Below are 143,230 nucleotides of genomic sequence, written 5' to 3' on the forward strand. Positions count from 1 at the left end.
CTAAATACCAATTTACTTAATTTTTCAGCAGAAAAAAAAGTTTGAGAGTTGAGTGAGGTGTTTAAAGAGTGTTGTATTTCACTGACTGCCAATGATGAATCGCTGAGTTACCTGAAAGACAAATATCAGCCTTAATAAGCAGATCAGGGGAGAGAAAGAAGGAATATCTGGTGCTTTTGGGCCAAGTATCAAACATCTACTTTAGTTAGTTAACTTTAAAACTTGTGTGAGAGACATAATTGCTATCTGTTACCAAAGTCTCTCTGAAAAGTTTAGGTGGGTAGATTGGATTGGAAGAACAAATTAAGTATGCTAAAAGCTTAATAAAAACCCTTTATTATTGTGTTTGTCAAAGTCTGGTTGCCAGACAAATCTTACAAAAGTTGTCATTCAGTCCTACCACACAATTATACATTTCTGTGCAATTCTGAGTTTACACTGACAATCATGTCACCTATACTTGAGTAAAGCAAGAGACATCCTGATACGAGTAACGGTTGAACAACATAAATATCTGACTTGAAAGAGAGGCGAAGTAATTCAATTATATACACAACAGCTTAGGTCACAAAAAATACAATACATACATTAACCAGACAAAAGCGACTGTTTGCCTCTACATTCCTCCCAAATCTGTTAAAAGTTCAGTTGTTACAGAGAGATATTTACAGATACTGTTAGTGTTCAACATACAATAAATGAGTTCCTAACACAAAAAGAGAAATAAAAGCCTTTAACTTTTAACTGCAAAAGATTTCATTCCTTAACTTTTCAGCTAGAGCTTGAAGTGATGACGTTTGTGCACTGAGGTTCACAGAAGGGGCCAAAACGGCCATAAATGTCTTTGGCTCTTACAGCAAAATAATAGGTGGAGCCGGACTGGAATTGGGTCAGCGTACAGGCCATGGGCAGAGGAAGAGCATTCACCTCCCCAATCTTCTTCCAGTGCTGCTGCGCTGTGTTGCTGCTCGAGTTGTCCTGATGGAAGGCATAGAGGTGATAGCTGTCCACAGTGGCACAGGTCTGATCAGTTTCTGCCACACACCAAGACAGTACTATACCACCAGTCTGACTTGGCACCAGCTTCAGCTGAGGCTGCTGAGGAGATGAGGTCCGCTCAGCTTCTGGGGGTAAGCGTGGAGGCGCAGGTGCAGCTGGGAGTGGGGGCAGCGTCAGGCTGGAGTTCCGAGAAGGTGCACTTGTGGAAGTGCGGGACTTTACAGGAGAGTCCTTTAAAAAGGAATGATTGTGTGATGATTAGAGGGACTATTTGTTATAAAGCCTTAAAAAAAATCACATAGAAAGTGGCTTCATACATTTTGCAGTCATATTTCAAATACACAGGGACAAATTCATTCTAAATTTTCAAACTGCTGTAGAAGCTTGAAAAGTCAAACATCCATCTGAAGCGCCGCTGAAATAATGGTAGCTTTGAAAGCAGTCTGTCAGCAAATACAGTTAGGTCAGTAAGTACTTTGAAAGCAACAATTTTTATCATTGTGCTTCTATTTACCGCCACAGTGCATGTGAAATAAAACAATCAAGGTATGACCGAAGTGTAGACATTCAACTTTAAAGTCCCTGTAAAGTGATAAAAAATGTCTTGATGTCTTGACAAGCCACTGTGTTATGAACCACCAGGGCACATTTCAGTCATGAAAAACATCTCTAAGTTTATAAGATTAAGCTTCAAAATCATGAAAAATGCAGCAGTAAAATCTGCTCTAGGATAGTCTGGGCATGTCGGTTGAATGAGCCAAACCTGGCCCACTTAGAAGAAATTAGATCCTCTCAAATTAAAAATAAAATGCTTCTTATCAGAGTGCAGCTGCCCGTGCCAGAACAGGGGATTACATTTACTATTTTCTGGTACAAATCTCTTTATGATGTTTTGAATGACCGGAAGTCTACCGGGGCAGAAAATTTACCTCACACTGAACAAAATCACAGCTGACTGTAGCTGGCTGACTGTTAACTTTCAATAAAGGCAGTGACATCAGCTAACAGACTGTGTTGAGATTAACTGCTCTGTGATTTTATATAATTGTAATGTTAGGGGGATGGGGTATTTCCCCATCAAGACCGGTGAGGTCACAGGCTCCTATATTTGTCAAATTAAACTAAGTCAAGAAAAAGGTGAGCAACTTCCTGTGGTCTAGATCAAAAATTATTCTTATTATTTTTTTAAATTTCAGATATTAATCTGTGGTGGTACACTGGGCAAAATAATGTCTTAATAATTATGGACCTAACTATACTTCAAATTCAACTTCAATTCTGAAAATTGGACTTATAGAACAGAAATACAGTTTTGCAAAATATTTAGAATGCACTTCTATCTTCTTACCAGTGGGGGGCGGTGGTGGACTGTCAACTGCGGAGTATTGGAAGAGTTCTGAGTTGTCTGTGGGGAGGACCTTGCTCCTGCAGCTGAGAGCATGAAAAATTAAATCATTAAAATTTAGATGTACATACCAATTTAAATAAACATATCCAGATTAACTAGCTCTAACTAAATATAACTTTTTTTAAATTTGAAATTTCTAGCAGATTATCATTTTAACAATTCAAAAGTCTGTTGACATGGTAGTCATTCACACGTCAAAAATTTAATTCATGCATGTTTTCTGTGTCCAAAGTAAAAGTAACTGCAGGTGTTAAAGTTAAGCTATAAATCTTAAAGAATGTAATGCATTTTGTTTGTTGTTCCTGACTAGGTCCATTTACACCAGTGTAACACAATATCCTCTGTTGGCATATTTTTACTGAATTTCAGAATTCAAACAACAACTACTAAGATCCATGGAGTTTATTTTTCTTTTTTTCAAAATGAATATAAATTAAAAGTATAAGTTTGCGCATTTTATCATTCATGTCTGGAATAAAATGTGATGGACTTACTGTTAGGAATGCTGATGACTGGGGCAGGACGCTGGGAGGGCGAAGGAGCAGCTGGAGTGGCATTCTTCACTCCTGTCACTGCAAAACAAACAGTTCACCAACATTAGACTAGATGCTTTCAAATTTAACAACAACAAAGAAAGAATTGCACTGTAGCCTTACCTTGTACATCATCGTCATCCTCAGTGAGGTCGATTACAGAGCCTTTTGGTCGTGCTGCTGGAGCAGCTGCTTTAGATGGAGTGGATCCTGAAGCTTGGTTGTCTGAGAAAAAAAAAAAAAATTGGTATAAATGTTGAGAAAAAAAGCTGGCATTGCCTTTACCGCCACTCTGATCAAAACATATACGATGGACAAATGAAAATGTTCAACTTTATCGACACATTTTACATAACCACAGGGAAAAACTGTTAAAAAGTGGCCTTCCAGATTTGTGCCACAAGCTCCTTGCAAAGCATTCTGGGATCACTCACAGTGGGAAGTTAGTGCCACTTTTCACTATCACTGTGTAGAAATCATCCACAAAAACGTTTGTTTTTCTGTGTCCCTGTAATTGACTACCAACTGGTCCAGGGTGTAGCCTGCCACTCACCCAATGTCAGCTGGGATTGGCTTCAGCACCACCCACCACCCTTAATAGAATAAGCTATCTGGATATTAGATTACATAAAGGAAGGGGTTGAATGTGTTCCCTTTTGATAGCTTTTGCTTATTCATTTTTAAAATGATGTTCTCCTTTAAATTGTGTCCTAATGTCCCTGATTTTAAACATCCAATGACTTTTCTATTGATAATCATCTGTAGGAAAATAATATGATGGTGATTTGTCCGATTTTATACTTACAACTCAATAATCAATAATATGGCAATATTATTTTTAAAACAGCATTAGAGACTCCTCCTATGGGCATACAGTAAACGGACATCAAGTGAATATGGGGAATTCTGACACTGATAGAAAGCCCAAAGCAGACCAAAACATTTTTATACTTCTTAACACAACAACCATGTAGATCCAAGTGCACCTTACCTGTCTTGGATGTCAGAGATGTCCCTTGAGGTGGTCCTGGAGCAGTCGACCCAGTTGCTGCAGGTCCAGAGGTTGCAGGGGAAGAGGCTGAAGACATAGCTCCTGCTACAGAGACAGACTGAGCAGGTGTCCTGGCTGTTGTCACAGATACCCCTGCATTGGGTGTAGTTATCCCCCCAGCACCTCCCTGGTAGACAGCACGGGCAAGAGAAATCTGGGGGGAAGACATCTGGCCAGTAGAGGCCTGGAGCGCTGGGGCGGTTGCAGCTGCTGGGGCAGAGGCTGGTGCTGTGGTGACAGCTGAAGCAGGCTTGAGTATAAAAGTGGCGGTAGAAGCAGTGGTTTTGGCCTTGGTGAGTGAGCTAGCTGCAGACAAAGAGGAAACAGGAATGTTGACCAGTGTTCCTGCCTGGCCATTAGCCATGGATAAAGGCAGCTGGATGAGGAGCGGCTGGCCTGTGGTCATCATGCTGCTCCCCGGGGCTGTCTTCAGCAGCAAGGTGCCTGTAGGACTCTGAGTGGTTATGCCAGCAGCTAAGGTGGAGGCAGCATTAGATGTGGAGGTGATCAGCTGGAGGATGGGTGCCTGTGTTACCATAGCAGTGGAGGTGGTTGTTTGGGCTGAAGCTGCAGCAGGGACTGGTTGAGTTGGAGGGACTGGATATGCAAAGGAAACAGAAAAGATTAACTGTTTCAGAAGCAGTTTTTAAGATTTTAATGTACAGGCTTCTCCTTTAATTGACTACTCTGTATTCAATTAGCCAGAAGAACATTAATACTGATTATACCCAACCAGTGTTTACAAACACAATGAATGCAAGAAGAAAAGACAAGGTAGCAACTTCTGCAGCATAAACATGCAGAGGATTTTATTCGTATGCTTTAGCATGCAAGCAAGAAAGTTGAAAAGAAAAGGCTGATGGTTCATCAGTTGTTCATTATAGTAAGTAAATCCCAGCTGTCCAAAACATCAATGTTAAAGTCTGTCTAATATTTACCCATTTCCTTGGCCTGCCTATGTCAATGAACTCTTTGCCACTCAGTTCCACTGAAAATGTATATTTCAAAATCAGGTCACAAATAACCACTTTAAACCAATGTTACAATACTTTTGGATTCTTCATTAGTTTCTATTTTTATTTCGTTTTCACTTTCTGTGTTCAATTTCAGTTTAGTTTTGATTAGTTTTTACTGCTGGTTTGTTAGTTTAGTTTATATTTTGCAAAAATGATTCATTTAGTTTTAATTAGTTTTAGTGTTAGTTTATTGATTTTATTTAACACGATTTTATCCCAGACAGATTTTATTGAAACTCCAACTGTCTGTAGAAGGGTTTTTAATTCTATGCCTGCATCTTTGCCTTTAACCCAGATTTTAACCCAAACTTCAACACAGAAGAGCTTATCTCTCTTTTAAATCAGACTTGTAAATCTGTTCTGGACTCTGTTGCCCCTTTTAAAGACAAAAAGTCAAATAAGGCACCCCAGTCTTGGTTAACAGAGTCCCTAAACAAATTAAAGAGAGACTGTTTTTAAAGACATTTGCAAAGAAGCGATGAACTACCAAAAGGCAGTTAAAGATGCAAGGGCAGCTTTTTATTCTAATTTAATTTTAGCTCATCATTCTAACCCTAGAGTTTTATTTAAGGTTTTAGAGTCCATTACCACCCCCTCCCCTTCCCATTTTACAGAGGCTTCTGATGATTTATGTGAGAAGTTTTTTTTAGTTTATTTTAACAACAAAGTCAAGAACATCAGGGATAATATTAGGCCCCCAGCCTGTATTTTAAACACAAGTAGGGATGTTTTGAATAATTTTAGTAGCTTTGAGCTGGTGTCTTTGTCCTTTTTATTTGAGATTTTATCCAAGATGAAAGCAGCTACATGTAGTCTTGATGTGATCCCCACCAAATTTCTAAAAGCGGTTTATAGCATTGTTGGACACAGTATTTTATCAATATTAACAGTTCTTTAAAAGAAGGTGTAATTCCCTCTGTTTTTAAACATGCTGTGGTCCAACCTCTTTTAAAGAAACCGAACCTTGACCCCTCTGATTTTAATAATTTTAGACCAATTTCAGAACTTCCTTTTTTTATCCAAAGTTTTAGAGAAGGTGGTTTATGCACAGCGCTTATCTTTTATGTCTCACAATAACCTCTTTGAGAAATTCCAGTCTGGTTTTAGAGCAGGTCACAGCACTGAAACGGCCCTCCTCAAGGTGACCAATGATTTATTTTTAGCCCCTGATAGAGGGGAGGGAGTCATTTTAATTATGTTAGATCTCAGTGCAGCAATTGACACCATTGACCACAATATTTTAATAGATCATCTTATAAACTGGTTGGGCATCAGGGACACTGCACATCGCTGGTTTTATTGCTATCTTTTAGAGAGAACCTTTGCGGTCACCATAGGTAACCACTCCTCCTCTACCTCTACCCTTACCTATGGTGTACCGCAAGGTTTGGTTTTAGGTCTGATTTTATTTTCCATTCATATGCTGCCCTTCAGCCAAACCATTAAGAATCATAAGGTCTTCTTTCACTGCTACGCAGATGCCACACAGATATACCTACCCCTGAGACCTAAGGACCCTAGACGCCTAGCTGCTGTAAAAGACTGCCTGTTTGGTTATTAACTGTTGGATGGAACTTAACTTTCTACAACTAAACAACTGCAAATCTGAAGTAATTCTCTTCAACTTACAAAATTCCTCAAACATAATCAATAACAGCCTTGGTTCATTTTCATCAAATATCAAATCAACAGGCAGAAATCTATGAGTTCAATTTGATCCTAACCTCACCTTTGCAGCACATATCAATAAAATCACACAGTCATGCTTTTTTCAATTATGCAGTATCTCCAAATTAAAGCCAATCCTGTCCAAGTCAGACATGGAAACAGTCATCCACGTCATCATTTTCTCCTGTCTAGATTACTGCAACTCACTTCTTTCCAGAATTACCCAGAAATCTTTTTCTCGCTTACAACTTGTCCAGAATGCAGCAGCTAGGCTTCTAACTGGTTTTAACAGATGACATCACATCACCCCAATTTCAGCGTCTTTACACTGGCTTCCTGTTAGTTTTAGAATTGATTTTAAGATTTTATTCATTACTTTTAAAGCATTTAAGGGTCTGGCTCCAATATATGTAACAGAACTTTTAACCCCCTATGAGCCAGCCCGCACCCTGAGATTCTTGGGCAGGGGCCTCCAAGTTGTTCCAAAGTCGAGACTTGTAACTAAAGGTGACAGGGACTTTTCCATCAGGGCCCCTCGACTTTGGAACGACCTGCCTAAGGAGATAAGGCTAGCGGAAACAGTCACTGCTTTTAAATCACTTTATAAAACTTATTTTTATAGACTTGCTTTTTTGTGTTGTCGTCTTCTTACTCATTCTTATTCCGTTAATCATTGTTCTACCTTTTTAAATCTCCACTTTTATTATTACATTACTGCTACTTTTGCTATTTTACTGTTATTATAATATTATTAGTTCTTTACTTCTTCTGATTCTTACTTTTACTCCTTATTCATGTTTTAATATCCCTTAATCCTCTTATTGTTTTGATTTTCTTTATCCATGATCTCAAGTTTTTATTTAGGCAGTTCTTACTAGTTTTTGCTTTAACCCTCTTGATGCTTTAACATTTTAGCATCTTCTTTCCTCATACTTATTCTTTTACATTTATTTTTCCTTTACAATTTTACTTCTCTTGATTTTTTTTAGTTCTTATTGCTTCTCTTTTATTTGCCTTTTTTTGACAAATAGCCTTCTTTTTCCCTTGTACACATTACTTAGACAAGGGTAAACAGTGATGACGAGGACCTTTCCCAGTTCCATTTTCAGTATGCTGGTGAAAATATTTAAAATAGGGAATGTATATCTGATTGAAATAAAATGACTAAATGATGATGGTTATAGGGATTCATGTCCCTTGCATGGCACGAAGGAAATATTTGCTAATATAATCAATCCTGTTTAGGCTTGGATGCTCTTGTAAAAGCGATTCTTAACCATACCAAGGCTTTCCAGGTCGAATAAATGTCAGATACAAATATAATAAAATCCATGGTCAGTTTTTGTGTCATAAAAACTTATTATACGTATAAGGGCAACAAGCTCCCCCACCCTGATAGAACCATGCCATCACAGAAAAATGCTTAATCGAAAGGTGCAGGACCTGGCACCAAATGGACAGCTTTTAAAAAAAAAATACAACTTCAATTATTCTTCTGGCGTAATTGTATTGTTTGGAAAGACAAAAACCAACATTCAGTGATAAAGACATCATGCTACTCACCAGCTGTGCTGGACGAAGAAACAGTTACAGTCTGCTTTACCTCCGTGGACGTGCGGACTTGCCTGTTTGGAAAGATTGCTTATACTTAGAGCTGTACATGTCTGCAACATGAAGACAACTGAATGGGGTAATGTACTCCTCAGTTTATTCCAAGTCCTACAGTAATCTAGGAACAAGTTGAAATGACATTTCCTCTGAAATGAGGTACATTTCTGAGTTTCCAACAAAGCTTTCAGTTGGTTTGTTAGTAAATACTGGAATTAATTTAGGGCCAACAGCAAAACTTTTTTATGTACAGTGGCCCATCATTTATGTCCATTTCAATATGAAAAAAACTTGATGAAAACTGATGAGATTTAATCAATTTAAATAAACAAAAATGTTTGTTTCAATGATGAATAAACACAGTTGTCCCAGTATGCTTCTGTTTCATTAACGACTGTCAAAATAACGATGCAGTTCGTGAATCATATTCTCGAAAAAAATCTGGTCTTCTCTTCACTCGCAGTAATTCATTGATAACGTCTCGAATCTCTCTCCAGGCATCACAAGACAGGAAAGGGAATCGATGATCAATGTACATCCTCAGTGTCCTTCTTAAGTTTGTGGGCAATGCATCCTTTCCCAGTACTCCGACATAATTGACCTTTGAGACCCAGTCACAGTAGACGTCATATGGCACTAAGTAGCGGAATATGTAAGAAGCATAGCGATCAGACCGAGGAAACCCTGAGTTCCTCTTGCAGTTTTGGTAGAGCACATTCTCCAAGTCAGATGAGATTGTGCGGAGTTTAATGTCTTCTCTGCATTTCCCCTCATTGAACTCTGCCAGTTTATTTGCCATGGCAATGTCACGTGACATGAACTCATCCTCCGCCATCTCCTCTGCGTGTTTCTCCTCCTTGATAGACAGTACAGGGATCTCACCAACAGAGGGCGTCACTCCCTCTCTGGGCACCTTAGGCTGCATCTCTACTGTCTGCGGTCGCAGCTCACTGTTGGGAGGAGAGGTGCAGTTGTAACTACACTCTGCACTGCCCAAGGAAAAGCTCAGGCTTCACATTGTAGAACGTCACAAGACTCAGGACCTGGACCCACGCAGGGCTACTTTGCAGACACAAAATATGGACTGGCATGTGTGTTTGTTAAATCCAAACCAGTCAATAGAAACCTTAAGTGTGAAGTTAACAGAATAAAACAGCTGATCCTGATAAAGGGACACGGGACACAGAATCTTGGTTTCCAAAAATGTATTGATTTGGAGCATATAGGGATATTTAATTCTGGCCATTGATTTAAAATCAGTCTCTGTGATTACAGAAAGCAACCTGGGACAACGTCATCGCAGTGGAGGGCTCAGTGTGTTGTGCTGGTTCAGTCCAGTATTGTCACGTTCTTACAAATGCCTAAAAATATTCACAAAAACAGCAAAGTGCAAACTGCTAACATGTTTTGATACACTTTATTCTGCAAATTTTGAAATCCACCATATTTTGTCAGAGGATAAAATAATCTAGTAAACATGTGCGCTTGAAGGGAGGTGGCAAAAATCCTTACTGAAGAGTTCTGGGTACAGAATTACTAACTTTAAAGGCTGCACACTTACCGTTGAGTTTGAGGGTTAGTTGAAACTGTGGTTGTCTTGGCAGCATTAGCAGCAGCAGCAAGTGCCTGGGAAATAAGGCGCCATGATATCAGACCTTTTTGACAAAAACATATCAAGTTTTTGTAACATAATGAAACTATTTCTTACCTCACTTTTTCTCTTGTTCTCAGACGCCTGATTTGCCTCTCCAAATTTCTTTGCTAGTCGTGCTATCTTGGCCTAAACAAAAAAATTTAAAAATGATGTTTTTAGATTTGTGCCCAGCTGACAGTGGCATACAACAGGGGATGTTTTCTCAGTATCAAAAGCTTCACTTGTGTGGCATGTGTGGCAGTACTTACCTGGAGTGTGTTAATAGCAGTTTGGTGTTTAGTGGCACAGTCGATTTTGTCTACTCTAGTCTTCAGCTCTTGGAAATGTTTGTCAAAAATAGTTAGTTCCAGGACCCTCAGCCGTTCATCCACCAACTTCTGCACAATCTGAGGAATAATATTAGGTAAGAAGCAAAACAAGCACGTTTATGCGATAACATGTATCCAAGCAGAGTTCAGCTGAATTAGGCTTTGTGACAAAATATCAATGCAGCAAGACAGTAGAGGACAAACCTTCTCTAGTTTATGGTTACTTCCAGCATTTGCAGTGATTTTAAGTTCTAATTGGGCTTCCAACTCCTCACGCTCCACCTTAGGCCTCTTCCCGTCTCTTTTTACAGCTTGTTCCTCTTTTTCATAACCCTCTGAAAAAGTGCGCTTCAGTCCAGAGGTGGAGCTCCTCTCCTCTTGAGCTGTTTGGCATACAAAAAAACGAAGGCCGACTATTAAGGCTTTAGCGTTGATCATTTGAACATAATAGTCTTTCTGACTCATTTTAGTTTTAGTTCAGTTTTAGTCAAATGAACAAAATGATAAAAGGTTTTCTATCTTTTATACAGCTTTGTGTAAAAATAACAGTTTGTGTGAAAAGTAAGTGTCTTACTAGATTTTTGCCTTTTGTGCCTTTCCCGAGTTTGGCAATGGCACAGACAAAAACCTTCAGCAAAGTTGCATGCATTATATGGTTGATCACAATTCATTCATGTATAATCTGAAGCTTTTGTTAAATATGTACATGTTAAATGTGGCCTGCTAAAAGAAACTGTATTCTATTAAATAAACAAAGATAAAAGGATCATTGTTTCCCAGTCAAGCTTGCCATGCAAGACCACAATTGTTTATTTGAAGTAATAATAGAGAAGAAGTCTTAAAATTATATCATTTCTCTAAGAATTAGCAAGGTTTCTGACTTTACCAAAAATCACATTATTTTGACATTTATAATTTATTTTGTTTTCAATGTGGTGTACTTTTCATTAAATGGTGCATGGACTGTTAATATCCTTTTTTTTTTATTATTTGATTTGTATATCAGTACTTTCAGAGTATGACATTTTCGCATGGGATTCAGTCTCAATGTCCACATGGTATATAACTTTGCCTTTGAGAGCTATTATACATTTTAAAATTATTTACGACTCTGTTGGAGCTTCATAAAATCTGAAAAAAACCCTCTAATGTCATTCTCCAAGTATTCAAGCACAAAGTCAGAACTCCCAACTACATGCTGGAAAACTAGCGGAGTGGATCTTGCATAAGATATTTAATTTTGTTAAATCGCCATCACCAATTGCCACACTTCAAGAGTGCACCAAACAATGAATGAGACTCTGCTTTAAGCTTATTCCTCCAGATTTCAGTGGAGCTCTTCTGATAAAGCAATCATTTAAGACTAACAGTGTTGTACCTGTATTGGAGGGTGGGGTGGACGATGGTCGAGACGGCTTTGTAGTTTGTCTAACTTCTGTGTTTTCCGTTTTGGGCTCCACCTTCACAAAATCCACCTCCATCTTTTCTTCATTTGCCAAGCCTTTCTTCTTGTTGTCTTTCTCATCTTTTTCTTCTTTTATCTTCTCTTTGTGGATGTCCTTCTTTTCTTGTTTTACTTCCACAGAGGAAGATGAAGCTGGATTAGATGAAGAAGGACAAGTAGGAGAGGAATCAGAAGCGGTAGATTTTGGAGAGGAAGGCTTTTCATCTTTTACATTGGCCTTGGATGTCTCTGTGCCCTGGGCCTTTGCAGTGCCACTGTCTGTATCCATTGGTTCTGTACAGTCAGATACTGAAGGTGGCTCAGTTGAGCTTGAATCCAAACCTTTATCAGAACCCTTAACCAAATCCACTGCTGGGTCATCTGTTGCAGTCTGATCATCCTGGGGAAGAGCACAACAAAACATTGATTATCAAGATGTGAATATCTCAATATTTCAAAATCAACCTGTATAGTGTGATCAAACCAGGTTTCAAGTGAGGTGATTTTACAATCAATACAGGTATGTGACAGACTATTTTCAAACATCACTCATCTTTACCTCCTTATTCTTCTTTTCTGAGATCACCTCGCTGTCTTTTTTCTGATTTTCCTTGGATTCTGCTGATGCTGCTGGTATCGATTCTTTTGATGAGGAGGACGAAGAGCCTTTCTTCTCCTCCCCCTTGTCCTCCTCCTGCTCCATCTTTTTCAGTTCAAAGTTCAAAGAGTGGAATGGCGATGTGGGAGTAGCAGGATCATCATCTTTTGCTTGTGGACTTTGTGAAGAGGCAGGGGAAGGGGAGAGATTTAGGGACAGGAAAGGAGCAGGAGAGCTCAGAGAGGCTGGAGAAGCAGGGGATGCAGCGCGGGGCGAGTTTGAGTCTGACACATTGTTTTGCTCCTTGTCTCCCTCTTTTGGTCCATCGTCTTTGTGTGTTCCGTTCATTAGAGGCGGTGAGGATGATGTTTCAGATAAACCTGGGGCAGCTGTTAACAAAGTATTATGAAGAGTCTCGAGTTGCTGACGATCACTTATCTTCATGGTCTTCCTTGCACGGAAAATCTTCTTCTTTTCCTCCGCAACAACAACTTCCATAGCTGCCTGTGGGGTGATAACAGAGGAAGAAGATGCATCAGGAAGGCAGAAACACTTTTTCAAATATCTCTGTAAACTTGTTTACTGCTAAAGGGTTAATAGCACAGTCTCATCCGCTTATGATCCTGTCCTTGACTTAACGCTCTATAAAGTTAAAATATGGCTGCAAAGTTTCAAAATTGCCACTAGAGGTCACTGTAGAGCCCTGTGTCTTTCTTTGTTCTTTTCTGGAAGGCTCTATATTTTTTTTGCTCCTGCAAAATCTGCAAACCGACCCTGCCAGTTTCAAAAAGCCTGATTTTTTTCCATAAATACTATTAAGGATAAAAAAAAATCAAGCAGAATCTTCCTCCCTGAACCCATTGAGTTGCATTTGTCCTTTAGTAAAGGCAGTGATGATTCTACCCAGTAAGCTAGAAAGTCATGTTTCATGTCAGTCAGACAAGCATTAACTGCCTTTACAAACTCCCTTTCCTTTGATTTTCTGATTGAGCATGAATTTCATGTTTACCTAAGCCTCGATCCAGAGAACAGGAATGACACTGAAGTTAACAACAGCAGCAACCCAACCACATCCCATCCCCCCACATTCCTATTGGTTCAACACTCAGCAAATCAGAGCGACTGAATTGAGGCTGGCTTGGCAGCAGTAAAGAGGTTATGCAAAACATGAAGGATTTTCCGTACATAGCATTGATAATTTCAAACATGGTAGTGTTGAGGCTAGTTCTCCCATTTTCTACTCATATGTGTGTGTCATTGACTATCTACTTTTAATGGAAGTCCTGAGAAATGTAGGATTACAGCTATGTGCTGCAGCAGACTGTGCTTGGCTGCAGTGAAATTCTCATTTTACAGTCAGGAGTATATAGGACACTGTATAACATTAATTAATAAACAGTTTAAAGACTAAATTAACCAGCAATAACTTACTCACCTTCAGGCAAAAAGGTCCCTGGTCATGGATTTACCAGAGAATTCTTCGACAACCTGTTAAAAAAAAAAGGGTGTTTCATTTTAGTACTTTTTTTTCCAACTTACAAAGGCAGGGCAAACTGTGTGTGAAATCAGCAGACCATGCAAGTCAAAGTGCAACCATAATTTTAGATAATCTGATTTAAGCAGACTCTCCATCCCTTGAGCTATAACCAAGCCCTCAGCTCCTGAAGGAGATACTTATTTTGTGGGTAACCATTTATTCATTTAAGCTGGATGAGCAAATATATAATATAAATATATATATATCAATTATATATATCAATTATAATATTTTTTGACTAAACCGTATATTTAAAATCCTATGAACTGACAAATCACAAATACACCAAACAACTGGCCACCCATATGGACACAAACAGCAAGTATAAATTAGGCAGACATAACCTTGAAGCACTTGTCAATTTAAGTTTGTTTCTTTTGGATTTAACAAGAGTCAAATGTACGCAAAAAAAAAAACTAGCTAAGATATTTCTCCTACTTTCATTTCACGAGGCTGCAAATATAGTATATGTTTTTAAGTCAGATTTTTGTTTCTGCATATTTTATGAAATTTAGAGTGAGATCATGGCTGCAGACAACACAACTAGTCAAATGTACTTGCCAACCAAAAGCATTAGTCACAAATTTCCACATCATAAAAGTGCAAGACTTTCACTTTTATCCTTTGCCTCAGGTGATTCATCAATCAAACTTTACATATCTGCCTTGGTTGTCGACTTGCAAAAACTGCAGTGCAATCAACAGCTGCTCAATATTCATCATTTTTAACCAAAAATAAGACTCTCATTTACAATCGCCATGGTTCCAAACAAACAAAGAAGCAGGAGCTGGGACAACAGCACCAGAAACTGGCCTAAAAATTGCACTGTAGTGTTTGGATAGACAATTGCAGAATGTTGACGATACACTGACGCGCACGTAAGTGGTGTTCATGACAGCAAAGGCCACTTTGGCATAGACTTCACACAAAAGTAGTTTCTGAATAAAAACACAAAGTTTCTGAATAAATTACTTAATTAAAATAATAGAAAAAAAGAAAAAAAAAACATAAAACATAATGAACAAACACAATGAACTGTGTCCGAAAAGGAGGAGCTTCCTACCACGATAGCGTGAAATACCAAAATGTACTGCATGACAACACCATTTGCAAGGCTAGATAATGGATACATTTATGACAAAAGTACAATAATACAAGAACTTTATTTATCCCCGAAAGGAAATTCAATGTAACGTAAGTTACGACTGAATTGTAAGTAATAGGCATGACATGCATACCAAAGTAAAACAAACACAGAGGTGAGTACATTAAGGGTTTAAACAAGGAAATCATTTGCTAGAACAACAGATGGTACATTAACTTCCAGGAAAAAGTCAAATCACCTACTAGTTCACATAGCCTTGTTCACAATTGCACAAAACCCTTAGAGTTTCCTTAATTTTCTGTAGGTGAGTTGCATGTATGAACACAAATTTTAGCCTGAATTTTTGCTGCTAGACCCCTATAGGGCTTTTCCATTAAATCGCACGGCTCAGCTCTACTTGGTTTGACTCTGCACAGCAGCCCAGCGAGGCAGGGGATTTGTTTTCAAAAGCAGAAGTGGTAAATTCCCCCGGCAAATCACACTCTGCGAAACTGCTGATGAAAAAGTAAATCAGCACGGCTTGGTTTGGGTCGGCGTGGCCAAAAGTTGTAGCTAAAAACCCCACTAGTGTTCTTCCCCTCTCCTGCCCCCTCCCCGACAGACAAACTGAAAGAACTTCCTACTGTGAAGGACAAGTATGAACAAACAAGCCAGGAATTTTTGGGGGGTAGGTTACCCTGAAATTGAGCATGCGTGAGAGGGCCAAAGCATATCAGCTCAGCAATGGGCTGCAACAGGAAGCTTGTTTTTGAGCAGAAAACAAGTTGACTTTTCGTTTAGATCTGTTTGGTAACACACCTCTGATGTAACACCAAAAAAATACAGATATATGCAAACATTACAAGCTGTATGAAGAAGTCTACCAGCCAGGTTTAACACAAGCAATGTTTCAAATCTTATCTGGTGAAATTAATCAGATGCTTCAGTTTTTCCTCTGAAACATGGTCAAACTTGAGTGCTTACTGCTGCTGACCTATAAGACTGTAACTGGCAGAGCTATCTGTTTAATCTAGCTATTTGTATTTTGCTTTGCAAGGCTGTTTTATCGGCATTAAAGAAAGCAGCATTCACTAGAACTAATGTGAGTGTGAACTGGGTGTGTATTTTACGCTGTAAAGCTGAGCAGCTCACTGAGAGTGATGGCGCATACGCACAACATTGTCAGCTATTCCTCTCTATTTTTATATCAGCAACAAGGCATTCTGAAATGATAACAAAATCCTTTTCCTCTGCCTTTATTCATGTATGTTAAACCTAGAAAAGGACATCTCTGTCATCTGCATTAGAAAAGCATGATAAAGGAAAGATAAAAACAAATAAAGAGCGGTATGGATTGCGAGCACGATCACTAGTACATTTCACATTCCAATGTTATTGCCACTGCGCAGAGCACACACACCCCTCCCCCATCCTACGGCCTCATTTACTGCGCCTGGATTCTGTGCAGAACTCAAAATGGCCGACAGCTCTGCTGTTTGGCTCCACACTGAGCTCTCAGTAGCTAGCTGAACAGGATTCACTATGGGGTGTATCAGGTTGCAGCACCACCTTGTTCATATATTTTCCATTTATAAGCCTGGGAGAAGTGAAATGCTAAAAAGTAGAGAAACATAAACCTCTTTAAAGTGGACTAAAATGTTACATTAATAGTAGATTAACACTCTCAAAGTAGTTCTTTTTAGTCTTAAAACAATTATTTTCAGCCAATTCTTAGATCTTTTTGCACTAAACTAAAATATGGACCCAAGTCATGTTTTTATGGCTTTAACATATTACTCAAATAACTATAATAGGACATGAACAAGGATGAAAACTTATAAACATTTCTGTTTCAAGCTTGGACTAAGTACAGTAACTCAATATTACCAATAAAGCTAGCTGCAGCTATAGCAGTGAGTCCTCTACTAAAGCTGACTCTAAGAAATGCAGAAAAGAATCGTCTCATGAGTCAGATGAGCAAGGACAGATTGGGTGTGGTGTTGAGCCTACACCTTAGGTAAGTAAAAGGTTTGGAATAAAAAACCTCACAACTGCCCAGAGGTTGTGTGGGATTTTTTGGCTGTCCATCACTTTGACAGACAGGGTTTGTAAAAACTTGTCATACAATGTTTTTTTTTTCTGTCATTTTAATTTTCAACAATAATGAAACAAGACAGCATTTACGCAGAGTGCACTAGCATTACTGTTCTCAATCAGACAAACATGAACTGCTCAATTTAATTCATTCTACTGTTGATAGCCTATTTACAAGATGTAGTAGTTTAAAGACTGTGGCCAGTTCCAAAGTTGTCAAAACACTGCGCTGCACAGTACTTTTAGTTTTGTGCCTGACTCTACCAATGCAACTTCATTCATAAAATGAACAATTGATTGGCTCTTATTTAGTTTATCAGTTTACTAATCCTTGAACAAGTTTAGTAAAAGCATGCTCAATTCATGTGATAGGACAGATTTATACAACTTTTTTAACTATGAAAGACTTTCTGGATGCAAGATTTACCAATAACATGAGCACTTGCTGCAACTGGAAGAGATCCAGCAGCTTGTCGATCACTGCACTAGCCCCTTGTGACTGACCCATAGTGGTCACGGATGTACTTAGGGCTTCCACCATGTTTCAGCTAGTGGATGCGCAGACATACCACAAAAACAGATGGTACTAAAACATCAACACAGCTGCACGGAAACTCCACTTTGCCAAGAAAAGTCCACTTATGTCCCACTCACAACACTATATGATTAGCTAGACATTAAACGTCCAGCAGCCATCTTCATTTCTAGCAGTCACTAATGAGGTAGTCTACTTCTTTTTTAGCGACTTCTCATTTTTACAGTAAATTCATATCAGTTCTTACGTTTGATCAGTCTCATGAACTCCTAATAGTTGCTATCTGTATCTGCCCTTGAAAGGGTTAAAAAAAAAAATTATTATCAGTCGACAATAGAAAATTAATGGTATCGTTAATACTGCAGGATCGCAGTAACAGAAGCACCTCTGCGTCGTCCTGGATATGTGATGGTTTCAAATGGTAGGTCTTCAGGGCATAAAGTGTCATTTTTTAGTGAAGCAGAGCAAAGGGAAGTTGGAATTACAGCTCCCGTCAGCCCTTGGGTACCCATCATTCTTTGCGCGCCACTCAGCTCAATCCAACAGTGCGAAAATAGCGACAAGTGGGGAGAGAGGATCAGTCTTTAAGGAGACTCAAGAAACTGAAGATTTTGAGATTGCTGAGGATCCAGCAACTTTTAAATCCGAAGTGTGGAAGCATTTTGGGTTTTCTCGGTGGCAAGAAATATGAAAGGAGAAAAGGTGACGGACTAACAAAAACAATAATGCCAGGCTGCAGTGACGCACTTGATGGGGAATACGAGTAACATAAGAAGCCACTTGGCCAATTATCATCCCGAAAAGATGCGCTTAGAAGCAAGGAGCAGAATCTGGCCAGGCCAAAAGACTCTAAAAGAAGCGTTCACAATCCCACTTCCCACAGCAGCTCAAGGGCTCAATAGATCACAAGATGTATTGGAAAATATATCGGCAATGACCTACTGCTATTTTCAGTCTCACCATACTGTGAGATTTTTATAAGCTAAGTCCCTTGTTGACAAGTACCAAGAAGTAACACCAGCCCTGCTCTTGCACTACAAGTTTACATAAACTCCATTTTGCGGGCTACAAAATTTACATTAGTACTTGTACAACTAAATTGCCTTTTGGGCTATGAGGCAATGACCAAATACTAAAGATAAATATATATATATAAATCCACATCAAAATGTTTGTCACAACAGACCAGTCAACACACCCCACCCCTCCATGGACAGTACATAAACACCACCACTTGACCCACCATAGGAACTGTGACCGCAATCACACAGATATCTTAATATGAATATGGTTTGTGATATGAAGCACAAAGTAAAGCCAAGTTAACAACTTTTGTTACTGAGCCCAGAGATACAACCAAGGCTAAACTGAAAAAAGGGGGCTGCTGGTTTTACAGCATACAGTGTTGACGATCATCTACAGCAAAAACAACCAACAGCAGACTCTCCATGTCTTATAAAGTATCTTTACTTGAATGGGTCCAGTACAAAAGCACAAATAATTATTAACATCAAGCCAAGCCTCTGACTTCTTCAGCTAGCACAACACCCCGTCAAAGTATGAAAAACTAATCTCAAGGAAAGTGTAACACTGCAATGAACAGAAAATGAGTTACATTTAAAAGAGAAAAATGTAAAACATGCTTAAACAAAACAGATGTCCACCTTTAGCAGGATGTGTGGGATTGAGGCCCTCCATGTATTTGTTGATTGTAGGAGCAGGGAACAGCTTACAGGCACGCAGGAGAACATAAAAGGAAGGAGGAGGGACTTGTAGGACGAGTCTATCTTGCCCCTACCAGGGGGAGGTATTATGAAGGGCATGTGATCTACATGAGCCTTAAAATGGATATTTATTAAACCCTCTCTAAAAACTCCTGACACAGCAGTCTGCCATGATGCATGATAAGGAACAAGCATAGAAAAAGGTAACTGTATCTCTTTGTTTCAGATGATGACCATCAACCGTGGGACATAATTGCAGATTAAAAAAAAATCAATAAAAATTGCAAGATTTGTCAAAAACTATGACTAGAGCGTGATGATTTTCATTATCAGCCCTAGCTAGCAGCGCACAGACAGAGAGGAACTAGACTGCACAGACTGTTGCCTGGCAACACCCTCCCCCACACTCTAGCACAAACTAGTCCACAGTATGGAAAGCTACAGCGAGTACGGACGACACCATTCTGACAAAGGACAGGGGGGACCTCCTCTTTATGACAACCTTAAAGGCAAAGACTGCTTAGGATGAAAAGGGTAAAGGACAGCTGGGACACAGATGCACTGCTTGACCTATAATGATGGTTTGTTTATGTTTAGAGTTCAGTCCTCACTAACTTTAATTTTTAAAGTGTTTAAATTTTGTTTTCAACCATTGTTTAAAATACATTTTGTTGTCAGAATTGTATTCATCATAGTACCAGTATAAGCAAAAAAAACAAGCTCCCTCTGCTCTCAATCTGATTTAAGCTGAACTGCATACATAAAATATGGTCACCAGAGGGACTTTGTGCAATAGAATGAGAATTCTGCCATCGAGCAGAGAACAAGTTGAGCCTCATCCTACAGTCCCTCTAATGGCTCGACCACTGAGGACTGCAGTTGTTCTTGAAGGATGTAAAATGATCTTGTGTTAAACTGCAACATTTAGTGGAGGAAACATATAATTCCTCTAACAAAGTATTTTTGACCTTTGAATGCACAACTATATGGTATATCTAGAAATCAGTTCAACTGGAGCAAACAAAGAGCTCACATCTCTCTCCCTGAGCAATGAAACTCTCTGTTGAAGGGCAAGTTAGAATGGTGGGACAGTGCTCAAATTAAGAAAAGTCCCCTCTAATGTAGAGAAATTAAGAAACTGGGGGCATCTATTCAAAGTAAAACATTTTTCTTTTGACAGCATGGCTTAAACAGCCAGGGGAAAAGTCAGACCTGAGGGGAGGAGCCTGGGTCATACCATTTTCATCTAACTGAAAATAAAGAAAGATTAGCCCCCTCAGGAGTTAATTTGAAAAATATATATTTATTCAGAAAAAAAAATCCAGTGAATATTTTAAAAACAACACAAAGGAAACCACATTTTTATGACAACAGCATGCTCTTGAGTCAAGGCTTAGCTAGCGGCGCACAGCCAGCGCTAAATAGCACACCCACAGCACACTCAGTCTGGAAGCAGCTGTACCTACCCTCCCCCATCTGTCTCTCTCTCTCTCACACTCTCATTCTCACTCCTTACCCCCGCCCCCGCACACACACTCTAATTTCTCACTCTGGAGCAGCCTCTCGAAGGCATACATGGACTGAACCATTACTAGAGGGGGTTAGTGGGGGTGGGGCGTTCAAAACAAAAAAGTTAAAGTAAATGAAAAGTTGACATTAAAAAAAAAAAAAAAACAGATGTTAGATGACAATTATCTGTCTGATTTAAAAGTCAGTGAAGTTTGAATTTTTCTGTTTTCTCAGACAAAAATTACATGCAAATGCAGGTCTTTTTAAGCAAGTTCCTTTAATGTATATTTTAAACTAGTTCTAGTAAGCCAAACTAGCTTTTTTATCAGAAATATAACTTGTGCCGTACTTAATTACCACTACTGAAGTTGAAACACTATCTCATGAAAATTGTATAACTATCATATTGTCAACTCAAACATTCTTCTCTTTTGTAAGCAGTAAATATCGCTTTTTTTAGTTTCACTGTGCCATGCTAGCTTGGACATGCAAGAAAATAGAACACAGCATTAGTGAGCTGTGTCTATCCACCCATCCTCCCCCACAGCAGGGAGAGCTGCTGTTAAACGGACTGAACCACTCCGGCACAGGGGTGTGTTCCTTTCCCCCAAAAGGAACAAAGAAACCCACCTGAACATAATTCAAAGTTTTTAACAGTGGATAATGTTATGTAATTACAGATTTAAAGAAATGTCAGTTTAGACTAGTTCAGATTAAAGACATTAAAAGTGTTTAAGAGGTATTAAACAGGAAAAGTTTATAGTGTTATTTTTTAGAAGAAACCTTCACCTGTCTCTATCAAAAGCTCAGTTGTGAGGGTAAGTAACATCCTAGTGTGCGTTCTTTGACCTGCTCCCTTTTCTGATAGTGCAGAAACACAAAATGGCCACCAGCGCTGCTGTGAGCAGCATGCTGAGCACAGACACGAGCAGATCCTCTGACAAACTCCGCCTCCAAAGGAAAAAAAACTACAGCCTATCTGCAGAAAAATCTCCATACTTGTGCATATTGAAGGAAATGTGAACAAAAAATTCACTTTAACACAAGCTAATGCAAATGTTTTATCTAGATTTAATATTTACACAACTAAATCCTGGTTTGGTGTTACTCTGCTGTTGAGAGCCATCATCTTGTGGTCACTGCTGAGTGCTGTGGCTGAAGTTGACGAAGCCCATCAGATCCTTCCTCTCCTCTTTAGAGATGTGCTGCTATATATATTTTTTTATTAAAGTCTAGGTATCTAGATTGTATTATAATGGTTTTTTCTTCTGTATGCTGCTGTTTGTGCTGCAGGTGAATGTCAGGAAACCTGACACCCAGCCGTGTCTACCTGTCAGTCACAGAGGGTGCTGCTGGTCTTTGTACATAAAATCAAGAAGTTATCTATCTTCATAAATTTTCTACAGGACTAAATACCAAGTAGAAAGAAAGATGACAGCCAGAGAGAGCATAGGCTGCATTCCAACATTACGGCGCACAGTGCGCAGTCCTCCCCTCCCCCACCCTCACTGCCTGCATCTGGATCCACTGATACTTAAAATGGCCACCTGGTCCACTGTGCGCAGCCACAGAGTCCCTACAGCATGGACTGCTGTATATACCATGCACCCTGTTTCTGCAGAAACATCATTGTATGTTTTTTTTAATAGCTGCATACTTCTCACCAACACAATTATCCTCATTGCATGAAATCACTATATTTAGCTAAGAGGGAAAAAAAAGAATGGCTCCGAAAAATAAAATAGCTTTTTGTGGCTATTACATTGATCTAGGCTTCAATCTGCTCTGGTTAGAAGGTAAACACCATCATATTTGCTTGATCTGTTAGTAAAAAGTAGATCATATTTTGTTGTTTTTGTAAACAGACTGCCCATGTACTTAACTGTACAGGCAGCTTCAGAGACATGCTGACCAAGCTTTTTAGGGTCTCTCTTGTCTCTATTGATTCTCCCTTCTAACTGATTCTGCCAAACCTTCTTGTAACAAGCAGTGATAGTGTGATCATAAAGGTGTTTGCTTGGGCACATCTGCACCTCCAACTCATTAGACCTATTTATGTGTAATCTTGTGATCTGGTCACTGGTGGATTGTCTAAATACATGTGTGAGATCGGAGTGTTCAGACCACATTTATAGATGGTTCTTTTAGTGTAAGCCCAGCTGCTTCTGTACTGTGTACACAAATGAATTAGGGGCCACATAAAAGCAGTGTAGTGATGATATCCTGGGCAAAAAACTATGTTCTCAACAGACACAACTTCCAATGCAAGGTGAGTGGTAAAAAACTTGAGGTGTCAACATATAAGTATTTCACCGGAAAGCAAGTTAAAAAAGATTTCAATTTATAGGATGTTTCATTATGAAGCTTTTAATTTCCTCTAACAAACATAGTTTCCGATGACATTGCAAACACGTGCAGTTAGTCAGCAAAACATAAAAAATAACCATTATGAAATTCAAAGGGATTGTAAATGTGTTTACTGACTAGCATTTTCACATTGTATGCAAAAGGTGCATACATGTAATAATCTTAGATTTGAATGTGAGGGGTAGAATTGCTTGCATTGCGATCCACCAATTTCATCAACTGCCTCAAGAAATCTGAAAGCTATGATGTCTGTATCACATATCATCCATAATTATGCTCTCCTGTATGATCCATGAGTTTCATGTTTGCTGCATTTTCACACACAAGAAACCAGATTCTGAAACTCACTTAAGGATCAATTTTACTCAGGATTAAAATATGAAACAAGAATATGAAACCCTGAGAATTAATCTGTTTCCTTCACTTTGGCCAACATTAGGCATGCATAGCTTATAGAAATCAATGCAGGCATGCTAAAAAAATACAGTAAAACACATTTTTTTTCCAAACATTCCTTAACTGCACTGCTTTTTAGTCTACTTTTTCCCAAACATTGTGCGCGTGATTTGTTTTACTTTTATCTGTGTTCTTTTTGAGGAAAGGAGACGAGGAAGAGCTGGATAGAAGGAAAAAAAGGGAAGAAAAAAAGAGGGGGAGGGGGAGGAGGTGGGCAAAACCAAGAGTTTCCACGTGAATCAAGGGAGCACAGGGTGATTATTCTTTAGCCATGCGCTGCGGAGGAATGTTCATGTTGTAGCTACAGAAAGGCTAAATAATGACTGGCACACTGTATAATACAAAGAAACACCTAGTGCAACATAAATGCAGTCTAAAGTAGGTTCCCAGAGATCATGGTAATAATACTACTTTTGGTTAATTGCAGAAGTGAAATATCTACATGCAGTTACTCCCTACTCTATTTACTGACACCTTGAAGCCTTAGGACCATCTTTGCAGTAACTACAGTTTCAGTCAGATCGCATGAACTATAGCTAGCACACAGTCAGAGCTGAAATCTCAAGCCTCACAGAGAGCGCCAACACCCATCCCCCACACAAGCAGTCTGCCCCAGTCTGGATTTTTACAGCCAAGCACGGATTAAACCATTACAGCTGAGGGGGGTTTACACCAAAAAACGAGCAAGCTAGAGAGGTAAACCACAAATCCAAAGCTCTCTAAAAAAGTTGAGCTGAGTAGTTGCATGTTCTAAACTAGATCAACCAATGCAAAAAATGACATTTTAAAGGGAGAGATTGTTCTCCTCTTTGGGAGAAAAAAAACAACTGTGGCCTTGAATGAGTATCGCACCCTCCTTGAGATGTTTGATCAATTTTAAATGTCTCTGTAGTAACATGTCATCACTTTTTATGTATTAAAGGGTCATATTTCTCACAAGGTCAATAAATTATTAATCAAAATGTTTTTTCACTATGTGGGGAAAATCCCAAATCAATGAGCTGATTTTTTCTCCTCAGCCAAAAACACACATTTAGATGTAAAAGGACATTAGATTGAGCAGAGATTGTATCATTTTAAATACAAGGGAAAAAACAGCTACTTGGGCTTAATGATTTGAATTTATCAACAACCTAGCCTACCCTACACTTGCCCCACCCCCACTCACTTCCCTTTGATAGATTGCTTGCAGTGAATGCTACAGCACAAAATGGCTCCTTCTGCTCCTGTGCGAAGTTACAGCAGCAGGATCCCAGCCCTGCGGTCTGCGAGTTAGTGACTGTGCCTACTGCTCCATTTAAATTATAAATCTGGTTTTCTGTCTGCTAATTATGTTCTTATCCATTTTCTTTTAGTCTGCTTTTTTTCAATTACTGTTAATTTGCAACTTTTGATGCATTTTAGATTATTTATCCTACAACACTTAGTTGATCTTAATTTATCAATTTTTAACATTTCTGTATATTATGAGAAAATAAGAGTTAGTTTCTGTTCAAAATTATTTATAGAATGTTTAATGGCATCTGAAACTCCATCGCTGCATTCATTCTGACAGCAGAATCCATTTGTGGAGGTGCAGTGGATAAGACGGCACTGTCAGCATGTAACACCTTGCGATCACTTTTATCACTACTTCAACACTAACAACAAAAGAGGAGCAGATTTGAGGGAGATGATACTGTAGACTGAAAAGTAAGACAATCGTTAAATTAACCATTTTGATTGAGCTATGTCTTATTCCTTAACAGTGTAGGAAGTCATTGCATTATTTTGTAAGTGTAGCTTCTGTTGAGCAAACATACAGATTTGTTTTTCTTTAACTGCAGACAGTATTAATATATACGGCAATGTTGGTGGTATGTTAGAACTAAATTGTGTATACAAGCTCTTAGAAGTAAAGGAGGAAATTTATCTCACTGATTTATTCCAGCGCTTGCGAGACAAGGCACCACCTGCTTGCCACAGGTAATCCTCTGGTAGCTGGGACAGAACATCAGATGATGTTTCTTCCTCATTACTAAATATTTCTGCACTGATTTTCTAGTTTCAGTTGCAGAGAGACTGACACTAGATGGCGGCTTGGCAGCGGCCGGTGCTGAAAATAGACCTGCAGCATATCTCGAACAAAGCGTAGCAAAATTGCGCTCTGGGCACGTGCCACTGCCAGTCTGGAGCGCTGGCTGTGGAAACGCTCTGACGGACTAGAGAGGGAGCAATTTGCAAAAGAGTATGATTCGCTGGCAGATCGCAGCGTGATCACTGTACGTGGAAATTGTAGGTAAGTCTAGTGCCGACTAGTAAGGGTGAGAACATTTAATCCAAGAGGTCCACTAATCACAGACATCCCGATCCCAAACACAGCGCTGTCATGCTCTTAAGTTTAATTCCAGCTGTCATTTCCCCCATTAGGACTCTGTGTTACTACTGCTGATGGTTGATCAACATTAGAGTGACTCGACTTGTTACATGCCTTGCTCTTATTTTAAAGATTTATTTTTGGGTCTTTTCATGCCTTTATTTGATAGAGGAAGGGCAGTGGATAGACTTGGACGCAGGGAGGAGAGTGGGGAGAGACATGCGTAGGGGGGCTGCAGGCCGGATTCGAACCCAGGCCACCCGCGTACATGGGTAGCCCCTTAAACCACTCGAACATCTGTGCTCCCCGCTCTTATTTTAATACAGAAATTTGTCCAGTTCTGATGAAGCTACCGCAATAACTGCATCCACACTACTCTCTTCCCTGACCACCATTGTTTGCCTGGTTGCAGTGGCTTCAACTAAATCATGCCCATAGCTAGTTACTGCCTCTTTCTCCTCAAATGACACTGACTGTTAAGGTCACTCCCTGACCAGGAACAAGCATATCTGCTTGAAACGTTGCAGGATGGATTCATCTGATAACAAACATGGGATCCAGTCAATCCCTCTCTTTTTCAAGGTTAGGTTTCCCAGTGTCTGATTTGACATTTTTTTCATAAAATTGGGCCATGAGAGAAATGGTGCGTCACCATACAGTTGGAGGTTTACATACACACACACACACACACACAATCAACCACATTCTCATCATCACCCAAAAGGACTTTATCGCAGAGAACTACTGAGATGTAAACCTCTCTATAGTTTGTACATAATTTGCTAACAATACACACAGTAACTTGACTTATTGGCTTAACATTCTAACAAAACTGTGAAAAAGCTGCCCACAAGTTATTTTGCATTGCTTGAGGATCGATTCCTCAAAGCCGGAATGGTTCCAAGTGGCTGACGTTTTACTTTGCCTTTCTTTCATCCTCTTAATTTATCTTACTCTCAACACTAGAGCCTGACCGATTGATCGGCGGGCCGATTATAGCGTACCACAGATTAATCAACATCGGCCAATATGTAGCCGATATATTAACCCTTAGAGCTCACACGGCACCAATCTGTGAAAGCGCTCTGTTGTGCCTTTCTAATCATGTCTTCCAAGCATTCGTAGCTCTTCCAGAACATTTTCTAGTGAGCGTGGAACTTGGCTGACTTTCCAGGAGTCTCTGAAGACAGTGTTGTCCTATACAACAATACGTGATACCGTTTATAAAGACGTTGATAATTTTTGAACCGTAAGTCATCGAAACTTACTCATTTTTTTCCTCTGAAAGCTGACCATTTTTCCATTCGTTTGCTACCATCGATGTCTTCGTAGCTCTAAAGGACGCCATTGTAGTGAGCCCAGAACTTCGGTGACTTTTCGGGGTCTTTGGAGATAAAATCCACAGCTTTACATCTGATAATAAGCGTCTTTTTATCCATTTTCGATCATGTACTTTAGAGCCCGACCGATTTATCGGCAGGCCGATTAATCAGCATATTTGTGCATATTTGCAACGACGATGTATATATGGCTCTCCATTTATCATTTCCTGTCTAATATGGTCCACAGCCAAAATATAAGATTAATAATTTACAGCGTTTTAATGTTGTCTAAGTTGCATCTTTGTGAAATAAACAAAGATAAATGCAACTGGTTATTCACATGTCCACATTTGTGTTCATGTACATGTCCTGTGTATATTGATGTTCTTATTTCATATATCGGCAGATATATAACGGTTATCGGCCAATATATCAGATATCGGCCAATATATCGGATAACGGCTGATACAATGGATATCAGCTTTTTTTTAGCCCCCAATATAGGTATCGACATCAGCCCCAAAAATCCTAAATCGGCCGGGCTCTACTAAACACTTAAGTAATTAAAAAAAATCTTTGTCTGCAGTGTTCCGTTTGTTCCATGGTGGTCCTCTGAAAGACAGCATGCACCCTATCCCACTGGATCTGTTCTGAAGCAGATCATAGTGCAGCTTAGCCCAGTCCAGTGTCAAGGAATAGACACAACAATATATAAACAGCATGGGCATTTACCTGTCCAAGATGAGTGTGAGTTAGGGATGATAATGATTAATTGCTGATCGACTGATTGGCTGTTAAGAATTGAGCGTGAAAAATGTACTCGATCCATTAATAACTGCAACAACAAAACCACGTTTCTGTGTCCTCATGCTCATCAGTTGCATGTAAGATGCAATTACTTGCAGATGGCGCAACGTTTTAAATGATAGCAAGATAATGTCTTCTTCACTGTCCCCATGTTGGGACAGTGAAGAAGACCACAGTATAACCAGGTAGAAACATCTTGAAAAGGAAGCGAGTGAGGCGAAGTATTGTACAGGACCATTTCGAACTAAAAGAAGAAAATGCCACATGCAAGCATTGTGATACCCCTTGAGCTAGGAGAGGAGTTAGAAGTGGCCACCAGGAACCCATAGGCTCATGGTGCTGAACCAGATAGGGTCATTCCCTTACCTGCGCAGGGAGCAGCAGCCAAGCATCAGTCCTCGGCTATGGCTTTTCTTTTGGGGAAGCACTATGCAATAGCTACTGCTACTGATAACATGGGCACTGAGGTGGAGAACTTTCTTGGGAAACTCCCCCCATCTTTGGATACAAAACCAACAGACTGGTGGAAGGTTAATGCGGAGAGATTCCCCGACTGGCAAAGCTGGCACACCAGTACCTCTGCATACCCACAACATCAGTACCATCAGAGCTGGTGTTTTCAGCCGCTGGACTGCTGGTCACCAGGCTATGCTCCCATCTGACGCTGGATCATGTGGACATGCTTATTTTCCTCAACAAAAATAAGCACTAGACAGCAATCGGCCACCATGAAAATAACGTTTATTTTTTTGTGCAAGCAAAACAATGTTCAAACTAACATCAATTAAATATCAGTTGATTTGTTGTTAATTATAGCAATGGTTGGTTAAGTAATGTGCTAATAATTTACATCCCTAGTGTGAGTGCTCCTGGGCCTGATCAGGTATAGTATACTTCTTTGGCCCTGGCCCAGCTCCAAGAGATCAGCCTTGATACAATGCTCATTGCTCCTACGAGAGCACAAACATGGATATGCAGTGTGCAATATATAATCAATGCCATTGTTCTTTTGAATAGTGGCAGGAAAGGGTTCATGCTGTCATCCGATGCAGTGGCCAAGGGAGTATATGAAAGTAACCTTGCACAGACCAGTTTGGGTCAAAACTATGGTGAGGGTAGGCTAATGGGGACTGGGGAAAAGGGACTACTGTGCTCCGGCTTTGTATGGGTAACTGGCCTGAGTGCAAAGTGCGTAAACCCTGCCAAACAAGAAGATTTTTAAATTCTTAACTGATTTTCTCACTGTGAGCAACACCACTCCTGATGAGAATAATGACAGAATTTATCATTTCGTTCACTCAGTGATTGGTGTAGAACAAGACGATCAAGCACACCGATGATAGATACTGACAACCAGAGTCTTGGCCTAGTCTCACCTCTCATTACAACAAAATAATGCACTTTCCCTCGTGATTTTAGAATCAAACTACTATGTGGCTAGCGGTTTGCTACATCCATTATGGCTGCAACTTTGTTTAAGCTCCCTCCCTTGTCAATTCGTCTGTGGTATGTAATACAGTGCACATTGTTAAACATTTGTTTGTTGCCATAAGTCAACAAGTTGCTTGTCCATTTCTGACATCCATCCAACTTTATGCCTTCCGGTTTACCATCTTGCCAGGGCTATGTTTTTAATTTTACTTTCTCCTTCAGCAAGCTTGCTTCCTATTGACTATTGCTCCATTGGACATACAGTTCTGCTCATGTGCTCACTTAGCACCATTTCATCTGGCCAGCTCAGATGTTACACTCATTGCTCCAAGAATCAGTATAAGATACACTAAAAAAAATAGTCTTTGACCATGTTGTCTGCCAAAAGTAATTTGGACTACAAGTCCAAATTCAGAATTCTCAACGATCTCATTCTCTGTGATTGCTGAAACCCATTCAACCACAAGCATACATCTTCAAGTATGTCAGCGATTCAGTGTTTTGGGGGACTCATACTCCCTGAATAGCCTTAAACAAGTCCTCTCCTCTATGCCATAATTCCTTGTATCATCAGCTGACTTTTTTTTTCTTGGTAGCAGCTGACAAACTGAACCACAGTTGACCTTTTTTGCCAAGTCTTACATGTTGCATGTAAAGTTGTTGCCCTTAATCAAGTGGAAACATTGTGAGTGAGTTGAGATGTAACCTGCCTACAGTTCAGTTCAGCTACTTTCAATAACAGGGAAATGTCAACTTAAATGCTAACAGCTCAACTGTTGACAACAGGAGAGACAGTTATATTACAGTTAACCCAGATGGCAGTATGACCTCCTCTTCAACAAAAAGCTCAGATTGGTTCCACTTGTACTAGACAATCCGTACCCTGCCAAAGCATGCTTAACCGAGCCCAGATCAGCGAAAGTTTTACACACCACTCTAAAGCAAAGTAAACTTCCCTGGCCCTGGCACAGATGGAATAGGTGGTCTCTGGCATGGTCTACAACATGGACATGGGGTATAATGGATACAATCTCTAAACAATAATTTTAAACCGTGGGGGAGTGTTAGAGAGTATAAATTTACCATAATTTATGTGCATTTCTCCAATGTGCTAACTCTGGAAGGGTACATGTCTTGTAAACTGAGTGTGTCATATTATAGTGTAATGACATATCCATGCTCAGGCCCAGTTGGACTTGGAGTATGCCAGTGCAGGCCAGAAGGAAACTAGGGGAACAACTAGGCTTCACCATGGTATGGGTCACCTTGCCCTGAGGGTAATGCACCTTAATTTGATTCCTGTCAGAAGCTTGACAAGGAAGAGCCTCCAGGGTCAGCTGGGATTTTACCGGACAAGACCTACAACCATTCCCTGTAAAAATGTGCTGGTACTGGATAGTCTTGAAAATAAAGTTCTTCACAGCACAAAGACACCAATTCATGCAAAGGGAGCATTATCACGGGCCCTTGTTTTGTCCTGGTGCTGAAATGTACTTCCCTTCATCCTGTGTAAATTTTCATCAGTGGCCAGTTTGAGTATGGCAAAATCGCCAGCATTTAAATCAGTGCACCCTCTTCTACTTTGGTAAACTGAAACAGCAGATGCTAACATCACCTACCTCCCTGCATTGGTAAAAAACAGTGAGGCCAAACATTAAAACATACTTTTTGTATTGTCTTAATAGTCGTCAGACATTCAGCCTGTGTTATTGAAAGCCTGTAAGGCAGCACAATAGATTCTACAATCAAAGGAGTTTAGCCTGCCACATAAAAAGATTTCAAAATCTTGACCATTTTTTTCAATGTGAGAGACCCCACATATGGTGAAAATCCCAAATCTTACCTTTTTGTTCGTACAGTCTCAACAGAGAGCAGCACACACTAACGGATTCTGTTCACCAATCTCAGCTTGGTTTCAGTCCAAATGTCGCACTGTTATTGTTGCAAACTGTTAGCTACCAGCTAAATCCACTGTGGTTGCAAACTTGGTATAGCTCCCTCCCTTCTTAGTTTGTCTGTTGTATTTTTAACTGTACACATTAAACAGTTGTTTGTTGTATCAAATCACCAAGTTGCTCGTCCATTCCTGACGTCTATAAACTTTATGCTTCCCATTTACTATCTGGGCAATAACTGTGTTTTCGTTTTGATTGCTCCTTCAGCCAGCTTGCTTCCTGACTGACTATTGTTCCAATCCACAAAACAGTTCTGCTTGTGCTTGCTTTGCTGTCCTGGGTTCTTACCACACACCACAGGAATTCTGATTTAGCATGTTTAATAGTTACTATCTTGTTGCAATGCCTCCAATCAGATAGGGGAAAAAGCCATGTAACACGCTGCACACCTGATACAATCTGGTAAGATAATCTTTAGAAACATCCGATACTCAGTCCTTCGCTGATTTCGGTTTGAGGGGAGATTCAGGCCGACAATCGTCATGATCATCGTGTAGTGTACAGCCTGCTAAAACAATTTCATTGTGTATAGTCTGCAAAATGAAAGAAAAGAAATTTAAGATTAAGTGCCTAAGTTTATTACAGGCGACTGTCTTGAGTAAAATAAGTGGAACAATGGCCAGCAACTGCTGACCGGTGGATTCATCATTACTTTTGCAGTCTACCGGCCAATGCAAATAGACAATAAAAATAAATAAAAAGTAGGGGTGTGAATCCCTCCTTCTCAAGACAATTAGATTTGAATCTTGATTCACATACTACGATTCGATTCACTGATGATTCATTCAAATACAGAGTGATTCGGTCAGATCCGATTCAATTCAGTCCGATTCAATTCGGTACAACCTGATTATAGAATCCAAATAACCTTTTGCTTTAACAAAAGATAGCAAAAAATGGGAAAACAAGATGATTTCATAATAATCTAAGTTTATTTGATCTTTTTTATAAAACAGACTAAATGTTAGGCCTCCTGTGCTAACATTCTGAAACTATGTTAAAGAAAGTTTTCATCACACCCAGGTCTCTCACTTTGACATTAAATTGGGAGATAAATATTAACGTGAGTTTTTACTGCTACATGTTCGTCCTTCTGTACTTGTAACTTCCTTAGCATTATTAATCCCAATAACAATACAAACTAAATATCAAAATTTCCCAAGAAGCACAAAGTAAAACAAATTTAAAGTTACAAGGAGATTTGGATTGACAGAGCTCGATATGTCTGCTACTACAGAAGAACAAGGGATTAAATAATACTGAAAACAGTCAAAGTAAAACAGCTTTCAATACATTTCTGTCCTTCCATAGTTCCTCCTAATGTGACGATTCAGTCTACATGTTGCAAAAACATCGTATTGCCTTTTGTCTGTGTATCTGACTGTTCTTGATTGTTTTCATTCTTGAATAAATACACTGGAGAACAGCTGATCCCTAGCTCAGTGAAGTCCTCTCTGTTTATTATCATATCAGTAGGCTCAGATGTATTATGTCACCAAATCAATCACTCCCCCCAACATGTTACAGTCGTAAACCCCATGAATAAAGGGGCTGTTGTGATAACTGAAGACTTCTCCATGTTTTAACCAGAAAAGTGTTTATGTTTGGGTCTGTTTGTGCTGCATTAAGTGTTAGCATCTTAGCTAAACTTTAGCTCCGCTGACTCAACAGGTATGATGTATGAGCTGCAGTAGTTCTTAATCGCTTTTCTCCAAAGCGTACAGACATTTCGAAAGTTATCCTTCCTTCATATAAAGTCCACGTGACTTTTTCCTGAGGTGCCACATTTTTACTGATCCAGGGCTCTGCGGACCGATGCACTCTGACCGCTGACGTCAAGATCGGTTAACCGATCCACATCGAATTATCTTTACACCACTAATAAAAAGGTATGTCATCTGTTTTATTTCATCACCCATGCAACAAGGAGGTCGTCAACAATCAAGACTTTAAATCAGTGTTCGCTTTTTTCACTGCCAGGTCTCTGAAATACTTTACCCGACTTCAGCACTCAAATTACATTCTTTTTTTTCCCAAGCTAAGCATCAGTCAGAGTTATTGGTATGAGTTTACTTCCGTATTTTTGAGTGCTCACCAAGGTCAGCCCTACACATGGGTCTGTGTGTGACTGAGTGACGGTACTTTTAGAGCTATACATACAGAGTTGCACTATGGGCGGGGTTTAGTTGTACTGAAAGCCATTGGTAATGGCTACCTCCAGAACGGTAAATACCTTGGATATTGTTTTAGCGCTGTGTCTATTTTACTAGAGCTGGACCACGTTTCTGTGTGAAATTAAGAATTAAAACAACCCTAAACGCTTTTCATGTTGGGAAAGATGTTTTCCTCTTCTGCCAACCAGCTTCGGTATGAGTATGTGATAGTTAGGGGGGGAAGTTACTTTTTGTGTGCATGCTTGGATACAATGGCTGCTAGTGGAGTGATTACCTCAGAATTTGCCACAGCAACACTTTTGTCAGAACGTGACAGCATTTAATTATTCAAACAAAAACAAAGAGCAACACTGAAACCTTTCAGTGATGGAAACAATGTTTTCGCTCTTCTGCCGGCCTGCTTTGGCATGACTTTGCAGAGTTACAGGGAAAGGGTTAGTTGTAGTGACTGGTTTAATACAATGCCTGCTAGTGGAGTGATTAGCTTGGAACTAGCCACCACAGCGGTTTGGGCAGAACTGGCCAACCTGTTTGTATTAGAACAAGGGCAGAGAGCAACACTGAAAGCTTTCTGTGACAGAAAAGATGTTTTCGCTCTTTTTCCGGTCTGCTTCGGCACGGGTTTGAGATCGTTACAGGTAAGAGTTATCTGGTGTATTCAAGGGCTGGTGCCGTGGTAGCCATTAGCTCGGATGTAGCTGTAGGAAAGCAGTAGTTTAACTGGAACTTCACCACATTTCTTAAAACAAGAGCAGAAAGCCATACCCAAAGTTTGCCTAGGTAGAGAAGATATTTTTGCGTATCCCTGAGTGGCCTTGGCATCAATTTTAGACGATGCTTGGCCATTAGCAATCTAAGACAGCAAGCCTGCACAAGAGTAGCACATGCACACTATGCAATTTGTTGCTCTGATTGACCCTTCATGCATGTGACACGCAGAACGTTCCTCCAATCACCTTTTGAAGATTTTCTGAAAAGTCCTGGCCTTTCAAATGCTTTCTATGGGAGCTTTCCCACATGAATGTAAAATATATTCTTGCAATATATGAGTCGATCTGGCATGTAAGGTTTGCTGTTTCATGCTGATGGGGCTTTATGTTTCACACTTTTAGGGTCCTTCAATTCTCAACCCACAGCTATAAGGGCCAGCACAATTATACACCCCAGAATCACTCTGCCAGAACACACAATTCAGTCAGACATTTCAACAGGCATCCCAGATGGTTCCAGTCAGTCTTTTATACTAGGTTTTAACTTAGTCTTGTTATTTTAGCAATCAGATGATTTAAAATAAACATGACAAATATTGAAAAAATGCTGTACTTTATTTTGGTGAGTTCACAGCAGACAGAGGCAGATCCTTAAATCAACACCCTTAGCAACCCAACAAATTGGGAATGTGTTGTGAATCCAAAATCATTCTCAATCTTAAATTAATTCTGAACCTGATTGTGTCCCGAAAAAGACAAAACAGCACTGATAGGCAGTAAAAAATGACAATGAAAAATAATGGTCTTTGATAACTGTGCTATGGGTTTTGTGAAGAAATTTTTGTTCTGCAAATTATTTTTAAGACCAATTTAATGTGACACCATCTTAACTACTTAAACCAGTTTGTTTTAGATGTGTTCTTAATAAAATTGATCGAACCTGGCTTGTTGAGAACATGGCGATATTGGGGCTATATGGTACAAAGTGGTCTTGTACAGGGGAACAAAGAGACAATTTTATTTCTGCCTGCCTATGTTCTACCTGCACTACTGTAGTCTTTTAATATATGGGACAGCAATTTGGACATATTTGAGGTATTTTACTAAGTAAACCCCCCTAAAAGTACTGCAATGTTTTTGTTATGTATTTTAACGTGATCTATAATTGCACTGGCCCCACAAGAACATTATGTGCAGTCTGACTAAAAAAAAGGGATAACTAGTGCTAAGTAGGGCAACATTGCACAGAAGGGATTGCCTGAGCAATGCAAAATTCAGCCAGTGGGTTTGCATGACTACATCACTAGAAAAGACACGTAGAAACATAATGCATTAGACAATGAGAATGGAAGGAGGTTTTAAACTGTATGTATGTGCAAGTCTGAACATATATGCGAGACTGCTGCCAAGACCTCTCCCTAGACCTTACAAGGGGGAAAAAAATCACCTCCAACGCCCTCTAAAATAGCTGACTGACAATTTAAAGACAGTTTGTTAGTTTATTTCTAATTTTAATCTGAACAAGCAATATGTCGCATGAACATTATACACGTGTATACAAAAATAACACAAATTAGGTTAGATTTGTTACAATGGCCTGTTTGGTTCGTCTTTCTGTAAAATTATGAGCATTCTAAAGTGTTAATGATAAAAAATGTGATTTTTAAGGCCTAAGAAACACCATATCCCTATCACTCCCATAATCAGCTGAACAAGAAGTCCAGCTGCATCTGGTTCAAACCGGTTCCTGCAGACTACGGAAGGTTGAGGAATAATGAGTTCTGTGTTAAGAGTATAAGCTACAGACACTTTGAGTACACTGTTAAATGATAAAAATTAATTACATCTGATCACAGCATAATTTACACACAGCACAATGACACATTGTTGAAAACAAAAAAAAGTAAAATTTACACAGCACATTCAAAGATTTAAAAACTGCTGACATTTTCATGTGCTGCATTTTCTTACATTTAAGTTGTACAAAATTAAGAAATGCCGTTCAAAACATGGGGCCACAGGGAAAGAACAGTGTGCTCTCCAACATCTGCAACAACCTGACCTGACAGACTGAATTGGCTTTTACATAGTTGTTGAAACACTGTAAAATTAAAGGCTGTGTAAAATTAAAAGTCGTCTTAAGTATGTAGATCTGTTATGATTTTGCGTAAACAGCTTCACCCATCTTTCTTAAGACTGAAGATCTGCATTAACTAGGATTGTAGAAGCTGCCAGTGTAACAATATTCGTTTATCTGACATGAGGAACACTAAAAGATCTTTATTTTCTAAACAATATCCAGCCAGGACAATCTTAAAACAGGTGAGACCTCAAATGTACATTTTATTTTGTATCATGGTATTCTCTCTAAATGGCTGCAGTGGCTGTATGACAAAAACTGTGGTACATCTTTATTATTTATCATTGTAATTAAAGTTACTTAAATATATAATTTGCTTGGAAAAACATCCAATTTCTAAGTGATAACATCTCAAGATTGTTTTTTCTCAAATGTAGGTGGAGCCTTTTGAGGCTGCTTCCTCTTCAGCAGGAAAAAAAGTGCTTGTGTAATGAATTACAAATGCACCATGTGAGCACTGCCACTGGGTGCAGTGGGGGAGGTGAAACAAAAAAAGGATGTACCATGTGCCCAGAAGGTAAAAGTATATTTCAAAAACTCACTTTATATTTACTTTACTTTTTGGACTGAAAAAAATAAAAATAAATTATGAAATGGTCCAACTCTACACTCTTCCAAATTCTCAAAACTAAGGTTGGCTTATTGCTGTAAGGCTGATGAGGAAAAGCAGCACTCATGTGTCCTTCACTTTACCTTAATCAAAAAAGATGTGGATATTTTTTGTTTTAGAAACTAACAGGGCTGGGTAAAGAGAAAAACTGCTAAAACTCTTGTTACCATGGACATTAAGCCCCACCCACATCCTAGGGCAGTGTGGTGCATGGAAAATTACTGGGCTGAACCATTTTGGAACAAGAGGGGGGTTTGACTGCACAATGAGAAAAGCAGAAGATTCCTCATCACTGGAGCTCATTTTGAATTGTGTCAATTCAAAACTTCATTTACTGAGCTTTTCAACAGGAAGACATGGTGTTAATGCTGACATTTAACTATTTGTGTTTCAAGAGATGCCATTAAGTCTTTATGTGCTCTTCAAAGGGCACATTGAAGCTATTAGTTCTCATGTATCAACATTATGTAAGAACTTGGTGCGGTCAATTTCGCTGAAAAGCCTGCTTTTTGTCATTCTCCACAATCGGAAACTCCCAGTATGCCGGATGTGCTTGCTGCTCATTTTAGCCTCAACACTGCAGTGTAGCTGTATCCTCATGGCGCGCAGATATGACCAAGGTGCAATGCTGTTTCAAGATGTTAGTGAGAGGTCATATGCATTGAAAAATCTGACTTTATTACCTTCATTAGACTATTTAGAAATTAAGGAGTGTAAAGCCATTCGTAATGGAAACATGAAACTGTTGTTTTAATCTTTTTAATATGCCTTTGTTTGAATTTAAATACCAGATATTATGATCAAAATCACCAAAATGAGCACAGTAACACTTAGCAACAATATATAAAGCAGATAATTTTCAGTGAAAACAAAGTAGGGATGCACATCATTATCCATAAGACATCAGTGTCAGCAGGTATGAAAATTTTCTAAAATTTGCCCATAGAAATCTGCCTGTATAAGCTGTAAATACCGTTTGTACGGACGAATAGGTTAGTGGAGTTTAAGGCCAAACTAACAGATCTACATCAGCTGAAGTCTTTTTCTTTACTTATCATCATACTTTACACTTTACACTGTGTTTTAAGGACTGAAATTGGTTAATTTGTTCATTTTCATACTTCAAACTGTGTGTTTTAGGGACTGAAGTTTATATATGAACTATGTTTACATATTAGCATTGATATAGGTATCAGCTAAATTTTTTTTTGGAAATATCAGCAAAAATATAATATTGTGCATCCCTTAGTATGAGCCAAGTTTCCGTCATGAGTAGAACGCGTCAATTTGGGTAAATAATGTAATTGTAATTTCTGCGATTGCGATTTAATGTGTTTTTTGGAAGTTCCTCACGTAATAGTTTTCAACATACACAAGCAATAAATTATTCTCTATTATAACAAACAAAATTTATAGATTGAACTAGGGCTGAACAACTTGGAAAAAATATCTAGTTTTTATTTAGACTTTAACTATACCATTCTCGTTTTCACTAAGAAAACTGTACGAAATTAGAAAAAACTGAATGATTGCATGATATGTAGAGTAGAACATTTATGCTGCAAAAAAAGTTTCTGGTAACTGGTATTTTGACACATGTTTAAGGTCAAAAAATTACTGCATTTTCTGCAGTTTAAAAATTGCAGTTGGCCATATTCTAAATGTCTATTATTGCCCAGCCCTAGTCATGAGCAGTCACACTTAACAAGCAACAGTAAACAAAGAAGAGAATAATAATAAAAAGCAAAAGTAGAATAAAAGCCAAAAAACTTTTTTTTGCCTTCTTTAAAATAAATATTTCGACATTAAAAATTAAAAGCTGTTAACTCATATGCATTTATACATGTAGACATGCAAGTTCACACAGGCAAAAAGTAAGAATAAAGAGAAAAGACAAATACACTCCGTATTTAAAGAAGAACATTCATATAGCGAAAGCTAGCCAAGTAAGCAAGCGCTAGCTAACAACACTTTCTGCTAGCGCTGCTGTTTCAACCAGCTCTTAGCTAGCTTACACCAAAATGTGTCTCCCACAAACCAAAAAGTTGAATAAAATAATTACTAAATTCTAAAACTATTTCAAAAATTAGCTGGAGCTCCATTTCTTTAACGATAATTAACTGTAAACTTAAAAAACTGCTACACTAGCAAGCTAGCTGCAGTACCTCAACTCACCTACTTCTTCGTCGTCGACCGTTCTTCCCGCGACTTTCAGTGCCTGTGCCGTTGAGAATTTGTGCTCCGCCTCCTGCTGCTGCTGAACTCTTCAGAACACTCTTGAGTGCAACCGTTGCGGTCGGGAAGGAGTAACCGTCTTCTATTTTCAACACACTACGGGGACAAACTACCGAGCTGTGCCACAATAACAGTACCGCTCAGTGTCCGTGGAGTCTACCGACTGGTCTCCTCCTTCGCTCACAAACAGACTCCTCCTCTTCTCGTGTTCAAAAGTCCTCTGTGAGTTTACGTCACCGATGGAGGGCGGTTGGTAGACAGTCTAGGTCGCGTTTACCGACCGTTACAACGTTAGTTTTCGTACTTAGCCTCTCAACTGGCAGCGGTGTTGAGGTCAGTGGCAAAAGGTAGGTATAAACAGTTCCAGGACGTGATAGAATCTGTTAGTATTGGAGAACAGACAGGAGTCTAGTTATAGAGTCTTTTTTAGAGCAGCAGCACCTCTGCTCGGTGTGACCAAACAGCAGAGTGGTAAAAACTCCCGCACAGAGCCGACGGTCGGAACAAGGGACAACAGCGAGCAGAATATTAGCATGGAGAGGGAGGGGGGTGGTTTACCCGCGCGAGGCAGAAAAGTGTGGGTCTGAGGAGGAGGTGCTCTAAGGGGGAGGAGGAGCCTGTAACAGACTAGAGTGAATTCTAGGCTCTGGAGTTGTCCGTCCTCATGTAAATCCGAGGACAGTCTTAGTTTTACTGGACCTGCCTAGTTAAATTGGATTTGAGTACCTCTGAGTTAGATCTGCTTCATTTACAGTGATTTAAATTTATACAGCCTTTGCATGAAAATTGCAAACACCTCAAGAAAGACCAGCCGAGGGTGATAGAGGTTATAGGGAGTGATTCAGGTGTTTAAAGAACCTGCAGATGTGTTTCTAAAAACCTCTGATAACATGGATTTCTTTATTTAAGCCATGTATTTTTGGAATTATTGTTTAATTTCTTCTTAACACAAAACCAAAAATGGCCAGACATTCTCATCCTTTGTATTCTGATTATCCAAACAATTATATAGATGAACAAGAGATTGTTCTTAGCTGTTAGAAGTCCTCTGATGTAATAGAGTATAAATATACTGTGTGTCAGCCATTTTGTTCATTCACTTGTGTATGAACCTGGTAGTTTCCATAGAGACCGATAGGGGGCGCATGTCAGCTCCTTTAGTTTGTTCCTGAAATGTCCGTTTTCAAACGCACCCTCTCACTAACTGAAGACTGTGTCATGGCTGCTCCCATGCAGGTTGTGTGTCTACATCTCAAAATGCTTCTGATTGCAGCAGTTGGTAGCTGTGCTCTCACTTGGCCTGGACATTTTTTCTCCCTCTCTCAAACACTGGTGCAACCCAGATAAAGTCTGCAGTGCTAGACTAAAAGACAGAACCCTGAAGGCAAGGCAGGTCTCATTTTGTAACCTAAAAGGGGAAACCAGTCCAGCCAGGCTACTTTTAATTTAAAGGAGCAGCTATGTGTGGAGAACCAGTGTGTAGATCTAATGCCGCACTGAAAACATCAAGTTGACATGAAACAGCCTGGTGACTAATCGTCACATTACATTTACACAATACACTCTGTAATTTTAAGGCAAAGCGCTGGGGAAGGATTTAAATAGAGTAAACTACTGTTTTTAGTGTGTTTAAATTTTAATATTTTCTGTTTTGACAGGTATAGAAATGGGCCTTAAACACTGTGTCAGCGATGCTACATTTTGAGTAAGCGTTTTATTGTTGTTAGCCCCTTGACCTTTGCTTATGCAAATAGAAAGATAAGGAGAAAGTAAACAGTCAGGAGTACATCAGCTAAAGTCTGTCCCTTACCTCAAATCTACATATACTTTAGTTTCAACTTTCAGTGGTAAGTGCTACACAAATATAGCATGTCTCCCTATCACTAGCAGTTTTAATTTTGTAATATGTTATAAATGTATATATATCCTCCAATTGCCAGCATCTACCTCCTTTACACATAGCTGCACGAACACAAGAAAACACACAAATATACTGATGACCTTGCTCTGCCTGCTTACAAACATATGATGCCTAAAAATAACAGAAGACTCAGTATTCACAGGAATGTCACTTCGAAGACAGGAGGAGTTTCAATAAAGAACTCAGTGGTATAGTGGTAGAGTTTTACTTCTTTTCAGAAAGTACAACTAGCCTTCAGACTCCATCACATAGGTCCATGTCAGATAGTTTGATTCAACAGTAGCCAAACTTTTGTGAAAGATCATTGTATTGCAAGGTCACACAGAAGAAGGGGTGCAAGTTTTTTCTGGTCAAACTTGCAGATTTGGATAAAGATTTCATGGCCATTAACTCAAGTATTGCTGCTCTTGTCATGGTGCCCTGTGCTTCTAGAAAAGGAAATTAAAGTGCAAATTCTAACTGCAGATAAAGAAGAAGCAAAATTTTTACAACAAGTGTATAACATTTTGCGACACATTGTCACAATTCAAGAGAAATGTAGAAAGAATGAAGCTTCAGTGAAAATTAGGGAAAGAGGGAACAAAACACCAACATGTCCTTGCTCTACTGACATCTAGAGGCAGTGATAAGCATATTATATTGACTGTATGTGAGCATGTGGCTTTTTTGGCACAACATAACCTTAAAGATCCTATAGGTTGTCTATATTTTCAAGTATATTTTATGTAAAATATCACTGTACATTTAACTTTTCTTTGAAATATATCTATAATATTTTGTATTAAGATTTTATCCAGCCCCCCAAATGGGATAAGCAGTGTAGAAAATGGATGAATGCTGTCCAGCAGCCTGTAGGTGAGTGAAATCTTTCATAGCACTAAGGGCCAATCCCATTTCTTCCCCTTAACCCTTCCCCTTAGTCCTTCCTCTTCGTCTACACCTTCCCCTTGCCCCTTGAAACAGACTAGTAAGGGGTAGGGGTGAAAACCTTCCCTTAAGAAACAGACGCCACTTGATTGCTGTTTATCATCACACATTGCCGAAAAATATCTGCATCATCAGAGATGACAGTAAAACTTCGACCATCTTGTTCATACTGTGGATCTGTGTTGATCTTCTCCATTTATTTATACAGTTACTAGCTCTGGTTTACACATGTACATATCGAAAACACAATTAACTGGCATCTCTAGTGACTAAAGATTGAATATATGAGACAACCTCAACTGTTTTTTCAATAATTGTAAATGCAGAAAATATTTACATTTACAGGCCTCCTACGTTGTCTGTTGTGCCATTTCACGAGTGAATGCAGTGCATGGTGGGAAACTCATCATACCCCTTGGTTTCAAGTGTGGTCGTTTCAAGGGCTGTATAGCCCCTGGCCCTTAGCCCTAGCCCTCGATTCAAAAGAAGAATTGGGACACCCCATTCACCTGACGTGAACACACAAAACCAAGGGGTAGGGCCAAGATAAGGGCTAAGAGTTAGAAATGGGATCGACCCTTAATGTCAAACATGTGTCTCTCCAAAAAGCCAACAGCCTAAATCTATAACCACTGTAACGTTACAGGAGTGAATGATTAAATCATCAATAACATGAGGTAATTATACAGTACTTTTTGTTGAATGGTGGAAATTATCTGTGCTCATGGAATACTTAAAGAGTTACTGATCATGTCACAAAACAGCCAGTAACTTTCACATTTTGTTCTACCAACAGAGTAAAGGCATATAAACTTAAAGGTCACATATTTTACCCCTTTAAGACAAATTTTTATTGGTCTCAGAAAACATGTCTGTGAAGTTTGTTTCGGAAAAAAATACCCCCTCTGTTTCAGCCCTGCTCAGAACGAGCTTTTTCCGTGTCTGTGGCTTTAAATTTTAATGAGCTGTCTGACTCCACCCCTGACTCCACCCCTCTCAGGGAAATTAATCTGGCTTAATGGATGTGGCTGTCCTCAGCTGGAAGCTGAGAGGAAGATCAGGAGAGGTGGGCGGAACGTTCTTCCTAGTGGGGAGGGCCAACCAAGCCTAGAGGCTGTGCTAACTCCCCACATGAGGTCATGAGGGGAAAATCTGAGAAGGGCTTGTTTCAGCACACATTTTCTGAAGGGTGTGTGTGTGTGTGTGGGGGGGGGGGGGGGGGTTGGGGGGGTGGGAGTCTGGTACTTGAAGTGTGGACAGGCCAGGGGAACATATTTTTGTTGGTAAAGCCTGAAAATGTGATTTTTGCATATGTCCCTTTTAAGAGAGGGATGCATGACTTTCTCTTCCCTTGTTCAGTCGTAGCTACACACAGTTGACTTACATGACCTAGATGAGTAGTGGAAGTTAGGAGAGATATTTCACTAGTTTATCAGTCATGGACAGCTTTCTATCTAAAAATTGTGTTAAAATTTAAAGAAAGAGAGGGAGAAAGCACTTTTTGTTGCTTATTATAAAACTCTGGTTAACCGTCTGTATAGGACACATGAAGGAAACGTCTCCTGCAGAAGGCAATGTGCACAACACTGCATTTTTGTATGAACTTCAGAAATAAAAATTCATTGTGTATTTTCCTCGCTGCAGCTATGCAGCACCTTCATGTTTTCCTTCAGAAATGTCTGTAAATTAGAGTACATTACAGACTTCAGGTATGTGTGAATGGACCACAAAAAAAATGTCTAGGGAAATTCATACATTTCAGAGCATGTTTGTTCATAGTTTTAGTTGATTAAATAAATAATAATACCCAAATGTGTGATACTTATTAAAAACACAATTAATGCAGCCACAGATTCTGGAGCCTCTCCACTCTGCTAATTATCAGTAACTGCTAGATTAATGGAGTTAGCTATTTTGTTGACTAAAAAATAAAGACTAATTAACTGCAACATTTATTGCCTTGCCTATAATATAGTAAACCTTATTACTTACCAATAGGGAAGGAGTCCTGCACCATAGCAATAACTTAACTAGCTAGGTAGAATTTATTTCTTTTTGATGCGGCTGCCATCTTACTCATGTCTCTTTCAGCCATAAACCAAATTGTACATAGTTCTGATGAATGCCCTTAGACAGCTTAATCCTGGAAGGACCACAGGAAATGGCAAATTTCATATATTTGTTCAAAATGGCAGACCTCCAGTTGGGAATTCACCATTGCTATAAGAAACTTTTCTGTGAAGCTGAATATGTGTAACAAATGTCATTCCTGTAGGTGAAATGGTGTCAATGGTTGTGTTTTTCCTGAGTTTAGGGGGCGCTATTGAGCCAGTTTCCCACACTCATATTGGGGACCTATAGAATATCAAAATTTCCAGCGGGCCACATGTTTTTCATGGGTTTTTGTGCATATTCAGATGCTCAAAAGTCCAGCCAAAGGTATAGCATAATAATAAAAACCCTAGGATTTCAATGGGGTCCTCGCACCCTCAGTGCTGGGGCCCTAATAACAAAATAAATGACATAACAGAGTTACAAGAACAAGAAAACTTGAAAATATGGTAAATGCAGCACACATGTTTAAAAATACATTATTGTTGGTTGTTACTCTTGAAATGCCAATAAATTAACATAGAGGCCCATGACTTTTCTCCTCGTAGGGCCTAGCAATGGCATAATCAAGGTTACCATTTCTGATGGCAATTACACCACATTTAGTGTTTCCTATACACATCAGGCCAGAAGGAAATTTCAAGTTATAGATGAAAAGGGTGGAGAGGAAATTAATAAATTATTTTAGTCATATTTCTTCCCAGAATGAGGTTGGCAGAATGTTATGGTATTGAGTATTAGAACAGTGTGAAGATCTATGACATTTATAGTAACCATAGACTTGTTCAGAAAGCCAGGTGGTTTACATGATTGGTGCATTTGCTGACCCCTATGCTTGTGCCTTGAGATTGCAGGTAATACTTATTATCCAACATGAAATAGTCAGACTTTAGGATATATTTAGTGAGTGAGATAAGCACTGCCACAAGCCCAGGTTCTCACATGCCAGGTGTTGCAGGAGCAAAGTTAACAAAGGAGAGAAATAATCCATTTCCATATCCCTGACATCAGGTCATGCCATTAATTATCAAAGTCTACATCTTACAACATAACAAGAAACAAAAACTAGGGCTGCAAGCAGCACTTAAAGGACCCTTGCACCTTTGCGTATGTCAGGGTTTAGTGTACAACAGATGTGGGGAACAGCTGCTTGATGCATTATTGTAGACACATCTTTCCGATGAAGAAAATCCAAAACTCTGACCTGTCATATCCGTTTAAGCCAACATGAAATTAAGCACACAGTGTAGCCAACTAAAGTATGTCATATGTAATAAAACATTTTTTGTCTTAATAAAGGTTGCCTGTTAAAATATGCAATATTTCCAGTAATGATAGCACTGAGTCAAAGTGCAGCCATGTCCTGTGTAACGGCTGGGCTCATATCCTGCACAAAGTGGCAGCAAATCGTCTTGTCAGAAGTCAGGGGACTTTTTTTGTAGGTCCTGTTATTACCTCTGCCAAGGGGGTTATGTGATCGGCAGGGTTTGTTATTTAGTTTGTTTGTTTGTTAGTTTGTTAGCAACATAACTCGAAAAGTTATGGACTGATTTTGATGAAATTTTCAGGAAATGGCATAAGGAAGAACTGATTAGATTTTGGGAGTGATCCATATCACTGGATCCAGGAATCTTTTAAAGGATTCATTACTATTGGGAGATAGGGCTAATGGCAGAGGTCAGCGCTGTCCGAGTGCTTTTCTAGTGCTAAATATGTGTACCAAATTTCTAGGTTGTATGTGGTGTGGGCAATTTATTTTTTAATTCTACTGGGGGCACCACTGAGCCATTAAGCCACGCCCACAAGCTAAATGCATACAAGGCCTGTCCTGCTCATCAAGTGGTTTTATCACTGAGTTCACACCAACAATTGGTATAACTTCAAAGCCGTTAGAAGTAGTCTTGAAGCACATGTGGCTACTTTTTGAACATGGCTTAGGTGAAAAAGGTGCTAACAGTTGAGCAACGGGTTCGAGTAAAGGCCCTTTTTGATACTAGCTAGAGTTACCGCTGCTTAGCCAGGGACTTGAGATGCAGTCTAAGCACTGTAAAGTACATTTTACTGCCATGATGCCACCAATTCACACCAGAACCAAAAGGGGAGAGGTAGAAAAAGAAACTTTGAAACAGACAAGTGAAGCATCTCAAAATTGTCAGTCTTAAGGACCGAAGAAAGACCTCACAAGAACTGCCTGATGAGATCAACACCACAGTGACTAATGGTGCAACACTGTCTTCAATAACAAGCATTGAAAACGGGGAGAAGAAGGAATTGTTGGCAAGTATTTCCAAGAAGACAATGACCCAAAACATTCTTCTAACTATTGCTGGAACTACCTGCGACAGAAGGAATATGCTCTTCCTCCAGACTCTGGGACCTTGAAGAGTGGAGAATCCACGTTGCTTGACTCCAGTGATAATTTTGGCTGCCATGGCATCTGCTGGTGTTGGTCCACTGTGTTTTCTGAAGTCCACAGTCAATGCAGCCATCTATCAGGACATTTTAGAGCACTTCATGATTCCTTCTGCTGACAAGCTTTAAGGAGATGCTGATTTCATTTTCTAGCAGGACTTGGCACCTGCCCACACTGCCAAAGGCACCAAAAGCTGGTTCAATGACCATGGTGTTACTGTGCTTGACTGGCCAGCAGACTGGCCTGACCTGAACCCCAGAGAGAATCTATGGAGTATTGTCAAGAGGAAGATGAGAGACACCAGACCCAACAATGCAGATGACCTGAAGGCCACTATCAAAGCAACCTGGACTTCCATTACACCTGGGCAGTGCCACAGGCTGATCGCCTCCATGCCACGCTGCATTGATGCAGTAATTTATGCAAAAGGACACCCAACCAAGTATTGAAGACGTAGAAATGAACATACTTTTCAGAAGTCTGACATTTCTGTTTAAAATATCCTTTTTTTTAAAAATTGATCTTATGCAATATTCTAATTTTTTGAGACACTGAATTTTGGGTTTTCATTTCTGTAAGTCATAATCATCAAATTTCAAGAAATAAAGGCTTGAAATATATCACTATGTGTAACAAGTCTATATAATTTACGGTTTTCACTTTCAGAAAGAGTGACAAAAAATATTGAACTTTTTCATGATATTCTAATTTTTTTTAGATGTACCTGTATATGGTGCCCCCACCTGACAATTCTGTGTAATTCTGCCTCAAGTAAATAAACAAAGGTGGTTCCAAAATCTGTTCAGATTTTTTTAACTTCTTGCCCAATAGATTGTTAAACCTCATAATGGAACATATTATTTAAAAAAAAATGTTTTTTGGAACAGTACACATGCAGACCAAATGTATTTTGTGTTCAGCAAGTAACAATCCACAAAAATTTAAAATGTATTAGAAACAAATCAAATTATAATTTAGTTTTCTATTTTATGATTTAAAGAATGGATGGTTTAACACGTCAGTCATTGTCTGACCGATGGGGGTTATTTTCGAAATAACCTTTGATTATCTATCCTCTTAGCCACCTGGGTCCTTTCTCTTGTGGAGAGGAAACTCTCCAAACCTGAAACAGGTTATAAATAAAGGACAATTTCAGCAACAGGACTGTTATCCATATTTATGTTGCTGCCAGTGTCTAAAGCTTTTAGGGAGGGAGTTGCTTAATAGAGTTCCCTCCACTAATTCTAATTCACTCAATTTTCTCTGAAACATTGTGCTTATGATATTGTTTTCGTTAGGTTAAAATTATGTTTGTGAACACAGGTGACAGTTAATTAGCACCATGCTTCAGGCTGAAAAGAGAGACAGTCTGGTCCCTTTCCAAGATGGTGTTTTCATGGTTCATTTCTGCAACGCGGGCATGACAAAGCTACGCTGTCATAATACGTTAAGACATTCATGTTAATTACACAACAGTGTGATATTTTGGCTGTGTTGACACTGCAGTTGAAAGTGACCAGAATCTGATTTTTTTTGCTCACATGTGACTCGTATCTGATTTTTTTCTGACAGTGAACAGCGCAAGTCACATTGAATCTGACCTTTTTGAATCAGATTCTGGCCACTTTAGTATGTGGTTCTACATCAGATACGCATTTGATCTTTTGAAAGTTGACTGCAGTGTGAACAGGCAAACAAAAACATCAGATCTGAGAAAAGATCAGAATTGAGCATTAAGGCCTGCAGTGCAGTCGTAGCCTTTGTGTTCCCCATCTGTTAATTCAAATGCATTTCACGTTTGTGGCAGAGGTGGAAGTAACTAATTAAATTTACTCAAGTTACTGTTATTGAGTAGCTTTTTGTGTACTGGTATTTTTTGAGTACTCTTTAAAATCGCTACTTTTACTTAAGTACATTTTGAGCAAAGTATTGTACTTCACTACATTTTAAAAAGCATTGAGTGCTAAGTAAAAACATTAACACCAACAGCCAAATCAAGGAGGTTCTAGCCTTCTGCCAACAAGAAAATGGCCAGAAGTTTGAATTTCACAGAACATGATGATCAATAGTGAGAAGTGATGTGTTGGTTGTGGCTCTTTGGTGTGAGTAATGGGAGCAGGCACACTGTTGAGAGCCATCCACTCCTCCCCCGCCCCTCCTTCCCACAAAAAAGAGCACAAAATAAAGGGAGGATATTTCCTCCTCACTGTTCTGCCACAGCCAACACCTTAAAGACACTTCCTCATTAACATGCAGTAAGCGCTGTGGTTGACTCCATGTGTATATGTAGCTGCATGTGTTTGTGTGCAGCGATTTCAACCTATTAGATGTGATAACAGAAAAGCTGGAGCGGAGGGAGATGATGTTACTCAGTGCTCCGTTAACATTCAGGCCTTGTCTGCATGAAAACGATATTTCTGTTTTGTTTTGAAAAAGTTTTCAGTAAACACGGGATCATTTCTAGAGATGTCTGCATAAGCACAGGACGACTGAAAACGACTAAAACACCGTAGTGTAGCTTTAAGTAGCGCTGTAACACTTCCACGGAAATGCACCAAAAGAGAGAAGAGGGTTACGGAAAACTGCCCAAAACTTTCTCCTGGTTGCCCATCTGGTTGTTCTCCGTGATGCATCTCAGAACATATGGTGTATGCTGTTCTCCATGACCATTCATTTTTCGCAGTGGTGGTAAAGGAGCATCAGATTTTGCTGTAAAATGCATGATAAGCACAGTAGCTCCTGCAGCATGAACACAAACCTGTAACCCTCCATTGTTGTTTTGGCTTGACCCATGCATGTGTCTTAAGCAGGCTAAACTTTTGAGTATATTCCTGAATCCATCTGTGGACATTTGCGTGGATGTGGTCTTAGTCTCCACTCACAGGGAGAGAGAGAGGACAAAATGTAGCTATGTAAAATTCAGCAACAAGTAACAATGAATTCCTTATAAATAAGGACATGTACTAGGTTGTGTAACATAGTTTTTATTACAAAACTATGTAAAATGTAGTCATTCTTTGAGTTTTATGGTTTATTTTTTGTCCCCATGCTCCATTTAGAGTATGATTTATTTGGTAAATATTTTGACAAAGCAGTGTATTATATTTTATTATTAGTTATATTTTGATGGAAATCACAGAAGACTGCTCGAACTTTTTAATTTTTAATGTAAAGCCGTAATAACTTACAGCTTTTAGCATATTAAAAACTAATAGATCTGGTACTTGATTATCTCTACTCAGTACTTTAAGTAAATTTTAAATGACTTACTTTTTACTTTTACTTGAGTAGATTTATAGATTACTACTTTTACTTCTTCTTAAGTATATTTTATCTAAAGTAACTTTACTTTCACTTGAGTACAATAGTCAAGTACTTTTACCACCTCTGGTTTGTGGAAGCACAACAGAGCATCACAGTAGTGATGCAGTTTCACATATACACACAGATAGACATGGACACACACAGCACTGGGCTCCCGGCTTGCTCCATCATTCCTGTTGTCACCTCTGTTACTAATTCAAAGCCTTCACAGAGGGAGGATCACATCTCCCACCGTTTAGTCTCTGTGACATTTGTTTTGAAGACTAAACACCACAGGGCATAAATATCACTCCTTGAAACACCACTGTGAATGAGCCTAGGGTATTCTGTGTTGAGGAAGAGGGGGCCACTGAGGTGTGCAGCTGGGGAGGTTGAGCCAGTGGGTTGAGACAAGTGGATGGAGTAACAGGGGAGGAAGTCTAACAATTCCATTGTCTTTCAAAAGCCCCTTTCACACATTCACTATACTCCTGAATATCTTCAGCCAAGATCCTTGTGGGCAGCTTGTATGAACACGAATAACCAAATCTGATAACCCAAATCATTTGGAAAATTCATAGCAAGCTAGTGGACAGAATGATGACTTCTTGCAAGTTAAGTTTTGTGGCTGTACATCCCTTGACACTAACCTCAGATGACAATTTCTCACTGTTTTGCTGGTCTTTCAGAAATCGTGCTGTAGAAAAAGTCAACAGAGTAAATCTGATGGTGCTGGAAGACAGGAGAAATACGAATCAATGAGTGTAATCTTCATTGATAGATTAACAGGTACATAATTAGAAGGCAGTAGCAAGAGCTTTTAGAACCCAGAAAAAGAGCTAAGGTAGAGGGCAGTTTTGGAAACCAGCAGGTAAAAGCCACAGATCTACACAGTGGGTAAGTTTACATGCAGTTGAATAAAGTGGAATTAACATTTTAGTCTTATTAAAAATAATGTAAAGTATAACTGAGCTGTAACTGTAGTTGACAGTGATTCATCTATCTTCTTCTGCTCATCTGGAATTGGGTCATGGGGGCAGTAGGGGAAGTGATGTAGTGTTCCAATTAGAATTAGAATCCTACCAGTAAGTTTTAGGTCTGCCCTGTGGTTTCCTCCTAGCTGGACATGCCTGAAAGTCCTCTACAGGGCACTGACCAAGAGGCATCCTGATCAGATGCCCAAACCACTTCAACTAGCTCCTAAGAAGGAGCAGCAGCTCTACCTCAAGCTTCCACCGGATGTCCAACCTCCTCAACCTATCTCTAAGGATGAACTCATCCACAGTGTAGTGTCTTAGACACAAATAGCAAACCCTCAGTCTCTCACAAAAGAAGTAAAGTTTAGTAAAAGTAGTAAACATCTCTCTCTGTCTGCCACTCTCCCTACATTCACTCAATATGTCGACTGCTACACCAGGGACAATAAAACTTTGGACTTACTGTATGCAAACATCTAAGGCCCCGTTTACACGACAACATTTTGCTTCGTTTTCCATTTTCATTTCCAAAAAGTTTCACGTTCAGATGGCAACGTTTTTCACGATCTCCGTTCACAGAAGACTGCGGGAAACTCCAAAAACGATTTGGTATACATGCCAGGACAGTAGATGGCGGTGTGATTTTGCCAATGTCCAATATCACCTTCGGGCTGCCCTTTGACGGCATATGGGTTGAGTCAGAATCTGGTGCAGGCACAAAATACGTCTCCGCCGATCCAAGTGATGGTAAGGTAAATCAATACTTTGTTGGAAAAGTACAGTTAAATTCCAAAGAGTGAGGAGCACGAACATTACACTGGTGTCGGCCATCTTTGTTTTGTTTTGGGCTTCCCATCCGCACATGTGTTATAAGCCTACTCACGCATGGATATTTACTGCAGCTGCAGCGCACATGTCCGTTTTCAGAAAGTGCCGGTTTCCCTGTTTACATGGAGATGGAGTCGGGGGTGTTTTGAAAAACTTCCACTCTGGAGCCCGTTTACAAAACGTTCTGTTTTCAGGCACCAAAACGCTGTTGCCATGTAAACAGACAGCCAAAACGCTACAAAACTTTTGCGTTTTCACTTGAAAACGTTGTAGTGTAAACAGAGCCTAAGACATATACAGTCATGGACGAAAATATTGGCACCCCTGGAATTTTTCCAGAAAATACACCATTTCTCCCAGAAATTGTTGCAATTACAAATGTTTTTGGTATACACATAATTATTTCCTTTACGTGCATTGGAACAACACAAAAAATCTGAAGAATAAAGACAAAATTGACATAATTTTACACAAAACTCAAAAAATGGGCCAGACAAAATTATTGGCACCCTTTTAAAACTGTGGGTAAATCATTTTATTTCAAGCGTGTGATGCTCATTTAAACTCACCTGTGGCAGTAACAGGTGCTGGCAATCTAGAAATCACACCTGAAGCCAGTTAGAATGTATAAAACTTGACTCAACCTTTGTGTTGTGTGCCTCTGTGTGTCACACCAAGCATGGAGGAGAGAAAGAGGAGCCGAGGATTGTCTGAGGACTTAAGAAGCAAAATTGTGGAAAAATATGAACAATCTCAAGGTTTCAGGACCATCTCCAGAGATCTTGAGATTTCTTTGTCCACTGTATGTAATATAATCAAGACGTTTATAACCCATGTAACTGTGGCTAATCTCCCTGGATGTGGATGGAAGAGAAAAATTGACAAAAGAATGCAACACAGGATAGGTGGAATGGTGGATAAACATCCTCAGTCAACTTCCACACAAATTCAGGCTGTCCTGCAGAGTCAGGGAGGCAAAGTGTCAGCTTGGACCATACGTCGTAATCTGAATGAGATGATGCACTATGGCAGGAGACCGAGGAGAACACCACCGCTGACAAAGAGACATAAAAAAGCCAGACTGGAGTTTGCAAAAATGTACCTGAGTAAGCCTAAATCCTTCTGGGAGAACATTTTGTGGACAGATGACTCTAAGGTAGAAATTTTTGGAAAAGCACTTCATTCTACTGTTTACAGAAAACAGAATGAGGCCTACAAAGAAAAGAACACAGTACCTACAATTAAACATGGTGGAGGTTCAAGGATATTTTGAAGTTATTTTGCTGCCTCTGGCACTGGGTGCCTTGACTGTGTGCAAGGAATCATGAAATCTGAGACTATCTAAAAATTTGGGGCCGCAATGTAGGGCCTAGTGTCAGAAAGCTGGGTCTGCATCAGAGGTCATGGGTGTTCCAGCAAGACAATGACCTGAAACATACCTCAAAAAGCACCAAGAAATGGTTGAAGAAAAAGCGCTGGAGAGTTCTAAAGTGGCCAGCAATGAGCCTGGATCTAAATCCCATTGAACACCTATGAAGAGATCTCAAAACTGCTGTTGCAAGAAGCACCCTTCAAATCTGAGAGACCTAGAGCAGTTTGCAAAAGAAGAGTGGTCCAAAATTCCAGTTGAGAGGTGTAAGAAGCTTGTCGATGGTTATAGGAAGTGATTGGTTTCAGTTATTTTTTTCCGAGGTTGTGCAACCAAATATTACGTTGAGGGTGCCAATAATTTTGTCTGGCCCATTTTTTGAGTTTTGAGTTTTTTCTTCAGATTTTTTTGTGTTGTTCCAATGTACATAAAGGAAACAAACACATGTATACCAAAAATATTTGTTGATTGCAACAATTTCTGGGAGCAATTATGTATTTGCTGGAAAAATTCCAGGGGTGCCAATATTTGTCCATGACTGTACAGCCCCTTCCCCCTGCTGGGAGGAGGTGGCTGGTCAGATCACAAACTGGTCAGACTGCTGCCTGTTTACATACCAATGATGAAAAACAACCCCCCACCACCAGCTTTATAATGAAGTGGTCAAAGGAGGTAAGAACTGCTTTGACGTCATGGACTGGGATGCATTGTGTAGCCCACATGGAGAGGACAATGACAGCCTGACCCACTGGAACAAAGACTTGCCCACTAGGAGAGTACAGTGTTTCTCCAAAAACAAACCCTGGGTTACCCCTCAGCTGAAAGCCTAGTTGCTGGAGCAGAGGAGGTTTCAGGTCTGGAGACAAAGATGAGCTGAGGAGGGTGCAGAGGAAGCTCAAGAAGAAAATCAGTGAAGGCAAGGGGAGCTTTAAGGCAACAATAGAGAAACAGCTGCAACATGAAAACTGGAGGGAAGTCTAGAAAAGCCTTAAGAACAAGGACGCTAAAGAGGCTCTGGGAGGGGCCCTGAAGCTGGAGACAGGGAGTGGACAAATGGGGTGAATCTGGTCTGTAACAGATTTGATTCTATGCCCACTCCTTCCCCCACCCAGTGGAAAATCTAGAAGCCCAGGCACTCATCTCAGACCACTGCCCCCCCCCCCCCTTCTCCAGCACAAGCTTCTCTGTAACAGGGGAACAAATGAGGAGCCACCTGAGGAGGATGAAGGTGAGGAAGGCCACATTTTCTGATGGTATCAGCCCCAGACCGCTGAAGAACTATGCAGACCAGCTCTGCCAAGTGCTTCAGTTCATCTTCAACCTGCGCCTGTCTGGGGTGGGTCCCAACACAACTGTGAGTTTCAGTCCTTTGACTGAAGACACCCCAGTCAGCTTAACCACTTTAGACTTGTGGCCTTTACCTCTTATCTGATGGAGACCATGGTGAGGATCATCCTCAGCAACCCCTGCCCCTTGGTGAGCTCAAACCTGAACCCCCCAAGTTTGCCTACCAATTGGACATTGGGTTTTCTGACGCCCTCATCTACCTGCTGCACAGGGTGACTCACCCAGAGGACACCAGCAGCACTGTGAAGGTCATGCTCTTTTTTAGTGCCATCAACTCTATCCAGCTGGCACTGCTCAGGGGGAGGCTGAGAAGGGCCTGAGTTGACTGTCACCTGGCTGCATGGACACTGGGCTGCCTTACCAACAGGCCACAGCACATGAGGCTTCAGGGCTGTGTGTTTGAAATGGGGGTGTGCAGCACAGGGACAGTGCTCTCCCCATTTCTCCTCACCCTCTGCATCTCAGACTTCCACGACACCTCTGGGAGCTGCCACCTGTTGAAGATTTCTGATGACACATCCATCGTGAGTGTGTCTGGGGGGCAACAAGCTAGTGTACAGGCAAATCATCATGGACTTTATTAACTGGTTTGAGCTCAACCCCCTACAGCACCAGCAGGACGAAGGAGATGGTGATTGACTTCGAAAGGAAGACACCCCATACTGTACCAGTGATCATGCAGGGTTTGGACATCTAGAGGGTGGAGACATACAGATACCTGCTTGTTTACCTGGGTGACAACATATGCTTGCCTGGATGGTGAATGTCTGATGGCTCAGCCCCAAGAGGTTACATGGAGCTGCCCTCCAGTGGGCCTATTGCCTGTTGGGCCAAGCATAGAGGTTGGGTTTATAGTGAGCTGGGCAGCAGGTGGGGACCTAAGTATTATAAACTTAAGCAGCAGAGACTGGTCCCTAGCACATGGAATGTCACCTCTCTGGTGGAGAAGGAAGTGTAGCTGTTGTAGGAGGTAAAGCATTACTGGCTTTATAGTTGGGCTCTCCTCCACGCACATCACCGGTTCTGGAACCAAACTCCTAGTGAGAGGCTAGACACTTTTCTACCCTGGAGTTGCTCAGGGTGAGAGGCACCAAGGGGCTGTAGGGATACTCATATGCCCCTGGCTGGCAGCCTCTGTGTTGGAGGTTTCCCCACTGGACAAGAGGGTCACCTCCCTGCTCAGGTTGAGGAGAGGAAAGCTCTGACTGTTGGCGCATATGCACCCTTTAGGACTTCCTGGCCTTCTTGGATTCTCCTTGTGTGTCCTGGAACGTGTGCTGCCTGGCGACTCCATTTTCCTATTGGATGACTTCAACAAGAATATGGACAATGATATAGACACCTGAGGGGATGGGGGTGGAGCAGGGGTGATTGGGAAGAACGGCCTCCCTGATCTGAACCTGAGTAGTGCCTTGTCACTAAACTTCTGTGCTAGTCATGGATTAGCCATGACAAATACCATGTTTGAACATAGGGATACCAGTTCACCTTTGGCAAAAGATTGATCATTGACTTTGTTGTCATTTCATCAGACCTGAGGCCATATGTTTTGGACACTCAGCTGAAGAAAGGAACTGAGCTATCAACTGATCAGCACCTGATGGTGAGCTGGATCAGATGGCAGGAGAGGCTGCTGAGCAGACCTGGTAAACCAAAACGAGAAGCGAGTGTGAACTGGAAATGCCTGGCAGAGGCCACTGTCTTCAAATCCCACCTCAAGAAGAACTTCTTGTGCATCCCAGTCCAAGTGGTCCATGTTCAAAGTCTCCATTGCCAAAGCGACTGCTAGGAGCTGTGGCTGGAACACCTTCAATGCCTGTTGTGGCTGCAACCTAACATCCAGATGGTGGACACCAGTGGTGAAGGTAGTCATCAGGCAGAAGAAGAAAGCCTTTTGGGGCTTGGTTGGCCAAGGGGTCTCTGGAAGCAGCTGACAAGTACTGGATGGTTCAGAGGGCTGCAGCTTGAGCAGAACTCAGTTAAAAACCCAGGTGATGGAGGAGTTCAAGGAGCCAATGGAAAAAAAGGACTTTCAGTTGGTCCAAAAGTTGCTCTGACAACTCAGAAGGGGGAAGCAGGGCTTGGGCTTGGGGTTGAGAACTGCTGACACATAGATGGAGCATATTGTTGGTCAGTGGAAAGAGCACTTTGAGGAACTCCTGAACCCAGCCAACACATCCCATGGGGAGGAGGTAGAGTCCGAAGGTCCAAGGGAACACTCATCTCTGTCCTTGTAAGAGGTCACTTAGGTGGACATAAAGGTCCTTCGTGGTAAGGCACCAAGCATAGATGAGATTTGCCCTGCGATGTTGAAGGTGCTGGACGTTGTAGGGTTGTCATGGCTTACGCGCTTCTTAAATGTCACATGGAATTCTGGGATAGTGCCTGGTGCATGGCAGACAGGGTGGTGGTTCCAAAGGGAGTTTGTCAATCCTGTCTACATGTGTTTTGTGGACCTGGAGAAGGCTTTGATCGTGCCACTCTGGGGGCCACTTAGGGAGTACCACGGAAATATGGGGTCCCGGGATTGCTGCAGTGAACCATCAGGTCCCTGTGTCTGTGTCCTAGGCAAAAAGCCAGACACAGTGTGTGTTGGCCTCTGCCAGGGCTGCCCCACATTCTAACCCCAACCCTTTTTATAGACAAGATCTTGTGGTGCAATTGGGGGGAGGAGGTTTTTTGGTTTGCTGACCTCAGAATTTAAACTCTGCTTTTTACAGATGATGTGGTTAGCTGTTGGCTTCTTCAGCCTGGGATCTCCAGTATGCATTGGGTGGTTTGTAGCTGAGTACGATGCAGTCTGGATGAGGGTCAGTGCCTCCAAGTCTGAGGCCATGGTCCTCTGCTGGAAAATGGTAAATTGCCCCCTCTGGGGGAGAAGTGAGTCCTTACCCCAAGTGAAGGAGTACAAGTATCTTGGGGTCTTTGTTGTTTATGATTGAGGGTAGAATGGACAGTGAGATTGCAAGGCAGATTGGTGCAACATTTTCAGTGTTACAGTTGTTGTACTGGACAGTTGTGGTGAAAAGGGAGCTGAGCCAGAAGATAAAGCTCTCAATTTACCAGTCATCTTCGTTCCAACCCCACCTATGGCCATGATTTTTGGGTAATGGCAGAATGAATGAGATTGAGGGTTCAAGTGGTCAAAATGAAATTCCTCAGGATGGTAGCCACCGCTCCTTCATCTCAAAAGGAGCCAGTTGAGGTGGTAGACCTGGAAGACTTCTACAGGGAGGTTACCAGGAGGTCTCTGATTAAGATGCTCTTTAATTGGGATGTCACTTAAGTCCATATGTGAGTCAAGGCAGGTGAGCAAATACTTTTGGCTATATAGTGTATGTGGCAACATGCTGTGGGGCTGCATTTTTAAAATTTTGTAGAGGGCGCCACTAAGGCATGTTGTCACGCCCATTTGTTAACTGGGCTCATTTCTACCAATATCAATGACAGGAATCGTTTTAGCCTTTCAAAAACCTACTTCCTGTGTAATGGCATATAATGCGTCATCATGGTGACAGTTTAAGTCACAGATCTGTGAGCTTTGCATGATATTATGGGGGTGATGTCAGGTTAAGACATTATAGATAGATTCTGGCATCTGGTAAGATTTAGCCCTATTTTTTAGAACTACTACAGTCACACCCTTTCAGTTTTATACACAAGCTGACTACTACTTTTTGCAAAGATAGGCACCAGCAGCACACCGAATTTGAAGAGAATCTGGAGAACCCACTCATAGGAGTCAATCCTAGAAGAACCCCTGAAAATGGCTTCTGCAACCAGTATTTTCTGCTTAAAATTCAAAATAGTCGATTTTCTGTTGATTTGGCAATACTGGTCCAGAAGCTTCTTTGAAGACCCCTGGCATGATACAAATGCTCTACGTTTAGCTTCCTGTAGGGGCAGATTTTTTAAAATATTGTAGGAAGAGTCTCTGAGACATTAAGCCATGCCCACCAGCAAAACCTATATTATTCATCTCAGGTTATGACAGAGCTTTTTATTGCCAAGTTTCTTGTGTGTTTCATGACAAACAGAAAATCTCCATGGCAACAGCTTTCTTCAGACTTTTGCCTTTCCAAGAGGAGTAAGGTGAATGTCTTTGGATGAACCTTGTGAAATTTCCACATGATTTGATCAACAGGAGTTCACTGAAAAATTGGCAGCAGTAACTTTCTCTTGCCATTAGGTGGCACTGTGGATTTTCAGTAATTTTCAAATGCAAATGTATGCAGGTTGGTACAGTTATTAAGCACATGTAATCTTGTTGAGATTTGAGTTATGACACCATAAATGTTAATGGTGAGACAAAATGGGGACTTCATTATTGCCAGTCTTGAACAATGGTGACACGTACCAAGCAACGTGTCGGGAAAGCATTTGCCACCGTACATCATAATGCTCTGTTATTAATCACAGAAGACAGATCTTCAGTCGACTTTGTATCCTCTATGGATCAGTTAACTGAATCTTGCTGGGGAACACAAAGAAAACAACATAGGTTTTAGTTTACTTAAAGGATTCTGTTCTCTTGTCAACAAACATCCCAGACCATACAACCCGATATCAAAAACTGTGTCACTCTAAAAATAAGGTTTAGGATGGAATTTTTAACTGAGAGCTTAGCTGTCATTCTTGGTATTATGGTGCTTTGAAAGACTTAGAAGTTTAACTGCAGTTGTTTTTAGGTTTGCAAGTACCAGAAAGTAACCTTGCAAAGCAGATGAATACGCCCGTTTCCTTGTTTTTCACTGGCATTCATCTTGCAAAGCTTCCATCTGAACTGTTTGGACCCAGTTAGAAAGTGACAGGACCAATCAGTGCTGAGGGGCAGTACTTTCAGGCGCAGTAGAGTCATGACGTAAACAAGCAGCAGCAAGAGCTGGTGCAGTTATGGAGGAAGAGATTAGCGTGGACACTGCTAAACTGCCAGTTTTATCAGAACTTGATGACATTTCTTCGTTAAAAGAAAAAAGAACAGCAGTGAGTTGTTTTCTTTTCAAAAACGTCAAAAGTGGAGTACTTGCATGTCTATAGTCACCATGTTTCGCATTATTCCTCAGTAGCTGCGCATGCGCAGCTTGCTAGCGGCTACGTCACGTGCTTCGTTGCTCTGATTGACCTGTAGAGATGTGACGGACAGAACGTTCACCCAATTATACTCCGAGGATTTTTCAAAGCCTCTGCCTTTTCTCAGATGTTTCCTATTGAAGCTTTCCCAGATGGATGTGTGAAACACATCCATCTGACGTGTCAGGTTAACCAGAGAGGGTACATGTGAATTTATGTGTTTAATTGTTTTGAGATGTTCCAGATGAGACATAATCTGCATGTGCAGAACATGTCTGGTCTATGGTGGTCTACCGGCTCAAATAAATGATAAAGAAATACAAAAACATGTTTTTATTATTGATACCATCCCTGCTTGACTGTTTTAATAGAGGTGGGTTCATATGCATTTCAAGACAAATACAAACAAACTGGTGGAATAAAAAATGTCAAAAGACCATGGGAATGTGCTTTTATTAATTAAAGAATAAATTACAATAACAAGACATTAATGTATAAACAACAACTCAATGCAACACTGAAAGTTATATCCCATTGTGTCACAGCAACTTTGAAAAAAAGTTATGATAAATTTACAAATCGAGGTTCCACTGATTCATACTGATAAGAGACATGTTGAAATTTTACTGTCAGTTTTGTTACAGGACTTAAGACGGCAGCACTTTACCCGATGATATAGAAATTTCATGTTCATATCTCACGTTCAGACAGCTGCAGTAATGTGTGACCAGATTGGCCGTGAGCAAACAAGCAGAATGGACACAAGCATGCACAGATGAACACTGTTTTGACTTGATTTAAACATCTGACTGCACTAAGATCACAGGCAACTACTGTCTCTTTGTTGCAGACATCTTCCATCCCAAAACCACACAAACATCTGTAAATATGTAAAATTGTTTCACTTGAACAACTGTATTAATTAGAGATTAGATTTGTTAATAGTTTTGGTGTTATCATCCTCAAAAATAGACAGTACATGGCAGAACAATATGTTTTGTTTCCTGAAGGATACTTTGTAAACTTGTTTGTAGCTTAAAGAGCATGATTTGTCATTACACCAACACTTCAAAATATACTATTGAACATATGGTAGTGTTCATATGGAGGGATATATTAGTTTTCACTGAAAAAAGTTGAAGACACTTAACTGTTAACTTTGTTCAAATAATTGTGAAAAACTTAAAATCTCAGCAGTAGGAACAGGGAGGACAGGACTCTGAAGGGCCTGTTGCTCTGTTGAGTCAGTGGTTTAAAAGGTGGAGTGCTGCCACCTAGTGGCAAACCGAAGACTTGATCTTAAATTCTTAACATAAAAACTGATCTCTGAGTAAAAGTCCTGCTATGTTCAGTCAAACTTTTTATGGCACAAGGCATATAAGAATAACGATTTTTAGTCTCCTGAATGATAATCAGATCACATCAGTGGCCCAGTGTCCTTTGGAACAGAATAGTGAATACATTTGAAAGGCTTACAAAAATGAAAAACCTCTGCAGGGTGAGTTGTCTTCAAAGAATGAGGTCTGTACAATAACTCCGATATCTGGCCATGCTAGTGATGAAGGTTAATAACATGCAGCAGGCCTGTGATAAAAAGTCAGGTGCAAACACTTTGCAATACAAAGTATTTGGGAAAAATGTATTACATTTAACAGCTAATAGTTTTTTATAATAACATTCCTCCTTCATCACCAAAGAAAAATCACCTTTTCAAGTGAACTTAAGCACAAATGCTTTCAAACACTTCGCTTTACTCAGTACTCACTGCTGTGAACCAAAGTTTGTTGAGCTGAATTGTCCCAAAATGTTCAGTCTGCGTGCGCTTCTGCAGTGATTCATTGGCTCTGCAGTCTGCACAGTCATGCATTCTGAAGACCCTTTGAATACATGCACACACAGCTGCTCACAGCACTGAATTTTCTAAGTCACAAATGTCACAGCTGTGTCTCATTTTTGACACCAAAATAAAATTTAAACAGGTAAATGCATGTAAGCAAGTTTTTCTGGGTTCAACACATGATATCACATGTAATAATTGCTTAGCCCTCTTGACAGTAAAGCCATAGGGGATTGTTTTCCTTCTCAGAAAAATTGCAGCTTAGGATTTAGAAAGTGATTTGTGCAGATTCTCCTGCAGAGCTGACTAAACTATAATTGAAACAGTAATTATTAGTTAAATGTTCAGGGCAAATGAGCTTATTTGTCAGAAATAAGACATCAGTTGCTACACAACACTTCAATCTAAATAATAATGTGGCACTTTCTAAGCTTTACTACCTGTAAGATGTTCAAAAAAAGACATTGGCAGTAGATAAATTGTTACTTCTCTAATGGCACTATGACTCTGGGTGGGAGTGTCATTTCATTTCATTTCATTATAAATAGGTATAATGAAACAGAATGATACTGATATGATGTTTGAGGGGTTTGATATGTTTGGAGGGAGGAAGTGAGAGTAGAAGGCGATGGAGTTCAGAAAAAAATGACTAAATTACACCAAATTTTACTGAAGTTTCCAAGCATGCAGCAATGCCGCAATGACAATAAGTAAAATACTCTGTAGATTCATCAATCAGCTTCATTGTTCTTCTTTTGATTTCCCCTCTGAATGAACTAGACTGGCTGACTAACTACAGGTTGCTTTCTTGGGTGTCACTGGAGGATATGGGGTGCAGACCACCATTCTCGTTCAGTCTCTTGGCACGATAGGTTTCATAGTGAATATTATGGGTGACCTCCTTCAGATCCTGGAGGTGAGACCTAAAGAGAATGAGATAACCAAACACATAAAATACATGTAAAAAGTTTTAAACTATATGTACAACCTAGGCGCTACCAGTGTTAACAAGTTTTCTTTTCTAAATATATTTTTTTCATGCTTCAGCTGCACAGGGTGCTAATATTTAGCTCATTTATCAAGTCTGACTAGACCCAGGAGGCAATTTGAAGCAAAAAACACTCTTTTGTAAGTTGGTTAAAAAAAATGTATTTTTGCTCTCTTTGTGTCCCTCTGAGATAACAAAATTTGATTTTTAATTTCAAAAATCTAATCTGGCAAATAATGTTGTGATATTTCAATATTTTCCTGTACAAAAATAAACAGTATCATCAGTCTTCTCCTTAAAGAGTAACTAAACCCCAGACCAGTAATTTTGTCTGAAAACCTGTGTATAAGGGTATCTCAAGTTGGTGTGCCTCAGGGCTCAGTCTTGTTACCACTATTTACACTTTATATCAATAGTATCAGTCAAAATGTACCCCAATGCATATGTTAATTTATATACAGATGACACTGTCATGTATTGCTCTGCACCTACACAGCATCACTCAGAAGAAGCCTTTGATAATGTACTGGACACTATGTGAATAAAATCGAATCCTGATTTTAAAAACAATTATGTTTTTAAACTCGAAGAAAAAGTCGCTGAACCTGCCTTGTGTTACCACATATCAGGGTGATGTTAGTGAGTTTGTGTCTCTTCTAAACACCTATGTTCTTTGAGTGGTGAGTCTCTGTCTTTAAGTTTCATATTGAGCAACTTGTAACCTCTCAATGCCTTAAGTCTGTACATACTGTGTACCATGGGGCACAGAGGTTCATTACCAATCTAAAGTCCTTAACTCATCCTTATTTTCTGCATGATGGTGTCAGGTGGCCCTCTTAATCAAAGCGTAGATTTAATCTTTGGCATATCCTTATTTATAGGGCCATACTTAACCTTCTTCCATCATACTCGTGTGATGTTTTCAAGTGAAAAGTTCTGGAAGCCACAGTCTTCGTCCTGTGAATCAGGCACAAGACTGTTTTTGCTCATTATCTGTGCTCAAGGTTTATCTTGAAATCGGTAAAAGACGTTTCAGATACGCTGCTCCTGCCACCTAGATTCTGCTAAAGGAGACTCTATGTTTTGCAGAGCTGGTCTCTTTAAATCTTTCAATAAGTAGGCTAAATGTGATGGAGGATGGTGCTTCAGGTTAGTTTTCCTGGTTAAATAAATTTGAATAAAAAATAATTTTAGAAGTGTGGTGGTCAAAAGCTCCACATCTCAGTACAAAGTATTTAAAATCTTCATATTATGTTGGAAATATGCAGGGCAACTATGCTCTGTAGGTTGAATCCTGACTACTGCAATACATTTTCTGATTGTCTGATCAGCTTCTGTAACCATAGATCTCAGCAGAAACTGACATTCTTTTGGTGGCTAGTGTTTCAGAAGTAAATTTACCAACACAAATAAACCACATTTTCTTAAATCCAGGTTGATAACGTTGACGTTGTGTCTTCTACAGGAGCATATTCTCTTTTGAACTCAGGTGGCTCATAATAAGTCTTGCTTGGATTATTATGACATAATGGCTAGTAATCAAAAGGAGTGGAAAATGATTGGGCATGTATCTCTCCCCCTCCCAGCCCTGTCCATGATGCTCTATTTTTTTCAATTCCAGGGTGCATACACCTTGGCCAAGAAAGTGGTTTAGTTACTCTTAAAAGAAAGCTTTCATCAGCTGCAGCTCAGCTTCTTTTACATTGGATCCATGTTTCTGTTCTAAATAGATATATATATACATTCATCATACGTGTTGCCTCTAACTGCTCCTTAGATCCAATTTTTTCAATTGTGTTGTGTTACCTAATCTATTTAAAATAATATTTACCTGATCAGGAAGTCCCTCAGCAGAGCAAACTCACAATGATTGGAATTTTCAACTGCAATAAAAAATGGACAATGTCAAATTGATTTAATCTCTCAAGCCCTTCACTTGAGAGTATCACTGTTTTTTGTAAAACAAAGTAACTGTATTTTTTTAAAAGACTATATCACCCACCTTCTACAATTCCCCATGGTGTCTTCCTCCCAAGCACTCGTTTGCCATTCACTTGATATTCTTTGTCACTGCCCACCACAGCAAAGGGCATGGCCTCCTAAAGATAGAGACATTTTAACATGTGAGGTTCAGAGTACAGAAGAGAGCTGCACAAGGTTTGTGGCATAAAACAGACACAAATGCCCCAGTGTCCTGACATTTAGTTTAGAGGAAGCAGTACAGGAGAGACAGAGTGAGCTGAGTGAAGCGAAGGAATGGGAAAGACTTTATTGCTAGAACAGGAGTTATATTAACAGACAAATTTGTTTGAAGAAAGAACACTTACTCTGATCTTGTCATTGTCGCTCTTATCCTCCATGTCCTCATCAAACTCTTTTTGTGGGTAAAACTCAATCCCTCCCATCTCCAGCTCCTTCCTTACCTATAGATCACAAATCAACACACATTTATGACACATACACGAGCACTTAAACTTACATAATGGCTAATGCACCAGCCTAGTTTTAGTGGGGTCATTTTCCAACCTACCCGCTGTTTGAACTCTTGTCTCTCCTCAATGGTCAAAGTGTCTGCCTTAGCAATGACAGGAATAATGTTGACTGAGTGACTCAAGCGCTTCATGAACTCGACATCCAGCTGTCGGAGACTGTGAGGGACGGACAGACAAAAAAACAACCAAAGGACAGGACACCGATAAAAAGCATGTAAACAAGGAGATTCTCCCCAAAGGCTTGTATGCAACAGTGAAAAGATGATCAGGATAAGAGCAAAAGCGGACACAGAGAGATTTTATTTGTCAACTTCCATAAGTCGTTTTACTTTTATCTGCCCTTGTAGCAATTACACGTCTTACAGTGTGAATGCTACTGGGAAGTGGGCTCATTATTGGACAAAAGCTGTGTCCCAGTTCTTGTTTGTCTGCACACAAAACCTCCTGTCGCTCTCAATTACCTCAGCTAACAAGGATGTGATACACAGGCTGTGATACATAAAAGACTGTATCTGTTTTCAATTAAAGTACAATTTCACAGTTGTCAGCAGCAGCTAATCAGGAGGAGTTCAGAGAGAATAGAAAAGAGAGAAAGGTGTGTGTTGTCTACACTATAAAGAAACACACTTTATGTAGGGCTTTGTTAGTCTAAATTTAAGTGTTTAAGGCTTAAGGGACACGAATAGAGTGAGCTGTATTTCTAAATACATGCTGCAGATAACTCATAATACATCCCCCTACTTTAAAAAAAATGTTTTTTAGATGTTTTGTCTAATCCCAAATTTGAATTAAGTCAACTCACGAGTGTCCAGTTGGGGGAATGAAGTAAAGGCAGCAGTGCACCCTGGTGTCTGGGATGCGCTTCTTTCTGGTGATATTGACCTCCTCCTTAAGAAACTTTTCATATTGCTCATTGATGTACTTGGAGATGGGTTCCCAGCTGTGGATATAGAACAATATATCAGCTTTAAAAAAAAGGTTTCTCATGAAAAGGATGAGTGGAGAAGCGCTGGAGAAGAATTTGCCAAAAATAATAGAATACAGCTTGCTCAACTGCATGGCAAGAATACTGTTTGGAAATTGTTTATATGATTTTTAATTTCAGTATTAAAAAAAAAGTGTTTTGCACCTTTCCAATTTGAAAGCTTCCCAATTTCTTTTGTAAACAATCCACATGAATATTACTTAAGAATAACTGGTAGAGCTAAATGTGAGCTGAACTAAAAAATCATCAAATGTACTGTAGTTCTCATTTCCATCTCTGTTATAATGTGATTAAATAAGAAAAATGTGCTCGATATTATGTGAACTGGAGCATTTTCAGTTAATGGATTGCCAAACTCCTAGAAAAAAGTGAAGTTTTGTAAGATGACAAGTTAGTTAGAGGCTTTAATGAATTTTGAGTAGGAAAAACCTACCAGTTGTCGTTATTTATCTGATCTCCAAACCCTGGAGTGTCGACAACTGTTAACTTCATTTTCACGCCGCCCTCCTCAAGGACTGTAAAAAACACACAAAAAGATCATTGCTGTTTCATTTGTTAAAAAAAAAAAAAAAAATAGAAACATGATACAATCTATCTCACTTGATATGTTTTCATCTACGAGTTTGCTACATACTAAACCAGGGGTGTACAAGCTATTGTCTGAGGGCCAACTCTGGCCTAGGTTTTAGTTCTAATTGGCCCACAGCAAATTCTAAAATAAAAAGAAACATGGTCTGACCTGGAGCATTAGGGTCTGTGTCATCAGCTGGTAGTGCTTACAGAGAACTTCTCATAGGTGGTTATTGTTGCTAGGCTACTAAAGTTGATTTTAGTTTTCCTAGCTCTGTGTGCTCATATAACACTGTGAAGTAACCCTGGCCTAACAGAAGCAGCAGCTCTAGTCCTGGAAACTTTACCCTTGAAAAAAGTTGAGTCAGATCGGTTTCTTTCCCGCCAATCTGAGAAGTCCCTCCCCTTTTTAAATTTTGATTGGCAAGTGAGCTAGGAGTAACATTGATGTATGTAGTGCTCTTCCAAACATTAAACTGTTTTTAAATTAGAGTGCTTTGAATGGGTGGACAAAAACAGCTGATGCTGAGGGCGTTTCTTCCACCAAGGGCAGCGAGCGCTAAGAACACTGGACTACACTTGTTTTGAGTTTAAAAAAGGGCTCTTCCAGCGGAAAAAGCACCAGCTACAGATAAAGGCCCTTCAGCTTGCAATTGACTGTGTTGTATGTCTTGGTTTCAACACTTGGCAGTGGTCTTGTAAAACAACCTTTAAACCAGGGGGTTCAAACTAAAGGCCCAGGGCCAAATCCGGCCCGTGATACCGTTATACCCGGCCCGCAAGATGATATCATATTTTTATAAAAACTGGCCCATTGGTATGAGGTCTGCAGATTTCCTACAGTATAAATGTGTATTAGATTATATTATTAGATATTAGATTAAATTATTAGATTATAAATCAGAAAGGTGGGAAAAGATATTAATTTGTGTTATTATTTTTTATTTCATATTCTGACCTTTTCATCTCTTAACTTTTACTTTTTATATCGTATTTTGATCTTTTTGGTTCTCAATTTAAAATTCTTAGACATATTTTGTCCTTTTAAATTCCTGATTTTGACTTTTTAATCCCATATTTTGACCTTTAAAAGTCCTGATTTTGACTTTTTAATCCCATATTTTGACCTTTAAAAGTCCTGATTTTGACTTTTTAATCCTGTATTTTGACCTTTAAAATTCCTGATTTTGACTTTTTAATCCCATATTTTGACCTTTAAAATTCCTGATTTGGACTTTTTAATCCCATATTTAGACCTTTAAATTCCTGATTTTGACTTTCTAATATATTTGCCTTTTGAAAATGATTTTGACTTTAAATTTTGGGTTTTGCCCTTTTGAACTAATAAGTATGACTTTTTTTCTCAGATTTTGAGCCTTTCAACTTATCATTTTGACTTTTTTTTTTTAATCTTAAAATGATTTATCATCAGTGTTAAGTTTTTTTTTTTTTCAGTTTTTATTACTGGTTAAAATGAGGTTGACACTTTACAATTAAATGTTAGGCTGTTAGTCTCTCAGGTTAGAACTAAAATCAGTATCTGGCCCCTGCTGTAATTGACTTTGACAACTCTGGACCAAATAGTTTGGCCTTCAGGACGTCTCATTGCAGCAAATCTGGCCCTGGACTCAATATGAGTTTGACACCCCTGCTTTAAACAAACATTTTGACAAGAAAACAGGCATTCTGTCATGACTAAACTGAGGTGACAGTGTAAATGGTAAACATATTGACAACAATAATAAGGGATTTTAATTTGATGGCCGCAACACACCTCAAAAATATAGAGACAGGGCAGCAATAGGCTGAAAAAGTAAGTGGTACTAATGAAAAACAGCTGGAGGAGCATTTTGCATGTCTGGGTATGAAAGGCACATTTTTGAGAGGCAGAGTCTCTCAGAAGTAAATATGGGCAGAGGTTCACCAATGATTAAAAAAATGTCAAAAAATGGCATTGGATATTGAATATTCAACCATCTACAGTACATAATTATTATCAAAAGATTCAGAGAATCTGAAGAAATCTGTGCTCAAGGGACAAGGCTGAAGGTCAGTATTGGATACTTGTGATCTTAAGACTTCTCAGGCAACATTGCATTAAAAACAGGCATGATTCTGTACTGAAAATCACTACATGGGCTCAGGAAAACTTCCAGGAATCATTATCTGTAGGGCTAAATGATTTGCAAAAATAATTTAATTGTGATTTTTCCCCAAATACTGCAATTGCGATTTAAAATGCAATTATTCTTGGTCAATCTTAAGTATTTTTGACATATTTAAGCAATAAATAATTCCATAAATAAGACCATGTGTATTGAAAACAATTAAATTATTTCCGAAGCAATGAATCCATAGCAACATGAATCTGAATATGAAGGTGCAACAAGCTATAAACTATAAAGGAGGTGGCTGGGGTGGGGGAGGTGAGGCTGGCTACCAGCTGGGGTATGACTTTAATGAAGTAACGCTAGGCTTCATCACTTTTATTTAGAATGAGCTCACTATTTTTGCTTGTATTGCAAATGTGATGCCATTTGCTTTGTTTCAAGGCATTATCATTTTTGTCACTCATTCTGATTAAGAAAAACATATATAAAACACAAAAAAGGAGGATTTTTGTAAACTATTTTAAGAAAATTGACACTTAAATGTTTGCATAATGTGCATCAAATCTCTGCCACTGCAAAAAAAGAAAAAAAATTAAACTGGTATTTTGACACATCTCAAGTTAAAGAAATATTGCAACTTCGGCGATTTGAAAATTGTAGCAGGCCATATTGCGATTTAATCTAATTTGCGATTAATTGCCCAGCCCTAATTGTCTGTCAACACAGTTTGTCATGCCATCCACAAATGCAAGTAAAAGCTGTTTAATGTAAAGAGGAAACCATCTATAACCAATAGCCAAAAAATGCAGCTGTGTTCTCTGGGCCTAAGCTCATTTGAAATAGACTAAGGCAAAATGGAAAATTGTTCTGTTGTCAGATGTATCAAAATGTGGAATTCTTTATGGATACCACAGTCATGTCCTGTGGACTAAGGAGGAGAGGGACCATCCAGCTTGTTGTCAGTGCACAGTTCAATAGCCTGCATCTCTGATGGTATGGAGTTGCATTAGTGCCTATAGCATGGGCAGCCTACACATCTGGAAAGGCCCCATCAATGCTGAAAAGAATATTTAAGAGCAAAATATTATCCAATCCAGACGTCTCCTTCAGGGATGGACTGGCATATTTCAACTAAACAATGCTAAACCAAATACAGCATCAACAACAACAGCATGGGTGCGCAGTAGTAGAATCTGGGTACTGAACTAGCAAGCCTGCAGTCCAGGCCTTTTACCAACGAGAACATTTGGCGCATTATAAAATGAAAAACCAGCAGAGAAAACTCAGAACTTCTGAGCAGCTAGAATCCTATATCAGAGAAGAATGGGACAACATTCTTCTCCCAAAACTCCAACAACTAGTCTCCTCACTTTCCAGACATTTACAGACTGTCATCAAAATAAAAGGGGAGGCTACACAATGGTGAACATGGCCCCATCCTTCATTATTTAAATGTGCTGCTGCCATCAAATTCAAAATGGGTTCATATTTTTCATGAAATGGAAACGTCTCAGTTTCAACATCTTGTTTATGTTCTATTGTGAATAAAATACAGGTCATTGCATTCTGGTTTTATTTACGTTTAACACAGTGCCCCAACTTTTTTGGAATTAAGGTTGTACATCTACATGTTGTTGTCTCTCATGGGCGAGAGTGTAACAAAGTCAGGTCACTGTTAACTGCAGGCGTTCGCAATCATAGTCATCATGTAGCAGCCAACGCAGAGCTCTAACAGTTTGTTATACTAGTGTTGTAGAATCACTCATCATGATGCATGCATGTTCAGCCTCATTTCTTGGCTCATGTTTAAAATTAAGTAAAGAATCATAAGCTCCATATGAAAGACTTTACACCAAATAAATAAACACCATGCAAAGCTGTCTGAAAAAATAACCGGTTTGATACTAACAATAGGAGGGGGGATTTAAAAGTCAGATATTTCAAATGCTACACATGTGGCTTTAAATAGGATAATTTCCTCTCTTTTCTAGATTAATCAGTGCTATTTTTAAACAACTCTGCACCATTTTGTTTGTTCCAGCAGAAAGTTTTTTGTGTTTTGTTTTTATGACAGAAATTCAGAGGGGAGTAGCACAATCCTGTCAATCCCAAATTGAGCAGTGTTTACCTCTCCATGTCAGCTCTCAGTTTGGAGATTGTCTGGCATAACAGTAACATAACGTAAGGTCTTCTCCATTATGCAACGGTCCAGCTTGTACTGAGCTAGAAAAACTAAGAAAGCCTAAATCCTCTTTATCTCTTTATGAAACCAGTCCACTACTGTTAGAGACTTGATGCTTTTACCAACAGTGAAACCTGTCTGTCTTGTCTTCTTCTATAATGAAATTGTAACAGACAGACATATACAGACTGGCTGGATATTTATAAGCCTGCACTCTGAGAGGGTGGGTCCTGTGTCAAGCATGATTACAGTTTGTATTAAACAAATGATGCATTTAAAAAGCTCAACTTATCAAACCACAGTCATTTGAGAATGAACAGTTGTGTCACACGAGTATTAACAAATTTGTATTGAAGGCAACAAATCTGTCCGAAAGCATAGAGTTTCTCTGTCACTGAAAAATCCTTACAGCAAGGGACATTTCTCCCAGGAATTATTATTGTACGTCAAGGAAAGTCTGTGAGTGATGCAATGGAAATCATGGAGCCAAGAACAATATGTATTAGCTGATGACTGGAGGTTATTTGTCATGAATAAGTCAGTGTTTTAGTCATACAAGAGATTATGAAATGTGGTGAGGCTGCTCATTATAGAGCTCACATACTGTAGGTAATCATGCACAGCGAAATTCTACACATCACTGCTGATCTAGAAAGATGGATAAGTCATTTGTTATTCATGGACAAAGTCATTATAAAGCTCAGATAAATATAGAACACAACCCAGTGTTTATTATACAAAGGGACATGAGGCCTTAATAATGAAGCTGTTACTTATTGCTTCATAACTTAATGCATTATAAATGATAACAACATGTACCTATGTTTACCAACCCTTTTTACCACTTAAATAGACTAGTATTTTATGTGTAATGGTAAAAGTGTCTGAGGTATTTGGCTGTTTTTTTTGTTGTTTTTTGCTGTGCTGAGGTTTTCTTTGTATATCTGGTTGTGTTATCATATTTGGTTATAGTTTTTGGCTATCTTATGGTATCTGATTGTGTTGGGATCGTTTGGAAGATTTGATTTCCCTGGGTATCTGATGTGTTAATATTATCTTATTGTGTAGAATATTGTTAGCTTCAGTGTGTAATTCAGAGGGGTCTGGCTGCTGACCACAGATCTCAGATGCCCCCTCTTGCAGACCACTACTGTGAGACGCTGCCGATGTCAGAACGAAGTGATGTAATTTGCAGGTCACAGTCTGGCAAGTTAAATTTATGAAATAACCAAACTATAAACATTACAAATTCATATCATGAATAAAACTGAAAAAGGTCCGAAGTCTGATCCAGGATTGAATTATGTATAGACCCATTTTAGAAGTAGTCACAGGAAGGGTGTCTTGCTTTTAGCTTTGTTAGCTTTAGTCAAAGCTAATGTAGATACACTAGCTACCTACTTAACGTTACTATGTAAGCCAGTAAAGCTATGTTAAACCAGGCGTGTGTACATTGAGCAAATTTCATCCAATTAAGCCTCAAATTTAGAGTCCCATCAGCCGACCACAACCCAAATACGGCCCAACCTGCTGCTCCTGGCTGGTCTGAAGGACTTCTGAAATATTTGAATTTTGGTCATACGGCTCCAGACAGCTCCCACAGTGAGAGCATTGCTACAAGCAGAATCCTCAACTTTTGGAGCACATACATCATGCCCAACGGTCATGCATTGTAAGCAATTTAGTTGCACAATGTGAGCTGAGATTCTGCCTCGACTGTCACAGAGACGGATGAAATTGCACAGTGCATGCCCGGCTTTAGTTTAATAACGTAAGCTTTATCAAAAGTAGCTTAAGCTAATGTAGCTATGTAGCTAAATATGTAACATAGCTAAGCAGCTATGTGAGCTTTTGCAAGCGTGGAATAAGTCAACATAGCTAACATAGCTTCGTTAGCCTCACCTATGTTAGTTTCAGCTACAGAAACATTAGCCTTAGCTCAGTTAGAGTGTTTGCATGGAAGACAAGCTTTTTTCCTGTAAGCAGACTCTTTGCTCGGCTTTATCAAACATTCTGTAAAAGTTTTGCTGGTTGGGTTTTTGACTTTTAATTTTGGTGTCCTAACCCTTACCTTAACCTTTACCCTACCTCTATCCAGAAGTTTAATCCTATTTTGTTTTGAATGTTTTAGCTCGTATTTCCATGCTGATGGTGGAAGTCGGTGTCTCCTAGTAGTGGTCTGCAGGGGAGGACGTCTGAGATCTGTGGTCTGCAGCCTGACTGTCTGGGAATAATTTGGTAGAGGTTTTGATAGATGGTTTTGTAGTAATTCTGGGTTGTGCTGAGGTATTTGTTGTGTTTCCTTTATTGTTTTTGTTGCAGTAATTAATAGTGTTGGGGTAATTAGCATAATTTGTGTTGTGTTTTATGTTAATGCTCTAATTTTCAAGGTTCAAGATAAACTTTATTGTCCCACTACAGAGACATATGTCTTGGGCTCTTCACCTATGGTTTTTGGTTGTGTTATGGTATTTGGTGGTATATCTGTCTTTTCAGCATGTTTTATATCTGCTGAGCATGTGAAAGCATGGAATTTTTGATATGATCTCATTGCTTTTTTTGGATTTTTTTTCTATTTGTATATGATTTCTTGAAGAGTTATGAGTGATTTTCTGTGGACCACTGTAGTATTAAATTCTTTGAAATATGTGACTTATGAGTATTGTTTCTGTTAATTGTCAGTTGTCTATTGTGTTATATGTTTATGGTGTTGAATGTCAACGACTGTTATGATGTCTGTGGAGACAAATTTCCCTCCTTGACAATAAAAGAAATCAATCAAAAAATCTATCTATCTATCTATCTATCTATCTATCTATCTATCTATCTATCTATCTATCTATCTATTTTTCACCCTTATTAACAATGCAACATCATATCCTCCCTATCAGCCCAGTATGGGTACGTTTCATTAAAGAGGGGGTATTATACTTTCTGATTTTTAAAACATAAATATAAAGTCACAATGTTGAGTGTCCATACTTCAGGTCTGCAAATTTTCAAACCGCAAGATAAACATATGTGGCAGAAATCTTGGAATTAGAGTGTAAACTGATGAAAACGGTTTGTTGGGAATCTCTCTGAGATCTTCCTGAGACAAGATTTCGATGGAGCGAAGTGATGAGGTCATCGCAATAGGATCTCCTGACTGGTTTGTACGTGCTGCCGGCAAAGCAGAACAGACTGCCCTCACAAGGCCTTTTAGCCATTTAGTCACCAGTAATTAAACACTTACCAAACAGATATGTCCTGCTCTACCCTTCGCTGCTGCTGGTTTTCTTCCCCCTCTCTCTCCAAACTATCAGTGTCAGACTCCGGGTCTAACACGTACGGACGCATATCAAAATTCACCATATTTTACTCAGTCAGACAGGTTCATTCAAAGTTTACAAGTTTTAATGATAATAAAGTTTTTTGTAGGATGCCAGTGTGAGAAACATGAGGAGTTTTTTGAGCTGTTATCCATGTGAAGCTACTACATGGGTATCAGAGAGATGCGTAAAGCCTTGAAAAAAAGGCATAATACCCCCACTTTAAACATAAACGTAGTTTGGCTGATATTAAAAGGTTTAATTGGTTATTACCTGCATTTTAACCCTCTGACTGATCTTCCTTATTGGTAGTCACTCCTGACAGGACTCATGTATTCTCAAACCCTGCTTTGTATCAATGAAACTTCAGTTTGACTGAAAATCCAGACCCACATCATTACTAAAATCCGACAAGCCGATCTTTGTAAAATTTGTACATTTAAAAAAACATAAAGCTATTATTCTAGGCAATGCAACCACAATGAACATTCAGTTTTAGTCATTGTGAGTAAAACCACCAGCATTGATGAGAGTCCCTATCAGTGAATGGATGAAGCCTCTCACACAAAGTACTGACTCTGTAGCAAAATCAGATGTTGACAAAAGAGGGTTGTAACTCAGTTACATAAATAGACTTGCTCAACAGCTACCAGGCTGCACATATATGGTGTAAATTAACTAGGCCATGTAGGACTGCTTTGATGATGGTCAAAGATAGTTCTTTTTCTGTGAGAAATGAAATGCTGCTATAAATGTCTGGCTCTAAAGAAAGAACAGCAACTCTCTGGCTTCACTCACCATGGGACACTGCTTTGATCTCTACAGTTTTGGGGATCTTCTCATCACGGGCCCATCCTGCGCTCTTCCTGCTCACCTGGGACTTGAAGAGGGTGTTCACCAGAGTTGACTTTCCCAGACCACTGTGACCTAAGACAAGAGGAAATGGGATAATGTTACGAAAAAGGCAAAAGAGAAAGAAAAGGGTTTATGAAGAAATAAAATGAAATACAAAAGAAACACTGTCCAGGCATGAAGGAAGAATTTGGACTACTTTGCTTTCAAAAGATAAAAAAGGTAATAAATAAATAAATAAAAATACAAGGTGTTGTTACCCATAAACTTGGTCCTGTCTCAAGCTCACATTTCTATTCTTCTTATTAGCATGCCTCTGTGACTTACCAACAACCATGATATTAAAGTCAAAGCCAGTCTTCATGGTCTTCTTCCTCATCTGCTCAATGATGGTGTCAATGCCAATATATCCAAGCAGTGTGGATCCACTGCCGGTGCTGTGGGAGCCGCCATGACTGTGACCTCCATTGTGTACAGCAGTGTGAGCCCCACCATGGCCTGGCCCGTGGCCTGGCCCATGCCCCACACCGTGACCCACACTGTGACTACTGACATCTCTGCTAACATCTCTGGGGCCGTGACTCCCGATGGGCACTGGGATGGCACTTGGAGGAGGAGGAGCAGAAACGCCTCCGCCAACACCTGGGCCCTGGGGTGGGAATGGGCTGGAAGGGGATGGAGCCCCCACATTCGGTGGCTTAGCAGGGACGGCTGGTTTTGGTCTCACTTCTGGGGGAACTACGTCTGACATGTCTAGAAATGGAAAAGAGGACAAAAATAACACTTTTCGTTAATGGGAAGTACTTCCAAATGACTAGAAAGTAGGCCAGTGGAGCCATCTGAGGCCTCTCTACCCTTTTACATGTTCTTCTTACAGCGTTCTTCAAGGGTTGGTTCAACTAAATTAATTAAAGATGCATCCAACCATGCTAAAGTTTGGTTAAGACATCTAGCTGAGGAATAACTTAGGAATATTCTGTGAAAAAGATGGACTTCTTGATTATTTTCAAATGGATGCACAGAATCTTAATTTAAGTGAAATGAGTATTATTTTGATCAAACAGAGCTACATAAAAAACATTTCTTCATTGATATCGTTACACAGTTCAGCATTTCCATCATCAGTTATGTTATCCTCAGACTTAATGCTAACAGTGTCTGGTACTAGAGAGAACAGTAATGCTTAAACAATGTTTTTGCATATTATGCAGGTACGGTGTCAGTGTGGATGATAACAGGACATTTAAGTTGTCAATAACAATTCCGCTAATGAGTTTACATGTAAAAAAAGCTATTGGCACATAGGCTACATTTAAGATTGTGCGTAACTCTAAAATATTTCATTTTATGCTAAAAAAGCCAATGTGGAACAGCTAGTATTCAGCTTGGGTAGATGACCAGAGTTTTGGTGCAAGTCAAGCCAGATTAGTGCTGCTGTACATAGAGTGACAGATTAAAAGTGCGGAAATTCCTCTCAGGTTTTAGATGCTGTTTTTTGAAAATATGAAGTTTACTTAAAGTCTGCATTAAGGTAGACTCAAAGACTTAAGGGTTTTGGCTTAATTTAACAGAGTCCTATGAAAAGTCACAGAGCTCTAACAACAAGGTTTGTGACTTGTCCCTGTCTTTTTGGCATTCAAAAGCAATTCATAAATCAAGTAATTAATGGAATAACTCATAATGAAAATGTTTTAGTTGCAGCCCTGATGAGTACCACACCTATGACTCCACTTGCATGTCAGTTTAGTTAAAAGAACTCCAATAAACACACACTTAGTGTCAAGATTTGGCATGAATCACAAACCAAGCACTACCACTACCATGCAAATGTAAACTGGAACATCTGTTTCATATGAGCTGATACTTCAGTGAAGCAAACAGTGCAGGCAGATGGTTAAAGTAACAGAGATGAGGTTGCGCCAAGATGTAGAAAACCTCAGGCCTGCAGGGAGTACACATGAAGCAGCCTGCTGCTCTGCTCCAAGTCACAGACACAGATCATACAGGTCACTGAGGCAGAGGCTGTCACTTTGATTCACTACACTCAGTAGTCATGGAGCCCTGCTCCCCCTCTCTCACAGACCCTCTACTCCTCCTTCACTCACACATTCATACATCAGCATATTTATGTAGCATTAATTACAAGATAATTACTGAAGGGTTATCACACTTTCATGTTCAAACATACACGAGCTTATGAGGCTTCCCTAGCAAAAAAAACTGTGAGCTGTTTCCTTTCAAAGATAAAACTGTCTTTCTGCTCAGTGTGCTCACACAGATGAACGTTTAGTATGTCACATTGTGTATCCATATTCAGTAAAAGCGCATTTACTTGTTTGAATACAAAACAAGGGGCTGGCTCCATCACAGCATGTCGACCCCATTGTCTCTCTGTAGTCATGCTGGATAAAAAAAGACGTTAACAGCTAACGGCAGCTCCGTGTTAGCTGCTAGCTTTCAGTCTAAAGGCTAACACTCGGCTGCGCGGATGTGGTGTGTCACACTTACCGATTCCCGTTCAATTGAACCGCAAATCAAAAGAGAACACCGATTTTTGTTGACTGGCCGGTCTGGAGTCGCTCAGGGTCCAAGAACAAACGAAGAATAACCAAACACAGAGATAATAAGATGAGGAGCGGTCATGTGATTTGTCCGGGTACCTCTTCTCTCCTTCCCTCTGGCCGTGAGCCCCCCTTTACCGTTACCAAGGCGACAAGAGGAGAGGGAGTGGGGAGATGCAGCGCGCGTGCGCAGTGTTACTACCTCGAAGGGACAGTTTTTTGGTACAGCTTTTTCTGTCAACGACAGAGGCTCATATTTTAGGCCACATTTTTGTATCTGACGGAGCAAGTCAAATCTGATCATGATGGCATACACGGAAAGTTTTTAAAATGTTTTAAAGGGACACAATATTCTTAACTTGACTGAGGTCAGTGTAATTGATAAACTTAAATATGTCTAATTTCTGAGTTTTAATTTTACAAATAAATAAATATTACAGTTGATACTATATATAGAAGTACTCATTTAAAGACGGGATGACGCAGATGGCACATTACAGAAGTATCGTCTGATTACAAATAACGCACTTATGAAGAACTAATAATGGCCTATATTATCTCATAATTTTTTCCCATACTTATTTCATACTATAAACACCCCGTACAACTTTCAAATTACTTTTTTAGTATTAAGCACTTGGTGTACTTTAAAATCAATCCCAGAGTTTGTGCATATTGAAATTCCACTTCAATGGAATAGCAAGAACTTGGAGTCAAAATGCTCCATTACATGCTTAAGTTTGTCATTTTAGCAAAGTAATTGTACAGCTATTCTGTTGAGAAAAAGTACAATATTCTCCCCCTTGGATATTTTACCTTTTTATTTATTTCATGAATCAGTCATGGTCAATATAATTTGGCTTTTTTGACAAAAAATAAAAAAACAAAAATTAATGTCAAAGTGAAAACAGATCTCTACAAAGTAATGTCAATTAAATACAAATAAATCATGGAAAATAAGTGACTGCATAAATATTCACCAAGTGGCTCACCTTATTCAGCAGAGGTCCAGCCAACTGGTGATAGTAGTCTCACAATGCAGTGCAGTGAATGTGTCATTGTAGTATAAATACAGTATACCTGTGTCTGGAAGGCCCAGTCTCTGGTAAATCAGTATTCCTGGCTACCATTACACCATGAAGACAACAGAACACTCCAAGCAGTTCAGAGAAAACTTTATTGGAAAAAAAAGTTTGGGGATGGATACAAAAAAAATCCAAGGTATTGAACATCCCCCAGTGTTCAGTTAAATCCTTCATGAAGAAATGGAAGGAATATGGCACATGTGTACATCTGCCTAGATCAGGCTGTCCTCACAAACTGAGAAACCCTTCAGAGGGAGACTACTGGCAGAAGCCACCAAGACACATATGACTACTCTGAAGGAGTTACAAGCTTCAGCAGCTGATATGGGAGAGACTCTGCATACAGCTGTTGTCCAGGTTCTCTAAAGCTTTATGGGAGAGTGGAAAAGAGAAAGCCACTGTTGAAGAAAAGTCATGTTAAATCTCAACTAGAGTTCACCAAAAGGCATGTGGGAGACTTCATGGTCAAAAGGAAGAAAGTTCTTTGGTCTGATGAGACCAAAATTGTGCTTTTTGGCCATCAGACAGGATGTTATGTTTGGCCGCAAACACCAAACACTGCACACCACCACAAAAACGCCATCCCCACTGTGAAGCACGGCGGTGGCAGCATCATGTTGTGGGGATGCTTCTCAGCAGCAGGTCCCAGGAGGATTGTAAAGTTAAAGGGTACAGTGAATGTGGAAAAATAAAGGAAATCCCAGATGACAATCTTATTCAGTTTGCAGGAGAACTACAGCTTGGGAGGTTTATTTTCCAGCAAGACGATGACCTGAAGCATACAGCAAAAGCTACACAGAAATGGTTTAAAGACAAAAGGTAAATGTTCTGGAGTGGCTGAGTCAAAGCCCAGACCTCAATCCAATAGAAAATTTGTGGCTGGACTTGTAAAATGCTGTTCATGCTCAATCCCTGCACACCTGAAAGAGTTTGAGCAGTTTACAAAGAATCATGGAGTAAATTGCAGCGTCCACATGTTCAAGCCTGATTGAGACCTATCCACAAAGACTCAATGCTGGGATTGCAGCCAAAGGTGCATGTACTAAAAACTGACTTGAGGGGGGTGAACATTTATGCAGTCACTTATTTTTATTTAACTGACATTACTTTGTAGAAATCAGTTTTCACTTTGACATTAAAGAGTTTTTTTTTTTTTCAAAAGAACCAAATTATATTGACCATGACCGATTTATAAAATCAATAAAAGCTAATTTATATCTTGCAGTGCTGGGATTTTGTTAAAAGTGTATTGTAATTGATGACTTATCATGTTTGAAGCTTTTTTTTTTATAAAAGTCTTGGTGTTGCAAATTTAAATTCAACCTTCTTGTCAGCTTATTTTTTAACAAAGCATGATGAAGTCTGCAATCTTTTTATGACAAAGTTGAAATGCTTAGAAACTTTCAGATAATTATGCCAAAAATATTTAGCCAAAATGGGATGGAAGGCATAAAAGTAAACAAGCACTAGATGAAAACTATTTCTGAGGATATTAATTCAGTAACTTTGCACAAAATTAATTTGGCAAGGGTTGAAACCTCTAAAATCTATGCACCACAAAGGTAGGGTTCCTTTCCTGTGGATTAACTCAGCCCACAATAATATACTAGTAAACCAGAAGGATCATGAAATCATATCTTTGTGGACAAAGTCACCTTCATTTCATCTTACTTGTATAAATTAAGCTCATATATTAGCAGGTCTATCTCTATGATGACTAAGCAAACTATCTGCTGATGAAGACTGTGTGTTACAGCTGACACCTGCAGAAACAGCTGGTAAGCGGACCTATAGATGTGTTTGTTTTGTAGAACAAAATACTGAACAGTTCCCCTGTAGGGAGCCTCTAAAGGCTATTCAGACTAACCTGAGTATGATCACAGACCAGCCATCAACATACAGTATTCAGAAGGACACGGTTTAAAGTATTCATAACTTAATTTAAAGGACCATAAAGTCACCAAACAATAAAGCGTTCCTGAGAGTTATACAAATGGCCTAAAATACAGGTGAAATTCTTTGAAAATAACACAGACATCTGATTCAGACTTTGCTGTGTTTCATCATTACTTTTGGTTTTAAATCATAACTTTACCAAACAGTAATTACTGAAAATGAGCATGGGTTTCTATAGTAAAATAACTCTGACAAGGGCTATTTTACAGGCAGGAAACCACAGCTGTGTTACTCACACTTATCTCAGAGTTGCCCTGCTTTCATCCTTCCTGTGACTTTCTTCCTGCATGTTTTTGTTGCATTTGTTTGTCTCTGTGGACTCGCTCTGATAGTCTGCTAACCAGCACTGTCATGTGTCTCTTCAGCAGGTCTGTTACTCTGCTGATAAGGAGCAGTCCCCCAAATCCCTCTGCTATCCTCTTGACCACCCCTGCATATGAGAGCTCGCCCCCTTAGAAAGAAAATTATTAAACTCTTATCCTCAAAAGACCTAAAGAAGTGGATGAAAAAATGACTTAGTTGTGTGCTTTGTAATAATTGTTCAGTTAAAGGCTTGAAAATGTTTTTTGAGATCTCCGTACTCACCCACATACACTGAACCTGGGTAATACATGGTGACATAATAAGGATCTTCTGCTTCCTCCGTGAGAAAAGCTCTGCCTGCTGGGAAGTTATTCGCTTGCTGTAGTGGAAGAGGAGCTGCTGTTGCCGTAGTTTCGTTTGATCTCTTGCATGCTTTGTGGTCTGACAGCCGCTCTGAACTGATGCCAAACTTGTTTGTGTTGAATGAGCATTGTGCTGCAGAGGACGGCCAGCTTACATCACACTTCTCTGGCTGGCACTCTGGTAGATTTGCAGGCAACCTGCTGTGGTCGGATGTGGCAAAAACATCTGTCTGACTGCCATTGAAACTCATCAGTGTGCATGTTTCAGACAGTTTGTGATCTAACTGGTGTTTTTCTGATACAACATCCGGTTCTGATGTGAAGCACTGAATAGAATCAGGTCCGGAGACCTCCTGTGATCGAGGAGACACCAGACACGTCTTTAGTCGATTTAATCTGTGTGCTCTCTGAGGAGACTCTGTTTTCTGATCGATTGCTTTTGACTGGTAATCCTTTGAAACACAGTCAGGCTGAGTTACTGCAAGCTTCACATCAATCTGTGTGCTTCGACCTGACCAGAGTCTCAGTTTCTGAGGAGACTTTTGACATGGATTCTGTGGGAGCATATTACACAAACTCCTCGCTGTTTCCTCTTGAGGCCTCCTGAGATTCGTGCCTGATATTGTTTTTACTTTTGTGTCATCATTCAAGTCAAACTGTCTTCTCCGGATCTCAATATTGGGTGAGACAGATGGCTGTTTCACAAGAGGCTCTGTGGAAAATGACATTTGGGGAATCTTTTGTTTCTCTGAAAATCTTTGCTCGTTTGATTGTTCATTTGCAGGAAACACTGCTGTGCCAGTGTGAGCAAAGTCTGCACATTTCCTGTGAGGGTTGAGGCCTGACTGGGCAACCTGTCTATCAAACCTTGGCTGTGTTTCCTTCTCAAAAACATTGGCAAACTTTGACTCTGAATTCAAAGTTTGCATACCTGTTGTGCCACTTTGCAGGAGCTCCTGCTCCTGTTGGATGTTTGACTTTGGTTTATGGTTTGCAGTGATGCCCAAATTCCTATGTGGAGGCTTTGGTTGCTCTTTTGCATTCTGCTCTTTTTTATCCAAACAAACTTTTCCTTGTGGTAAGCAGGAGTTCTGATTCATGCCTGTGTGCCTTTGTGAGCCTCTGCATGTCATGAAAGGAACTCTCCGCAGCACAGGATGAGTAAAGTCCAGTAACACTGCTTGGTCTAGGACGTCATGCTTTGCCTCAGTGGAGGATCTCTGTCTGAAGGACTCAGACTCTTTTTTAGGGTTAGATATTGTTATCGATCTTGCACGTCTCGCTTGAGCAACTGGGGAGGGTTGTTTGCCTCCTTGGCTGTCCATACTCATCCCTGTCGGAGACGGACTCAGTCTGGGTGTTGGGACAATCAGGGTCGGAGAAATGCTCGGTTTGGGTGGAGGCTGGTGCAGAAACGATGAAGGATCACTGAAATGTGAGGCAGAGGGATGAAGAGAATCTCTTGGCTTTGGCTTCAGAGAAGTGGGAGAGGAATTTGGCTTCTGAGCAGGAGAAATGGAGATGAACGGCTTTGTAGAGTGAAAAGTTTTAGGTTTGGTTCTTGGGAGGGTTGAAGCTCTTTCTGCATGGTTTCTCTGTGAGTAATGACATGATATGCTCCAGGAGGGCAGACAAGGTGTCTGCGAACAAATTGGGACGAATGATCTAGAGCAGAAATAGGGAAGAAAAAAAGGAATTTATGACAATATTTACTTTATTCTATAAAACTGAACTAGAACAGGAGCTAAAGAACAGTTACCTTTCACACTGGTTGCTGATGTGTTTTTCAGAGATGATTCCCCTCTCATCAAATGAACGGATCTGGATGGGTTTCTTTTTGACGACGGGAGATGAGAGGGAGAGAGGAGGGGAGAAACATGCTGATGGGTGCTCCTTCGCTTGTTTGGAAGATGCAGATGTTTTTGGGATTGAAGGTGCCAGATGGTTGAAAACACTCATCCTGATTTACAGGAGACAGACTTATTACACTCATCAGTTTAAAAAAAAAAGAAAACAACAACATGCAGTCAGACACATTGTCATTGATTTGGCAAAATGTGTTCAGTCTGAAAGACAGTGGTGAAAGAAATATTTACATCCATTTTTATGTTTCTGTGTTGACAACAGGCTTACTGGAAGCATTTTAGTTTAGGTATTTCTCTGGGGCTAATCTTGTTAATGTAATATCTCAAGAAGCTTTGAGGGTTTTTGGTCAAGCTTTGCATAAATGTCCACTCTGTTTTTTTTTTTTTTTTTTTTTTTTTGCATTTTCATGGAAATTTGGGTAAGTTGTTTGGATGCTTGGGAGAAGTTGTCTGGGAACTGTCAGGTATTTTCATGAGAATCTGGGAAATTTATTTGGGGAATTTGATTGGGAATTTGGGGATAAGGTGCTGTTTGAAATTTTCAAGAATTTTCATGGAAATGTTAGAAAATATGTTTAGATGTTTGGACGTTTCCATAATTCTGACGGAACTTTGGGGAATGTATTACAATTTTGGGAACTGCTAAGAAATTTTATTGGGAATTTGCTTTGGGATTTGAGGACTTTACTTTAAAATTTTCAGGAATGTACATATATGATGCAGTTATGTGGTGGATTTTTTTTTTATTTTGAATGTTAAGACTTAATGAAAAAAGTTTCCATTAAATGCTTCGTAATTTTTAAAAGAAAATTTCAGGTTATTTTCATGGGATACCTTAAAAATATGTTGAAGAGCTGTCACAGTAATTTCAGGTAAGTTCTTTGATATCTTAGGGAATTTCTGTGGAGTTGGAAAGAGAAATTTCCAAGATAATTCTGTTCAAAGGCAAGGCTGATGTTTTATCTAATCAGGTCCTACTTATCCCAAGTAGGAGGTTAACACTGATTTGAATTAATTAAAACCTTTTTAATCAAAAAAGCAAAAACAAAAACAAGCTTTTAAAAATGTTTAAAAATGTGATGAATATGATTGCGTTGTGGTTGCAAGAAGTGATGAAGTTTTTCTTAGGTGCTACTTCAAGGTATAGTGTGTAAAACTGAGCATACTGGCAACATCTATCAGTCAGATTCTAGACTGCCATGCTCACTTCTGGTGGTAACTGTGGCAACTAGTGACATTTTTAAAAGTGAGTATCTGTTATTTGGTTCTTTCGGTTGTACTGTAATAACATCGTTGCTCGTGTTGTGCTTAATCTTAGATGTATGTCGCTTTGGACGAAAGCATCTAATAACATCAAAGACTGAAAAATACGTAAGATGCAAAAACAGGAGCCTCTAATTTAATCAAACGCTGATTTAGACAGGCCTACTCATAAACATTATGTTTACTTTTTACCAAGTTTGTTCCATGAAATGCTAAATATTACACACTGCACCTTCAACTGTGAATTTGATATCTCAAGAATGCTTAGAGGGATACTTTCATTACAAAATGTTTAATCTAACCCATGGATGAACTGATCAGGTTTTGGAAGACATAGGTCATAATGAAGGTCATTTAGTCTCATGTTTGTTCTTTGCTTTTGAATGCAGGGATTCTCTTCAAACTTTGCACAAATGTCCATTCTAAATGATCAACCTCATTTATACTTGTGTATGGATAATTATCATTTAATCAGGTTAAGGTGAAGTCTCTTTTAGACTCTCATTGTTTTTATGACAGTTGTCACTGATTGTGGGTTGGCATTGAAATTAAAAGAACAATACGTCCCTCTCTAATGAAGTCAAGTGTAAAAAAAACAGAGAAGCATAAAGACTAAATATCAATCCAGGCACAGCTTCCAATAATAGTTCAAAAATATTCCACACAACTTTTGAATACATCAAATAGTCTAACAGCTTTGTTCTGAAACTTCAAAAGAATTATCATCACAAATTCTTACACTGAAAGATGACAGAAGTTAGTGGTTTTCCAGTGGTGGAAATCAGGCACTGACCTGCTGTTTGGAGCTCTGTCTCTGTTGTCCACACAGTGAGTGAGTAAATAAGTCAAAGAGTGCACATGGGGAACACAGCAGTAGGAAGTAGTGGGAACAGAAGTCATTTTCTCCATTCCTCCACACTGAGGCTGCTCTGTTTCACTCCCACTTTGCTCTCTCATGTTGTTCGGCTCATGGGGACTCTGTCTGAGAAGTCTCAATGTGTCCTTATTTGCCAGTCTGATACAAGTGGTGATACAAGTGGAGAAGTACTCAGCTATGCATAAGTACTTAAAGCAAAAGTTGAAAGTATTGCCAGCACATAGTTCCTATGTTGTTTTAGCATAAATGCTCCAGAAAAGAATTAAGAGACACAATACAACTGTTTTAGCTTTTGATTCAGGAGACCACTCCAAAATTTCCCTAGAGATATAATAGGTGGTATTTTTGCCTTGAAATGTCTACATTAATTCATAAATGACTTGCATATATATATACAGTGCTTAACTAAATTAATTAGACCACCTGTCATACTTGTCTCAGAGACCATCAAGCATCATGAAGTGCTTTAATGTGGACGCTTTCATTTTCAGTGAGCTCTCCACGTTTTACCATTTTGAACAGGAATGAGGGATTTCAAACTGAATTCACCCAAATTTGAGCCGGCTCACTGGGCTTCTCTTCTCTCTAATTATATTTTAGCATTTGAAATATCATTTGGGTTAAAAAGCTCCAACATATTGGTGTATTAACCATTGCAGAAACATAAAAAATGATTCTGGTGCTTACCAGTGCTGTTAATTTAGGGCAGCTGTGGCATAAACCTTATTTTGGTTAGGGTTAGAGTGGTCTAATAACTTTGTTAAGCACTGTATATATATATATATATCTTTTAACTGAACGCTTACTTTACCTCAAATATGAAGGCCACCTTCTAAAACTTTTCCCCCTCATTATGTGAGTTTCATCTATGAAACCCAAACAGGGGTTTTCAATGTAAGCAGCACAGATGGAGGAAGCGAAGCATCTCATCTCTACTTGTTATCATTTGTTATTGTTTCCACTGAGACCCCCTGGCAGCAGGATTTATGTACAATGCATTTAATGTGGGACTGATTTGATGATCACCTGACCAGCCATCAGACACAGGCAAGAGTGCACCAAGAGTGACACAAGCTGACGCCATTGTTAAAGACTGTTGGAGAGCATGTTAATGTGAAATCTGGAAATAAAAGTCAGGTTAAGTCTACCAAAATCTGCTTTCTGAGCTCTTCCCATGTCAAAACTCAATTTTTAGTTGTTTAAAAATGACCATGCACTTATTCTTACTGCATTTTTGCAGTCTGACAAATGCTAGATCTTTTCTTTTCTTATTCAGTTGACATTTTCTGCAAATAAAAACCCTAAAATGATTATTTTGTTTGAAAGTTGGATAAAAATGTTGCAACAAATTATATCTGCATGACATTGAAAGCTAAACCTAACAATGTCAGAGCCAGAGAAAACCTTTTTTTTCTGTAGTCTTCTCTTACATTTTTCTGGAGCTGTATGCTATCACTGAATACTGATGCAACATTTCACAGCTCAAAGAGGAGCTAGTTCAAACTACTTTATATGCAGGTATGCATTTAAATCCAGTGGTACCTAACCTACAGGTCATCCCTCTTCAAGAGGGCCCCAGGATAAACTAAAGGGGTCATGAGATGATGAATGAGAAAGCAAAGAAAGAAATCAAAACCTCTGCTATGCTATTTTTATTTTACATCTCTTATGCTATTTTCCTTGGGGGAAATCTGTTTGTATTGTAAAATGTTACCTCTTTAAGCCCTGAACAGTGATGTGAAACAAACATGAGGATTTTAGAGTTGATTTGTCTCTTTGGAGAAACATAACTAGGCAAAAACATGTGAAATTTGATAAATGAACCCTTAAAACACGTTTGTTAAGGCAATTGTATCTGCTACAATGGCACAAAGCATGTTTTATTAATAAGTAATCTTATTTTTATAAATATCTACCAACAAAAACAATTTGTAAAATCTACTCAGTGAAACTGAGGTAACAATTTGCACTTAGTTCAATTGTGTAAATATTTAAGATTTTGATTAGATAAATGACCTATATATTCAGATAACTCGGATAAATCTAAACTCAATATTTTTAATTAGATTATACAACTTATGCCTGAGTGGTGTAATTAAGAAGAGACAGACTAGCAAACTGACCTTGGAAGGGCTCTTCCTTTGAATATAGCACACCTGTCATGTTAAGGTCACAGCCACTTCCAAATGAGATAGTCGCTAACTGAGTGGGTAACATCACTCCTGGTGCAGAAGTGTCTGGCAAATCTAATCCCAGAGTATGGTCAAATTATCTTCACAGTGATTAATGAGTAACATCTAAACAGTTTCCACTGACTTTTAGTCCAAAAGCACAATGCCCCAGGGCATGCTGGGAAACCTCTGCCCAAGCAGAGCCTTTGGCAATGAAAAAGTAATGATGTGTGCGCACCTGGCAGAACATACCCAGTGTTTTTGGATAGACAGTTTGCAACTGAGTGCAAAGCGGTTGGTTTGAGATAAGCACCTCCAAGTCTGAGGCCATGGTCTTCTGCTGGAAAACGGTGGATTGCTCCCTCCAGCTGGGGAGTGAGTCTTTGCCCCAAGTGAAGGAGTTCAAGTATCTCAGGTTTTTGTTCACAAGTGAAGGTAGAATGGACTGTCGGATTGACAGATGAATTGGTGCAATATCAGCAGTTTTTCAGGAGCTATATTCAGGGCCGTTTCTGGGCATAGGCGATATAGGTGGTTGCCTAGGGCGCCATGATGAGGTTTTTTTTAATTTGAAAAGCTTAAAAGCACATGCTACATAATAATAATAAAACTTACTATTAATATTTCTGCATGTTTTAAGGGGGGCATCAAATTGTAAGTTCGCCAAGGGCACCAAAATGGCTAGAAAAGGCCCTTGCTATATTGTAATGTTGTGATGAAGAGGGAGCTGAGCCGGAAGGCAAAACTCATTATTTACAGGTCAATCTTCGTTCTAACCCTCACCTGTAGTCATGAATTCTGGGTAATGACCAGAAGAATGAGATTGCTAGTTCAAGCGGTTGAAATGAGATTCCTCAGGAGGGTGTCTGGGCTCAGCCTTATAGTTCCCTCTATTTCATTACCATCCTAGATGCTAATGCTAATCCTGCTTTGTTCTGTTTTCTGTGATCTATTATGTCTGTTTTCTGTCAATCATAGCTGTTCCTGCTAATTTCTCACATATTGCTGCCAGTAAGTTATAGCAATTTCCTACAAAATGGGAGACAAGTTCATGGTAACAGCTGCCATGAATTTGTCTTCACTTGTTGGTTTGTTGTTTCTCTTGTCCTTCTCCTCCTGCTGCTTTCTCCACCCCTACCACTCCTTCTGGCCCTTTCCAACCCCAGAGCTGTCAATATGAGCCTGGTCTGTTCAACAGTCCTGCTCTTTATTAAAGGAAGTTTTATGTTGCCACTGTAACAGGACTAAATACTGCTAGTGCTGTGCTCATGGTGATTAATTCTGATCTTTAAATAAATTACTAATTATTAATAATACTAAATACTAATATTATTACTAATTATGAATAATTTAAATAAATTACTCACCCTATAATAGGGTGTAGTCTTCATTAAGATCTTAATAATTAATGCCAGGCTATCAGGATAGACGACAACAGAGAGTATGGGCTAGACCTGCCCTCTTTCTAAAGTTTCTTGAGATAACTTTGGTTATGAATTGGCGCTATTCAATCAAAGATTGATTGATTGACTGATTGATTGGTTGATTTATTGATTGAGCCTGGGAAATAGGATGAGGAGCTCGGACATCAGTGATCTTGAAGTAGAGCTGCTGCTCCTTTGCATCGAAGGAGCCAGTTGAAGGTGTTTGGGAATCAGATAAGGATGCCTCCTGGTCCCTTCCCTGTAGAGGTCTTCCAGGTATGTCTAACTGGGAGGAAACCCTGGGGCAGACCCAGGACTCGCTGGAGGGATTATATATCCCAGCTGGCCTGGGAACACCTTGGAATCCCTTAGGAGGTACTGGAAAATGCTACTGTGGAGAGGGATGTCTGGGTTGACTTACTTTGCCTGCTGGATAAGTGGAAAAGGATGGATAAAGATAAAATGTACCCACTAGAAATGATCTTTCTTACTTAATTTATTTTAGTATAATGCAAACAGTTTGATTGGATATGATTTACTACCCATAAAAACCATATTTTGTCAAGCACTTCTATCAAATTATTGTTTTTATTTAAACAGTAGCCTACACTGATGGAGAGACACCAGAATAAGAAATACTAAAGTTAGAAGCTGGTATCTTAAAATTTTACTTAGGAACATTTGCCATACATTTCATTTATTTTTTTTCTACAAGAGTAAACACACCTCACATATCTTTGACATTATGAATTATTTGATAATAAAAAAAGCTATGAAACACACTCCATCAACAGGATTGAGGGGTAAACAGTTTTATTTTTTATGAATAAAGGAAGCATATGATCATCAAAAGTGGGCTGTCACACGCCCAGTTTCCTCCCCATGCTGTTGAGTAAAAATAATGAAAACAAAACCTATGTACACTTTAAGCAATACCAAATACTACTTTTCTGTTTTCTTGGTCCATCAAGATATCTTGGCACCTTGAATAAATCACTTGCATTATTCAGCATATTTTGTTTTTTATAAAGTCACCACTACACCATTTTTTTGGCACATTGGCACTAACAAGCCACATGCTTCTCTGCAGCTGCTGAGCTGACATCACCAGAGGGAGGATTAAAACCCTCCCTGATGGTTACAAATTCATTGCACTTATGTCTTGCCACTGCGCTAAAGAAATGCTCACAAGAAGTAAACTTCATGATACATGTAAAGTGATTGTCAATTTACAAAAACGTATGTAAAAATTGGCACAATTATAAGATGGCGTGAAATTTACATCATTGTACAAACAATTTTCTAAAGGGCAGCATGTCCTCCATCATCTCTGTGTGTGGTCTTCTTGTGCATTTGGCTTCACTTTAAAATCTTCCTTCACTCTTTTGCTTCACTTTCCCCTGATCTCTACAGCTTCAGGTGTGATAGAGATCAGTGAAAAGTTAGGATGATGACACAGAACTCTCTCTATCAGATCATCTCTTCCCCCATCCATTTCCTGTCTCCATCTTTAAGGTGTTGGCTCCCGTCCTCTCCCCTCTGGTGTCCTGGCAGCACCCCTGTCCAGATGGCGCGCCCCGCTCCACCTCACCCTCTTGATCATATCAGAGCATTGCTATCGTCATCTCTGCAGTTCACGCTGGCCACCAGCGGGTGATGCCGGACTGTTTTGTTGCTCCACTTGTGGGCATCCTGCAGCCCGGGCTCCAAGAAGTACAGACACGCTCCGAATCCTGCCAGTACCAACACCGACACCAGCAGGTAGAGGGGGACGAACCAGTCCAGGAACAGCCACGACATCACTGCTGACAGGGGAGGGAGAGGCATGGGAAAGGATGGAGGAGAGGGAGGAAGAGAGGACAGAATGTGGATGAGGAGGAAGGACATGTCGGAGGAAGAGAAGGAGGGAAGAGGAGAGATTTAGGGAAAGGTGTATGAGTAGAGCACTTTGTTAAATTCTTGAAATAACTCCTTCCCTTAAACCTAAAAATGCATTAAAAATCTGCAGCATCCAGATGCACCAGTATTTTGAAAGAGTGTCTCTCCATGCACAAATTAAAACAAAGCACAGAAAGTGAGACATCACACAACCAGGCAGCATGCTTTCTGACACTTCTATCACATACACGACATTAAATCTGCAAATATACAAACATACAGGTGTTGCACTCCATAATAACAGTCCTCAGGTAGAAAACAAAGCCATCATGCTTACCTTTCAGTGCAGCAGAATCAGTTTAGTCTTTCTGTGTTTGATAGTACGTGATGTGCAGCAGCCGAGACTCCAATCAAACATCAGATTTCCTCCAGTGCAGCACCTCTAAATGTTGCAAGTGAGACGTCCAAAATCACAGGTGCTCTCTGAGCAGCACAAGAGACAGAAGCTGCATGCGGCTTCATCCTCCAGCTCCTGGCTCTGACGTTCAAATTCGAAGGGTGGGGGTTGCTATGGCAACACCCCTGCTGCTGGCTGAGAGGATGGAGGGAGTGGGAGGGAAACTTATATAACTATAATCTTATTTTTTTTTCTTTTTTGGAGGAGTAGGAGGGGGGCAAGCCCTTCAGATGTCTCTGGATGCTTGCCGCCTTTCTGCTCGCTGCGTAAAATCAATTCCACTCCATTTAACACCAAGGCCGTCGCACCGTTTATGTGACATTGAGAGAGAAAGAGGGAGAAGGAGGGGATTTTGGATGAGCATCTCCTCTCATATCTGCTGTGACTGACGGCAGCTGCAGCCTTTTATGGAGTCAGTCTCATGAGTAAAAGAGTGGTAAAAAAATGAGTTTTTGTCTTGCTGGTTCCAAATACAAAGAGGATGGCCTACTTACTGAGAAGTTTACACAGTGTCATCTTTTTAATGATACCCATTTTTACCATCAGTTGATAAAGAGCAGCAGAGTCCAAAAGATCAGCAATGACATTTGGAGGCGTGGTTAAATAAAGAAAATGCACAAATCATACTAATAGTGTGGGATTCTATTTCATTTAAAGCTCTTTGCTCCAATAAATCATGCTATCTCTATGTCCTCCTACTATAATATACACTCACCAGCTACTTTATTAGGTACATCTGTTCAACTACTTGTTAACACAAATGGCGAGGGCTGGACTAGCAATCTTGTTTAAAGGGCTGGCGTATGATTTCCTTTTTTTTCTGCAAAGCACCAGCCCTCAGAACTGCTCAGATCTCAAACTGTTTTTTTTTTTGAACATGACAGTGATTTCACTGTACTCCAATAGCCTCTACAGTCAACAGAGCTCAATCCACTAGAGCACCCCTGGGATGTGGTGAATGGGGAGTTTGCATCATGGATGTGCAACTGACAAATCTGCAGCAACTGCTATCGTGTCAATATGGACCAAAATCACTCAGAAATGTTTCCAAAACCTTGTTGAAACTATGCCATTAAGAATTACAGCAGTTCTGAAGGCAAACCGGGGGGGGGGGGGGGGTCGTCCAACCTTGAACTAACAATGTGCACCTATTAAAGTGGTCAGTGAGTGTATAGAAATTAGAAAGCCCTTATGCCTTATTTAATTAATTTTCCTACCATATTCTCTAACTACAGCATTTCTTCAAAGGTCCCCCTCTAGTTTCACAGTACATCTGTTTCTAACAAGACGAAAGCAGGCACTCTATCAGCTAAGACACCATCAACAAAAGGGGAAAAAAAAGGTATTACATAAACAATTAATTAAGTTTTCTGGAAGCAGACGTGGTAGGAGGGGTCATACAAAACACCCACAATCAGACAACTAAATCATGCAGGCATTTTGAGTGAATCTGAAGCCAATTTAGTGGTCGTTTAAACATTGAGGTGTAATTATTCAGAGTCAGTGAAGAATCCTCTTAGGATTATTCAAATAGTTACTCATTAGTTTTGAGAAAATGCAAACTGAGAGGGATAAGAACAGTTTGATGAGGCTTGAAGTGTGAAGTTTTATGCTAAGTATATGTGTGCATGTGGGTTTCACGATGCTGACAGCTGCTGTGAGATCACTTTACGCTGCAGAAAGTCAGAAACAACTGGAGCGACGACTTCAGGATTATTCAGATGGACGTGATGATCGCCTGGAACTGTAACCACCGTGTGCTGAGACAGAGACAAATAAAGATCATACACATTTCAGTACAATCATGCAAAATTTGGAAATCATGTTTTTGTTTTTTGTCCCCCTCTCCTCCTAAGTTTCCATGCTTTCTCATCCATCTTTGGCACAAGCTGACAAAGGAGGATCTTTTTTCTCATGTTCTGCCTTTGTTCCTAGTGTAAGCCATTATCAAGTCTGTTTTTAGTTTAATTGGCACACTGTCAGCCTGCTGAATTCACATTTTAAAAGCACCTACAATTACACCTTGCCAACCTTACTGTGCTGATGTTTAATGTTCATGTCAGTGGGAAGTTATTGAGAAATCAAAGGTTTATCTGCTGATCCCTTTGAATTTATAGTTATACAGATTATTACAGTATGCAGGGCCTATAAAAAGTCTTAAAAAGTCTTGGATGTTTTACCCTTTGATTTATAAATCAGTCATAGTCAATATAATTTGACTTTTTTGAGCAAAAAAGTTATTCAAAAACCCCTCTACAATGTCAAAGGGAAAACAGATTTCTACAACATAATGTAAATTAGATTAAAAATATATAACTTAAAATATGTGACTGCAAAAATATTTAAACCCCTTCAAGTCAGTGTTCAGTAGGTTCACCTTTGACTGCAATCACAGCACTGAGTCTGTGTGGATATGTCTCAATCAGGCTAGCACATCTGGACACTGCAATTTTACTTCAAACTGTTCAAGCTCTGTCAGGTTGCATAAGGATCTGGTGTGAACAGCCCTTTTTATGTCCAGCCACAAATTCTCTATTCGATTTAGACCTCGCTTTGATTCAGCCCCTCCAGTACATTCACTTGTTGTTTTTAAACCATTTCTCAGTAGCTCTCGCTGTATGCTTCAGGTTATTGTCTTGCTGGAAAATAAATCTTCTCCTGAGCTGTAGTTCTTTTGCAGACTGAATAAGATTGTCCTCCAGGATTTTGCCGCATTAGTTTGCCTCTCTCACTGGTCTCCTTCTTGTTCAGTGCCTTGGAAATGTTTTATACTTTTCAATATGAGTTGCTTAAGTGTTCTTTTGTCTCTATGGTGTAATGGTAACCAGGAATACTAATTAACCAGTGACTGGACCTTCCAGACACAGGTGTCTTTATGCAACAATCACTTGAGACACATTCACAGCACTCGGGTGATCTCCATTTCACTAAATGTGAGACTACCATCACCAACTGACAGGACCTCATCTCAGTCACTGTAAAGGGGGTGAATATTTATGCAGTGATTTATTTTACATTAAATATTTTTTCAATTGACATACCTTTGTGGAAACCTGTCTATACTTTGACATTTTTTAAAATATTTTTTTTGTTAAAAGCCAAATTATTTTGACCATGATTGATTTATGAAATCAAACAGGGGGAAAACATCCCAAGGGTGGAATACTTTTTATAGGCACAGTATTTTATGCTGCAGAAAAAAAACAAACAAAAAAACTAACAATGCTTTTGTTTTCCACAATGAACACTAATTTAAAAATCCTGTAGACTTCAGAATGAGGAAACCTAATGCGCTAAAATACTAACACACTTCTGAGATTAAGGACTCATTACAACATCTATACCACAGATTATATAAGAAAGAATGAAATGCAATGGGCTGGAGGCATTATAGAACAAAACAATTTAAAAAGTGGTCTTATCACGAAGGTATGATGATCTAGACTGATAGCTTTGACATAATTTTATGAGAAACATTTTGCCTTATGAAATATAAAATCACTAATAGTCAAATTAAACTTCTTTAAAATGAAATAAAGCATTATTAAGACCATTAATTTTTTTTAAAAACATTTTAAACTCACATTTCTGTCAAGATATCCTTGGAGAAGTGTGGATATTGTTTCCTTTTGTTTTGAGTCTTGAAGAGTACTCAAACCTTTGTCTGCTCTAAAAAAAAAGATTTTGACAGGGTTACGTGGCAAAGATTTTCAGCATTGTTGGACTGAAACTGATTTATTTTGATACAGTGTTGAAAACCTTACAGAACAACAAGAACAGAGGACTTTATCCTAGACTGCATCTCCAGACTCTGCTCCAAAGTGAGACGCACAATGTTTTTCTTAAAAAAAAAGAAAGAAAGAAAGAAAGAAAGAAAAAAGAAAGAAAGAAAGAAATAGAAGTGAAGTACAAAATTAAAAAATTAATTATCAATAGAAATAATTATAGACAGGGTTGAAGAGGTTACAAGTGACTTACAAAGTTAAGGCGCAGGTCTCTGGAGAACACAAACCCTGCAGAAGAGAAACACATTCAGCTCTGAGCTGAATGAAAGCAAAGTAAGATTACTCCCTCAGAGAGGAGAAGAAGAGGTAAAAACAAACCTCCTTCAACTGCAGCCAGACCTCGCTCTAAAAGGATGCGGACAGACTCTTCAGACAGAGTTGGGTTTGCAGCTAACAGCCTGGAGGATATAAAAGACAAGCTGACAATAGACAACAACTAGAAACTTAACAGCCAATATTTTCCTGTTTTTTGGGGATCAACTGAATCAAGATAAATAAACTAACTTTGACTTTTGATTTTTGCAGTTTATCTATCAATGCAGCTCAAATCAGTGCAAACCTGCCTCACTAATTCAACATTATTTAATATGAACTAACAAGTGTCACACCTCTCCATTGCCTTCTCATAAGTGTAAACTTTTGTTTTCTGCTCTGCCTTTGTTTCATACTGAAGCATCTCATGGATCCCCTCCCTCATCAATTCAGAGATTTCTGCCTGTACGAAAGGAAGAAGAAACGGTGACATAAAACATCGCAACCACTGACAGGAGTGGAACGTGAAAACATTTCCTTCATTACTTGCACTAATGGTTCCTTTCATTTTCATTAACATCATCTCTGGTGTTCCCTGAAAAGAAGTGGAAATAAAAAATGTGAAATTACTGCATCTTTTGGTAGGAATCCAGGAGCGTCCAGCAGAATGATCGCATCCACCATCTCAGGATACAGTGCACTGAACTGAGGAAAACACAACATAGATGTCACAGGAGATATGAAAGACAGTGAACAAAATATTCTCAGTAGACTGTTTGAATAAAGTGAAATAGTGCATTTAATGAGTCATGGTTACCATTCCTGCGACATTTCCACCTGAAAGAGGGTAAAAAAGTGATCAGACACTTTAACAGTACATGGTCTTCAATGAAATGTCTCTCTTTTAATTTGGATAAAGGAGAGGAGCTGGGTTAGAGCTTAACTCGGGCCACTGCCTCAGGAACTCTCGCCTGTCTCTATTGCGGTCAACTGAAGTCACACACTAGTTGAAACTTGGGCGAGCCACACTAATTTGATGCCCTTTTTCTTGTACTTAGCTGCCAAGTGCTTTCCTCATTTGTATTGTATTTTATTTCTGAGATGATTTTTCATTTAATCTTTTATGTCAGGATAGGTAACCTGACTTCCAGCATGTGTTTTAAATCTGTGGGGTTTAAACTCCAGGACTCAGTTTTAAGTAGAGTGGTCTGGATTTCCAGCCATTAAATCAGGTCTGCAAGGGGACGGGGGAAGGGACTGAGACTTTTATATGTTTCCACTTCAACCTCTTAATGCCTGTTGTATCATATTTGATACATACTTTTATGATACCTCAATCTAATCAATATGCTCAATAAATTACTCAAAAAACTTATGAATACAATCTGATAAATGATAAAAATGCCCTCAAGTGGATTATCAGTTACCAAAAACACCTAGTGAATGAAATGAGATACTAAAAAACACATATGTTAAATTTTATGGAAATTTGGATTTTTTTGAATTTCAATAGAAAGTGAAATAAATGTTTCAGTTCCAAAAAATGATAATTTTCTGGCTTTTATTTGTGTTTTCAGGCTTAAGGGGTTAAATACTGCAGATTTTATTACTTCATTATTTCCATAAAACTAATAAAACCAGACCTCCGCCATTAGCCCTATCTCCTAATAGTGAAGAATCCTTTAAAAAATTCCTGGATCCGTCCCCATGTGCCCCCACCAAGCATTCAATGATTACTCCCTCCCTGGAGGGGTGGAAACACGGTGAGGCAAAACACTGGCTTTGCTAACAGGTGCTAACAGATGCACCCATGGTCTCACTGGACAACTGGAAGTCATGGCAGAGGGTGAATTTTCCTCTATTCCTCCCAGCATTGTGAGTATTCTCGCTACAATTCACTGTGTTTCTCTCTGTTATGCTCCGACTTGTCTCCTCAACCGGGCGTGCATCTTTCAAACTCTATAAAACTCCAAAACTTTGAATCGAAACACACCCAAAAATGCTGCTGGGATTGAAGTTTCTCATGTGTGCCATCTCCTGGTATAAAGTGGCAACAGCGCAGACCTCCGCCATTAGCCCTATCTCCCAATAGTGCAGAAGAATCCTTTAAAAAATTCCTGGATCCAGACAGTGATCCAGATCACTCCCAAAATCTAATCAATTCTTACTTATGCCATTTCTGACATTTCCTGAAAATTGTATCAAAATCCATCCACAACTTTTTGAGTTATGTTGCTAACAAACTAATGAACAAACTAACCAACAAACAAACCCATCCGATCACATAACCTCCTTGGCGGAGGTAAATATTCATGAGTAAACAAAAAAAAGCCTGTCAGGCTGTCATGTATTTGGGCGGCTGTTGCCAGTAGGGGGCACTTTGATGGGTTATTTGCATGTAAGCCTGTTCAGTCTCATAGTGTTGTCTGATGTATGTACATATATGTATATATGTACAAAGGTTACAGAATGGTAAACTAATTTGGCACCATAAAAAATCTTTTATTTAGAAATTAGGTTAACCTGGTGGACTTCCTGTTTGGATTCGGGCATCAACCATGTCTCATCTGGCATCATGCTAAAGTACAAGTTGATCAGATTAATTCCCTAGGATGAGTTTATCCAGATATGACCCCTGGAAATGGCCAAAAATATCTTTTTTTTTTTTTTTTTTTTTTTTTTTTTTGTTTGTTTGTTTGTTTTTTTTGCTTATTTATTAAAAATGACAGACTTCCTGCTGGAGATATACAACTTGCCCAGAGGTAGTCTCTGTAGATCTCCCCAAGCTGCCAGCGCCCACAAAATTTCATAATACTACGACAAAGTCAAAGGGGGGTCTTTAGCTTTGAAAACTGTTAGGGGGCACTACTGAGGCAGTTCTGAATGACTGCAATAGAGACACAAAAATTATCAAATTTTTTGAAAGACCAAATGAACCTGCAAAGTTTCCTGTGAATTGGAATATGTACACGGCCTAAAAAGTCCATGCAATGATGGCAAGTGTGTTATTTTCATTATCCTTGCAGATAAAATTAGGTCCTAGCACCACTCAGTTCTAAGGCCCATTAAGTGTTCTTCAGGTGATAATGGGCATAGGAGGACTACAAAATTGATTACCTTATCCAAACACTGTTGTTGAAAATTGTGTAATAATCAACCCTACTTTATAAAACGAACATCTGTGCTAAATAAGTTCATTTTGCTCTGAAGAAAGTAAAAAATGAACTGAAATGTCTGTATCAATACTTTTTTGTCTTTTCAGCCCACTATGATTCAGAAAGAATATTCCTCATTTAGTGTTTAGACAGTGTTCCTCCACTTTTTCCTCTGCCTAAGTCTAAAAAAATCCTCCTAACAGTTTTTCACCCGCTCTCTAAAGGGCTAAGATGATTTGTGAATAACTTTTATCTTAAAAAAAAATACACTCTTAACTTTGAGAGGAAATTCTCAGAAGAAGTCATGATCCTAAGAATTTTCTCAGAATTTCATCACTAGGATCAACTCTTTAGACTTTGGGAACGCTATGGCCACAGCCCCTGGTGTTTCATTTAGATTTTAGTCCACTCACCCATACTGTGGCCTATGATAGAGAATTTGGTCCATTTGAGACCTGCCGGAGCAAGAAACAGCACATGAGAATATGGTTTCACAAACTGTGGCGTTTCTATAACAGCTCTGATCAAATCATCACAGAATCCTGATGAGTTTCGTCCTCCTGCACCAATGAGGTTTCAGCCAAACTAACAGAATCTCTTAAACTCACACACCATCAGCAACTCTGTATAGATCTGCCACGTATGAAGGGAAAGTGTAGAAAACTCCAGAAGGACGATGGGAGGACAAGCCATGACCTGCATGGTCCAGTGCCACATATCTGCACTCTGAGGAGGTAAAGAGAGATAATTAACACTTCAGAAAACTTACAAATAACCTTCAAAGAATAATCTATAATTTAAGATTTATTAATTTAAATTTATCATTTTAATATAAAATTAATTATTTAAGATTTATAATTTTAACTTCTATATTATTTTGCCAGTTTTTTTGTATTTTTTTCCTTTGAAACTCTAAGACCTGGGGATAATCCAGTGGCTGTGGCGATACAGTATATTATCCATCTTAAAACAGGAAGTTGATTTTTGCAAGATTTAAGATATTCAAACATTAACAAAACATAATAATCATGAGCCCAGTGAATAAACAGATATCTGATAAATGGGTTTAGTGTGTAAGTCTGTGTTGATGCTTCAGTAACAGCCACACATCGCATTCAACTTAGAATCATGTCATTTTGTTGGCTTGTGCATCATGACAAGCTTAAATGTCAAACATTTAATGACATTCCCATCATCTCTAACCTGACAGGCCAGATGGATGTGTTTCACACATCCATCTGGAAAATCTCTCATACATAGCGTTTGGAAAAGGGCAGAGACGTTGAAAAAAACTCAGAGGGTGATCGGACAAACGTTCTGTCTGTCACATCTTTACGGGCCAATCAGAGCAACAAAACATGACGTAGCCGCTACTGAGGAGTAAATCCATAGAGAACTGCATAACGTGAACCATGGTGACTGTAGACATGTCAGTACACGACTTTGGTTGTTTTTGAAAAGAAAACAGCAAAGAAATGTCATCAAGTTCTGATAAAATTGGCGCTTTAGCAACATCCACACTAATGTCTTCTGCCATATCTGCACCGACCTCTTGTTGCTGCTTGCTTACGTCACGACTCCGCTGCACCGGAAAGTACTGCGCCTCATTGCTGATTGGTCCTGTTACTTTCTAACCGGGCCCAAACGGTTCAGATGGGAGCTTTGCAAGATGGATGCCAGTGAGAAACATGGAAATGGGTGTATCTATCTGCTTTGCAAGGTTACATCATCTCCTCTTTGATAAAAGTTAGGGGTACTTAAAGGAAAAAACATTATGACCCACTGACCTAGTGGAAAGGCACGGTTATTCTTAAACCTGCTTTCTTATCAGTTCAGAAGTTTTAGACCAATGTATCGATCTAGACAGATATACATGTATTACTTGGCTGTGATTATAGCGCTGCCTAATGTTAATAGTACTAGCAGAATAATTCCCTTTCTCAACATTCACATGCTTTGCCTTGTGTGGATCAACTTTGCTTCTCTGCTGCAGGAACAGCACACCCAGCTTAGCCATAATCCACTGCAGCTGTCCATTCTCAACTTTGACCACTGTCAAACTGCCAGAAAAACTTAAACAATGGTGTGTATTTGGGGCACTAGTAGAGGCTGACTAGACCAGAAAGCTTTAATGTAGAGCTACTTTCCTGTGCTCTGTCACACATTACCTTTAGGTAGAAGAGGAATGAGGGTGTTGAATGAACCACAGTTGTCTGCCCAGCCATGTAGGCACAGCACAGGATAACCATCATCAGGACCCCATGCTCTAGCTTTGATCTGTCCCCACGGGAGTGGGATAGAGATCTCTGAAACTGAAAACAGAGTTACACAAAACGACAGAACTTCAGATAACCCTGGTAAAAACAAAGACATTCATGAACTACATTTTCAAATGCCTTTGGCCTATTGCGTCATAAAGAAACACTACCTTCTTTTAAGGTAGTGGACATTTCGGTGTCTTTTTTCCAAATCCAGCAAAGGTGAAATATAAAAGTGTGACATCAACTCCAAACAAACCTCGGAGAAAATCATAAAGTGTCTTTGTCTGACCTATGGAACCTCCTCATTCAACACAAGTAAACAAAGAGTGTCTACAAGGACTGATTTCATTGGATAAAATCCCAACGAGTGGCTGAAGTCATGGCCAATCATTAAACACTACAGAGGCAGGTCTTACTGTTTTACAAGTTGGATGACATTGCAATACTTTAACTGCTTTGGTGCCGTCAGTAAAGTCTGTTAAATTATCTGTGAACACAAGAAGAAACCTGGTAGAGCAGTGCCTTTCCTCAGTCTGTCATGACATATTTCATACTTTCTTTTTTCCACACTAAACTCTACTAAATATGTGCTTTTGTTTATGAATTTCCATAATTAAAGGTTAAATATATATAGTGTTGCCTGATATTTTTCAGAAATTGTCCAGGAATTACAGAAACAACTGAATTTGAGCTTGGTTCCCAGATAGTCAGTGGATGACAGGGCACAATAAATGTATTTGTCATTGATTTCTTCTACAACTATCCAGCTAAAGTTCTTGAAGAAAGAATAATCTTATTTAAGATCATTATCATCAGAGAATAAGGAGGGATCAGATGTATCAAAAGCCTCAGAGACCTTTCCTAATCCAATCACAATGAGATGTAGTATAATATACAGAACAGAGTGGTTTGATTGAAGGCATTGGAGTTCAGTTAGCCGTTAGTAAGATGATTTCAACACGTGGACCCATAGAAACGTGCACTAGATAATAGATCTGAAAGCACTCCTAAGAGTGTGGAACTCCTTAAAAAGAAGCCTTGCTACACTGCCCTTAAATGATCCACACTCAGTCTGATAATAGACTGTGAAAGTTGAGCATTAACTATTGGCTTGAGGGTTTTTATAGCACTGAGGGGTTTAACGAATCAGATTTCACACAAATGTGTCCTAAAGTAAACTTAAGGATGAATGCTCAGGGTGAGGAAATACTCTTTCACACATTAAAAAGGGGAATATTATGACAAAGCTTTAAGTTGAAGTAAATAGAGCAGTCAGCTATCATAGCATTAAGACTAGCAAAGGCAGCTAGCTTACGCACCTGTTTGGGAAAACTTCGGAAAGACCCTCTGAGATTTCAAATCAGTGAATTTGACAGGTCTTTCTGCAAAAAAAAATGATTGATTTGATTCTTCTGACCAAGCCAGGCTAGCCAATGAACCATTCCTACTATTTATGCTAAGCTAAGAAAAGCACAGCAAAGCTAAACAAAGCTAAGCTAAGCTAAACAAAGCTAGTCTATTGCTTGTGCCTGCTTTACAAAATGGAGAAATGAGGAGCACTTTTGATGTATGGATCTTTACTAAACACTAACTCTGGTGTTTCCATTGTAATGAGATGACAAAAGGACTTGTATATGCTAACTGGTGAATTAAACAGGCTGTGGGAGTTGATGATCTGAAGAAGCACAGGGCAGAGACACTGCACTACTTCAATGAAACATCCCACATCTTTGTATTGGGTATTAGAGATGTTGTTTCCAAGTTATTTACAGCATAATCGCTGTGAAACAATCTGAATACATGGTCTTGGTCACTGTGTGCCTTCGCCCAGTGCTGCGTTGCTCCTCTCTCTCTTGCTGGGTGTTTTGTTGTTGGGTTTTGTTCTTACATGCACACACGCTTGTTCATGACCGACAAGCAGGATCTTGGTCTGATGAGAGCATATTGACCAACCAACTGGCTGGGTGGTGTTGATCCAACACATTACATTTGTCTGTAATGTAGTAGTGAACTGCTGTTAACTTAGTAATCATGCCCCTGCTACTGGAAAATAATAACCTTGTTAAGAGCGCTACTGTAAATCTGTCAATGTATACAACTGGAGCACGGAATATACAAATTCAGCTTCCCTTTTAATGACTGACACATTGAGTCCATGGAGGAGGGAGAGGGCAAAGGCAAAGTGATTCAAATAAGGACACTTCTTTGGATTTGCAGAAAAAGAATGACAATGTGAGGGTGAAATGGAAACTGTGCCCAGACACAACTCTGCTTTGCTGTGAAGTCTGAATGAGATATTTCCAAACACCTGCAAAGGCAGCATGCTAACAGAAAGCTCAGAGGTACTGACTCTCAGAGCTCTAGCAGATAAATAACCTGACACACCAAATGGATTTGTTTCACACATCCATCTGGAAAACCTTCTATAGCCTATACAGAGTTTTGGAAAAGGCAGAGCCTTTGAAAAAAACTCAGAGGGTGATTGGATGAACGTTCTGTCTGTCACATCTTTACGGGCCAATCAGAGCAACAAAACACGTGCCGCTACTGAGGAATAAACTCCATATAGAACTGCATAACGCAAACCATGTCGACTGTAAACATGTAAGTACTCGACTTTTGTCGTTTTTAAAAAGAAAACAACTCACTGCTGTTCTTTATTCTTCTTTTCATAAAGAAATGTCCTCAAGTTCTAATAAAACTGACACTTTAGCAGCATCCACGCTAATGTCTTCCGCCATAACGGCAGCGGCCTCTTGTTGCTGCTTGCTTACGTCATGACTCTGCCACACCTGAAAGTACTGCCCCTCATGGCTGATTGGTCCTGTCACTTTCTAACCGGGCCCAAATGGTTCAGATGGGAGCTTTGCAAAATGGATGCCAGTGAGAAACATTGAAACATGCGTATCCATCTGCTTTGCAAGGTTAGTAGATAAATGCATTTTGCCAACACCTACTAAGCAGCCAAAGCTCCATTTTACAGCAATAGGTTACCACAAAAGTTGATATAGATAGGCTTGTGGCTGCATATAGAGCTGAGGAAATGTTACTGTGGCCTTGTTGTTGAGCTATTTTCTGTGAGGTGCTGTTTTAGCACGATTTCACAACTTTGCAGTCCCCTTTTTTCATATTTGAGAGCAGAAAAGAGAGGTCTTGTGCATGTGACTATGTACCATTGTATTTTTCATTGACAATTAATTTACAGAAGATGCCAGGTGGCAAGGAGTAATGCAAAAGTAATGTAACTACTAGTGTAACTGGTTACTTTTAGCTGTGAGAAACTAAGTAATGCAACTTTTTATAAAGTAACTAGTTATGTGTAATGGATTACTTTACTAATCCGGTAACTTGTAACTATTTCAACTCTGGTCCTAAGCTGTCATAGGTATGAGCATGATTGGTTGTTTGCCTCTATGGTCCTGTAATTGGCTGGTGGTCAGTGCAGGATGTACCCCTTCTCTCACACAGAGGCAGTAGGGATCAGCTCCAGAACCGTGACTATGAACTGGCCAAATGAGGGGTGATTTAGGATGGATGTTACATTAAAACAGTATTTATATGACAATCCCTCTGATTTTCACTGTCCACTAGTCTTTTTTTAAAAACAAAAGCACTTTATCCATAAAGAAACATCAACAAAAAGTAAAAAAAATGGGAGAAAAATTTATTGTACAAAAACTTATTCTTTTTGGAGAAGCATAAAAAGTTGAAGTTGCTATAAAAACACCCACAATCACCACAAAAGGCAACAATACCAAACTGAAAAATACAAGTATTTTTAGTAAATCTGAAACATTTTCATTAATCTCCTTCTTCTTAAAGCAACGTGATACTTTAAAAACACTGAAGCCCCATATCTAATCAAAACAGCACAAAGAACATTTTTCATATCTCTTATATAACTTTTTCTTAGCTCTTTTATTTTGTTTTATTTTATTTTATTCATGTCTATCATGATTTTATGCCAGGAACACCTTTCAAAGAACTTCCAAAAGTGGCAACGAAAGACTAAAAAGCTGTGAAAATATGAAAAGAAAACAGCCGGTGAAATGTCTGATTAACTGGGTTAACTGGCTACTGGTTAGTGATATACTCTGTTTATAAACAGAAAGTAACTAACAATGAGGGATAAAAATAGACTTTATATGTTGCATCAATTCAGAGCAAATCTGGCAAATGTGAAAAACTGCTGTAAAGTGTGTCACATTTTAATATGGAGACATTTGTGTGAGATCAGAGTTTAAATGGTCTTACCATCCAGCAATTTTAGTCACAAGTGCTTCCAATAAACGTTTGTATATAGAGCGTCTAACAGCAGCCATTTATTGTTGGTATTTATTTATAATTATAATTATAATAATCAGCAAACTATTTATTTACATTTCATAACATCCAACCCTTTAAGAATTGGTGTTGTAGATTTACTTACTTTTTAAAGATGCAGTGTGTTAAAATTCAGCACATCAGAGTTATCTCACAGTCACATTCAAGATTGCGACATTCAATTCATTTGGATTTAGTAGTATGGAAAACATCATCAGTTTCATTTTCAAAGCAATGTACAAATCTAAAATTATAATAATAATGGTAACAGTAAGAAAGTATTAGAAGTAGTATCAAAAATCTGGGGTTATCTTTAAAATGATGGTTTAAAAAATGTAGAAATGTATAATAAATCAGTTATTCTTTTTAAACATGCAGACAGTCCTGTTCATGGTGGTGTGATGCCACAACTGCTCCTATAATATGCTGTAGCATTTTCACACTGTTGCGCTTCACCCAGCAGATATGGAAGCTTCTGTTCATTGTTCATGCAGATGAATTCCTCCTGTTTGCTGGTGAAAAGTGGAAAGAACTTGTCCTCTGTTTCCACATCCTGTTGGCTGCAGCGGGTGCACAGGTTTCCCTCTTTAGGTATCTAGCTTTGTCTGTGGCGTGCTCTCTCGATGGTGAGGTTGTTGACGAGTTGTTGTTGCGAGGTTGGTAATATTCTCTTCTGGTGGTTACTTTGGACACCAGTGGAATTAAAAACAAAACTGTCTATTATTTGGTACTTTCTGAAGTACTATAGAGACAGGCAGGAGGTCAAAGATGAAAGAGAAAAAACTTAGCAGGATTATTCTAATAGTTCCTCATCAGCTCGAAAACATGGACTTAAAGCAATGGGAACATTATGAGACAAAGTGTGAGGTTTTGTTTCACAATGCTGATGGCTGCTGTGAGATCACTTTAGTCTGCAGGAAGTCAGAAACAAGTGGAGCAACAATTTCAGGATTATCCAGATGGATGTGATGATTGCCTGGAACTGTAACCACCGTGTGCTGAGACAGAGACAAAAAAGATCAGGAACACTTTAGAAAAATCCTGCAAAATCTGAAAGTGATGCATTTTCAAGTTTCCATGCAGTTAAGTATTTGGTACTTTTTCTCAAAGAACATTTATCCAGCTTTGCATAAGCCAGGATGTTTCTTTTCTGTAATGTGTTATATTTGTTTCTCTGTCATTTACTGACACTTTTTGAGTCTGTTTTTTTTTTTTTAGCAAATCTCGGTACATCTATATTATGTAACAATACTTAATCTTTCTTCATCAAAAACAAAGACCATTTAAGTAGAGAGATTGTTTTAGAATATGTTATTGCAAGAAATGGCTAGTTTGGATCAAAATGAGGGACGAAAGTATGGGCTGAGGGATAAAGGATGCAAGAGTTAGAGAATGAAGGGGTGACGGTAGAGAATGAAGGAATCAGAGTTTATGTGGATGGATTTGGAGCTGAGGTAGACCCAGGAAGAGCAGTCAAGGATATCAGGGATTTGCTCATGGATTCCTTGTCTTATAGCAGCAGATGTGGCTTTGACTGGTGTACAGTTGTTTAAGTAAAGGGCAGGCCTTTGATTTATATGCTTATGAGTGAGAGTGATCCTGAAAACAGTATAACAAAGAGAAAATCCCCCTAATATAGACCTATACGGTTGAGGATTTTAGTTTAAGGATATAGGCAAACAACTGGAGAAGGTGAGGACATCCAGAGAGAGTGGGGAAGACTGTGGGAACAACTGGGAGCTTTTGCTGGGAGTAAGTAAGTCAGTGTCACAGTTTCGACTAATCTATTTTTAAGAGAAAACATCAGAACATTCTTCTTTTATTCATCTACTTATAACAACAAAAGTATGCATAAATAGGTCTTCCTGTATGTGTTCCTCAATGTTTTTACTCTTTGAGGCACATTTACTCCATGTATGAGCCATGGAGTCCAGCTGATCTCCATATAATGGAGAGCAGCTGATCTCATGCAGTCCTCATCAGCTGATGGCCAGCTGATTGGCTCTAAGCACGCTATCGGCTAATCACACTTAGGCTGCCATATTTAAACTGTTTAAGCCTCTGCAAGCTGCTTTTTGCAGCCTTCCTCCACCCTAGCTCCTCCTTTATGCTACATCTGTCTAAAGCAAGGTACACACATAAGGGTTTTCTAAATCTTAAGAGATTTTTTATGTTAGAGACCCCACACACGAAGATAAAAAAAAATCAGGCACTGAACAGTTTTGATCGTACTGTGTGTGGTGTGCTCCGATAATCTCAACACAGAACACCACACATATTATGATTCTGTCCCACCACAGATCTAAAATCTTGTCCTCCAAGCCAGAAATCTTGCATGATCACCCGTGATCTAACAAAAATGAAGAAAAGGAAACATAACAACGGGAAAACACAACACGCAACATGGAAGAGGACGTACAAGAAGAGGGAACGATGGTGTTCTTGGGATTGTTCTTAACGGAAAAATCCCGAACTAAAAAAAAAGAAAAGACTGCGGAGAAAATCCTGGAGACAGCGCAAACACGGACTCTATAGTCTACTGGGCGAGCTAGAGGTGAGTTTTTGTCAAATGAAGCTAATGGCTGGTGTTATTAGCCTAGTAACACTAAAGCCTAAACGTAACTTAGCTGAATAAATCTGGCAGCATCAAGAAAGAGACATTGTCCACGGTTAATTGTGTTAAAGCCTCAGTCAACTTGCTTTTTTGTCTTTGATGCCCGCTCTGCTCTGGGTTTTATGCTGCTTCTCTCTCTGCCTCAGGCTTTCCTTGCAGGCACATAGAGCAGGAATTTGTGCTGTTCCTGCTTGATGTTTTCTATGTTTGTAGAAAGGCAGGGGGATCCCAGAAAAGCCACACTGGCAAATATAAATAATAACAGAAAATTAAACGTGTGTGTTTCTTGACAAAGTGGTCCTGACTGAATCAAATTAAACTTTTACTGAAGACTTGTGTTGTTTTTTTCAATGATTCAGACTCACGTTTCTATCCCGATATCTTTGGAGAAGTGTGGAAATTCTTTCCTGTTGTTTTGAGTCATAGAAAGTAGGTAAACCTTTGTCAGCTCTAGAAAACAGATTTTAACAGGGTTATATATCAGACATTTCTTAAGGTTGTAACATTCACAGTTAATTATTCCAGTGCAATTATTAAAACAATGAAACCCTTACATAATTACAAGAACAGAAGACTGTATTCTTGATTGCATCTCCAGACTCTGCTCCATGGTGCCAGGCACATTACGCTAAGATAAATGAATGAATGTATAAATAGATCAATAATCATTTAAGATGATTCATTTTATATTACATTATCAAAATGAAGATTCAAAGATTCGAGAGGTGAAAAGTGACTTACTAAGTTAATTCGCAGGTCTCTGGAGAACACAAACCCTGCAGAAGAGAAACACATTCAGCACTCAGCACATGACAGAAAGCAAAATGAGATTACTCCCTCAGAGAGGAGAAGAAGAGGTAAAGACAAACCTCCTTCAACTGCAGTCAGACCTCGCTCTAAAAGGATGTGGACAGACTCTTCAGGCATTGTTGGGTTTGCAGCTAACAGCCTGGAAGATATTAAACACAAGCTGAAAAAAGATATAATCCAAGATGCAAAAATTAACTGCAACTTAAAAAAATGTTGCAGTTACTCTAATAATGCAGCTTCACACATTTAACCTTTAGTCTGAACTAACAACAATTTTGTCATACCTCTCCATCGCCTTCTCATAAGTGTAAACTCTTAATTTTTGCTCTGTCTTTTTTTCATACTGAAGCATCTCATGGATCCCCTTTCTCATCACACTAGATATTTCTGCCTGCATGAAAAGAAGAAGAAATAGTAATGTAAGACATCCAAACCACTGACAGGAGCAAAACATGAACATATTTAGTATTTCTTGCATTAAGTGCATCTTCTGTTTTTACAGAAACTGTTTCTATTGCTCCCTGAAAGAAATGAAAATAAAAATGTGAAATTACAGCATCTTTTTGTAAAAATCCAGCAGCATCCAGCAGAACGATTGCATCTACCATCTCTGGATACAGTGCACTGAACTGTGGAAAACACAACATAGATCACATAAGCTTTTTCAGATAGAGAAATATATTCTCAGCATACGATTTAACTAAAGTTAGACTCTACGTTACCATTCCTGCGATGTTTCCACCTGTAAGAGAAGAGGCAAGCCAAAGAGAGAGACAGAGTTAAAGTCAGGGCTGCTGGAGGACAATAACCTCTGTCTATGAAGAGCCAAGTCTACAGACAACGCTAACCTGGAGCCCAATGGAAGTGTTTGTATTGAATGGCAATAACTTATATGAATTTTCATTGCTGATTAATATTTTTCACTTTAATTGATCACTAAGGCAATTAGTCTATGTATAGAGTTCTGTTCTAAGCTCTATCTGCTCTAAGGTTGTCATTATTAGATTTTTTTATATATAGAAAAAAGAAATGGCACACTCAGGCCTACCAACAGATTTTGTTGGGCCCCTGATAAACCTAGAGAATGGGCCCTCCCTCTCCAGTTGTGATTTATTGATCATTGATCGTATCAATACATGTGTGTTACCACTTCAAACACATTTTGGCACTATCAACCAATTTTTCCCACTTTTTAATCATATTTCCCCACCTTTTCTGCCCGTTTTTGCCAGTTTGAACCAATTTGTAGCACTATCCACCTACTATATTGTTGCCTCTGTTAACCAATTTTTGTCCTTTTAAATCCTTTTTCATCACTTGTTATGGGAATTTGTGCAGTTTTAACAAAAGATAGCTTTTTTATGCCATTTGTTGCCACGTTAAATCCACCTATGACACATGGCAATGACAAATTTGTGCCACTTTCTACAGCTTTTATGCCACTGTTAACCCATTGTTGCCTCATTTGACTCACTTTTGCCTCTTTCTAATTATTTTTCACCACCTTTTTTTGTCACTATAAACCCAGTTAGCCTCTTTCTGCCTATTATTTGTGTGCGTTTACCCATTTCCCCCCACTTTTTCCTATCATTTCACATTTTCTGACCATTTTGCTTTCATCCTTTTTTGTCACTTTTAACCCATTTTGCCATTTTTTACACATTTTACTCCTGTTTTAAGAAACAGTATTTCTATTTTGAAGGCTATATATTTTGGCATAAATGAATAAAACAAATTTTGTTGCTTTGACAAGAGCGGTTATCATCCAGGTAAAAGTAAATTATGGTCACAGCTAAACTTTACATTGGACCATTATTTTGCTGACCTCCATCTTAGAATTGAGTGGGGTGGCTCCAAGGAAAAAACATTAATGTTAAGAGCCACAGTGGCAGAAGATGTGGAAATGGTGATTTTAGTGTGTGAACCTGGTGTGTTTCACTCACCCATACTGTGGCCTATGATGGTGAACTTGGTCCATTTGAGACCTGATGGAGTAAGTTTGGAGAATCATCTCATGAGAACATAGTTTAAAAAACAAACATCTCATACCAAAAAGGTTTTAAATGTAATGAACTTTCTGGACCTCACTCACCATCAATGACTTTGAGTATATCTGCCACATACAAACGAAAACAGTAGTAAACTCCAGGAGGACGATGGGAAGACAAGCCATGCCCTGCATGGTCTATAGCTACATATCTGCACTCTAAGAAGTCAAAGCAGTAATCAACATTTAAAGGAACAAACAATCTAAAAGGATAGGAACTTAAAAAGTCCTCAGTCTTATATCTCATCCACTAGTGTGGTTGATTCATCTGCTTTTCCACCACTATATTTCAGACTGTAATATCTTATCACTTTTATTTCTTACAGTTAAATGAGTTGCATAATTAGTGGCCTTAAATTGCCTTAAAACTTGAGAAAATTAGCATACAAAACAGCAAAGGTGGAAATCTCACTTGCTATAGGGATCATGTGCAGGGGGATGTCAAGATTGCTTAGTCCAAAGCCTTTTACTGTTAAAAGTTGAAGTATACTTTCCTGTGCTCTGTCACGTTACCTTTAGGTAGGAGAGGAATGAGGGTGTTGAATGAACCACAGTTGTCAGCCCAGCCGTGCAGGCACAGCACAGGATAACCATCATCAGGACCCCACACACGACCTCTGATCTCTCCCCATGGGAGCTGGATAGAGATCTCTGAAACTGGAAACGATGAAACACAACAACAGAACTTCAGTTGTTAAAAACTTTTCTCAGATACATCCATTAAAGATTGAAACTCCTTTGTTTGTAAAGAAACACTACCTGTTTGTTTTATTGAAGAAGACATTTCATTGTCCTGCCTCAGAATCCAGCAAAGGCAAAATATAAAAAGGAAAACAAAATCTAATCTGAACAAACCTGAACCATGAAGACTGACCTATGGACCCTATGCATGCGGCTCAAAGTTACTGCTGCTATTTCATTGGTTGCAGTCATGGCCAATCATTAAACACCACAGAGGCAGGTTATACTGACAGCGCTTTTGCACTGTGGTTTTATGTTTCTGGGTTGTTCCTCCTGGAACTGTTCATCTCCAAAATACTTTGAGGGATTTTCTTCAGTTCTTGCACAAACGTCAACTCTAACTCGAGTATGAAATGATAAAAATTTTGGTGGTCAACGTTTAAGATTTTAGACTTCATTTCCATCCTGTGTTTGTGATATTTCTAGATCACTTTAGGGATTTTTGTCTAACTTCCCATTGCACTGGGATTTTGTCATATTTGGGACAAACCTACAGTTGGACATGAGGGTAAACTGAGTAGATTTTGAAGAACATTGGTCATTATTATATGCCTCAATTTAACTCTCATACACTCGATTTGCTCTACAATACAAAGTCAACGAATCTAATTTAGGTTCTAAGTCATTTTCATTTACAGTACTGTGTAGAACTTTTAGGCATGTTTGGGCCAAAAACTGGCTGAAATAAAGCCTGTAATGGCGAGTAAGCCCACCTGAGGGCAGCATAGGGCAGAAAGGAGGATTGACACAGCCCAGGCCATGCTCTGGATGTCCTTGTCTATTACCACAGGCATGGGGAAATAATCTGTTGAAAGAAAAACAAAATCCACACCATAAGTAAGGACACAATAAGGGCTGGATGTGGGGAGTAAGCATGGCCTAAGTTGGTCTATCCAGGCGGGTAGTAGAGTTACCACGAGCCCCTAGCTGTGCTGTGGATGTTCCAATGCCCCCCCGCCCCCAGCCCAGGTTGTTGCACAAAGAACCTACTGATGAATCCTTGGCACCCTGCCTAAAACGTACGCACATGGCTGTAGATTCAATGCAAAACTTCAGGTGGGCTGCCAGCAAGGACCTCCAGTAACATCACCAACATCAAGATTTGTTGTTCTTATAATAAAACACTAACTGCAAGGTACACAAAACATTTGAAGGATAATGACTTTAATTATTCTTGATCTACATACTTCATTATGATAGTTGATGCATCAGTATCTGGGTGGGCACATAACCCCACTCCATATTTTTCTGTTTGATATCATGAAATAAGGTACAAACTTGTAAGGTAAAATTCTACTTTACATTTACATTTGAACAGGCAAATAAACTTGACAGTCAACTCTTGAAAACACTTACTCAGCAGTAGTAACATCTTTCTGAACGGACAACAGTCAAACCAATGACAAGACAAAAAAACTCTTAGTGATAAATCTCGACTTCTTGGCTGATTTGTCACATTTACCACCCTCTCTGTATCTGTTTAAGATACACATGTGCAGAAATTTGTAATCAACCTAAGCTCTTTTAATTAAAATGGAATAATGCCACATTTAAGAGGCAGTATAACCTATTTTGCTCTTTCAAATTACAGTAATTCTTTGCAAACAATTTACTCAGTCCAGTCTTGAAATTTAATGCTAATGGATTACAGGTAGAGTCGGTCATTGTTAAAGCACAAAATTAGAGGTTCAACCCCCAGTTCCTCCAGCCACATGTTGATGTGTTCCCTGGCAAATTGCTCCCAAATTGCTCCCTCTGCTGTTTCACTGGCTTGTGAATGCTTCAGAATGGACATAGTTGATACTGATGGTAACTTTGCATGGCAGTCCCAGAGTCAGTGCTTGAATGGTTAAGTGTCACCTGTGGTGTTAAAAGTGCTTTATGTAGCCAGACAGCTAGTGAGTGTTAGGGTGTGTATGTGTAAAGGGATGCTCTTTAACCAATCAGAGGTCAGACAGAAGTGATTTTACCTTTTCTCTTAGCATTTTCACAGCTGTTTTATCAGCCAAGCTAATGCCAAAGATAATCAGGAACTAGGTACTGTCCATAACAAAATAGCCAAACAGTTCAAAGCACGTAAAAAGCAAAGTCAAGTGGGCTGTCCCACAGAGCAGGGTGTGATGAGGTACAAATCTACAGTCTGACAGAGTCAGAGTGTTTCCAGTTCATAACTTGTGATCAGCACAGGCTGACTTGGAGAGAGCTTTAGTTCGTAGGTGGTCGGACACAAACGGAGCAACAACCTCTGATTTATTCAGGTGAACATGATGATCGCCTGGTACTGTTACAACCGAGTCCTGAAACAGAGATAAACAAAGAGAGATACACAGAATCACACACCAAAAAAATAGTTATGCTATCAAAACAAACAACTTCAAACATGTTGATCATATTTTTATCACTTACGTTCCTCTCCTGAAAAATGTGGAGAAGTGATGAAGTGAATTTATCTTGAGCTGGTTCAGAGAGCATCCTGTCAGAACCACCTCCTGCCCTGAAAATACATTTATAACCACAAGTTTAATTAAAGGACAGAGGACAACATAAAAGTGATTGCAGTATAAAGACACCTGTGTCTGGAAAGTCCAGTAGTAGTAGTAGTGGAAGTATGTAGTGCTGGTTGTGGTTGTGTGGAGATGTACTTACACATTGCCATAATACTGTAACGCAAACATAAATATCAATAGAGTTCTGAATGTCTTACAAAATCAGTAAAATAGAGGCTTGGATCTTCGACAGCAACACCAGACTCTGCTCCAAACTGAGGCGCATTGTGTTTTTCTGAAAAATAAAATACAAACTTGTTCCCATGTGTTGTTCGAGCTAAATGCCAATGCGCTACAGAAAATAACTATTTGAGAAGTGACTTACAAAATTAACCCTCAGGTCTCTGGAGAAAACAAACCCTACAGAAGACAAATGATTTGACAGTCAGCATGTGAGACAAAGTAAAGTGAGATTATCCCCCTCAGAGAGAAGAAGAGATGAAGACAGACCTCCTTCGACTGCAGTCAGACCTCGCTCTAAAAGTATGTGGACAGACTGTTCAGAGAGAGCTGAGTTTGCAGCTTTTAGCCTGAATAAAAATCAAACATGTTAGCTGCTGATTAGGGAGACAATGTGGAGAGAAATCTGATAGCAGGCAGGTTTACCTTTCAGCTGCCTTCTCGTAAGTGTAAATTCTTTTCTTCTCTCCTTTTTCACTCTCGAATCGAAGCATTGAATCCATGCCCTGCCTTATCACTTCTGATAGCTTTGCCTGCAGAGGAAGGACAGAGAGAAACTCCTGAGAGGAGAAGAAATCACAGCAGCTGACACAAATCAGGTACATATAATTGTCAGGAAAACCAATTTATGTCCACATATCGATGCCCACTGGCCACTGTGTCTTTAGATAACAGTATAGATCTCTGTCCAATTCAAACATCCTTCATTTAAGAGGATGTTAGTCTGTTTTACTCCTGTTTTCATCTGATCCCCCTATGATAGCCATCTCTGAAATGTTTTGACACCTTTGTGCTCTAGGCAGTTCTAGCATCAACCCTGAATTCTTACTTAACCCTGTTATTTTTTCTTCTTTCTTGAATTCCCAGTCAGCCTATTTTTAATATGCATATTGAAAATGGTGGGGGGAAGCATCCTGCATTTAGGCTGCTTTTCTTCAGCTGAGACTGAGGTTTTATCCAAGGTGGAAGGAATTACTGCTAGGACTAGTTCCAAATACCTGTTCATTTCAGCACAAAACCTTCAGGCATCTGCTAGAACGCTGAAAATGAAGAGGAATTTCCCCTTTCACTATGACAAAAATCTAAAGCATATATTTGAATCTACAAAAGAATAACTTCACTAGAATAATTTTTGGGATGGCTAAGTCAGAGCCCAGACCAGACTCCTGCTAAAAATCTGAAGATTGCTGTGCACAGGAAATGTCTTCAAAATCTCACAAGTTTTGAGCCCTTTTGGGCAAATTTTGCTGTTAGACACCTACCCTAAAAGACTGAGCGCTGTAATTGAATCAAAAGGTGCTTTAGCATAGATTTAGTCTAGGAGTAAGCATATTGGTCTTTTTAATTAATTCCTTCTAAAATATGTTTGTTTAACAATGGATTTGTACATTGTAGAAGTTAAATCAAAGGTGAAACATTCTGAAATGCTATATCTAGGCCTCATTTTTTACATCACAAAAATGTGGAAATTCAGCAGGGGGTGTAAAAATTTTTATAGCCACAGTAAATCTCAAACTGTGTGAGTTGTGCTGTCCTTTGCTACAAGAAAACTCTTTGCTCTCTGCAGGCTTGTGGCAAGACTGAGCTTTTTATGTGATTGGTGTGGGATAGGAGAGGGGGCATGCTGAGGCTGTTTGAATGCCCCCCCCCCCAAAAAAAAAAAATTAAAATAAAGACAATGAAACAGGTATTGTTATGAGCACACTGTGAATGAAAAAAAGCATTCTCTTCTGCAATAAATGTGTAAGTTATTGTAAAAAAGGAACTATATATATTATATAATGTTCTAAAATTACTTTCAGGGTCCCTGTCAGTCATGAGCCTGTCTAGATCCTAACTGTCTAGATCCTAACTGTCTACATCTATAATAGTTTTCGGAAAGTTTCCTACTGAATCTGTAGGTATGAATCCATAAGTGTCGAGAAGAATAAGAGCATCCACCATCTCAGGATACAGAGCAGTGAACTGTGGGAAACATTTGAACAAAAAGATGAGCCACATGTGAAATACAAAAATTCGACAGTCTCTGTTTGGTTTTATTTTTAATAGAATAGAGATGAGATACTTGGACTCACCATTCCTGCAATGTCTCCACCTGTAAATAAAAGAGGATTCTCACTTTGACTGCCTGTTAAAACAGCAACTTTTATAACACAGAATAAATTCAGCTGTACAGCTGCACTCACCCATACTGTGAGCTATGATGGAAAATTTCTTAAGCTGCAGCGCTGTGGGAGATAATTTCACAGATTACCAAACAGGCGAGTTCACAGAAAAACTGAGCAGGTTCTGAGACAGTCAAACGTCCTGCTGTGGTTCAGTTAAAGCATAAAGAGAGTCTAAAGAAAGTCCTGAATTTGTCTAACATCATGTAAAACTGAACAACTATGAAAAATGATTCAATAATTTAATGCAATCACATACCAACAACAACTCTGCTGACATCCAGTGCATATGAAACTGGAGTGTAGAAGACTCCAGGAGGAAGATGGGAGGACAGACCATGACCTGCAAGATCGACCGCTATGTATCTGCACTCTGAGAGGAGACAGACAAAACACTCCATCATTTAGGACACATGCTTATAGTTTTCTAAATATTTCCTGTCTATTCTCAAACAAGCTCAGTGCTGAGAAACCAATAAAAGTTGTTGCTATAGCAACAAAAATGGGTGAAGCTTTTGATCAGGTACAGTTACACTGACATCGTCACCGTGACCATTGCAATTGATCCATGGTAGGTAACTAAGGACTGAATTCATGGAGCAACTCCTCTAATTCCAGGGCATTATAGGTAATTACCATTATACAACATGTAATCACATGTTGTATAATGGTTGTGGAATTTTGCTGTTTGTTTTAACTTCTCAAACTAAATCCTAAAATGGCCTCTATACTGCCACCAGTTAAAGGTGAATATTAAAAACATGAGCAGCTTTAAAGCTTAGCACATTTCATACACACTCTGAGCTCTACTGGCACAAATTAGAAGATGATATACCTCTCCATATACGTAGGACAGCTAAGCCCCCCAGGACCTACACATAAAATCCCAACAGAATAGGCTTATACCCACCTGCTCCTGTCAAAAGATCTATGAATTAACTATTTTTAAAAATTGAATAACTAAAAAACAAAATACATAATAAATACTAGAAAAGCACTCGGAGAGCGCAGACCTCCACCATTAGCCCTATCTCCCAATAGTAAAGAATCCTTTAAAAAATTCCTGGATCCAGACAGTGAGCCGGATCACTCCCAAAATTTAATCAGTTCTTCCTTATGCCATCTTCTGAAAATTTCACCAAAATCTGTCCATAACTTTTTGAGTTATGTTGCTAACAAACAAACTAACTAAAAACTAACTAACAAACCCCGCCAACCACATAACCTCCTTGGCGGAGGTAATAAATAAATGATAATAATGATAATGATGAGTTTACGCTTATTTTTTTTAAACCTCTGTGCATTAAAAGCCCCGTACCCCCTCTCTGAGATCTTTGCCACCCCCCTTGGGGGGCCCAGATCCTTGGTTGGTAGCATTGCTCTAGCTTATGGTGACATCGAAAGAGAGATGATAGCACAACTCCTTGGTTCAGTCAGGATCAGTGAGATGTGTGCTTGTAAGAGCAAATCAGTCTTCAGTGGCTTTATCAAGGTGTGTTAATCCAGCTTTAAGAAATATCAATTAATACAATTTTAGCACGACTTACATAACATACTATTACAACATACATACTTGAGACATACTGAGCGATTTATAAGTAGTGGATGAGTTGAGACTTTCATTAGAGGACATATATCAAATAAACAGTAGCTATGTATACCTTTGTTGTAAAACATGGCAGATGCCCTGAGTTGGAATTAAGTAACTCTTTTATTTAAGTCGTTTCACCTTGAAACTGAATTTAAACCTTTCTTTCAATGTTTGTGTTATACTTATCTTTTTCAATTAAAAAAGAAAATTTTAAATGTTTTACTTTATATTAAAGGATCCATTTACAAAAGGTTACTCATTAATATGTTCAAAGTCTTCTCAATGACAAGCAGATCTCACCTTTAGGTAGAAGAGGAATGAGGGTGCTGAATGAACCACAGTTGTCAGCCCAGCCGTGCAGGCACAGCACAGGATAGCCATCATCAGGACCCCACACACGACCTCTGATCTCTCCCCATGGGACAGTTACAGAGAGCTCTGAAACTACAACAGCGTGCAGTAATTACTCTGCTCAATGAACACTAGAAAATGGAGAATTTATAGGGAAAGGCGAATTGACACCGATTATTGTAACACACCTGTCAGCTAGGATACAGGATGCGTTGTATAAATTTATAAAAATATTTAGTTCATTGAGTTGCTGTGGACTGAAATACATTTATGACTCCTGACAGCTGATGAACTTTGTCTTCTCATCCTGCAGTCAACATTATGAGACTGTGGTTGCATGATTTACGTACAAAAATATGAAAGAAAAACTTAACCTGTCTATCGACTACAGCGGAGCTGCTTCAGACCATAAGATAATCTAATTACCTTTTCACGCCGTTTTGCATAAGTTTGTGAGACTAGCTGTCACTTTCATAAACAGGGAGATACTTTAGAGTGCTATTAGTGCAGTCACAGCCTGTTCAAAGCTTCACCTAATCTGCCTTTGTTTTACCTTCTTCAGCCATTGTTGTTGATGTTGCACCGCATCAAAATCTTGCAGAAGCACTCGCAGAACCTAAAGAAATAAGTTCAACACAAAGTCAGGCCACCTCCCTGGTCCATGAAACTAAACTTCGTGGCCTCCGGTTGCCATATGTCCACTAATTGTAGCCGGAAGACTTCGTTAAATCAACAGGAACTCTGGTATCAGTGGGTCTTTTTCTCCCGCACGTCGGTCTTACAGGCTGAGCCTCCATAGATACATGCAGCCAAGGCAGAGCAGTGCAAGAGTTGGTGGGTGAAAAAAAGGTCAGAGCCGAAGATAGAAAAACTGCAGTTCTTTGAGTGTCCACTTGAGGCTGTTGTTTACAACTAGGTCCAAAGACGTTTGTGGTCTGTTTATTTTCATATATCACCTTTTGAATGATTTAGGCCTTACAGTTATGCATTATTAGCAGCATGTTATTTTGAGTAGTAAGAGGGAGCTGCTAGCCATCATCGAGTCAACCACAGGTCTTAAACGTTGCTTTTTTTGTGATTAAAAGTACCTTCTAGGATATTGTGCAAATATCTGACTATTGATATTATGTTTCCTACACTGTGTGGTTTATCGAACTTAAAGGCTACCCAAAAAGTTTCCACATGAGTTTTGTGAGACTAAATGAAAATCTGCTGTAGTTTTACATGCTTTTTTTGTAATGGTAGCATTAATTTGGAGATGTAGTTATATTCCCATGGCAGCCTTTTTCCTGAGATGTCTCTCTAATGGAGGAGAACTCCGTTAAATTTCAGGTAATTTGTCATATAAACATTAAGATTCCAACTACTGATCTTATTTTCATTCTGTTCTTATTTAAGAGTAACTATAAAGACAATGAAAACTGGAAAAATTGGAGCTAGAGTTTAGACCCACAGAAATAGACTGAGTTGAATTTAATCCCCGAGTATAGTTAACTCCATTCTGAGTTAAATGGCCTTCAATGTTGTTGTTGTTACTTGAGAGGGTTAATGCATTCAGTGTTAGTCTAACTCTGTAGAGAGTCAATTGATCGAAGCTCAACCCACTACCATTTCAAAACGGGGAGGCAGAAATTTGTTCAGTCAGGGACACTCTCGTCATACATGGAGGAGGCTGGGGTGGAGGAGGTTAAGCTTTGCCAGTAGCAGCAGCAGCAGTGTGGTTTTCATTTTATATTGAATGTTAATATCTTCACCTAAAATGTACATATCTATACCTCTGTGGTTATCAGACATATATGTGAACTAGGCAGTGGCTGAATAATAATAATAATACATTCAGTCTGAGGGTAGCTAACCAGTTATCAACCGGTTGTTGTTGGTATTTGATTGAAAGAATAGGGATGATTTTATTTTTGCCTTCACTTCACCATGAAAACACCATTAAAACCCTTTAGGCGCCACAGTTTTTTCAAGAAAATTTTCAATTCTGATATCAAAATTTCAAAAGGCTGTAGCTTGAAAGTGGTTAGAGATAAAGGCATACTGTAAATGAGAAAAATCTTAAGTATGACCCAAAGTTTGTGATGGGAGTAAATTCACTCATCTAATTTGCATATTCTGACATCACCAGGCAGCGGCCAGCTGTAGCCTGTTTAATTCAGCAATGTTGCTTGTAGCAATTTTGCTACTTTGGCGCTTACACATTAATGTTTTATTCTATGGTCCTCAAAGGGACCAGCCAATGAACAAGTTTCATTTGGCCCAGAAGATGTTTTGGAGAGAGGTTTTCTAGAAAATAATTACATGTGATTTTCATTAATTGAAAAAAATCAAGCACAGGTGGAGTAAAATACTCACACAAATATCAATCATGGTTTTAAATGAGAGCCGTTTAGGAGCTGAAAGAGTCGTCTCTTCTTGCTGAGCTTAGCCAAATGACCTAGACCCCTAAAGAGATTAAAATCCCATTACTAGTGGGAGTATGGTCCATTGGTGCTCAAGCAGAACCGCTGACACTGTGTCCCAAATATAATTTATGGCAGCCAGTGTATGCTAATCCATTCAGGGCTGTCGTTGGGTTTTCCTCACATATATTTATGGACCATAGGGATGAAGACTTTTAAGTTTCTTTGTAACTTGTGAAAACAAAATACTGAACCACAACAGCAATCACAATGGGGTTACTGTGACCTGATATCAATGATATGATAACCTATGCAAAAGTATCTTCTTTTGTAGATTTATTTTATAGCAGATTTAACAAGGATTTCACAGGATTAAGATTACTGATTGAATGTGGAAATGTTGGTGAATTTGTAGACTTGTGAATTAATGTCACTCAGCTGTGATTTAAGTTTTGGCCATGAGAGACATATCACATAATCTCTTTTCATACTGTATATATTCATAAAAACATCAGAATGTTATTTAATAATTCACATCCATTAATAGATGTGAGCCTTTTTAAAAGAAGTACATGAGAGTTTCATAGCAAACCACTTTAAAAAGACTCATGGGAGCTGTAGCTGTTGATTTATCTCTATAATTATGTCAAATCACATCAAAACATTAATAGAGTACAGTGCTATAATAGAAGTTTTTATTCATTTAAGGGTCAGATTACAGCATGAAACATGTTATGATTAAAAATCCACTAAAGAAAGTCTCAGTGGAGAAGAGAATGTGAGACACTGGTTGGCTCAGGAGTACAGAATGACTTGTTCCTCTTTACTACTACTGCAAAGATTTAAATTAATTCATTTTGTCTCTTCTATCACTCGAGTACTCTCCTTTTCTCCTCACTGACTTCATTCAAAGTTTCAAGATGAAACATGAGGACAGACTTAAAAGGCAGTGTGCGAGTAATAAAATATTAACAACAGGCAGCAGACGTCTCAGACATGCAGTGCATTTCAAACACTCGTCAAAGACGGCAGGTACAAGGTGATAGAAAAACAGCATGTGAACACCTGAGGGGCAGCAGGAAGGCAACAAGCCAAGAGCAGAGTGTGGCAGCCTGAAGAAATAAATAACAGACAGTGACGGACAACAAAGTGTAAAAGAAGAAGGCTGTTATGAGGAGAGGCTGAAGGCTGACCAGGCATTGTTTTGTCTCTATCATTCTATGAAACTCTGCATTCTTCTTCAAGGAATGTCAAAAAGGGTTTATTGCTCTTTTTTATGAAAGACTACCCAAAAATCTGGCAGTTTTATGGAATTTAAAATAAAATAAAAGATAAAGACTCAGGACCCAGTAGATGAAACACACCTGTGTACAGGAGGCTGTCTAATACAAAAGTACATTCATTGAATCTTACAAAAATTGTAATGAGCCAGTATTGGTGGCAGTTCAGACATGAATGTAAAAGTGTCACTTTACATGGGGTTGCAGTCAAAGGTGGCCATAGTGAGATAACTTTACACATCCTACCTATATGTGTGAATATAAATCAACCTGCAACCCTCACTACTGCAGAAGAGCAATAAACTGTAGACCCTTCACAGTTCAACAGAAGCCTGCTGGAAAAGTCCCATAAACAATTGTATTAAAAAGCCATTTATGACATCTGGATTAAGCATGTTTACAGCCTGATTACAGTGAACTAAGGTAATGCATGACTTACAGTCAATCCAATGAGAAGTAAATAAGATGCAGTTTGCTAAGTATTGGATGCAATAGTACAACATCATAACATAACAGCATTTTACTTTTCCATCCTAACCACCAGAGGTAAATGGTCACGATGTACAGGTAATGACTGTTCTTAAAAAACACAGTCAGCACTAAGCTTAAAGCAGAGCCAAGACAAAAACAAAAACTGAAGTTGCTTAAGTGTATCTGTTTTTAATGAAAGAAACGTAAAATAGCAGTAGTACTGTGTAGCTCATTAATCCTTCATCTGGTGTCCATTTTTAAAAATAAAAATCAGAAAACAGGAAGTTAACATCCTTCAACTACTTCAGGTCAATAATAGAAATAGCTACACCATGAGACTGCTACTGTGATGAAAGAATTTTTATTACTTAGATGTACAAACAGAAGAAAAATTACGTTTTTTTCGCTGTCATGAAGAATATAAAGAAAAAGCTATCCTTTTTTTCAACGACTAGTGCTAAATTATTCTGACGCTTTTTCTTGTTAGCAAATACTCTGAACCATCACATCAGCGTCAGCTGAGGTTTTCAAGTGTTACTTTTCAGGAGCTTTCTTCACTGATTATTTTGACATGTTACAGAATTGTATTTTCTGATAACAAAACAAAAAAAATGTATCATAAAAAAAAACATGTTGACCTTGACATCAAAACAGACTTGACATGAATTCCTACAATTTATTGTACCTGGTTGGTATTTCCACCTTTGAAGTGGTTCAATAAAACAACGATCAAAACAGAGAAAATACAAAAGTTGGCTGTTTTTTTGTCCATATCTGGTCACTTCCCCCCACTGTTTATCCACAGACTATCTGGAGGCATTTCCAGTCTGAATAGCAGTGAAAATGCACAGAACAGTTAAAAAAACTCTAAATAATTCAGGAGTCAACAAAGGTAGCATGAGCTGATGCCTATATAGCAGGATGGCTACTGAGGATTAAGCACCAAGGTGAGTGTAAACAAAGTATAAATACAAGACCTTACAAAGTTGTTAAAATTACTTTTGTATGAATCAAGGCCAAATGAGTGGGTTATTGTTTTATCTATAACTTAGAGGTCCCTTCATCTGTTCCACTGTCTGACTTCAACACTTTAGTTTGCAGGAAGTCGGACACAAGAGGAGCAACGACTTCAGGATTGTTCATATGGACATGATGATTGCCCGGTACTTTCACCACGGTATGCTGAAAGACAGAAACAGCCTGTGATTAGACACATGTAAAAAAAAAACAAAAAAAAAAAAAAAAAAAAAAAAAAGTGGAACATTTTAGCCACTTGGGAACAGCTGAAGGAAATTAGATGCTTTGAGTGAAACCCTTTGGGGAAATCCAAGAAAAAACATAAAGGGCTGCATGCTTTTATGCAGGAGAAGTGATTTACCAATAAAACTGAGTTGAGGATTTCTCTCTTAAATTTGACATCGTGGTCCATTTCTACATTTGATGTTACAATCCCTGAGCCAGACACTGCACATTATCACTAAATCTTCCTTTAACCCTGAAGAATCAAATAGAGAAGTACCTTCAAGAGTGAAACTTAGAAATGTGTTTCTCTGAACTTGAAAATCCACCATACATCGATTAAAAAGATCAGCCTAGTTCTGAACTACCAAGATGCTTGATCCAGGAGTGACCTGATCGGTGTCCTTTACATCTTCTTGCAGTCAACCTTTTAAAGTGCATTGTGAGTTTCGTTATTTATTAAAAGATACAAAAATGGGAACAATGGGAAGTAAACAGGGCAAACTGAATTCCCCAGACTTATGATGATGCCAAACCTTCGCAGCCAAAATCTGGGATCACACCAAAGTCAGTGACCTCCTGGTATTTAACGTGAGCTGTACTCTAGCAGCCGCACCCACAGTCAGTACAAAGCACTACATAACCTCTATTTTGACTCTTATATATGATGCTTTTCCATTGTGACTTTTGGACACACCAAATCCAAATCAAGCTGTGCTGATAAACTCCTCCATCACCAGCTTGGTCGCACCGGGCTACACTGAGCCACACCCAGAATGGTCTTGCTCTGGAGCTAGCCTGGTTGTGGTGGAAAATGCAAATCCCCTGCAGTGCTGGGATTCCATTCCGAGTTAAACCAAGTAGAGCCATGCTGATCAATGTAATGAAAAAGCCCAAATAGATGAACCGTCTTAAAGTGGTCAGTGTCAGTGCTGTCTGCTGACTGTGACAGCGGCATGGACAGTTGGAGTAAAAAACACTGAGCAGCAGTTGATAAAGGAATCTCAATCAGATGATCTTAACTTTAGTCAGATTTTACCAGTCAGAAATTATTCATGACACCTGATTTGAAGAAAAAGAGCCCTTGACCATCTGACACATATTTGTGATGATGTATAGTGTAGCATAATGCCATGCCACTGGCTAGTTATTTTAATTATTTACACACATGGACAAAATTGTTGGTACCCCTCTGTTAATGAAAGAAAAACCCACAATGGTCACAGAAATAACTTGAATCTGACAAAAGTGATAATAAATAAAATTCAATGAAAATTAACCAATGAAAATCAGACATTGCTTTTGAATTGTGGTTCAACAGAATTATTTTAAAAAACAAACTCATGAAACAGGCCTGGACAAAAATGATGGTACCCTTAACTTAATATTTTGTTGCACGACCTTTTGAGGCAATCACTGCAATCAAAGATTGATCAAAAGATGTTCAATAGATTTAGTTCAGGGCTCATAGAAGACCACTTCAGAATAGTCCAATGTTTTGCTCTTAACCATTCTTGGGTGTTTTTAGCTGTGTGTTTTGGGTCATTATCCTGTTGCAAGACCCATGACCTGCGACTGAGACCAAGCTTTCTGACACTGGGCTGCACATTTCTGTCTAGAACACCTTGATAGTCTTGAGATTTCATTGTACCCTGCACAGATTCAAGACACCCTGTGCCAGATGCAGCAAAGCAGCCCCAGAACATAACAGAGCCTCCTCCATGTTTCACAGTAGGGACAGTGTTCTTTTCTTGGTATGCTTCATTTTTGCGTCTGTGAACATAGAGCTGATGTGCCTTGCCAAAAAGTTCCAGTTTTGTCTCGTCTGTCCATAGGACATTCTCCCAGAAGCTTTGTGGCTTGTCAACATGCAGTCTGGCAAATTCCAGTCTCGCTTTTTTATGATTTGTTTTCAACAGTGGTGTCCTCCTTGCTTGTCTCCCATGAAGTCCACTTTGGCTCAAACAATGACGGATGGTGCAATCTGACACTGATGTACCTTGACCTTGGAGTTCACCTTTAATGTCTTTGGAGGTTGTTCTGGGCTCTTTTGTTACCATTCGTATTATCTGTCTCTTTGATTTGTCATCAATTTTCCTCTGGCGGCCACGTCCAGGGAGGTTGGCTACAGTCCTGTGGATCTTAAATTTCTGAATAATATGTGCAACTGTAGTCACAGGAGCAGCAAGCTGCTTGGAGATGGTCTTATAGCCTTTACCTTTAACATGCTTGTCTATAATTTTCTTTCTAATCTCCTGAGACAACTCTCTCCTTCGCTTCTTCTGGTCCATGTTTAGTGTGGTACACACCATGACACCAAACAGCACAGTGACTACTTGTCACCCTTTAAATAGGCCGACTGACTGATTACAAGTTTGTAGACACCTGTGATGCTAATTAGAGGACACACCTTGGTTGAACATGTCCCTATGGTCACATTATTTTCAATCTTTTCTAGGGTACCATCATTTTTGTCCAGGCCTGTTTCATGAGTTTTTTTTTTTTTAAATAATTCTGTTGAACCACAGTTCAAAAGCAATGTCTGATTTTCACTGGTTAATTTTCATTGAATTTTTATTTATTATTACTTTTGTCAGATTCAAGTTATTTCTGTGACCATTGTGGGTTTTTCTTTCATTAACAGAGGGGTACCAACAATTTTGTCCACGTGTGTAACTGCTGCATTTATCCACCAGAAAAGGGGCACTGACTAATACTTCTTTTTAAACATTAGTAGCATGGTTATTGACGATGTTTTACTAATGTTCCTGGTCTCTTACTAGATTATGCTTGCTAATTAGTAGAAGAATGATATTTATAAAATTATTTTATGAAATGCCTGGAGATGAACAATTATAATAAAAGGCCAAAATAATGATATTATTCTTGTTCCTCTTCTAAGCAATATCTCAGCCCTCTGTCACTCTTAAGTTTTCATGAAGTGAAAGATTGTGTGTTAAAGTTTATCACAACTGTTACAGCAGCCAGAAACTCTACACATTTTCCTGATGTCCCTTACATATCTGCCAAAATTACATTTTCATAGAAAGTAATGTTTAAGGAAGAAAAACTGTTCTTCAGTCGACTTTGTTCAAGTGAGATCCCACTGCTGTAATGATGTCAAGTCAACCCAAGTCTCTACACACTCCCCTTTAGCTCTGTTTATTGTCTCCACCAACTCCTAAAAGAAAATGGCGGGTTTTTACACCACTCCATGCTAAAATGACTTATCCTTTGCAATGAAGACATAACTGATGAGCTGTATGTTCATGTAAAGCTCTGATCTGAAGAAGGCTGCACACTCAGATCTAAATTCCTTGTTAGTTCATCACCACAATCCCCCACTTTTAAACATTTCAGTAGAGGTATTGAGGACAGATGGATTAAAAATCCTTTTTATATCCACTTTTGATTCTGCCTGTGCTTTACAAAATAAAAGCACAATCTCAAGTTAATTCCCCCCATAATTTTCACACCCTCTGACTTGTAAAGAGGCCATAATTGGTGATGTTTCTTATCTGCAGCATTTGACCAATTTCCAGTATGTAGGTCAGTGCTGAAGTTCCCTGCTATGAAAATTCCTTTAGCCTGAGAGACACAGAGCTCTTACTACGCTGCTACTTTGCATCTGTCTGTCTGTCTACTAGGCACAATTACACACAGAGGCTTAACAGCTAAAAATAAACAGAGAGATGCAAGCATACCTACTTTACACACACAGACTGTAGAAGTACACTCACATTTCTGTCCCTATAAGCCTGAAGAAGTGCAGATGTAACAATCTTCTGATGTGGTTGAAGATATATTTCATCAAAGCCTGCTTCTGCTCTGAAAAACAGAAGTGACAGATTATACGTACATTTAGAAAATGCACTTTTTCCTGCTGCAGCACTGAATCTGGCACATGCAATGAAGAAATGTGAGGTCTGAAAATATCTTACAGAATAACTAGAACAGAGGCTTGTATCTTCGACTGCAACTCCAGACACTGCTCTGGGCTGAGGCGTACTAGATTTTTCTGAAAACAAAACATATTGACATAAGTACTCTGGGCTTTGCATGATTACACATACATCGACTATTTTGGAGATGTTTAAAGTGAAAGATATTGGCCGGTGCAGTTCAGCAGTAACCCACCAGATTAATACGAAAGTCTCTGGAGAAGATCACTCCTGCAAGAGGGGAATTTATTTTCATCATTAGAAGGAAATTATTCAGAGAGGGACGTATTTTTTGCAACAACAAGGGCTGATATTAAATATAATGCAGAGTAGAGGAAGATAAAGATGTACCTCCTTCCACTTGAACAAGACCTCGCTCTAAAAGGATATGCAGGGACTTTTCAGACAGACTTGGGTTTGCAGCCAACAGCCTGTAAGCAAAGAGAGGTTTTTATTCTACCATGGTTCAACAGAGAAAGTTATATTTGAATGGATGTTTGGTTTATGCAAAGGTACAACACCTCTCTGCTGCCTTTTCATGAGTGTAGACTTTTCTCTTGTCCTCTTCTGATTTTTTTTCATACTGAAGCATCTCATCCATCCCATCCCTCATCACTTTAGGAATTTCTTTCTGCAAGAAAACAGACATAAATAAATAATGAGGGAAGGATTTCAAAGAAACTTAAAAGAGAGATCTATGCACAGCTCATCTCTGTGAAGAACATTTACTCAAAGGACAAAACTGTGTCAGGCTGTCATGATTTTAATCAAATCTGACATTAAATTTTTACTTCAGATGGAAAGAGAATATGTGAGGTGCTGTTCTAGTAAATGCTTGCATAAACTCTAACCAAGACTTACAGCTTTGGCACCTCTGTTTTCATAACTTACTGTTTTTTAACAATGTTTTGGAGGCTTTTTGCACACTTAGTCCAATGATGTCATCCAAAATGCACACTGAGGAGAAGAAGTACAATGTCATGCTGTGACAGTTGTGATTGATTTTCTGAGTTTTTGGCACACTTCTAGGTTGTTAAAGTCCCTGTAAAGTGATGAAAAAAATCTGTATTTTAGGGATGTTGTATGACAGGACAGTTTGTTATGAACCACAAGACCAAATTTCAGTAGTGAAAAACATCTCTAAGTTAATAAAATTAAGCCTCAAAATCATAAAAAATGAGGCAGTAAATTCTGCTCTAGGATGGTGTGGGTGTGTTAGTTGAATGAGCTGAAGCCATGCCCACCCACAAGACAATATGATCCTCTCAAGTTTTAAAAAAATGCTTCTGATCAGTGTGCAGCTGCCTGGCTCTGTGAGACAGATCTTGGGGATTAAACTTACTGTTTTCTGGTACAAATCTCTGTTATGATGCATTTAATGACCTGTAGTCCTCTGTGGTTGATAGATATGGCAAATTTACCTCATAATGAACAAAACACAACATGTAACTGGCTGTTAACTTTCAATAAAAGGTCACATATTTTACCCTTTTAAGACAAGTTTATATTGGTCTCAGAGGTCCCTAAAACATGCCCGAGAAGTTTGTTGCTGAAAAAAAAAAAACTTAAGTATTGGATTTTTGCATGTCTAAAACCCCTCTGTTTCTGCCCTGCTCAGAGTGAGCCTTTTCTGTGGCTTTAAATGTTATTGTGCTGTCTGACTCCGCCCCTGACTGCACCCCCATCAGGAAGTAGATGTGGCTTAATGGATGTGGCTCTCCTGATCCTCCTCTCAGGAGATCAAGAGACGAGGGTGAAACTTTCTTCCAAGCGGACAGCTGTTGTCATGACATCATGAGGGAAAATCAGAGAACGGCTTTTTTCAGGACACATTTTCTGAAAGATGGAGAAAGAGAGGGGGGAGGGAATGGATTGAACATGATTTGGAAAGACACACACCTCTCTATAAAACGCCTCACAGCTGACAATGCATATCAGAGCAAAAACTGAGCCATGAGGTCAAAGGAACGGCCTGCAGATCTCAGGGACAGAATTTTTGCAAGGCACAGATCTGAGGAAGGCTACAACAAAAAATTCTGCTGCACTGAAAGTTCCCATGAGCACGGTGGAAGAAATTTGGCAAAAACCAAGACTCTTCCAAGAGATGGTCATCCAGCCAAACTGAGCAATCAGGGGAGAAGGGCATTAGTAAGAGAAGAGACCAAGAAACTGATTGTCACTGACTGAGCACGAGAGATCCTGTTTGGAGATGGGACAAAGCTCAGTTCCAGGAGGACAAACTTTACTTCACCCTACACCAATATGAGCTTCTGGCAGAGTGGCTTGATGGAAGCCTCAGGTCAGTGAAAAACACATAAAAGCCCACCTGGAGTTTGCAAAACGCTCCAAATGAAGGCCAAAGGGGTCATGGTCATGGAGTTGAAAATCTCTGCAGAAAAATCATAGCCTTTGAGCTCAAACTAACTGGACACTATTGCAGTGGTACTTTTATGAAAGAAGCTGCTGAACAGTGTTTTTCCAATAACTTTTTTTAGCTGTGCAATCGTTTTTCATTTTCCCTTTGAATCAACTGCTCTGCATGTTTACTTTTAAATAACAATGGTTTCTGCAGGATGCATCAAATTGAATCGAAGACATTTTAGGGTCTTTTAATGCTACAAAGAACACATTTCACTATCATACTGGACGAAGTAAGGCCAAACTGGTACCATTCATTGTAATATCATATCTTCTTGTTTTCTGTGGTAGATGATTTCTAATGATTGATTTTAACTGATGTGACCCTGATAGAATAAAATGAATAAGTAGATCATCAACAAAAATAATATCTAAATTTAATTTGAATTTTTTTTTCAATAAGTTGATTCATGCATTATACTGGCACTGGAATTAGGGTGACATTGAGAGTTTTCCTCCACTTTCAGATGTTGGTAGTAGTGTTTGCAAAGCACACTGAAGCGCCACCTATCATGGAGCCCATGATTACCAGTTATGCTGTGAAGACCAAGCTGAGTTCCTTCACAATCTAGAAATATTCACTTTAGAAGATAAGAGCTTAGTTCTGTTTCCTCTGGAGAGTGTGCTCAGGAATCTCAACTTAATGTAGTTTTTAATTTGGCTCCACCACATTTGCCGCTGCGCCATTACTGTCCACACTTTTAGTTTAAAAACACCAAAAGCAGCCTTTAAGATCATGAAAGTGTATAATTGAAGAAAAAACTGTGAACAAGGGTTTAATTAGTGCATGATCCTGCCTTCCTGCTGATGTTAGCCTATTCTAAGATGCTTGTTTGTTTGTTTTGGATGCATTTCAAATGGTTTAGAGAGATGGAATAAGAGAAAGATGTTGACGCCTGAAGCTTTGAATTTTGTTGACTTAATATGAGCTATTCTGGCATGTGATTTAATACTCCCTCTAGTCTTAATTAATTTGACTTAATTAAATATTATTATAATATGTTGTTATTGCTGTTACTGCAGGCCTTCAGTGTTGATTTTAAGAGGTTATTGTTAATTCTCAGGCTAATAAGTGTAAATAAATATCACTGTTTGTGATGACAGTTATTACTTATAAATATAATGGCAGCACAGCAGAGGAAATCAACATAGTTGGGGCACAGAAGAGGCAGGAGAAGATGAAAAGGATGTGAGTGGGGAAGCGTGCAATCAGATCACTACAGGATCTCAAGGTAGACAGTGGTGAGGTATATAAACACTGAACGTGTGAGGTCAATCACTATCCCGCCGCATTTTGATCACAGAAATTGCATTTTAATGCAGATATTGAGGGGGTCTACTATGTCATCCAGCTAATCCCCTCCCCCCACTTGCTGCTGTTGCATGCCATAAGATGATCACCTGCTGTGGTGGGCAGGAGTTTGAGTTTATTCAGGTATCATGCTGCTATGTAGAAATCCTAAAAACAAGCTGGAAAAGTTTCCTGTCGCATAAATCACTGAAACTACGATCAGCATTTTTGGCTTATATTTGAGGACAGAATGTATCCGAATTAAAATATGCAAAACAGTTTCATAGCAGCAGATTTTTGTGAGTTAAATTAAACACACAATCTAACCCCTTAGATATTAAATATGCACTTTGTCCTCCTCAATTCAAACTTTCCTTTCTTCAAAGTCTAACTATATTCAGGTTTACCAAGCATATAAATCATAAAGTCTGTGTTGATGTCTTCTGAAACCCTGTCCTGACTGTTGTTGAAGGTCTAAAACTGTTTTCATACTGGATCTGTTGGAAGGAATCCGTAAGAGTCCAGTAGCACGACAGCATCCACCATCTCAGGAAACAGAGCGCTAAACTGTAGGAAACACAAAATGTGGTAAATACACACAGCAGGTTTAAATAGTCTCTACAGAGTCAGTACATTGTGTGAAACAGTCACAAGATCAAACGATCAGTTAAGACTCAATCACGTACCATTCCAGCAACATTACCCCCTGAAACGAGAAAGAAATGAAATACACACATAAATAGTACATCAAATAGATACAAACATTTATAAAAAGAATAAAAATTTGTATTGCTGTCATTATGCTGTGAACATGCACTCACCCATGCTGTGGCCTATGATGGAGAATTTGCTCCACTGCAGAGCTGTGGGAGTTCATTTCACAGATCATTAAACAACTCCAGTAAAATATCTAAGAAAAAAAGTCTGTTTATGGTAGAAAGACAAAATCACTACTGTGATTGAACTGCACAATAGATGCACCAGAGCAGAGGCTGAAAATTAATTGAATGTAACACACCATCGACAACTCTGCGTACATCCATCACATAGTAAGGAAAGGCATAGAAAACTCCAGGAGGACGATGTGATGACAGGCCATGACCTGCAAGGTCCACCGCCACATATCTGCACTCTGAGAGGAAGGACAAAAAGAGACACTGAGCTTTCCCTTTATTAAACTAAAAACACGTGACACTTTTTGAATAAACCTAGTACATTTTAAGGATGACATAATGGGGAATGATGTCAAGCAGACAGGGTCAAACCAGGAAGCTTCATCATAACTTTCTGCCAACTTTTGGGGAATTAGTTTCCTTAATGAGTCAAGTAAATATCAAACCGGCAGCAGTAACTGTGGAATACGGCAGCTATATTGCACATAAGCTAAGAGCTATTATGATGAACATCTAAAAACTTAAGGTCTTGTTTAGGGATGCATGATATGATTGGCATATCTGTATAGGCAAATATGAAAATTTCTACTGATATTTACAGCCAATATTTTTGCTTTAAAAATCTGCCTATATTAGCTATGAATACTGGCTGTCTAAACAAACAAGTTAAAGGTTGGACCAACTGATATACAACAGGTGAAATCTTTTATTTATTCATCATCATTTAAGAATGAAATTTGTACATTTGTTCATCCTCAAACTTTTAATGCTGTGCTTGAAGAACTGAAGTTTTAGGTCTGAACAATATTTAGATATTGGTAGCAATATTAGCTAAAATTAATTTGTGAATATTGACATTTCAGCAAAAATCAAACATCATTCATCCCTAGTCCTGTTATAAGCATAAGGTGTTAAAACAAAGGTGCTAATAGCAGTGTCAAGCTTTAAACAAGTCCTTCCATTTTACCAAAACAACTATTACCTTTAGGTAGAAGTGGGATGAGGGTGTTGAATGAACCACAATTGTCAGCCCAGCCGTGCAGGCACAGGACCGGACGACCATGATCAGGACCCCAGACTCTACCTCTGATCTCTCCCCATGGGACCGGAACAGAGAGCTCTGAAACTACAGTTGGGAATAACCAATAACATCTCCAAACAATTTTATCATCCAGCTTCTCAAGTATTTTTTTTACTTTGCTTTTCATCTTAATTTAGATAGAAAAATGGATATAACAGGAAATCAAGAGAAAGGATGAGGAATGACATTTAGTGAGTGAGCTTGAAGGCCGGGCTTGAGCTGGGCTGCCGATGAAGAGGTCTGTAGCCTATACATTTATATTCTCATGGAGCAGGACTGAACCGCTGGACCATCTGTGCCCCATGTTATTAGCATTTTTGCCAGAATGGCTTGCTCTTTCTACTCCAGGAGGTTTTTTACATTTTATGAAATGCTAGAAAAGTTGTGCAGAGAAAATATTCTGGGGAAAAAGTGTTTTTGTTTAAGGAAATCCTCAGCAGGAAAATTCAATGTGCAATACTTAATACTTTCATGTAGGATTGAGTTAATGTACCTATGTATGTAGAAAATTGACTAACTTAATAAATCTAAGCTTTGGCTTGTCTTCCTTAAATGATACAACAAATTTTTTCGTTCTTAAAACAAACTAAAAAGCAACTGAACTGAGAGACTGAATTTAGATGGTCAAAATAAGAATCATGCAGTAGCAAATTTTCAGTTCATAAATCAGTTCTGCAGTTAAAGTTATTTTTATTTTCAGCTCATTCTTCAGTAAAATACTGAAAAATCATAACAACTTGTAGCCAAATTATTCACATTATTAAAATGAAAAAATTGAACACATGGAGCCCCTGTAGAGAAGTTTAAGAACAGTTAAACAGTTCTCTAATGGGCAGCAGTGCTTACTGGGTTTTTCGTAACATCTAAATGTTTAATATAGATGAATACAATAAACTGAACGTTTTAGTAACGGTTATAGTCAAACATTACACATCACATCGAGCAGATTCAATCATTCATAGTTCGTGTCTGTTGTCTTGAAGCAGGTGTATTTATCAAATGTCTCATAGAGAACTAAAGTTTCAGTAAACAGAAAGTTTGCGTACCTGCTTGTGAGATTGTCCTGGTCTGTAGATACCTCACGCCTTTAAGAGCCTGTATCATCGTGTAGCACAAGTCTGACGATATTAAAACATTGAAATATTACAAAATGTTAGGGTTAAAGACAAGAATATCGCTACTACCGGTAATTTTAACCAGAATGTTTTTAGTCCTTCAACATTACCGGCACATTTCCGGGTGTTGGAAAAAGCAAGGTGGGCTAAACCTGCTATTGGTTAAATGAACACGTCTAACTAAAGTTTAGACCAATGACTGTGAAGAAGAGGAGGGACTTACCTTTCACACCATGACCGTTGGCCAACAAGAACCTGTGGTCTTCAGAATCCTGAAGTTGTAGACAACTAATAAACAATTTACCATTTTCCATATACTACATGCAAATTGGGTTTCCTCGAATGGATTAGCCTTGAATATGCTGATCGATGAGCAAAGATATTTTCTTTTTTTCAAATTTTAAGATTTAAAGAAAATTATTACAATAGTCCTCTAATTGGAAACAAGGAAAAACACTGATTTTCCCTCATGCCAAATATGGGAAACTGGCTAACATTTGGTGACAAACAGGAAAAACCGCAATGAGTCTAGAATGAAAGCCAAATATCGTAAAATCCATGTTTTTCTTTTTTACTGTGATTGCCGGGGGATAAAAAGTTGTGGTTTCTGGGTTTCAATGGGGCACTTTGGTCACAAACACCTTAAAGGGGAACAAAAAGTGTAGAGCTTATTATTGACCTGTAAAGGGTTCTGGTATTAAAATTTCAAAAATATATTGAAAAACTTACCCTCCAAAATGTTTGTTGTTAGCATTGACACAGTCCAAATAATTATAAAAAAGAAAGCAATGACCAAAATAGCCATTAAATGGTCTATGTATATACCATCAATGGATTAAACTTGAAAATATTCTCAGCCTATTTCTCCGTATGAATAAAGAACACTAATTAAAAGTATTGTATCCCATAACAGTGTATAACATGCACTCTGAGTTAATCCATAATTATAAATAGGTTTTCTGAGAACCTTTCCAGTTTTCCTGAACTGTGTGACCCATCCACTGACTTCCATGATGTACACATGCACACTGTCTGTTCACATTTATTTTCAAGCACATATTTATTCAGGTGGCATCAAGCAGGGTGCATAAAAGGCTAAATGATAACACATAAGTGACACACAATCATATCAGACATTTTTTTCCAGATTAACTAAGAGGTGTTGTTGACATTTGAAGAGTCTTGGTGAGACAGATGGGAGGGCTGGAATAATTTAATGACAGGACAGACAAGTATAAAAGATCCACTTTGGTGAGGGGAGAGAAGAATTTGGTGTACGGTAAATAGCCAGGATATTGTACCACTTTGCAGGTAAGGACCAACTCTTTTTAAGAGGTTCAATGTGTTGATATTGGGAAAAGCTTACTAACAATACACAAGGGAAAAAAGTCAGATAACTAGAAGTTTGATAAAGCAGACAAACTATTAAATAAGATACTTCTCTCTGTTCAGCTCTATCTTCATAAAGGCCAAAGAGACAAGCCATAGTGAAGATGTTTTAATGGATTCTCTAGAAATAAATCCTTTTTTAGCATCAATGTCAGAAGTTAAAACTTCAAAAGAACATTTTCAATCAAAGTATCTTTATAGATTTTAAGAGAAATTTAACTGTAGAAAAACTTCTTTTAAATAGCACAGAATCCAACAGTGCATCTGATTTCCCTTTACACGGATCGTGCTGCACTATACCAAGTCACCTTATACTGTGAGGGAAGCTGAGGTCAAATATGTGCCTCTCTCTAGTAACAAGTTTCCCTAGGATGCAGCTTTTCTCCTCTGCTCAAACAAGACTCAATGTCTCATGGCTTTCATTTCTTTCAATAGCTGAAAAGAAACTATTTTCATTCCTCGCATTTTTTTTTAACTTAAGGTAATCCATTCCTTGGTCTCCTGAGATCATGGCTGATTTCGACGCAGTTCTGAAGTTCTGGGGTCCAGTGGAGGCTGACTATGCTGCTCATGGGAGCCTGGTTCTGACCCGGTCAGTGACTCTGAAAGATCACATTACTCTTTTCTGTTTGTGAGGGACATGACTAAAGCAATGCTCTGGAAGACAAAAAGTAAATGACTGCCTTTATTATTTCACTTCACTGTTGAACTGAACTGACTAATTTGTATCCTGACATATATCAGAATAAGCATCAGCAATGCAAAAAAAATACCTTTATGTTGTCCTATGTTCATTTTTCAAAGAATATAACTTACAGAAAACTACAGAGGACATGACCTCTTCAGTGTTAGCCAGGGTAGAAGTGTTATGTTATCTCTAGTTCATCAACATTTTTATCTTCTCAGTCTATTCACAGAGCACCCAGACACCCAGAAGCTGTTTCCAAAGTTTGCCAACATCGCCCAGAGTGACCTGGCTGGTAACGCAGCCATTTCTGCCCATGGTGCTACTGTACTGAAAAAACTGGGGGAGCTGCTGAAGGCCAAAGGCAACCATGCTGACATCCTCAAACCTATGGCGAACAGCCATGCAAACAAACATAAGATCCCCATCAATAACTTCAAGGTAAGGATGATGAACACAAGAAGGTATTTTAATTCATGTTGAAGATGCTTTGACCAGTCCCACGGACTAAACTGTAACAGTAGTCATCGTGACATCACCTATTGGTTCATGCACTGTTGTTTTAAGGCATTTGAGTGTTGCAGTTTCGCAACTACCATCTTATTTTCAGGAGCCAGAGGTGACCTTATTTGGACTAAAGAGGGGAAACCAGCTCAAAGCAGCCAAACCCTTATAATTAAACCCCAATAAACATCAAAATGTGTCTTTTATTAAGGACTTGAATGGGAAAATTAGGTAAAGCAAGCAAAACCTTTATACGTAGCAGTTTTTAAATAATTCTTCAGTTTCTTGAGGCAGAATTGAGGCAGTTGTGAGGTGGTTCTCTTTGAGGAGTTGCTCCCTTTTAAAGTCAGCACCTAGTGCCTACCTGGTAAACTGCAGCTTTAAGCATTAGTCATTGGCTAAAAACCCATTGCTGAAAGTTGCTGCTTTATCTTCCAGTAACTCTAAGTCTTGACTCTGATGCATCATATTGCCTGTTTTAACCTTGGTGTTAAATAAATGTTATCTTCTTGGTTTTTATTTTCCCTTCAGCTGATCGCAGAGGTCATTGGTAAAGTCATGGAGGAGAAGGCGGGACTTGATGCCGCTGGGCAGCAAGCCCTGAGCAACGTGATGACTGCCATCATAGCTGACATGGAGGCCAATTACAAGGAGCTGGGCTTCACCAGCTAAGGATTCAAATCACAAAACTGACTCTTCATTATGCAAGAGCTTTATTAAAATTCAAATGGTTAAATAAAAGAACATTATTAGCTTTAAGTATGTGAGAATGACCTTGTTCAGGATTCTGTACTGTGTCTTGTCTACATACTGTATATCACTGAAGAATTTTGCAATTAAAAAATCAGAAACTTCACTCTGTCTTTTCTTTTTTCATTCAGGTCCTTGAGTTTTTTTTTTTGCATATTGTGGTAGGCGCAGACTTGATGAGTCTGTTACATAACTAACCTCCTGTGAACTCTTTGCCGAGGGGAAAAGTTTTATTTACTTGTGAGAAAGTTTTCCTCTTTCTTTCTTAAAAACTAAGATATGTGCTTTAAATGCACGTCTCGTGTGTGTATATTAAGACAAATTCTTAACATACACACCTACTAATATTAAAACAAACAACCCCAGCAGACCCCACTTGATCTTGTCATTTTCAGCAATGCCCTTGCAGAAATATTAACACCTAATGTAATATACTGTAGACGTCATGGTGCAAAGACACAACAGCTGTATTAAGGACTTTTTCACTTTTTCAACTTCCTGTAACCTTCCAGCTCTCAAGTGTTGACTAAGTTCAGTCTCAAATGCCTTTGTCAAACATCTGCTGTTGCTGCATGGGTCCTTTAAGCATAATCTTAGCTTTTGTCTTAGTTTATTGAATTTGTTGATCATATAATTATTAATTGGGTTTTAATCATATTTTTGTACTTTTTAACAAAGTAGATACAACTTCTTACAGACAACACACACTATTAGTTGTAAGCAGGTAAAAGATTTTTTTGTCACAAAGTTGCTCTAAAATTAAAGCCCCAAAGAATTTAAATTATTCAGTGTTTAACAAAAAAACCCACACAGTTATCCATCATTAAAAGTATTACAATGATGTAAGAAATTTCCTCCCACTACTTGAAACATATATGTAGCTAAATAGAAATACTGCTGACATGGTCACCCTTGTTTACGTCTATCAAGAGTTATAAACACATACCTGCTAAACTAATGACACTATTGTGTTTAGTGCAAATGTCAGCATGCTTACACTTCACACTAAGCGTATAAACAGTTATCCTTCTGGGAACTTCAGACTGCTAATGTGTTCAGGGAGTAAACGCATGACCTAAAGTTTGTTTCACATTTATATTTACTGTTTTAACAGTTGAACTGAAGCTCAGGAGACCACAAATTTCCAAAGAGACCAAAGATTTCATTGACTAAAAGAGCTGCAATGCAGTAATCTGACTTTAACCCACTCTTAGGCTCACTACTCTGAGCTGATATAAATGCAGAAGAATTACACAAATCACAAAACAAAATGAGTAAAAATTTCAAATAAGTAGCCTTCAAGCCAAGGTCCTCAAAGCTGTAGTTATTTTTTTTTGACTAGGGGCTTCTGTTCATTCTGATTTGATACTAGCCTCTTCAACAACAGTCCGAGCCACTGCCCAGTTTGTCTTGATGTCATGGCAGAGTCTGGTAAACTGGTATGATGGATTCTTGCCATGATGAACTAATAATAGTGTTTGAGTGTGTGTATGTTTACTGAATGCTTGCAGACGTGACACCAGGCACGACACTTCTGCCTCCCCCACCTTACCCCCTCTGGAGTCAGACAACTGGCACCACAAGAACAGTGGATTTTTCTGGATTTAGACACTTGTGTTCTCTTTGATTGTTTTCTAAGGGAAATAAATGTCAGAGATGAGATAGGCAATGGTTTTCATTATCATTGTTTTATTAGAACATGTCAAACAGACAGGTTTGCCTAGAGAATAGAAACAATAATATAAAAGTAGGAAAGATCCTACAATGAATAATCAGAACAAAGGTAGAAGACATGCCACATAATTACTTTTTAAAGTGATAAAATAGATGTTAAACTATTTATATGAAGCACGTTAGACAATAATTTCTGTTTTATCTAAATTCTGTTCATCATGTCAATCAATCGATCACAATCAGAGCAGATCAAAAGAAATGTTTACAAATCTAGCATTTGAAACTGGCGGAGGTTTGCTGGACAGCTAACAGGACTGATAGTGTTCAAATACACTGAAAAGTAAAGAGCAAAAAGCAAAGACTGCTGACATCTGCTCTGTCCAAAGAGGAGATATTAGTCAAATTCACTTTTAATAGAAGTATTTTAATGTTGTACTTAATACAAACAAAAACCCATCTTACATGGTTTTGAGTAAGTCCACTGGAAATTTTTTGCTAGACGTCTCCTTTCAAAGGTCACTGCACTGGTTTATATTTGCTGCTTCAAGTCAAACTGTCAGAAATGAATCTGAATGAAGTGAAAGACAATTTCCTGGGGTCCTTTCAGTACAGAGTTTTATAACAGGAAAGTTTATAGCAATTATGATAGCTCTGTTCTATTCAGTTTCCCAGTAAGCCATTATACTTTAATGGGAAACCACTGTGCACCATAACAGCGCAGTGAAACTACATCAGCTAATTTATTTAGATCATTCATACCGGTTTTATCCTGCTGTGATAAAACAAGTGTGTGTGTGTGTGTGTGTGTGTGGGTGTGGGTGTGTTTGTGTGTGCATAAAAGGCCTGCTTGGCTTCAGAAAAAAAGTTGTCCATAACTATTTATGCTGTTTTCAGTCTGTAACAAGAGATATTACTCTGGTACAAAGACAACTGGTTCTGCACGTATGAGAAGATTCAAACACATCAGCAAAAGCACAAACATGAAAAAAACAGTCAAGGAAATTATTGTTATATTTTCAGGTTGGCGAGCCCAGTTACTGACAATAAATACACCAATGAATAAAGTCTGGAGAAAAGCATCAGGAATTAATCAAAGCTTGGCTGGTCGATGTCTGGGGGCACAGTGCAGCGAGTCAGGTTAGACAGATAGAGTGCAGTTGCCATGGGAACGAGGCCTGACGTCACCTTCAGGATGGTCAGCAGCCTCTCAGTTGCATTTGTCACACCTGCTGGTGTCTGTGGGGAAAGAAAATAATGCAGGAGGACTTTTAAACAAACTCTGTAGACAAATTCAGGGTTTTTACTTTCACAACAGCAGCACGGGGGGCCCAAAAAACAGCAAGAAACTAACAAAAACAAGCATGTTCAAAGTGTTTACAGAGTTAATTTGGGTACATTTTAGACATGTTAAGGTCACTTTGAGACCACATAGATTGAGACTGTATTTTACGAACTCGTAAAGTTCATACCATTAGTTAATTGATTGATTAGCAAGATGAAAATGGAATCATCTTTATTATCATGTCACTTTATCACTCATTTCTTAATCAGGGTTGCAGAATTTGTGATGGTCATGACATTTAATCAACAAAGCGATTGGTCAAGATTTATAAATAATGAAAGCATTTATAATTTGAAGCTCCCATATCTATTATGATGCATTTGCCATGAAAGAGAAAATGCTCAAATGTAGTATTAAGACTGTATGTAAAACTTTTAATCTTTTTCAAGATACATTTTTCCTAGGGGTGCACCGATTGCAATTTTCTGGCTGATCACCGATCACTGATCTTTAAAAAGCCTGACTTGCCGATTCCTATTTTTTTTTATAACTGACAGCATACACCTTCAATGTTCCAATCTTATTTTATTGAAAAACATTGAACAATACCTGTGAAACAATACAAACTTGTTGTTTTAACTGCACGAGTTAGTTCTTTCAAATATAAATGAGAAGTTTAGAGCATTGCTGTCCAAACTACTAAATTATATCAGCTCCTTCAGTCTTTCATTTTTCACATTTTAGTACGTATAGGTAGAAGAGATCGGTGGATAAGATCGGTGTCATATGTAAGTCTCAGCTGATCGCCGATCCCCCAAAATTAAGGAAATCGGCACTGATCGATAGCCTTCTATCGATACGCCCGATTCCTTGTTTTTCCACTGGCAAATCCATCTTGCAAAGCTCCCATCTGAACCATTATGGCCCAGTTAAAAAGTGACAGGACCAATCAGTTCGCAGCAGAGTCGTGACGTAAACAAGCAGCAGCAAGAGCTGGTTCAGTTATGGGGGAAGAGATTAGCGTGGATGTTGCTAAAGCGCCAGTTTTATCAGAGATTGATGACATTTCTTCGTTAAAAGAAGAACAAAGAACAGCAGTGAGTTGTTTTCTTTTCAAAAATGACAAAAGTTGAGTACTTACATGTCTATAGTCGCCATGTTTTGCGTTATTTCTCAGTAGCTGTGCACACGCAGCTTGCTGGCAGCTTCGTCACGTGCTTTGTTGCTCTGATTGGCCCGTAGAGATGTGACGGACAGAGCGTTCACCCAATCATACTCCGAGGATTTTTCAAAGCCTTTACCTTTTTTCAAACATTTCCTATTGAAGCTTTCCCAGATGGATGTGTGAAACACATCCATCTGGTGTGTCAGGTTAGCCGATCAATCGGTGCACCCCTAATTTTTCCCATATTGGCTCTTGTGTTAAACTACAGAACGACACAGGTTAACTTCTGTAATCATGTCTTTGGTCTAAAATATCCTCACTGTCGTTGATTAAAGTTGGCACAGACCTGATCCTCTGCAAACAGCAAGGGGCAGTGGAGCGATGCTGCCAGCTTTCTGACAGAGTCCAGACATTCTGTGGGGACTGAAGCATTACGAGCTACAAGAAACAGATGAAGAGGGCAGCCAGTCAGACAGAGGCAGGCAGAAACACTAAGCTTCATGTTGAACATCTTACAACAATAAGGGGGGGGGGGCTGACAAAAAACAATCAAAGAACATGCCTACTTTATTCAACACTACAGTAAGCAAATCCTTACAGAAGAAGGAAAATAAATCTTCATACCATTAGTGACCATAAAGCAAACTTTTCCAAGGAAAAATCCAGGGTCCAGATATTTCAGGGAAGTTTCTGCTGACTGGAAACTTTGACAAAAAACAGAAGACATGTCAAAGAAAGGAACATGATATCCTTTTATATTTAACCATCAATTCCTTGTCACTTCCGACCAAACAAAAAAAGACACCAAATATCAGGCCTTGTAGTTTCATACTGATGTTAACTAGTATTTGAGGTTATAAAAACATGATTGCTTGAATTAAGGAAACTGCTGATTTTATATTTCTTTTATACCTGTCACAACGGGAATTCTTCATTTCACACTTAAATCTGTGACTATACAGATTTCTTTAAGGACAACAAACTTTACTGATCTCCATTCAACCAAACTGAAACGACAAACTGACCTAAATACTGTATTTCAGTCTAGGTTATAAGAACATACAAACAGATGAGAGGATAACAACATAAATATGTAGAGATTTGAATGCTACCTGAGCTCTGAGGTCATGTTGATGATAAACACCACCAGGTCGATCCTTGGGCGACTCTCTTCATTCTCCTTCGGCAGCGGCAGACTCTTAGCTAGTCTCCTGATTGGTGTAATAAACACAATTGTTTTTAGACTGACTCAGTCACTGATATGTTACAAACTGACATGGGCATGCTTTATTGAGTGGACAGATAGACACAGATAGACAAAACGCACATGTTCACAACTTGCATTAGAGATCCCTGGATAATTTTTGGAGTTATTTACTGTATTTAACAACAAAATGTTATGTAGCCCCTCAAGTGAGAGCCAAGTAAAGCATCAGAACTTTTAAGAAAATGATGTTTAACAGTAGTAAATAAGCCCTTATGTTAATATTAATTTAGCCATCTGAGAATGAAGTTAAACTAACTCTACTATGCACTGAATACATCAAATTATTATCGAGCAGAAACCTTCAATATTCCTAGTAAACAGTATTATTAGTACTAGTAGTAGTGGTAACACTTGATTACCTTATCTAATGTCAAGCATACAAAAAGTGTTTAAAATTGCATTAATTAGAGTTTTACAAAACATAAAACA

At 39.0% G+C, this 143,230-nt stretch overlaps 8 protein-coding genes across 14 annotated transcripts in view; 1 reads left to right on the forward strand and 7 right to left on the reverse strand.

The window, feature by feature from the left end:
• Window positions 1-320: 320 nt before the first annotated feature.
• Window positions 321-39,865, reverse strand: LOC121508176 (activating transcription factor 7 interacting protein). 3 transcript variants are annotated; one of them, XM_041784801.1, is made up of 15 exons: window positions 39,274-39,865; window positions 13,723-13,775; window positions 12,249-12,791; window positions 12,032-12,089; window positions 11,624-11,842; window positions 10,450-10,628; window positions 10,186-10,323; window positions 9,992-10,063; window positions 9,845-9,909; window positions 8,239-8,300; window positions 3,932-4,588; window positions 3,064-3,165; window positions 2,902-2,979; window positions 2,348-2,430; window positions 321-1,230 (listed from the first exon to the last, which is right to left on the reverse strand). In XM_041784801.1, the coding sequence occupies exons 3-15, from the start codon at window positions 12,783-12,785 to the stop codon at window positions 772-774; spliced, it is 2,709 nt and encodes a 902-aa protein (XP_041640735.1). In that variant the 5' UTR covers window positions 12,786-12,791; window positions 13,723-13,775; window positions 39,274-39,865; the 3' UTR covers window positions 321-771. The 3 variants fall into 3 exon arrangements, with proteins under 3 accessions (XP_041640735.1, XP_041640734.1, XP_041640733.1); XM_041784800.1 differs by having other exon boundaries at window positions 11,624-12,089; window positions 39,278-39,865; XM_041784799.1 differs by having other exon boundaries at window positions 11,624-12,089.
• A 20,107-nt stretch (window positions 39,866-59,972) lies between these two features.
• sept3 (septin 3) lies at window positions 59,973-83,146 on the reverse strand. 3 transcript variants are annotated; one of them, XM_041785705.1, is made up of 11 exons: window positions 82,955-83,146; window positions 81,116-82,860; window positions 75,256-75,681; window positions 74,875-75,003; window positions 66,336-66,417; window positions 65,720-65,857; window positions 64,956-65,073; window positions 64,753-64,848; window positions 64,428-64,524; window positions 64,257-64,308; window positions 59,973-62,360 (listed from the first exon to the last, which is right to left on the reverse strand). In XM_041785705.1, exons 2-11 carry the CDS (start codon window positions 82,524-82,526, stop codon window positions 62,231-62,233), a joined length of 2,679 nt encoding a protein of 892 aa, XP_041641639.1. In that variant the 5' UTR covers window positions 82,527-82,860; window positions 82,955-83,146; the 3' UTR covers window positions 59,973-62,230. The 3 variants fall into 3 exon arrangements, with proteins under 3 accessions (XP_041641639.1, XP_041641640.1, XP_041641641.1); XM_041785706.1 differs by lacking the exons at window positions 81,116-82,860; window positions 82,955-83,146 and adding exons at window positions 77,437-77,621; window positions 80,767-80,839 and having other exon boundaries at window positions 59,974-62,360; XM_041785707.1 differs by lacking the exons at window positions 81,116-82,860; window positions 82,955-83,146 and adding an exon at window positions 80,767-80,888 and having other exon boundaries at window positions 59,974-62,360.
• A 7,321-nt stretch (window positions 83,147-90,467) lies between these two features.
• LOC121508665 (serine hydrolase-like protein) lies at window positions 90,468-100,872 on the reverse strand. 2 transcript variants are annotated; one of them, XM_041785658.1, is made up of 13 exons: window positions 100,751-100,872; window positions 100,491-100,634; window positions 98,935-99,048; window positions 98,736-98,777; window positions 95,985-96,004; window positions 95,798-95,872; window positions 95,524-95,630; window positions 95,234-95,313; window positions 95,109-95,143; window positions 94,895-94,971; window positions 94,715-94,799; window positions 91,011-92,890; window positions 90,468-90,600 (listed from the first exon to the last, which is right to left on the reverse strand). In XM_041785658.1, the coding sequence occupies exons 1-12, from the start codon at window positions 100,770-100,772 to the stop codon at window positions 92,768-92,770; spliced, it is 924 nt and encodes a 307-aa protein (XP_041641592.1). In that variant the 5' UTR covers window positions 100,773-100,872; the 3' UTR covers window positions 90,468-90,600; window positions 91,011-92,767. The 2 variants fall into 2 exon arrangements, with proteins under 2 accessions (XP_041641592.1, XP_041641591.1); XM_041785657.1 differs by having other exon boundaries at window positions 90,471-90,597.
• Window positions 100,873-104,417: 3,545 nt separating this feature from the next.
• Window positions 104,418-111,245, reverse strand: LOC121509148 (serine hydrolase-like protein). Of its 2 annotated transcripts, none has more exons than XM_041786387.1 (12): window positions 111,137-111,245; window positions 110,891-111,034; window positions 110,423-110,536; window positions 110,274-110,315; window positions 109,053-109,072; window positions 108,885-108,959; window positions 108,615-108,721; window positions 108,390-108,469; window positions 108,262-108,296; window positions 108,075-108,148; window positions 107,886-107,970; window positions 104,418-105,904 (listed from the first exon to the last, which is right to left on the reverse strand). In XM_041786387.1, the coding sequence occupies exons 1-12, from the start codon at window positions 111,159-111,161 to the stop codon at window positions 105,782-105,784; spliced, it is 924 nt and encodes a 307-aa protein (XP_041642321.1). In that variant the 5' UTR covers window positions 111,162-111,245; the 3' UTR covers window positions 104,418-105,781. The 2 variants fall into 2 exon arrangements, with proteins under 2 accessions (XP_041642321.1, XP_041642320.1); XM_041786386.1 differs by having other exon boundaries at window positions 105,778-107,762.
• A 1,045-nt stretch (window positions 111,246-112,290) lies between these two features.
• Window positions 112,291-118,751, reverse strand: LOC121509149 (serine hydrolase-like protein). Its single transcript, XM_041786388.1, has 12 exons — window positions 118,505-118,751; window positions 117,901-118,044; window positions 116,269-116,382; window positions 116,031-116,072; window positions 115,920-115,939; window positions 115,735-115,809; window positions 114,271-114,377; window positions 114,115-114,194; window positions 113,990-114,024; window positions 113,823-113,899; window positions 113,525-113,612; window positions 112,291-113,415 (listed from the first exon to the last, which is right to left on the reverse strand). The coding sequence occupies exons 1-12, from the start codon at window positions 118,515-118,517 to the stop codon at window positions 113,284-113,286; spliced, it is 927 nt and encodes a 308-aa protein (XP_041642322.1). The 5' UTR covers window positions 118,518-118,751; the 3' UTR covers window positions 112,291-113,283.
• A 3,701-nt stretch (window positions 118,752-122,452) lies between these two features.
• Window positions 122,453-134,224, reverse strand: LOC121508811 (serine hydrolase-like protein). The gene is made up of 13 exons (XM_041785904.1): window positions 134,196-134,224; window positions 134,017-134,088; window positions 132,872-133,015; window positions 132,015-132,128; window positions 131,818-131,859; window positions 131,683-131,702; window positions 131,489-131,563; window positions 127,809-127,918; window positions 127,639-127,718; window positions 127,484-127,518; window positions 127,288-127,364; window positions 127,087-127,174; window positions 122,453-123,289 (listed from the first exon to the last, which is right to left on the reverse strand). The coding sequence occupies exons 2-13, from the start codon at window positions 134,072-134,074 to the stop codon at window positions 123,149-123,151; spliced, it is 984 nt and encodes a 327-aa protein (XP_041641838.1). The 5' UTR covers window positions 134,075-134,088; window positions 134,196-134,224; the 3' UTR covers window positions 122,453-123,148.
• A 1,759-nt stretch (window positions 134,225-135,983) lies between these two features.
• Window positions 135,984-137,335, forward strand: mb (myoglobin). Its single transcript, XM_041785652.1, has 3 exons — window positions 135,984-136,066; window positions 136,381-136,600; window positions 137,195-137,335. The coding sequence occupies exons 1-3, from the start codon at window positions 135,984-135,986 to the stop codon at window positions 137,333-137,335; spliced, it is 444 nt and encodes a 147-aa protein (XP_041641586.1).
• A 1,758-nt stretch (window positions 137,336-139,093) lies between these two features.
• pane1 (proliferation associated nuclear element) overlaps window positions 139,094-143,230 on the reverse strand; it is a 5,887-nt gene continuing 1,750 nt past the window's right edge. Inside the window, exons 3-6 of the mRNA XM_041785645.1 lie at window positions 142,647-142,745; window positions 142,159-142,238; window positions 141,881-141,972; window positions 139,094-140,323 (exon numbers count right to left, since the gene is read on the reverse strand). Of these exons, the coding sequence (XP_041641579.1) occupies window positions 140,174-140,323; window positions 141,881-141,972; window positions 142,159-142,238; window positions 142,647-142,745 (421 nt within the window). The 3' untranslated portion in view covers window positions 139,094-140,173. The remainder of the gene's footprint in view (window positions 140,324-141,880; window positions 141,973-142,158; window positions 142,239-142,646; window positions 142,746-143,230) is intronic.

Source organism: Cheilinus undulatus, linkage group 4 (assembly GCF_018320785.1).
Source record: "Cheilinus undulatus linkage group 4, ASM1832078v1, whole genome shotgun sequence".
Lineage (NCBI taxonomy): Eukaryota > Metazoa > Chordata > Actinopteri > Labriformes > Labridae > Cheilinus > Cheilinus undulatus.

Bases quoted from the DNA above. Each gene is read 5' to 3' on its own strand.
- LOC121508665 (XM_041785658.1), bottom strand. From the start codon at position 100,772: ATGTCCACTACCTTAAAAGAAG. The intron at 96,005-98,735 runs GTGAGTGGACTA...ACCCTCTTTCAG, and splicing joins TATCATAGGCCACAGTATGG to GTGGAAATGTCGCAGGAATG. The intron at 95,144-95,233 runs GTTTGTTTTTAC...TCTCTTCTGCAG, and splicing joins TCTGGCTGCAGTTGAAGGAG to GGTTTGTGTTCTCCAGAGAC.
- mb (XM_041785652.1), top strand. From the start codon at position 135,984: ATGGCTGATTTCGACGCAGTTCTGAAGTTCTGGGGTCCAGTGGAGGCT. The intron at 136,067-136,380 runs GTCAGTGACTCT...TTATCTTCTCAG, and splicing joins GGGAGCCTGGTTCTGACCCG to TCTATTCACAGAGCACCCAG. The intron at 136,601-137,194 runs GTAAGGATGATG...TTTTCCCTTCAG, and splicing joins TCCCCATCAATAACTTCAAG to CTGATCGCAGAGGTCATTGG.
- LOC121508811 (XM_041785904.1), bottom strand. From the start codon at position 134,074: ATGATACAGGCTCTTAAAGGCGTGAGGTATCTACAGACCAGGACAATC. The intron at 131,564-131,682 runs GTACGTGATTGA...TGTTTCCTACAG, and splicing joins GGGGTAATGTTGCTGGAATG to TTTAGCGCTCTGTTTCCTGA. The intron at 123,290-127,086 runs GTGAGTGTACTT...TCTGTCTTTCAG, and splicing joins AGGCTTATAGGGACAGAAAT to CATACCGTGGTGAAAGTACC.
- sept3 (XM_041785705.1), bottom strand. From the start codon at position 82,526: ATGAGTATGGACAGCCAAGGAGGCAAACAACCCTCCCCAGTTGCTCAA. The intron at 64,849-64,955 runs GTAGGTTGGAAA...TGTGATCTATAG, and splicing joins GACAAGAGTTCAAACAGCGG to GTAAGGAAGGAGCTGGAGAT. The intron at 64,525-64,752 runs GTAAGTGTTCTT...CTCTATCTTTAG, and splicing joins GCGACAATGACAAGATCAGA to GAGGCCATGCCCTTTGCTGT.
- LOC121508176 (XM_041784800.1), bottom strand. From the start codon at position 12,785: ATGGAAGTTGTTGTTGCGGAGGAAAAGAAGAAGATTTTCCGTGCAAGG. The intron at 10,629-11,623 runs GTACAACACTGT...TATGCCAAACAG, and splicing joins CACCCCACCCTCCAATACAG to CTCAAGAGGAGAGGAGCTCC. The intron at 4,589-8,238 runs GTGAGTAGCATG...TTGCATATCCAG, and splicing joins TTCTTCGTCCAGCACAGCTG to TCCCTCCAACTCAACCAGTC.
- LOC121509149 (XM_041786388.1), bottom strand. The intron at 116,073-116,268 runs GTATGTGATTGC...TATCTCCCACAG, and splicing joins TGTCAGCAGAGTTGTTGTTG to CGCTGCAGCTTAAGAAATTT. The intron at 115,810-115,919 runs GTGAGTCCAAGT...TGTTTCCCACAG, and splicing joins GTGGAGACATTGCAGGAATG to TTCACTGCTCTGTATCCTGA.
- LOC121509148 (XM_041786386.1), bottom strand. From the start codon at position 111,161: ATGTCTTCTTCAATAAAACAAACAG. The intron at 109,073-110,273 runs GTGAGTGAAACA...CTTCTCTTACAG, and splicing joins CATCATAGGCCACAGTATGG to GTGGAAACATCGCAGGAATG. The intron at 108,470-108,614 runs GTATGACAAAAT...AATATCTTCCAG, and splicing joins TATGAGAAGGCGATGGAGAG to GCTGTTAGCTGCAAACCCAA.